This window comes from Pteropus medius, unplaced genomic scaffold (assembly GCF_902729225.1).
Source record: "Pteropus medius unplaced genomic scaffold, Ma_sr-lr_union100, whole genome shotgun sequence".
NCBI classification, from domain to species: Eukaryota; Metazoa; Chordata; class Mammalia; order Chiroptera; family Pteropodidae; genus Pteropus; species Pteropus medius.
The window spans coordinates 10,534,500-10,656,982 of NW_024350325.1; the positions used below are offsets into that span (position 1 = coordinate 10,534,500).

Here is a 122,483-nt window from a genome sequence, read left to right on the forward strand (position 1 = left end):
TTTACTAAAGGTTCATCGCATAGATTGGGTAACTAGGGATTCCCATTAAGTGAAAGAGAACAGTTTAACAAAATAGAATGGTTGAAAAGTGACTCGAGAACTTCCAAAGCATTTTACTAAGTGAAAGAAGCCAGCCACAAAAATTCACACATATGGTATGATTGATTCCATTAATTTTAAAGATCCAGAATAGATATATCCATAGAGACTTAACACAGATTGGTGTTTGCCAGGGGCTGATGAGGAGTGGAATGGGGAGAGACCATTTAACAGGTAAGGAGTTTTACTTAACAGTGACGGAAATGGTTTGGAACTATGTAGAGGTGGTGGTTGTACAACACTGTGAATGTGTTAATGTCACTGAGCTGTCCATTTGAAAGTGGTTAATTTTATGTGAATTTCAGTGTTTTTAAGTGGGCATAGCCAAAAAAGGAAGTAACTCAAAACTGCGGAGATCTCAATAGGCTGAGATAGTGAGTAGGAAAACCTACAGAACTTCTAGGTTTTCTAACATGGCAATTCTCTAATCTCCAGGCTCACCCACTCCAAGAATGGTATTTTTTTAATATACTTTTTTATATCATCATCCCACAATTGTTGGAAGGCAGACTGTTTTCTAAAAGATCCAAAGAGAAGACTTCCTTCCAGAACAGGTCTTCACCACACACAGCTGACCATGAAACTACAGCCACCGGGAGTAACAATGATCAGCTTCGGTTGTTCCCCTGTGGTTATGTGAAACAGGGAAAGCACCTGTGAGGGAACAGGGACAGGCAATCTAAGGGAGAGAAAAAAGACAAGGACCAGATGAGGACACAAATTCCAGGGAGGAAGGAACCTCAAGAAAGAGGGAATGGTCCAGTGTTTGGGCTCTGAAGAGGTCAGGTAGGATTGGGACGAATGGAACTAGGAGGTTCTGGTAAAAACATTCCATGGAAAAGTGCAAAATATTGCTAAGATAAATAAACGCTAATTAAATGGAGAGAGTGAATATGCTCATAGATTGGAAGACTCTATGAAAATGTCCATTCTCTTCAAGTTGATCTATTCAATCCCATTCTAGTCAAAATCTTACAAGGCTTTTCTACTGAAATTAACAGTTGGATTCTAAAATTTAAATGGAAATGCAAAGAATCTAGAGGGACAAAACAATTTTGAAACAACAACGTTGGGAGACTAGCATTACCTGATTTCAAGATGTATTATAAAGCCACAATAATTAAGAGAGTGTGGTATTGATGTTAAGAAAGACAAATCAATGGAATACAATAGAAAATATACTCAAATTTCTACAAAGTTTCTAAGATAGCTCAATGGAAGAGAAGGGTAATCTTTCCAAAAAATGGTATGGAACAACTGGCTTTGCACATACAAAATATTAACTGTGACTCTTCAACCCTCGTAAAAACAAAACAAAAATAAAACAAAATATAAAAGTCAAAATGAATGTAGACCTCAACGTAAAAACCCAAAGTATAAAACTTCTGGAAGAAAACATAGGAGAAAATCTTAGTGACTTTGTGTAAGGCAAATTTTTTATATAGGAGACAACATGAACTATAAAGGAAAAAATACATTGGATTTCACCAAAATTAAAAATATTTGCTCTTTGAAAGACACTTGAGAAAACTACAAGGCAAGCTACAAAGTAAGAAAAAATATTTGCAGAACATATTTGATAAACGACTTTCATCCAGAATATATACAAACTCATACAACTCAGTTTTTAAAAGGTGCAAAAATGTTTGCACTTCTCCAAAGAAGATACAGGAACTGAAAGTAAGCACATGGAAAGATGTCCAACATCACAGACATCAGGAAAATGCAGTTAAAATCACAATGAAATACCACTCACTATGCAGCCACTAAAATTGATAATATTTAAAAATCAAAAATACCCAGATTTGGTGAGGAACCGGAACTCATACATTGCTGGTAGTAATGCAAAATTATATAGCTACTTAAGAGAACAGTTTGGCAGTTTCCTACGAAGTTAAACATGCACTTACCATGTGATCTAGCAATTACTTTCCTAGGTATTTACCCAAAAGAAATGAAAATGTGTACACAAATGTTTATACCAGCTTTATTCATAATAGTCCTAAGCAGAAAACAACCAAAACTCCAACTGATGAATGGATAAACAAATTGTGTTAGAGCCATATAATTGACCACTACTCAGCAATAAAAAGGTAAAAAATACTGATAAATGCAACAGGATGAGTCATAAAAATATGGTGCTACATTTAAGAAGCCAGGTACAAAGGACGACAATACCTTTTGATTCCATTTACATGAAATTCTAGAAAAGGCAAAACTGTAGTGATAAAAAGTAGATCAGTTGTTCTTAGAGGCCAGGAAGTTGAGGGAGTAAATTGAATTAAAGTGTCCCAAGGAAACTTTTTGAGATGATGAAAATATTCTATTATATAATGGCTGTGGTTATGTGATTGTAGTCAAAACTCAAGTTGCATATTTCAAAATTGGTAATTTTTATGATATGTAAGTTACACATAAATCAACTTTGAGGGAGGGAGGGAGGAGGAGGGATGAAGGAAGAAAAGAAGGAGGAAGGGAGGAGGGAAGCGGGGAAGGGAGAAAGGAGGAAAGAGGGGAAGGGGGGAGGGGGAAGAAATTGCTCCTTATTGTCCGACTGAGTTTTTGGACAAGGTTCTTAATATGTCAAAGTATTCATCTGTCCCTAAGATGTTTTTTTAAATTAGAGATATTGAATTGTGTCAAATGTCTTTTTACTATAACTTGATGATCATCTGATTTTTTTGCTCTATTTGTTAAATTTTGATAACAGATTTTCTAATGTTGAATAGTATTTGTGCTCCTTCAATAAAATCTACTTATGCGATACCATTCTTTTAATATTATTTATTTGTTTTTGCAAATATGTAAGATTTTGCATTCATATTTATGTATGACCCTTTTCTATATACTATCTTATAGTATTTTTGTTGGGTTTTGTAATCAGTTTTTCTAGCTTCATAAAAAGAATTTAGAAACTTTGTGTTCTGGAAAAGTTTATGTGGTAAAATAAATTTTTGTTGTGTCAAGGTTTAAAAGAATTTACTTGTGAAATTGTTTGATCCTGAAGTGTTTTTTGTTTTTGTTTTTGTAACTCTTTGATAACTTATTCAATTTTAGGTTTTAAAATATCTTTTCTGGGGTTAATTTGAATATATTCTCCAAACACCCATTTCAATCAAGTTTTCATATTCATTTATTTGCACAGGGATTTACAAAATGTCTTTTATGAGAACCACAAACAGAGAATCCTATACCAGTTTCCCCACATATAGTAGAACTCTCAGAGCCCACCAACTTATACTTTTATTATTTCTCTTTAGGGATTTGACTGAGGGAGACAGTCTTAATCTTGATTACAGCATCTTGAGGGTGAGAAGGTCTTTTTCTCGTCCTTGCTGGCTTCTCAGCTTCCCCTCGCTCTCGCTGTCATCTGCAGATATTTCTCCCAAGTCAGGGGTCTGAGGACTGAACCATGGGAGTCCTGACTGCTCTATCTATTGGATGTCTGGCTGCCGTTATTTAAATGCTTGGATGGTTAATTTAATTCTATTTTTTCCCCCTCTTTAATATCCCTCCCCCTTTTCCACTCCTTACCTATGGATGTTGCCATCTCTCTTTTAAGAACTGGATCTCTGAAAGCGGGGCTTCTCCCCACCAAAGAGCGGTGAGCACCCGAGACCTGGCGCACCCGGGGTGTGGTCCGTGGCTCCACCTAGGGTGTGAACCCAGGACCTTCTGCAAGTAAAGCAGATGTGCTAACCACTACACTATAGAGCTACCCCTCGATGGTTACTTTTCTATGTCAACTTGACTGGGCCACAGGCTACCCAGATATTTGGCCAAACATTATTCTGTGTGTTTCTGTGAGGGTGTTTTGCGTGAGATTAACGTTTAAATTGGTAGACTCTGAGTAAAGCAGGTTGCCTTCCATAGTGTGGGTGGGCCTCATCCAATCATTTAAGGTCTTAATAGAACAAAATGCTGACCCTCTCCCCGCCTCCCAACCCCAGCCAGAGCAATTTTGGAGCAGATGGCTTTCAGACTAGAACTGGAACATCTGCTCTTCTTAGTGCTCCAGACAGATATCCTCTGGACTTGCACCGCAGCCTTAGCGCTCCTGGGTCTCCAGCCTGCCCCCTACCCTGCAGATTTTTAGATTTGCCAGCCTCCATAATTGCACAAGCCAATTCTTTATAATAAATCTTTCTATTTCTCCTATTGATTTTATTTCTCTGGAGAACCCTGACTAATACAGACTCCCTATTCTCGTTCTTGGATGGATCACTAGGCAGGTGCTCTGGCCTCCTCTCATTTCTCGGCATATCTGACACAGATGACATTTCTCCTTATTCCAGCCTGGAAACAGGAAATTCTTGTGTAAGTGTCCATCCCAGCAGCTGTCACATGATAGACTTCTAATTTCTATATGCCCCTCAAGGGCAGAAAATATTCCTTGTCTTCATGTCCTCAATGCCTAGTATTTTGATCATTGCAAAGCCCAGGAAAAAATGCACAGTTCCACATCAGACTAGGACACTTAGGTCACATGACACTTAGGTTACTTTTAATTAAAAAAAGACTAAAAAAATTATAAAGAATATAATGCTCAAAAATCAGGAAATGAACGTAAATGATGATATGTGATGATGGCATATTACAGTGATTGAAAAGTTGCCAAATAACTTTTAGTGATATATACTGAAAAATATGAAATACAGATGAGAAAAGTCAGAAATAGACCAGAATATGCACAAGATTTCAGAACACGATAAAGGTGGCAATTTAATTCAGTGAAGAAGAGATGATTTCTGTTTGTTAGAGTCTTGGCTTTCTCATAATGCCTGTGCTATGGATCACTGAGTCCATGATTTGGGGAGACATGGAGCCCCAGGATCAGAGAGGGAGCCTGACCTCCACCCCTCTCTGCCCATGTGGGCAGGCAACTGTGGGGCTCAAAAGACTGGCACCAGGGTGAGGCAAGTGGTTTCCTGTGAATGGCTTGGCCTCAGTCTCCTTGCACTAATCCTGGCCTATAGGATCTTGCCTTTATTTAAAATGAATATTTTATTCATCATGGATTTTTAAAATAAATTTTGATTTTTAAAAACTTTTGCTTTAAAGTATCTTTTGTCATCACTGAGTTTTTTGGGTACCCTTTAAATTTTGCATCAGAGGAGAGTGTCTCACTCCCCTCACTCTAGTCCCTACCCTGCCCACCTTGAGAGACACCAACTGCTTCTCTTGCCAGCAGCACTGGAGAGGAGTTGAAACACCAGGACAGTGCCTGACACATAGTAGGCACTCAATAAATGTCTTAAAATTATTTGTTGAATAAGTGAGTAGGTTGAGGACTGAGAGGCCTGTCTTGAAGTGATTCCGAAGAGAAGTTCTCAACTTACTGGCCTCATCACCTCTAGTCACCTGGGGGGAAAAACACCTGTCAATCCATTCCACATGAGATCCTCATAGGCTGTCCTGCATAGGCGTCGGTGTGTGTGTGTGGGTGGTCCCACATACCCTGATAAAGGCAAAAGTAATTATGAGCCATTTAAGGGAATGGCAAAATGCGGAATGGGAAAAATTCCCCCTTCTTTCCTGTGGTTCTTTTGGCTGGTTAATCAAATCAACATGAGACAGAATGACAAGAGAAAATCAAATTTAATTTTGTGTGCACAGGAATCTCACATACATGAGAGAGTCAGAAACGCTGCATACAAGAGAGGTTCAGAGGCAGAAAGAGAAAATGAGGTAGATATGGCATTCTGAACCAGGGATGAAGTAAGTCACCTTGGGGCTTCAGAAGGTCATTGCAGGGAGAGCACATATTCAGTAATGAGTAGTTTGCCCTGCCATATAGGTAGGTCAAAAAAGGTTATCTCTGTCAATCACTTATTATGGGCAAGGCCTCTAAATTCAAATTCCTCTAGATAGTTAAGGGGACGGGGTGGCAGAAATTTCTCTTGAGCCCACAGGGTCTCGGCTGCTTTTAACCCCAAATAATCCACATACCACAGAGGCATATCTTGAGGTGACTCATTCCAAACCCTGCTAACCCAAAGATAAAAGACCTTTCAAAGTGAAAGGCAGCAGCATTTCTTTGAGATCAATAGAATAGCTGTTTGGGATGCACTGATTCAGGCAGAAGCCCAAATAGTGTTCTGATTAGAAGACAAAGATAAGGGGTTATGAGAAGCGGAAGAGGAACAATTATACCAAAAGAAGGTAGGCATTTCTATGGGTACAGGTAACATACACAGTGATGTTAATTCTAAGGAATGTTTTTAATTTTCAGTCCGATAGTCATCAGTCCAGTAATCATAATATCTGCTTTCTTGTAATTCTTGCAAACAGTTTTTCAGGACACAATGTGGCTTTAGGCCCAGTCTAACGGTAATTCTGCCCTGTTTAAACATTCCAAAGATTTGAGGCATAAAACATGCAAAGCAATTCCTCTGGGATGGCAGCACAGGCTTCATTTTAAAGTGGCTCCATTTATACTATCTTTAACAATTCCTACAGTTGCTTAAAAGAGAAAGAACAAAGGGATTAGAATAGAAGGCTACTGCAGAATGCAGAACTCAGAGATGTAATAGAAGAAAACTATTAAAAGTATATAACGAGAACTCTAAGTAGATGTAATTAGAACACTCGACTGTTTTCAGAACTTAAAAATATTCTAGAATTTAAAAAAAAAATTCCTAATTTAAAAATTCAATAGAAGAATCGGAAAAGTGAATGGTTACTGTTAAAAACACAAATTCAGCCCCAAAATATATACAAATGGAAACCAGATGTTAACTAGACACCGGTCATGTTTCTTTTACTTGGTTTTGTGCATCTAGGTTAACATACCTTTGAAATGCCTCTTTTTCAGACCCCTCTTTTATAAAACGTGACCACTCTCAAGAGAGCACATAATCTTATTAACTATCCTGTAATCCAATTATAGACATTTCCTTGCCTTGCTTTCTTCCACGTTCATGTAATCTTCCTTATGTTCCTGCCTTAATTCCAAATGTATATATGAAACTGCAAACTGTCACTGTAGGAAGCATTTTTCTGTCTGTCGAGGTCTTTCTTGCTTCCAGGTGTGTCCTCTGTTAGGCTCAGATAAACTCTTATAAAATTTTTCTACAGGTTTAGATGTTCTTTCTTTGACACATTTTTCTACCAATGGGCTTAGACCTGTCCTATCCAATAAGAATTGCACAATTTGGATACCTCATTTACATAAATGGGACCTAATTGGGAACCTGGGCTGGAACTTTTACTATAAAAGATGGCCTCCCCTTTGTCTTGGTGGAATGCAATTTAAGTTGTTACCTGAATCTGTGTCTCCCAGGCTGCCAATGCTTTTTATTCTTTATTCTAGGGTCTAAAATTAATTTTGATTTACGATACCATCTTTCCCTAGTGCCTTCATACTTCCTCTCACCCTCTCTCCTCTCCCAGCCAGGCTTCCTCTTCTTACAAAATTGAAACAATTAAGAGAATTTTTGCAGATCTGAGGCACAAAATCTACCCACCTCTCAGCGTCTGCACCCACATACTCTGTTCTCCTCTGGCATTAGAAATAGCTCTGATCCTCCCTTGTGCGTTCTCTCTCACTTACTAAAGTGTATCACTCGGGCAACTCTTCCCCATCTCATATCTTGTCAATTTTTTTTGCCTTCAATCACTGCTATCAGCATTTAAATGTATTCTTTCTTCCACCTTAAAAACGAATAAACAAACAAAAACAAACTAAACTCCCTCTTAATCTCACTTCCCCTTCCCATTACCAACATATTTCTTTGCTCACCTTCGCAGCAAAACTCCTTAGCATTGTCTATACTTCCTGCCTATAATTCTTCTCCTCTTTTTCTCTTTAAAACCACTCCATTAAGACTTTTTCTTCCTCCATGCCATTGGACCCACTCTTGTCAAGGCCACTAATAACTCCTCGTGGTAAAAGCAGTGATTGATCACTCCTCAGTCCCCACAGCACTTGGCCATCAGCACAACTGTACAGAGTCCACCTTTCCTTCTCCCTGACGTACTCTCTTCACTTGGCTTCCAGGGCATTACACTCTGCTGGTTGTCTACCTATCTCACTAAAAGCTTGTTAAAAAAAAAAACAAAAATCACAGTCTCATAATGATATCACTTGTGCTTAAAAGCCCATGATACCAGACTTAGATTTAATACTTGATCTAATTGCAATTTCAACCTCTCCCAGAAACAATCTTAATCAACCAGAAAGGAATTTTCTGGTTAATCACCAATATGGTAATCTGTCACACAGGCTGTCTCCATCCTCCATAGAAAGAAGAGGCAATCTACATAATAGAACCCCTTTCCCCTTTCTTCTCTCAAAGAAAAGATGTCTCAGCCCCAAAATAATCCTTTCTTTTCTTTCCTAAGAGCTCCCTTGCCCCACTTTTCTTCCTATAAAATCTGTTCTCAGAGCACCTTTCTACTTGCTAGATGAATAGCTTAATAAAGCCAAATAGATCTTTAAATTTACTCGGTTGAATTTTGTTTTTTAACGAGCTCCTTCTCCATCTGCTTTTCTGTGTCTCTTCTCCTGACCTGTGTTAATTTGGTCTAAATATTCCTATGCTTTTAAGTGGCAGCTGTCCCACTTCACAGAGTTAGCCATTCTTAAGGACAATGATTTTCTGTTCATTAAAAGGTACTGAAAAATAGCCTCATGAGCAAATAATTAAAAAAAGAAACAAGAACAAAGTAACTGTAAAGTAGCAAAAAATAACAAAATGATGTCTAAAGTGGCTGAAGCTACTTGGCCTAGGAAAAGACCCATGTGCTGGTGGCACTGCATCCTGGTTGAATTAGTCCTGAATACTTGGCAGGCGCTCTAAAATGTGTTCGAACTCTTTAAACCAATAATTCTGTTTTGGGAAGACACTCTAAAATGGCCCTACAAGGAATAAATGTATCAGTTGTAGAAGTACAACTATAGGTGTTCCATTTATAATGCTAAATAGAGAAATAAAATGAAAGGGCAGCAGTAGAGGGCCAGCAGGTGAGGGCAGCTGCCAGGGACCAGTTTGTGGGGACCAACCCATAGGTAAATTATGGGAGATCTATATGTTAGAATATCGTCTAGATAAAATTCATGAGGTCTGTGTTAATATTGGAAATGTTTAAATGAAAATGATCTTAATGGGGAAAAAAAAGACGGGCACAAAATATTACTTACTCACTGTGTTACCAAACAGGAGGAGTTCGCCCATCCAGCGCAAGCAGAACCAAACGCTAAATACTGAGAATGCAGTGGAGAAAAATTGGCTATTTTATTACGCCTCCCAGGAGAATGGGAAGGTAATTCTCAAAAGGCTCAACTCCTAGATAGTTTACAGACAAAAAGTTTTACAGAGAAAAATCACTAGTCATCACGAGTAAGGGGTTTGGGGTCATGAGTCTTTCTGATTGGTCAAGAGTGACCTAGTCTTGAGGTCAGCTTTGGTGTCCTTCAGTTTGGTTTCACAAGGATGTGGTAAGGGGGTCTTCCTATTTTAGGGCTCAAGAGCTGAAACAACTTAGGCCACGATGTTAGCATTAGCCTAACAGAAACCCATACCTTGCGACTCAGTTGAAGCCTGGCTGTTGTTTCTGGCTGTCTCAGGGGGTTAATAACTAGTAAGGGCAAGGGCTAAGGCTTACAGTGCCTGCTGTGAAGAAACTAAATAGAGTGCTGAGACTACATGTAAATCGAAATCACACATTAAATCAGGACTCTCGTTTTCAATTGCAGCTATATAAAAATTCAGGCCATAAATATTCATTTGGAAAAAAATTACTTATGGCCTTTAATGAACGTGGCAACATGTTGGGCACTGACGAAAAGCGACACAAATATGCAGGAATAATGCACAATAAGGAAGTCCAGCTGCTGTCTGGGCTCTATCAAAGCACTTTGTAAGCTCTGGGTTTGCACCCCGGCTAGACAAAGGATGGGGTAGACGTCCCGGGCAGGCTATTGGCGGACCGAACGCCAGGGGGCGCTCCAAACACGTTTCTACGTCCCGAGGGGGCCCTTGGGGCCCTGCGCGCTCTCTAGGGCGACCAGCCCGGCCGCTCCCGCTCGCCGCTCCCACCCCGCCAGTCGCCAGGGGGCGCCGGTGGCCGCCCGGCGCTCGCTCGCCTGGGGGAGCGCGAACGCAGGCGAGCGGCTGGGGCGGGCCTGGGGGCGACCATGGACCGCTTCGTGTGGACCAGCGGCCTCCTAGAGATCAACGAGACCCTGGTGATCCAGCAGCGCGGGGTGCGCATCTACGACGGCGAAGAGAAGGTAGGGCGGCGGCGCGCGGCCCGGCCCGGCCTCGCCGTGCGGGCCCTCGGCGCGCAGTAGCGCCGGCTTCCCGGGCCTGCCCCGCGCCGTCGGCGTCCGCCCAGCTCTGCGCACCGGCTCCGACACTGGGCTGGATGTCGGCGGGTGCGGACGGCGGCCGCTCCCCTCCGCCCCCCGGAATCCTCCCCAGAATGGCACAGCCTGCGCGGGCCGGGGCCGTTGCCGCACGCGCTCAGGGCGGCGATGACCACGGCCCTCCCCTTCGCGCGGTCTCAGGGCCCCTCGGACGCCGACCTCGGCGTGGTGCGGGCCCGCCAGCCCCGCCTGTGTTAGCCCGCTGAGCTCACTGTCCGCCACCGGCGGACCTCGGGCTCTGGGTCCTGGCGGCAGCCGCAGCGACTCTAGGTCTGTCCCGGCCAGAGCCGCGAACGGATTGCCTTGAGAGGACTTCTGAGGAGGTGTCAGTGTCTCTTTGGAACGCCTATGCTGAAGGGGTTTTTGTGTGTGTGTGTGTGTTTTTTTTAAATTACTTTAGAAAGGAGTTTTGAGCGTTTGTTTTGTAAACTCATGTTGTAGGCCGTGCCTTGTAATCCAAGCATAAAATTTAGATACATTTGCAAAATGAGAGGAGAAATATTAACTATAATTAAACAATCTGCGGAGACTTCTATCAAACTGCAGTCATCCTGCCCTGAATGAAATGTTTAAGCTGGAAATAGAAAAAAAATTAGAAATCTATTTTTAGTTTCCAGAAGTTTCACTTGCTATTTCTCCATCCTTGTTCTGTTAATGAAACTTTTCTTTACCTTTGCATAGGTTCCTTGACTCATGGCTTTCCCTGCTCGGTGCTTACAGAAGCTTGCGGCTTCCTTCCGCCTGGGAAATGGAGGGCAGGGGTTACACTGCGATCAGGAGGCACCGCTGACCCAGGTGCTCTCCCTCCCGTAGGGCATTTTCCGTGTAGTGTTGCCGTTATTGAGCCAAGGTCTTTTTCTTAAATTATTTTGGACTTACACCCTTTACTGCCTCACGCAGTTTTATTAACTTGTTCTCAGATTGAGTTTCTCTCTTTTGGTTGGAGTGACAGCTAAATGTTTTTGTTTTATAAACCTAGGTTACCCCTTAGGACTGTCTTAAATGGGAAGCATGATCAACCTCCCCTCCCACAGCGGGTATGATGAAGCCCCAACTCTCTGAACTGAACGCTGACAGTGGTAGATTGGTCTTCAGAGACTCCTTCAAAGCCACTCCCTCCTGGAAGTCATGTTTTTTTGCAGAGCACCACACTCTATTCTGTGTAATTCCCATATGCAAATTAGGAACACCTTGGCTGACACATAATTGTGATATATTTAAAACAATATAAAATTAAAACTATTAGTACTTGTATACGAAAAACCATTGTCAAACCAGCAAATTCTGTTTTTTTTTCTTTGAATTTTTGCTCCTTATTTTAACAGATAAGTAGATATAGATATCAGAGGATTAAGAAAAACTTAGTTGAGACCCTTTGATCTAGTCAAGAATTCTTAACAGTTCTAGATGCAGGGTTGGTGAAGGAGGGGTGTAGATGTCTTGAAATTGAAGCAGAGCTTTAAGACAAGTCTACCCACCACTGTGGTCCCTGGGCGGAATCTACTGTCATTTGCTGAGCTGTTCTTGGTATGACCACGGGCCAGACTGATTCATGGGGGAAAGTCCTGTGTCCTGGCTTCCTCCATCTGCTGGAAGGCTCCCAGACCTCACGTAGTCTGAAGACTCTAGGAAGCTGCACATCAGCCTCCAGATCTGATCAAATTCCCTTTCAGAATCTCTCAGTTGCCCCCTTGGTCTAGGCACTGCAGTCGAGACTGCTTAGCCTTCCCAGCTCTGCATCCTGACACGTTCCTTGGGCAGGCGTGCACAAGGCTGTCTAATAGACCAGTTGGACACTCTTGGAGGGCGGGAAGTGTGCCTTACTCATCCTTGTATCTTCTCACTCATTGTCGATATGAAATACATTAAAAAAAAAAAAACCTGAATAATTAGAGCACCTACTATGCGCCAGGAACTTTATATACAAACAACCTCTTTAACTCTCTCTGTGAGCGTATGAGGTGTTTTCTTGAATGAGAAAAATAACTTTCAGAAAGTGACTTGCCTAAGGTCCACAGTTATCAGGAGAGACAGAAGTTAAATCTCTATTGATCAAACTCCCAAAGTCTCTGCTTTGTTCACCATGATGCCACGCTTCAAAAATACAGCAGACTCCAGTGCCAGACTATATAATATTTAATACAGTTAATCTTCCCAGAGATGAGGACACTGAGAACTTCAGCTGAAAGTTGAGAAAATTGTGACCTGTCTAAGGTCACACATCAGTAGTTGGTGGAGCTAGAATGAACTGCTCTTCCCACAGCTAACTGCCTCTTGTGAATAAATCTGTGCCTACTTGTTTATACAGGCACGGTTTTCACAGGCCCATTATGACTGGATCATGTGTTATTTTCATAAGTGGTGTAGACAGGTCGTTTATTTCAATTCACAGAAGCTACTATAGCCTCAGCTAATTTAAAAATAATGTAAGAAGATTAGCATATAAAGTGGCACGTTGACAGCATATACTAGAAGATTTAGAAAATATTTCTTTCATCTAGCTATTTCACTTTTAGGAATTTACCCTTGGAAAATAGAGATGCATAAACATATAGTGAATGAGGATGCTGATCTCAGCATTAGTGTATATGTTATGTATTATTATGTATAGGGAAAAATTAGAAGCATTCTGAATGTCCTCTATAGGGATTGGTTAATTTAATATGATATGCCCTCATCAGCGTGAGGAATTGCTAATAATACGCTGCTAAGTGAAAAAAGCAAGTTAGAAAACTAAATATCGTGATCTCATTTTATTTAAAGATTATACACATGTACACACATGTACCCACATATATACACATGCATATTTTATTTTTTTAGACTAAAATATTTTCCAGGTTTTCAATGGTGTATTTTATAACAGAAAAATATGTTAACAAATAAAACAGGGTAAGAGCTTATTCATTGAATGCCAAATTAGGTCAACTTTTAGGTAGTTAAAATTATTCTAGCTCTGAGTGGTGAAGCAAACTAGCCTAAACTTGTCTATCAGGTTTAGCTCATAATCCCTTGGAATCCCTGAAGGGAACTGTGACACAATTTCTTCTCTTACAGCAGCAACATTTTGTGTTTGCTCATTGTCAGTTGACATTGCAAGAGGATGTACTCTGGCTTCAGTTTAAATTCACATCCTTATGTGTTGATTTCAGTAAGATAAAGTGTAGTTTCTTAATCAGAACTCTTATGCTCTACTGTAGCATCATGTACTCTCAAATTAATAAGATATTTGCTGTTGGAAAAGGGAAATTTTACTCATTGGCAAAAGAGAGATTTTTAAAAATATCTCAAACTCCATTATTAGGTTTTACATACACAAGATTAACTAAAACATTTGAAGCCAAACTGAATTAAGTGCCAGGCGTATGTATGTTTTACTTCTGATTCAGAGGAAAACATGGAATTTATAAAGTCTTTTCTTTGAGGTATTGAGTAATCTCTCACAGTATTTAAATTAGATGGTTCAGTAGGTCTCTTACTGTTAAAGCTTATTAACCATATTAATACTTACTAATATTAAAATATTTATAATATAGTCATACCTTACTCTTGTCAAAAGTGTTGATTTTTTATTACACGGACTTTTTTGACAAAAGAGTGTTTCTGCATGTCTAACAAAAATAATTAACATACATTTTAGAGTTAAATAGAGTTATATATGCCTATAATGAATTTCTTTATCTTTTTTTGTTAGACAAATAATAAAGTTGTTAAATATTGGCCAAAAGAAGGTTGAAATAATCAGTGATCCTATTACCAATAAAGAATTACTTTTGGCATATTCTGTGTGCATGTATAATCATGCTATGTATACAATTTTGAAACCTACTTCTTTCTATATTAATGAGAGTATCATAACATATAAATATCTACTACATACATTTATAGTTATTTTTACTTAAGAACAATTAGAACCGTGATAATGTTCTAATCGGTCAGTTATTTACTTGACAGATATTTTAACCACGTTAGTTTAAACTCAAAAGGATTATCATTTGTAGTAAATTAGACTCTCACTAAAATGCTTTCTTCGAGTTTATGTTGTAAGGCAGCCTTATAATGGGACCAGCCATATAACTTTTGAAATAATGAATTATTCCTCAAAAGGATATAAGCATGTCCTACCTTAAGGCAATTTCTACTTTCTAGTAATTAGAGTTAATAGAAACTTCCAATATATTTTTTGCTTTTAACAGAAATTAAGTGGTTTGATTTATTAATCTCTTGGGTTACAACTCTAAAATTTGCTTATTTACATAATTTTCAGTGCATAATAACAAATTATGAGGATTAAAGTATTAGTTCTAAAGACCTAGCTGGCATTTTTTGTGATTGTATTATAGTTTTAAAAACCATTGTTACATTTATATTTTCAGTAGGTGACACAATCCCATGATAAAAATTCAAAACCCACAAAAAGTATAAAGTTAAAAAATCTCCTTCCTACCCTGTCTTTGTCACCCAGATCCTCATCAGAGGCCATGAGTGCATCATTCTAGAGCTGTGCATGCATAGAGATTTGTATGTGTCATATATAGGTATTTGTATAAAATATTTTTTCTTTTTAAAATATAAATTTATAATATACTATGCATAGAGTTCGACTCTTACTTTTTTCTTTTAATGTGGAGAATTTACCATATATCATCAATTTTAAATGCATATTCTCCCCCACATTTTAACAACTCTGGAATCAGGATAGTCTGACAGTCAATGGCTCTTTAGATTTTATCAAATACAGTAAGTACCTTCTTTTTAAGGACTGAGTAGTCCTTTGTGTGGATGTACTCTTCCCTTTTGATAGACATTTAAATTGCTACTTTTACTTTTAGCAAACAGCAGTGGATTACATAGTAGTGTACCATTGTACTCAGGTGTGAATTTATCCATGGAATAAATTCCTAGAAGTGCAATTACTAGATCAAAGGATTTGTATATTTGTATTTTTGATAGGTATTAATGCACTGCCCTCCATAGAGGTTGGCCCTTCAGCAATATGTGCAAATGCTTATTTCCCCAGTACTGTTTTATCAAACTTAGGCTTCTACCAGTCTCATGGATGAAAGGGAATCTTGATGGTCCCTTAATTTGCCTTTTTCTCATCATTAATAGGATATCATTAAGATAAAGTTGGGTATTTGTTAATGGGTTTAAGAGCCATTTGTAGATCCTTTCCTGTGAACTTTTTGTAAATAGTCTTTACCTATTTCTCTAATGGATTATAGGCTATTTTATTATTGGTTTTTAAGTGTACTTTATATATTATGGAAATTAGCCCTTTGTCTCTGATGTTAGGTATTTTTTGCAGTCTGTCTTTGCCCTTGCCATGAAGAATTTGTGTGCATGTGTGTATGCGGAGTTGAATTTGTCAGTTGTTTCCTCTCATGCTAATGGGTTTACTGTTTCTCTTAGAAAGACCTTCTCTCAGATTATTTAAAAAATTATCTCATGAGTTTTTCTAGTACTTTTATAATTTTTATTTTAATTCAGATATTTGATCCATCTAGAATTTATTTTGGTGCGGTATATTAGGTATAAATCCAACTTAATGTTTGTTTTTCCTACTGGGCAACCCAGTTTTCCCAGTGCCATTGGTTAAATCTCCATTCACACTTATTTTTGTATGCGTTTGTGTCTATTTCTGGATTTTCTTACTATTTAAAATTATTTTAAAAAATTATATGTGTGAATGTTATACACGATTTCAATCGCATTGTTAAAAAACTCAAGCAGTAGTGAAGATTGGGAAAAGGGCGCTTTGCTTCTCTTCTTCCTGTTCCTCACACTTTTTCTCAGATAATCATTGTTAACAGACCATCGAGTAGTCTATTTAGACCTTTTTCTACTACTTACACACACATGTATATATCTCACATGTAGTTTGGGGAATATGGAAATTCTGTCACTCTGTCTGTCTGTCTATCTACCTACCTATCATCGTGTATAATATACTGTAAGTTGATTTTTTTTTCCCCACTAACTTGATGTCTTAGAGTTACATGATAGTCTAAACAGCTCTACCTCATTATTCTTTTTAACCTCTGTATGGAATCCATAGTATGAATCTATCATACTTGATTTAAGCACTCCTCTATTATTAACACATCTAGGTTGTTTGCAATTTTTTCCTAACTTAAGCAAGGCTGTATATATATATATATATATATACACACACACATATATAATATATATATGTACACATATATATGTAATGTCTATATATTATATATATGTATACATATATACACATTCATAGAGCTTATGAAGTGTACAAAATTGCTTCTCTTTAATTTGTGATAAGCCTAATTCTAAAATGTCAATTTATGATTAACTTATTCTTATGTCATTTGTGAGGAGGAAAAACTGGACCACACAGAGTGATATATTATTAATATTTTGTAATTATCTTGTCTTTCTAGATAAAATTTGATGCTGGGACCCTCCTTCTTAGTACACACCGCTTAATTTGGAGAGATCAGAAAAATCACGTAAGAGTTTTTTACACCTGTTTTAGGTTTTAAATCACTGAAGTTTTTCTTTTTCTTTTCTGACAGAACTATAAAAAATTCAACAAATAGATGAAACAAATTTTCATTTTTACAGTGTCAGCAGAGCGTGTCCCATATAATTTCTCCGAATGGAATAGAGATAGAAGAGTTAGCGTGTTGTCCCTCATTCAGCTCCAGAAAAGTCTGGAGTTACTGAATAGAGAATCATGTTGACTCCTGTGTTTTAAACACCAGTCAGATCCTACGCCTGAATGTCCCTGTTTAACAGGAATAATTCTTCCATCAGTTGTCAGGAGTCCTTAGAAAAAAACTCATTCGTCCTCAAAACAACCCATTCTGCTGGTTGTTGTTGAGAACAAGGACAATAGGACTGCTGGCAAGTGCATGCTTTTACCTAGACTATTGAGAAGGACAGACTCTAAGGAAGAGAAACCTCTCTGTTTTTTCATTTATAGGAAGAGAGAGTAAGTTATGTGTACAGAGATGATTTCATTATTCCAAAGAGCTTTAACTTGAAAATGTGTGTGTATAAATTTCAATAAAATAAACAATCTCTTATATATTATTTTAATAATTGCTGCCCCTGCCATGTAATTTTAATTCCACAGATAAACTATATACTTTACCAAGGCTCTTTGAAAGGCCACTACCATTGCAAAATCTAAGACTTCTTTTGCTCTTCAAGAACCAATTTTTGCCCCCTTAATGGTGATATTGTCCTTGTTAATGCGTGCCTTATAACTGTTAACGTCTAATGCTTTTGAAAAGAAATCTTTTTTGGAGGAGTATGTGTTTTTAAACCATATGTTTATAAATTAATCTTAGTATAATTTTTTGATTATCATATACAGAGGCTGATTTAGAAATCCTTAGACCAGCTATTAAATGCCATTCATTTATAATAATTTAAAAAATTAAATGTACTAATAAAGGGAAGCTACATTAGTATTTTCTGTTAAAAATTTATTGTGAGTGGGTGAGTGAAGTATAGAAAATTATAAAGAACATATTCCTTAAAGTTATTTCGCTTTACCTGTTCTGTTTTTTGTTTTACATGTAAATATATTGTATGTAAAAAGTTTTGTATAAATACTGCCTTTTAAAAGATGGACCTACTGTAAAAGCAAAGGTAGTTACAGCTGCTTTTTTACTTTCTTCCATGAAGTAAAATGCCACCACGATGTTGTTTTTCTTTCAGTGTTTCCTTAGATTTATTTAAGAAATAAAATCACATTATTTTTTATTAAATATCTTAAAGGTACTTGGCACTCTTTTAAATGCTATAAAACCAGGATCTCTTAACTAATCGTTGCTTTCTCTTTGTTTCCTCCTAGGAATGCTGCATGGCCATTCCTCTTTCCCAGATTGTGTTCATCGAAGAACAGGCAGCTGGAATTGGGAAAAGGTAAGATCTGTGTATTATAGCCTTTGTTCTCAAAAAACATTTCCATTCAAGATATTATTGTCAATTTAGTTGATTTATTGCTGTGCCATACTGCGTATGTGGAAATGAATCTAATGATTGTGTTTTGGGGCTTTATAAATAACAGCCTTCGGTCAGGAGTTCCCATAAGAAGGTATTGTCATACCTTAAACTCGATATATGGAAGTCATTTAACATCAGCAGATGTTAAATAAGTGTTGAATGCCACTGGAAGTGCAATGCATGCCTTAATTATAATATAGCTAGCATAAAAGGCCACTTATTTGACGTAAAAGAAACTAACCAATACTTTGAAAAGATTAGTAAGGTGTATACTTTCAGAGTAGTCTCTATCTCTAATTTATATTATGCCCCTTGTCACTTTTCTCTATCCTGTTACATTCTTTTTTTTAAAAATTTTTTTTAATCGGGGTATACTTGACATACAACATTATATTAGTTTCTGGTGTACAATATAATGATTCGATCGATATTTATTTATATTACTTTTCTTGTTAAGCTCTACAAAGTAAAACTTTAAGGGTACTCTAGATCATTTGAATTTTCCTCTGCTGTGTTTCAAGGAAATCTAAACTCTATAACAAAAATATTTAAAATAGTTACCTTCACATTAATGTATTATTTTTCAACATCTCTAGTGAGAAAGAAATCAATAATGTGCCAGGTTAACTTTTCTGAAATAGTCTTTTTAGTTCTTAGCTCCTCCCTTGGCCCTAAACAATTACTATATCTCAGTGATTCAAAGATGTACATTTGTTTTCTCCTTTTAATATCTCTGAACCCAAGATGCTTCTTTGATTTGGTGGATGTTAAACTTGATAATATATGGTATTTAATGACCTAAGAAATGAATATGTGAAAAAATTGGCATGAATCTTTTATGCTGAGTGGGATTTTTAAACTTCATCTTGTATCATAATCTTTTAGCTTTTCATTTGGTTTCCTTTGGCAAAATCTGATAGCAGGGCTCAGGTTTTTAAGTTTTAAAGATTGTATACTGCTTTTGCTTAGTCACCCTATCCTAATTGTCATAGTTTTTGTTGCTGTATCTGGCAGTTTGTTACAAATAGTCCTGTGATTCTGCTTGCACAGTTTGTTTGCTCACCTCTCTTAAAAGTTGTTCACCATAAAAGAATAGATGAAGAGTCCTTACATATCTGTCCCTAGTTCACTAAACAAAACATTTGTTAAATTGGAGACCCCACACATGGTGTTTCAATTTTACAGTGATATTTAGGCAACCATATAGGCCTAAACAAAGTAAAATCGAATAATAGGTGAATCTATAATGTGATCATAAAGAAAAAAGCTTTAGGCTAGGTATCTAAGATATTTTGGCTAAGTTTTTTGATTTTGCAAATCTTTATAGAAGATTGTTTATTGAGCAGATTGGGGGAAAAAAGAGGAAAAAAAAGACCTTATAAAACTGAACAAATACAGTGATATTTTTAACAGCATAGAAGATGATGGTAGTCAGAAAGATTATGGTAATTTATGTTCTTAGAGCAGCAGCATTTTGAGAATTGTTTTTGCTATTGGATATCTTTCTAGATCATGCTGTTGATTGAGTGGTATTTTCCACAAATGACACTGTACAATGTTAGTTTTGGATGGAGTTTTAATAAAATGTCAGCTGGCCAGTTTTACATAGATAAGTTTTCACATTTTGTTTTCAAGTGAGTAAGGTAGTATGCTTTGGCAGAAATTATAGGGCTCCTGGTGACCTTGGAGGATTACTCTAAATGGAAAACCAAAATCATAAACCACCCCAAATTTTGCAGATTTATTTTGAACTTATTTCCTAAAATCACATTTTTGTTTAATCAATAGACCTAGTAACTTGAACTTTTTTGTTTATAGTTTGTAAGTTTTAAGTAGAGATATTTTTGAAAGGTTTATTAAGGCTGAATTAATACAGACTTTGAAAGGATTCCTTTCAGGATATTCTTTGTTGCTACATGAATTTAATTTTATTCTATTTATTTATTTATTTATTTATTCATTTATTTATTTATTTATTTTTTAAAATGCCTACGGCACCTGATATTCCTAGGTGGTCTCCCATCCAAGTACTAACCACGCCCAACCCTGCTTAGCTTCCGAGATCAGACGAGATCAGGCACTTTCGGTGTGGCATGACCGCAGATTCTACATGAATTTTAAAAATGACCTAAAATATAGTAAAAGTTATGGTAATAGAATTAGTTGTAAAAGGCAATTTAATATATTACATTCGCTTTTTCTTTAGTGCCAAAATCGTGGTTCATCTCCACCCAGCTCCTGCTAACAAAGAGCTCGGTCCATTTCAGGGTAGTAAGAACTCCTACATCAAACTCTCCTTCAAAGAACATGGCCAGATTGAGGTAGGTTTCTATATGAATAAAATTGGACCAGAACTTTTTGTTGTTGTTTGTTAATATAATGGAATGCAATATTGTTTCTATATTGTTAATATGATGAAAGCAACACAACAGGTTGCACAATATTTTTACAATAAAATTTTTGGTATCTTAAGCCTTATCAGTGGAGAATATGAAGTTTAGGTTTCAGTGGGAACAGGAAGCTGGAGGGTGTGGTCAGAAGGAAAGAACAGAGACTGGAAATATGCTAAGTCATGCCATTAGGCCACGAGTAAAGTTTTCAGTGGTCTATTACTGTAGTGTGGTTAAAGGGACAGAGTATAATGTAGTGACATGTTAAATTACATCAGTATCTGAAAGCTCGCCAGCCTTAAATCAGATAGTTTATCTTTATTAACTCTGTACAGATCTAATCACTGAAGTACTTCTTCCATAGTGTGATAGTTTATATATTCTGATTAATAAGTTGCTGTATAAATAGTCTTTAGACATTTATAAGTGTGTGTTTATCACCCCCTTGATGTCATAAATTAGTTATGTTCTTTTTTCTATAGTACCTCCCCCAGTGCTCTTCACACAGTAGGTACTAAACAAATATAAGTCACTAGCTAAAGTCAATCTCACTGTAGCTGAAAAATATAGTTGATTTATGTGAGCAGAGGTATGATTTGGGCCTAATTTCTGATTACATATTTTAACTAGACAATTTATTCTCTGCTTCTTCATGGATAATGGTTGTATATTTTTCTTGGCATGGTGTCAGTTTCACTATAGATTGAAAACAATCCACATAGGCAAGATTGTTTAAAGTAAGTCTATTTATTTCATTGTCACTCATCTCTTTGTTGAGAATAGCTCACTTTATGTAGAAGGTCAGTTCCTTTTTTTTTTCTTTGTTCTTTCTGAAGTTGATCCAAGAAAAGAACTTCCTTTGATTTTCTTTGATGTCTCTGAGAGTTCTAGACTTGTTGCAAATGACTGAACAGACTTTTCAACTAGAGAAATGTTAAGTAATGATTTATATGAGGATGCCACAACCTGACTGACTCATTTAAAGTGTATCTATATGTATAACAGTTTTATAGGCGTTTATCAGAGGAAATGACACAGAGAAGATGGGAGAATATTCCAGTTTCCCGGTCATTACAAACAAACAGAGGACCCCAGGTAGTTTTTAAACTGTTTCTTAATCCAATGTTTTCAGCTCTGTGCTTGCATCTTCATTAAGGAAAAAGATTTCTGTGATTACAGAACTTTGAAGAAATAAAATAATGATATTTGATTCAAAATTTATTTTCACAGAACCTAATTTAGTGCTCTGTAGACAATAGACACTTAGTAAAAATAGATGACTACTTACCAGAGTAATTCTTGGGGTGGTACAAATTAGATTCTACTCCCTTCATTTTGTTCTTCATAATTAGTGTGGCATCTGAGAGAATACACAATACCCCTGGCTGACATTTTCCAGGCTAGTCTAAATTAACTATCAACTGTGGACAGATATTCAAATGTGTAGAAATAGTTTGTATAATAACTGTCAAGTACCAAAATTTTTACTACAATTTTTGAGTCCCTATTAAATAAATATCTGATGCATATGTAAAAGGTTGCCTAAGAACAAAATTGGTTAGGAAATTTATTATCTGAAACGAAGAGTAAAATATGCCATTTATTGTATGTTCAGTGCTTCTTTATAATGATTTGAAGATTGTTATTATATATGGCAAGGAACTGACAAATATTTTGAAAGGAAACTAGATGTAATTACGTGCTGTTTTTCTTTGGTTCTTTGTGGGTCCTTTCCCACCACTGAAAACACCATGTGGCGGGTTACGAAAGATTGTGTCCTTCCTATTTTGTATGTTTTATTTTCTACTTTTGTTTTTCAGCCAGGAAGAATAAGGGCTGTAGGAATTGTAGGTATTGAGAGGAAACTGGAAGAAAAAAGAAAAGAAACCGACAAAAACATTTCTGAGGTAACACGTACACAAGTTCCGGTCAGCTGTCTTTTTCAGCCATTTGTGTTTATTCTTTTGGATATAGCTGTGACTAATTCCATTCCGTATATTGGAATATATTTAGTTTGCTTGATGCTATACAATATCTTATTCCATTTAACAGGTCTACCTCAGGTTGGCATAATTTAGTCAAAATGTGTTTCAAAACTTCTTTCAAAAAGGAATGAAAAAGAAATGCCAATTTGTTTTCTGTGATGTTAGAAAATACCATGATTGTTATATGTAAATTTTAAAATCTAGATGGAATTTATTGAGGGATATGCCTAATGAATTCAAAGTCCTCTATATAATTATTATAGACCTTTGGTTAACTTAATTGAGGGAAAAATGCTATTTTGTGGTCCTGAACCCTGGTCATACACCACAGTTTTATGCTGATGACTACTCAGGGACCCAAACACAGAGACAGTAAGAATGGCTCAAAACAGCCAGCCTATCAACTAGGACACCAACCCGAGCATGTACATTACATTTCTGAAACTTCACCACATATGAGAAGATTCAAGTGAAAGGGAGATAATGCTAGTTAAGAAAATCAGTTATGCATTAGATTCTAAATTAGTTAAAACATCTAAACATATCATTGGTTTTATGTTTATATAAAAATGGTCTTGGATTTTTATGAAATGAGTCTGTGAAGTAATTCTTTAGTTTTTATAATAGTTTGTAAGTAAATAGTTTGTAAGTAAAATTCCATTGATTAACGCTGTTCAGAGAACTTCAAAGTCTAAATTGCAAATAGTTCTTGAATACTTATATTAGTCAAGGTTCTCCAGAGAAACAGAAGCAATAGGAGACATATAGATATCAAGATATAGATATATTGATATCTATATATCTCTGTACATATAAATATCTATATATCTCTGTACACAATGAGGTTTATTATAAGAAATTGGCTAATGCGATTATGGAGACTGAGAAGTCCCATAGTCTACCACCTGCAAGCTGGTGACCCAGGAAAGCTGATGATATAAATCCTAATCTGAGTCCAAAGGCCTGAGAACCAGGAGAGTTGATGGTGATAAGTCCCAGTGCAAGGGCAGGAGAAGACTGATGTCTCAGCTCAGCAGCTGGGCAGAGAAAGAGCAAATTCTCCCTTCCTCCAACATTTTGTTCCTTCACGCCCTCAGTGGACTGGATGAGGCCTACCCTCATTGGAGAGGGCAGTCTAGTTTACTCAGCCTAATGATTCAAACTCTGACCGCATGTGGCAGCACTCTCACAGACACACTCAGAATAATAGTTGATCAAATTCCTGAGCATCCCATAATCTAGTCAAGTTGACACGTAACATTAACCATATAATATCTATTCTGGGCCCACTAATTGAAAATACAGATTGTTGTTGAGGAACTAAGGGCATTTGTCTTAAGTGCCCGTGGTCCAGGTTTTGCTGATCGCATATTTATGGTAAAGTTGTACATGTTCCAGCCCTATGTATTTCTTGCAAATTGGCACCTAGACCCAGAGGCTTGATGAGACTCATGTTTGATCCTTTAGTAATACTAGAGGTCTGTGTTCTTTCATCAGGAGGCACATCGTGTCTCTTTTTATGATTTTAGTAGCTGTTAATGTTCAGTGCATAGATCTGTTGGTTCATTGGTTGTTGCAAATGGTGATGTTCTATGATTTTTCATTTATTAGTTAGAGTACTTTCTGAAGAGCTGCTTCCCTCTCAGAATTTTTTTTTTTTTAAATCCCAGTAATTTTACTGGAATGTGTCTATGTGTTTACTAGAATGTGTTAGTCATTCTGGTTTTTTTTCCCCCCCAAGTCAGTCTGTCTTTCCTTCCCTTCCTTCCTTCCTTCCTTCCTTCCTTCCTTCCTTCCTTCCTTCCTTCCTTCCTTCCTTCCCTTCCTCCTCCTTCCCTCCTTCCTTCCTTCCCTCCTTCCTTCCTTCCTCCCTCCCTCCCTCCCTCTCTCCTTCTCTCTTTCTCTCTCTCTCTCTTTCATTTTAAATTAGTTTCAAGTATACAGTACATTGGTTAGACAATATATATAGTCAATAAAACGATCCCCCCAATTGCTCCTTTCCTCCCCTGGCCCTCCACCTAGCCAACATATTAATGCAAACTGCATTCTCATGCTGTGCTCCCTATCCCTGTGACCATCCATCATATACTAATTTCTACTTCTTTAACCCTTCACCCCAATTCTCCCAGCTCCCTAACCCTCCTTCCCGTCTGTCCATCAACAAATTGTCCACTATATTTGTGAGTCTGTTTTTGATTAGTTTGTTCTTTTCCTTAGATTCTGCATATAAGTGAAATCATATGATATTTCTCTTTCTCTGTCTGACCTAAATACCTTCTAGGTCCATCAAGGCAATATCTTTTTCCATCCTCTTCCTTTTAGTCTGTGTGTGTCTTTTAATCTGAAGTGAGTTTCTTGTAGGCGGCATGTAGGGGTCTTGTTTTCTTATCCATTCATCCACTCTATCTTTGTTGGAGCACTTAATTCTTTAACATTTGAGGTACTTATTGATAGGAATGTAGTTGTTACCATTCTTTATTCCTGTTCTTGATACAAACTTTTTCTTCTTGAAGTCCCTCCAGTATTTCCTGTAATACTGGCTTGGTGATGATGAATTCCTTTAGCTTATTTTTGTCTGAGAAGCTCTTTATCTGTCTTTCAACTCTAAATGATAGCTTTGCTGGATAAAGTATTCTTGGTTGTAGATCCTTGGGTCTTCATGTCAAATATTTTATGCCAAGCCCTTTTGTCCTGCATAGTTTCTTTTGAGAAATCAGCTGTCAGTCTTATGGGTGCTCCCTTGTAGGTAACTAACTGCTTTTCTCTTGCTGCTTTTAAGATTCTCTCTTTGAATTTAACCTTTGGCATTTTAATTATGATCTGTCTTGGTGTGGGCCTCTTTGGATTCCTGGTTTTTGGGATTTTTTGAGCTTCCTGGGGTTTTATGTCCATTTCTTCACCAGGTTAGGGAAGTTTTCCATCATTATTTCTTCAAGTAGCTGTTCAACATCTTGTTTTTCTTCCAATACACCAATGAAATGGATATTTTTACCTTTAAGTGTCCCATAGGCTCCTTAAATTATTATTACAGTCTTGGCTTCTTTTTCTTGACATTCTGATTGAGTTTCCTTGGCTTTCCCATCCTCTAGATTTGATTGTCTTCTTTATTCACTTTGTTTATTCCATTCAATATACTTCTCATCTCAGATAATGTGTTCTTCATTTCAGACTGGTTCCCTTTTATAATCTCCATTTCCATTTTTACGTTTTTTATCTCTTTGTTGAAGTTCTCACTAAATTCATCTACACTTCCCATAAGTTCATTGAGCATCTTTATAACTGGTGTTTTGAATTCTGCATTTGTTAGATTTCTTGATTTCATTATTTCTGGGTCTCTGTTCTGTTTTCTCATATGGATTCTGCTTCTTTGTCTTCCCATTTTGGCTGTCCTTCTGCCTCTGTTTCTATGTCCTAAGTAAAGCTGCTAAGTCTCTCAGTCTTACTAGTGTGGATTTGTGAAGTAGGTGTCCAGTGTCACAGTCCTGAGAGGGGTTCAGCTGCAGGCCAAATTTAGCCCAAGCCTGTGCCCCTCCAGGGCCACCTGTTAAGATTCAGCAAGCAATCCACAGATGCTGTGCTTATAGTTGCCTCAAAAGGCTGCACCAGAAACCGAGGCCAGATGCCACCAGTGTGCGTCTAGGCGCTGCTCAGTAAGGAGCACCTGACTCGCTGAGGATATACCTGGAATGGGTTTGGGTGGGGCCTCCAGTTGTGGGGGGGGGTGCTGGGTTTCAGGGAATCCTCTGGGCTGAGCACCCTCTGTTGTCCAGTTTGATGACTTCTCAGCTATGGCGGTGCTGGTGTCCACGCACTGGGAGTGGGGAGGGCTCAGCAGAGGAATATTGGATACCGTTGGCACTTCCGTGCAACATCTCCCTGTAAGTCCCCGGTGCCCCCTGTGCGTAGCAGCTGAACCTGCGCTGGTGCTCAGAGCTAGCAGGTCCATCACCGCGAAAGTTCTCTTGCAGATGTGACCCCTTTAAGAGGCGTCTGTTGCTGTTGCTGCTGCAGCTTCTGTCCCACTCAGCCTCTAGGGACCGGGCAGTCTCGCATCCTCGCCCCTTCTTATCTCTGCCATTGCAGGGTGATTTCATAGACTTCTCCCTAGTTGTATGGCTTGTTCATCTAGATCCCAGGTGATTTTTCCTTGCTGTTTGCTCCTTGTTTCTGTCACAATTTTGATTTGGTCGCCAGGGAGATGTACAGAGCCTCTACGACCTACACCATTTTTTTTTCCTCCTCATTCTAGGTTGTTATTGAATATGCTTTCTGTATTTGGTTTCAGAAGTTTTTTCTTTTAATTTCAGAGGAGTTTTTCTATATAATAATTTTCAATAATTGCTTTGATTTCTTTTTATTCCGAGACTCATATTAGCTGTATGTTATAGCTTTACTGCCTATCTTTACTATTTGTGAATTTCAACCCCTCTTCTTCATTTCTTTTTTATTTAGAAAATTTTCCTTTTTTTTACTTGTTTCTCTTAAGATATTATGTCGTGTTTATTCATTCTTGTGTTCTGTCTAGTCTTTATTTCAGAAATGATTTTAAAAAATCCTTTTCTGCATCTTGTCATTTCATTTCTGATTTATTTTGTCCTTTCCCAGCTTGCATTATTTTTAAAACATTCTTTAGCTCATTTTGAAATAAAGATTACATTTTGATCTGACCAATGAGCATGTCTTTTTGGCATGCCTTCATTGTTTGTAATGTTCTGCTCCTTATTTTTTTCTTATAATAATTTTGTACGGAATTTGACCTTGATACCTTACTGTTGCTAATATTCATGTGAAGTTTTCCTGAACTTATAGAGGAATATCTAGTTCAGAATATCTTTTTTTACTACACAGAGCTCAGTCTTCTGCTGTGTTCATACAGTGTTAAAAAGGTAGTGGCTTGCTTTCTGTGATTTCTTGGCCCTGTTTTCATCCCATTTTTATCTAGACCTTTTTCTTTCTTCCTCCCTGTTGTCTCTACTATGCTCAGTTTTTAATTCCCCTCACGGGAGCTTTTTCCCGGTGTGCGATCCTGTCCTGGAAGAGAAGCCTGAAGGGTCAGTCTGATGAGTTCATAGGCTGCTTCAGCCTTTCCTGAGGACCTCTCGTACCCACCCAACACTGAAGTGGACAAACCCTTCCCGTTTGAGTTACTGTCCTCAAGTTTGGCCCATCTTACTTCCCAGTGACCACCTGTTGGATCTTTTGGGGTTCTCTTATTCTAGACCGATCAGTTGCCCTGGCGCCTCCCTTTCCTTTCTCCTGCTTTGATGCTGATATTATGCAGGTCTTGTGGCTCTTGGTGGTTTGTCTCCACTTGCTTGTATCTTGGGATTTTTGTGACTATCTTGTCATTTAGTTTTGTAGTATATGCTGCCTGTGAGTTTTTGGTTTCGAGATTTAGTTGCTCTGTTTTTATGTTGAGAATTGAAGATATTAAAAATCTATGCTGCCATAGCCACCATCTTTCCAGAATCCTTTATTCTCATAAAATTCCAGCGTTTTAGCATTAGAACTGTTCTTACTATCCAGAGAAATAATTGTCTCAGAGCTAGTGACTGGATTTGGATCCAGGATTATTAGAACTCAGGTCTCCTGATTTGTAGGCAATTGTAGCCTACTACATCATGGCCACTCTTTTTGCCACTCAGAAGGTGCTGTCACTGTCCTCTTTCAGTGACTTTTGTTGTCATCCTTTTGAGTAACACTTATGGAGATGGTATTGAACAATGAGGTAACTGCATCAATAGTGGTCCTTTTTCCGAATGCCGCCATATTAATTTGATGTTCAAAATACTGTTTTTCTTAATTTATAAAATGTTACTGTTTTACTGTAATTTTCACAAAATTAACATAACTCAAAGAATTCTACACAAACATTGTGCTCTCTTGCAGGTCACTGATTTATTCAGTAGATAGTACTTGTTTTCTTCTTTGTGTGAGCCCTGCATCAGATGTTTGAGATAGTCTGATGGTGCACTGGGCAGGCAGGCAAACAGGCTTTCTCTGCAGTGTGAGAATGTTGTTTTAGGAGGAAATAGAGGCTGCAATGGGAACATGTAACATGCCTCTTACTCCATTTGGGTCAGGGAAGGCTTGTTAGTAGCAGTAATGGAAGTCAAGGCCTGAAAGTTGGGCCGGTGGAGGGAATGGATATGCAAAAGTACAGAATCAAGAATATTGAAACAGAAAATTCAAGATTATATTAATAGTTACTGAAGCTTACAACCAAAGTAATGACTGGAAATAAGAAAGAATGGGACAAATTGGCCTTAGAGGGTACCCCCTGGTTTTAAGTCAGATGCCACTTTTCTCAAAATTGGAGTGGAAATTTAACTAGAGACGTGGTAGAGGGATAGAAGGTTTTATAAACTGGCAAGTGAAATAATAGACTGGGCATGTTCATCTAGTTTGCACTTGTACATATGTAGCTTTAATTTTATTGTAGGTAGTTTCTCCACCCAGTTTTTGGATAGTTGGCTAATTCCAAATATTAGAATAATAATAGAAATAGAAATGAGGAAACTTTTGTTTGTGTTTAATTACTCAAAATATTTTATAGGAAATTCTTGTTAAGGCACTAAAATACTTATATTTATTTTTTATAAGCCTTATTCCAACAGGAATAAGGGCTAATCTACATATTCTGTTACTTTTATTACTTTTCATATTTTTATGAAAATATAATACAATAAAGTGACTTACCATATAAAATTTAAAGTGTTGGTAGTTTTCCTTAAACTTCTTTTTATATTCAAAATAAAAATCTAAGTGTGTAAAGGTTTGTGTGTTTTATTTTTGAAAACTAGGTGTGTGATTTGCCCTTCATTTAAACGTTAGAATTGACTTAGTTTCAGGGCTGGTGCCCATACTTTCCCACAAAAGGTTTCCTGCATCTGCTGGCTGTTGCTGATAAGAATCCAGTGTTAAGCCTTTTGTTTATCTGAGGAAATTCCTGTTAGGTGTGTGCACATTCCCCTTTGTTTTCAGTATTAGCGTCAGTGAATGGGCCATAAGAATCCTTCACAACACTCTATTCTTTTAGCAAAATCCTTTTGCAGATACCGTCCTGCATGTAATTAAGATGGGTATAAGCTAATCAGAACCTATTGATCACTAGTATATGTAGATCAAAAGATTTTCAGTTAATGATAGATTGCTCAATCAGTTTTAAAAAATAACATCTGTGCACATCAATTAGAAAGTATTCTGCACTGGAAGTATATTTTGGTAATTTGAAACAAATTTATATAAATATATCATTAAATTTGAAGAGGCCTTTGAAGTGGATATTCATTATACTAAGTTAAACAATTGATGGGTTTTATTTAGATTTGTTTTGGTGCTATTTGGATGTTTTTCTTTTGTTAAATCCACTATATCCAAAGCCACAGGTATAATTCATTAATCAGCCACAGGTTTCAGTTAAGTCTCAGCTGCTTTTTTTAAAAAATCAAATATTACTTTATTTTTTATTTTTATTTTATTTTTTTAATATCTGCTATTAAAGCTAAAATTTTGTCTAAAGAAGTATTCCTGCAGCTGCACATTGCCGTTTTCAGCCAGGAAAGCTTTACGACGTCTTTGATTCTTGACCTCCTGTCAGGAAATGGTTTGGAGAAAAGCCAGTGACACATTTTCTTGTGTCAAAGAATAGTAAATAATATTTTCTGAACCATTACTTATGTCACCTTTAGTTTGTGTTTTATCAAGAGTTTCTATTTTATTTTTGAAAACTTGAAAAGTTTTTTACAGTTTGTTTTGGAAAATTAATGCTTTCTTAGCTAAATTGAATTCTTAGAATAAGGTATATTTATTACTTATATAAATAAATTGACATTTGTAAGAAAACTTCATAAATTGGTATCATGAGGAAGAAAATAGAGTGTTTTATTGCTTTAAAACATTGTAATTCTTTAGACAGATTCCAATAAAAACTCATTTCTCATTTCAGGCCTTTGAAGACCTCAGCAAACTAATGATCAAGGTAGATGTCATTTATATTTATTAAGTTCATACCAATTATGATACAATTTTGAAAACATTTTGTTCTCAGACACTTTGAGGACATTATTTCTTTTCATTCTTTTACTGTTCTCTTGACAGGCTAAGGAAATGGTGGAGTTATCAAAATCAATTGCTAATAAGATTAAAGAGAAGCAAGGAGACATCACAGAAGATGAGGTAAATAGGGTGCTTTTTAAGGCATTAGAAACTGTACAAATAATGCAGTGATATTTTTGTGGTTTACCAGTTTGGTCAGCGTAGTGTTTTATTTCTTCTAGGACTTGAGGATATGTAAAAGAGCTAAAGAAAAAATTAACCATAAAAATTTTGTTGATTCTAGTAAGGTTAAAGGATATTTCAATAGCTTTTCTTGGATTGTTGAAAACAAAGATACTGAAATATGTAAGGAGTGGCTGATTTATAAATATTTATAAGTTTGATATCTGTTTCATTAAATTTGTCTACAATCTGGTCACAGCCATTGGTTGTATCATTGGGTTGGCATTAAATATATCATAGTTGTCATCCAAATCGCTCACACTGAACTTGTAAATGGAATATGGATATCAAGATAGGGGAAGAAAGATTAATTAGATTTATGCAGAGAACTACTAGAAATAGAATTGAATTTAATTTATGGTGGAAGGATTTCAGATGTTGGGATGAAGACTAATTCTAAATTCTCTTTTTGTGCATTTTTTCCTCTCATTATAGACCATCAGGTTTAAATCGTATTTGCTGAGCATGGGAATAGCTAACCCAGTTACCAGGGAAACCTATGGCTCAGGTACACAGTACCACATGCAGCTGGCCAAACAGCTGGCTGGAATATTGCAGGCACCTTTAGAGGTAAAAAAACCTAAACGGGCTCTTTAAATTGTGTTGTTATTTTTATGTCATCAGAAATATTAACAAGAGCATTAACTCCTTTTATGATATGGTTACTGTTCAACCAATATGTTATTTTTCCTATGGGAATATTAAATTAGTTCATCATACTTATTAATGGATTTTTTGTCAATAATCTAAACTGTTTTCAGTTTTCATTTTAGATATCTATAATTTTCTAAATCTATTTGATATGAAGTTTTTCTTTTATTTTAAAAGGAAATATATGATCTCTATATATTTAGATATATTTCAATATAAGTAGTCTTAATATGTGTGTACTATTAATAATTTCATAATAAGATTCATCTTGTCCAACATTATTCAGGCAATCAAAATTTTATTAAAGCACTTGTATCAAAAAATATTTCAAGTATATGACAAAATAGAATAGTATAATGAATCCCTGTGTGCCCATCATCCAGCTTCTTCTGTAAGCCAGCCTCCACTTACTGTAAAGCAAATCCCAGACATCACATCACTTTATCTGTAAATATTTTAGTATGTAATTATAATAATAAAGATGCCTTGAATGTAACTATAATCCCATTTCACACCTAAAAAGTTAAAAATAATTTTTTAATATTATCAAATATCTAGTTAGTGTTCACATTTTCTCTTATAGTTGGTTTGTTCAAATCAGGATACATTGCAATTAGTTGCTTTGTCTTTTGATTTTTTAAAAAATTTATTAGGTTTCCCTTTCTCCTATATTTCCCCCCCCGCCCACACACACAATTTATTATTGAAGGAGCTAGTAGGTTTTCTGATAGAGTGCCTCAGAGTCTGGAAGTTAACTTATGTATTAACATGCTTCCCTATCCTGTGTAGTCCCTGTAAACGAGTAGTTATATCTAGAAGTTTTTTTTTTTTCTGACAAGAATGTTTTATATAGAGGTATTGTGCATTTTCATAGGGAAGTACGTAATGTCTGATTGTCTTTTCTTTGTGATGTTAGCAGCCATTGATAGTTGTTATCTAGATTATTAATTCATCAGGGGTTGCAAAGTGGTGATATTCTTATTTAATACTATAATTTCATCTTTATTAGCTGGAATGACTTAAAACATTTAAATATACTTTCGAAACATGGTAAAGGGCCCTCTTTTCATTTAAGTATTGTTAAAAGAGTAATAATGATATTAAACTCCAAATATTGAATTTGAAATGCTGTGTGGTATCTGAGTAAGTTCTCCTGTGTGTAAATAGTGTTTTTAAAAGCTTCCTAAGAAATTTTATAATTTCTGATTTCACTCTGATTATGATTTCTAAGAAATGCTACCTGGTGCTAATTGTAACATAATACTTCTTAAAATTTTCATATTTTAACAGGAACGAGGGGGAATAATGTCACTCACAGAAGTGTACTGTTTAGTAAACCGAGCCCGAGGAATGGAAGTAAGCATAGAATATTTAGATACTCTTTTTCAAACTAAATATAGACTTTCTTAATATAATATAAATTCTCCCACAGAGAATACAATTTGAGGAAGGGTTGTATTATATCTAAACTATTTTGAGAAGTTTGTTGGACAATGAAAAGAATACTGCTCTAAAATCTAAGAGGTAGATTCTGTTCCTGGTTTTGCCAAGTGACCTTGATTAGTTTACTTAACCTCTCAGATTCAATTTTCCACCTTTAAAATAAGGATTTGGACTGATCCCTTTCAGCTCCAATAGTCTGTGTTTGTATTGTGATTAATAAGGTACCTGATGTCCTTTCCCTGTGATCATCGTTTCGACTTAGCTGGGTTGGGAACAGAGTGCCTGTAGATAATACAGAGGGCAAGCTGCCCTGCTCCTTTGGCTGTGAATCAGCAGTGGCTATTCTTCAACTCTCATTGCCCCTTAACACCCAGACATCCTTGGCCTCCAAGGTTCTGTCAGTGCACTCTTTGTCAGGCAAACACAGTTCTGTGGTGCCACTGATTATCTCCATGCAGATGAGTCACACATGTCTTTCCAGTGCTCACCCCAATCCCATGACTTAAGTCTGTTCTGTGTGTTTTTATTCGAATAGTCATCATAACTGCCAGCGAGTACTTACTATCTACCAGGTTTCTGCACGTGTTACCTTATTTATCTTCCGCAGTAACTAGTGAGGCAGCTACTTTTACGATCTCCATCTGGGACTAATTTGGGGATGTAGAAACTAAGGCTTAGATTAAATAATTCGACGTAGGGTACACCTAGAGAAAGTAGTTTGACAGGGATATGGCCTGAGGCTGGGCTGGCTCCACAGCCATTCTGCGTGACTCAAACCTATACCTATTACCACCACACTGGGCTGATGCTTTAAGGCTGCATGGTCTGGAAGAGTAGCCAGTAGCTGGCTACATGTGACAGTTGTGAGCTTGGACTGTAGTTAATCCAAATTGATAATCTGTTGGAAGTGTAAATTACACACCAGATTTAGAAGACTTAGTGCAGAATGAGGAAATGTTAAATTTCTCATTAATTTTTTTATCAATTATATGTTGAATTTTTTGATCTATGAAGTATATGTGTATTAAAATTAATTTAACTTTTAATTTTTTTAAAATATGTCTGCTAGAAAATTTTAAATTACATATAAGATTTACATTCTGTTTTTATTGGCCAGCATTGCTTTAATACTTAATGAATAGGTCTTCGCTTCTTTCTTAATCATTTTGCCTTATAGTGATTAAACTACCTAATATCCATGAGAAATTATAATTTTTAAATTTCCTCTTCTGTTTTAGTGATCATTATAATTATATAGCATCATTCTATTAATTTGCAGTGTAAACTGGATTTTTTTCCCCATTAGTTGCTTTCACCGGAAGATTTAGTGAATGCATGCAAGATGCTGGAAGCTCTGAAATTACCTCTCAGGTAAACGAACCTCTGCAAGAAGTTTGCCAACTATAGCTACTGTTCTGCACAGAGTAGACAGGAAAGCCCTGCCTGGTCCGCCATCCTGTGTGGCGAGCCAACATTTTGCCTCTCTTGAAATTATATTACATATGAACAGAATCACTAAACACCGCAAGCACCTCTGTCATCCTGGCTTCCATGCTGTGGGTGACCTAAGGGGCCTAGCAGTCTGACTCTTGTCGATTTGCGATTTGCAGTGGTGAGATAAGAATGTGGGCTCCTCCCATGAGGTCAGGGTAACTAGCCCCTCTTCCCTTAGACATTTTGTGATCGTCTCTGGGGACTTAGAAGTACAAATGTTCAGCTGTGAATTCTGTTTTCCTTATCCTCAGGCTAAAAAAAAATTAGCCAGATGAATTTTATTCAGCATGTGGATTATAGTTTATGATTTTATTAACTGTTTATTCATGCTTTTTTTAGTTATGCCACAGTTGCTTGTGGTCGTTAAGTTTTAAATGTTGTTTTGTGTATATATTACCTTCATACCTGGGCATGAAAGAAAGTGAAAAATATTTGTGCCTTCTTAGTGGTTGAAGATCCTAGATATTCATGGCTTTGTTCTCCTGTCTGTGGTTTTTAGGCTACGAGTTTTTGATAGTGGCGTCATGGTAATTGAGCTTCAGTCCCACAAGGAAGAGGAAATGGTGGCCTCAGCCTTGGAGACAGTATGTGAACCAGTTTCCTTCAGTCATTAGGGCTCGTATGAGGACCCGAGTGCCTGGCAACTTGGGAAACAGGATTTCCTTTTGAATTTAACTTTACTAAAAGTGATGTTTGCAGACCCAGTTAAAAGTGGTTATCATTACAATGAATAAATATTCATCAAAATTATACTTTGAAAAATTTAAAAACTTACTAACATTCAAAAATCTTAGATGAAAGGAGAATTAGAATTAGTGAGGCGCTCTCTTTTGTCTGAAGTGCCGTCTTGAGAACAGAATTTTACTTTTGTTAATCAAATATTACCCATGATTCAACTTTCCCTTTCAGGAACACCTACATAAGCAGCATTACAAACCATCACAAGTTGTTTTATGAAATTATTGCTTCAAAATATATGAAAAGCACTGTAGTTTAGACTGATTTTGTGGCCAAACTGCTATTACACATTAGGATACTTGAAATATTACCGCCTTCATAGCCTCTATCGTGAGCCTGTATAATTTAAATAACTCACATTTATACTTTTTGTTTTAAAGTAGATGAAAAACCCAGGAAAATAGATATTTCAGCCATATATTTTAAACTAAACCTAAATATATATGTAAGTGTATGTCATATATACACACATATACACGTATGTGTATATATATGTATATATACACACTCGATTAGAATTTGTTATTTGTACCTTTTAAGAATATTGAAGTTTTTTTTTTTAAGGCTTTAATACAAAGCCATTGTTACATTATAGAGAGTTTCATGATATTTTAGCCTCTATTTGGTCTGGGCCCTTCAGCTTTTGTAGTATTAAACATAAGTGATGAAGATTTAGCTCTGTAGTGAATATTCTTTGGATTTTAGCAGAAAATTAAGTAAGTTATTTCTTGAGTATACTGGTAGACTCTCTCTCTAGGTTAGTACCTAGGAGGTATAAATTATGACATTTTTGCTGCTGTGTGTTTTTGTTAGGTTTCAGAAAAGGGATCCCTTACGTCCGAAGAGTTTGCCAAGCTTGTAGGAATGTCTGTCCTTCTGGCTAAAGAAAGGTAAGTAATGTCCTGGCTCCTGGTTGCTACTGTGGTTGTGTTTCTTCTGAATGGACAGATGATTGTGGTTTTCTCCCCTTGATTCCTAGGTTGCTTCTTGCAGAGAAGATGGGCCATCTTTGCCGAGACGACTCAGTGGAAGGCTTGCGTTTTTACCCAAATTTATTTATGACACAGAGCTAAGGGTTTTATATTTGAAATACTTTTTATTCATATATTTGCATCATGTGGCAGTTGTATGACATTGAGCTAAGAGTAAACCCTGATAAACAGAATTTACTGGAACTTCAGAGTATAATATAAAACACCTTAAATTTCTCCCTAAATATTATGGTCCAGGAAGTTTATTTAGGATAAATATAGGAAAATACAGAAAAATGAATGCCACTGTCAATTTAAAATCATGCTATAGTTGAATACAACCATCAGGGTTTAACTTGAAAACATGGTGGATTTTATCTAGATCCTCAAATCTAACCATTTGTTAAAGAAAGGAATTTGGTTCATGGTTGAAGAAAAAGAAGTTGCATGTTCAGACAGGTTAGGTCATTATTTTGATGCTACTAAAATTCACTGAATTTTAAATAAGTGAAATTTTTTTCTGTGCCTAATGTGCCCATTTGGGGGGTTTTTCATGAAGCGAGTCAGGTACAGCGTAGTTTAAGAACCTGACGGCATTGGAACAAAATGTCAAACTGCGGAATGCCGTGGGAGGCTCCTCTTAGCAGCTTTTCTTTAGAAGTAGTCGTAAACGTGTCTGCAAAAGACCAAATACAGCACCTTAAAAAAGAGAAAGTTTTATTTGACCAACATATATATTATCTGACTAGCTGTTTTTTTAAAGTAATGATTTCATGGCCGGCATTTAAAAAATGCAATTACGTCATTTTGTTTAAAAGATACTGTGGATTTTGAAACTAAATAAAGAGCTGTAGAGACATGCCCGGAGATATGATTACAGATTTGGAAAGATAGCTCAGGGGTTCCCTGGGAGTGTGTGTGGGTGGAGGGGCCGGGAGAGCCTTGAGCTTGGGGGCCTTGGTGCTCTTTGACCTCAAAACCAAGGGCTGGAACACAGAGGTGGAAAGTAATATGTTTCCTTTTCTTTCCCTCAAGGAATTTCAACTCGGAACTTTTAAAAATCTTTCTATCATATTCTAGCAATATTTTTTTCTTTACTGCACACATTGTAAGTTGTGTAGAGAAACTTTCCTGCTGAAAAGTATTACTGAGGCAACAAAAACTGGCTAATACTGCATTCAGATTGCTTGGGTGTTAAAGTGAACTCCCTGACTTCATATGTTTGTCCTATGCAACAGACAGTGTGTTGGCATTACCTCAAACTCAGGGACCCCACAAGCACAGGAGAGACCCTCTTTCTGAGACTGAGAAGTGGAAGGTAGTGATAGTTTTTGGCCAGGCCTCTGGAAGGGATAAGTATCCATATTGAGAGACCATTGAGACCAGCAGGAGGCGATGCCCAGGTTCCCACTCTGGGGTCCCTAAGACATTCTCACTGAGGTAGAGGGCCACTGCCACAGGCTGCTTGCTACAGGTGCTCTTTGGAAAAGTCACAGGGATCTTGCAAATTCAGGAAATCCCTCCAGATAGAGCGAGGCATTCTTGATCACTGCCTGAAAAGTGGTTTCATTGCTTTGCATTCTCCAGTGTCTTGGAAATATGGCTGAGGCATCTGTCTTAGTCTTCGTTTTCCAAACCTGTCACTGATTTTATGATGTAATGACAGATCCCCTAATTTCCTCATTGCTCAGCCTCAGGTCTGTTTGGGGGAAAACACAGTGTCTGTCTGCCCAAGCCTTTCAGGCCATTGTGTAAGCTTGTTTATATGTCACTCCCGTCTCTGGGCTGTGCTCATTCTCTCACACTGCTCTGGAAGACTTGTACATGCACGTGTGCACACACGTGTACTTACACACACCATATCTCATCTGGCTAAAGTTTTTAAAAATTACAAAGATAAAGAATAATCTGTTTCACCACTTGGAATGAATTGGAGCTAAGATAGTTTGAGTTATTGGGATCTAGCTTTAATGGTTTGGATTCATTACAGCAAACTCCCATAATTTAGCATATTTACTTACATTAGTGTGACAACACATGAACAAAAATAGAGCAGTCTGAATTGTATAAAGTGAACTAAAGAGGCAGTAGAATGACATGAATATATTTTGCAAACGTCACATTAATTAGCAACTAAGTATGGTTTCTTTTATTGTTTTATTTTAAGTGGGCATTCTTCACTGTTTCCACACCTGTGTGTGTGTGTGATTTTTTTCTGTCAAATAAGTTATTATTTTGGTCCTCTGTTATGTTTAAATACAACCAATCAGGCCCTAAGGGCAAAAAAGTTCTGTCTTGGTGCTTATCATTGGTATAATTATTTGCTTTCCTTTCTTTGCTCTTAAGAGCATAAACCTGTAGCTATATGGTAAATATTTCTAGTCACATACTGATAAAAATTTTTTACTTACACAAGTGAAGACTGTTTTTAGGGTTAAATGATTGGTATTAATGTATATAGAGTAAAGTTATTGCAAAATTAAAAAAATGATTTTTCTTAACTTGGTGTCTTTTTAAATACTCTTTGATATAAAAATGATAAACTTTTATTCAGAATAAGCCAGTATGTTACAATTTGTTCTTTTAGATTTTATAATCAAGACTTGATTATAAACATTTATGACCTCAAGCTCTTAGTATTTTATTTGTTTTAAAAAAATGGAAGTGGCTAGTGAACTAGTTTTTTTTTTAATTTTTGATATGAAGATTACTATCGATCGATGACATATATTCATGTGAATGTACTATCTCTTGTTCCCTGTTACCAGACTAATGTGACCAGATGAGGATTCATCATGTCATTTTCATGTTCCAATACGTAAAATGGTCCTTTGCCCAACAATCTCAAAGTTTTCATTTTGGTACAGTAGAGTCACAACTTACAAAGTGGTTAGGTTTTAAAGACTGCCTAAGGACGAAATCAAGCATGCTCAAAATGATGCTTGTAACGCAGTTAAATTGCCAATAAACTACAAAATATAATCCTACAATTAGAATCTCTGTAGAGTGATACATGGGTATGAATACTTTATAGTGAGTACAATGTATAATAAAAACTTCATATTAACAGTAGAGTTTTATAATTAAACTATTTAAATGTGTATCTTTTTTTGCCTACAGGTATGGTTGAATTTATATAAATTTATTGCTGATCTCATCTCTTATGATAGGTTTAGAGTGTAAGCTCTACAGGGGCAGAGATTTTTATCTGGTTTGTTCATGGATATATCCTCAGAGCCTTGAACAGGGCCTGGCGCACAGTAAGCACTCAATAAATATTTATTGAATGAATGAACTCTGATGTATAGACCTATTTGTAGTTTGGCTCCACTTTATCTTACTTTATCTCCCATTCAATTAAACTAAAAAAAAAAAACAAAAAAACGTTTTTTTGACTACACACCAACTTAGTGTGAGGAAATTTTGGACCTCTGGTGGATGGGGCTACAAAAGTAAATAAGATACAGCGTTTATCAAATAAGGCTACCCTTAAGAGGTAGCCTAGTTGGGGAAATAGACATGTGAGCAAACTTAATTGAGGATGGAATAAAGTGCATGCCCCAAAGACAGAGGAAAGAGCCCTTAGTTAGGATGGAGAGATCTGGGAAGGCCTGTGGGAGAGGAAGAGTTTGGTAAACTCACAAGGACCAAGAGATTGGCAGTAGGTGGAAGGCATTGGGGTCAAGGGAATAGCACAGGGTGGCCCTTTTTGTTCCTGGGACATATTTCCCTTGTCTGTCCAGACTTCCTTTTGTTACTTCTTCCCACTCATTTCCCATTAATCAAATCCCACCTGCTGTAGAAAAATTTGTTTCCAGTACACAACTCTATTTCTAAAGTCCATAAAAGTTATTGTCTATTCAAAATGCTTGACTATATTTTGTATTCTCTAATTATGATCTTGGTACCATAAGAAAATAGAAAAATTGGGTTTCTTTAAGTTCAAGGACTGTCATATAACACTTCTTTTGAATTCCCACTGGCCTAGGTCAGTGATTGTATATGGTATATTCCTAATTAAAGTAACTGAATTGAGTGATTTGGGGATTATAATATATCATGAGTTGACTTGCAAAACCTAAATCGGTGTCTTTTACTATGTTCCCAACAGACTTCTCAGTCAGGCATGTCAGAGCTTAGCTTGTCTGAGATACAGTCTCTTATTTAATTCCATGACATGGCCATATCCATGATGTGGGAAGTACTCCCGAAAAGTCAGGTTAACACATGTAAGATCCTGTTATTACAGTGTGAAAATTGGGTCATTCGTATTCTTCCTTGTGTCCTACCATGAGTCAGTTAAAGCTTTTCTCTCAGAGTATTAGCTAGGAAATAAAAGATCTCTCCGTTTGTATAAAGTGAATAAATTTTACACAATTTGCACAAGATCATTAAAGGAGCTGCTGACCCAGAAAGAGAATTGAAGATATCTTGACAGCCAGCTTGTTTTAGTTAAATATGTCAAGACTATTCCACTATTATTTTGAAAGCTTTTTTTCTTCATGTCTGTGTTGCCTTCTTTTAGAAAAGCTTAAACTATTTTAACTGTCCAATAAATACAATAATACAATTTGGTAAGAATTCTAATTAAGGCAAAAATGGCCAAGCACATTGATCCAGCCATTTGTACCTTGATTTAAGTTCTACCCTTCAAGAATGGATCTCTAAAGGAGTGTATGTGTCTGAAATATTTATGCAGAGCAAGTTGCTTTCTATATGTTTCACTCAGTCACTAAGAAACTTCAATGTAACTAATACTATATACCTTTTACAGTGGAAGTAAGGAGGGATTAAGTCATTTGCCCACCATTACAGAGACAGGGCTGAAATTAATGTCAGCTTTATGTATAAACTCCAAAGCCCACTTTTTCCATTGAGCTTTCGCTTTCAGAACTGAAAATGCCAGCGGCCATGGCCTGTATTTGAAAAGGAGTCCCAGCTTGTGTTGATGAATGGATGATGGACTAGGTAATTCTACTGGCAGTTGAATTGGATGATGGCCTTACAGCCTTTCTTGAAGCTTGGGATAGATTTAATTAGTACTGCCAGAATTATGTATTTGACAAAATTTGGTACCTCTGACAATCTTTGATAACTCTGATAATTGAATAATTGTGCTACCTTTTAAAAAATTAAGTGATAGTCAAGGTCTTGCAAAAGCTATATTTTTTATTTATTTTCTTTATGTGAGGCAACCCTTGGTTGACCTCACAGATTGCAAGGACCTTGTCAGTTTACAATCCCTTATTTTTTTACTTTTTCCACGGACGGCACCTGGTCTTCCTAGGTGGTCTCCCATCCAAGTACTAACCAGGCCCGGCCCTGCTAACTTCTGAGATCAGACGGGATTAGGCTTGTTCAGGAAGCTATATTTTTTGAGTTTTAAAAATCGAGGTAAAATTTACAAACAGCAAAATGCACAGATCTTAAATTGGTTGAGTTTGGACAAATGCATAATCCGTGTAACTCACACCCTAACCAATAGATTTTATCATCCCAAAAGTTCCCTGGTGCCTCTTTCCAAGCACTTGCTTCCCAGTGGCCACCACTGTGCTGTGATTTATATTATCACACATTAGTTTTGTCTATTAAATGGTATATTTTGTGTAAAAGAAGAGCAAATGGTGTGAACGGTGTTGCACATTATAAGGTACTCAAAAACAACCACAGCTGTTCAACAACGTGGAACTCTGTATTCGTATTCTTTTAAAAAGAACTTTTAACACCTGCAGATTAGAATTTTAAGAATGTGATTTTAAAATTAACCAATTCCGGCGCCTGAGAAAGAAACACGGATATGCATTTTACCTGAACTGTTTTCTTTTGAAAGTCTTTAATGACATTTGAGAAACCAAGTTTTGGGGGAAGCCATGTTTACAGCCCACCAGTTATGTCACTTCAATGACTTACTTTGTGTTCCCTCAAAAGAACATGACACGAGGGAGAAGTGATTGAATTTGAAAGGTCCGGAGACCGCTGGCTCGCCCTTAAAACCGGGGTCCCGCCTGCGGGCTATGCGCGCGTGTGTGTCGGTGGGGGGGTCTGCGCCCACTCCTGCAGGACCCGGCGAGCTGCGCACGTTTCCTGCCGCGTTTCCCGTCCCCAGCGGGCCAGCGGGCCAGCGGGCGCGGGCAGGAAAGGATGCGCTGCCCGGGACGGGCGGGGTGGGGCCTTGCCAGCTCGCGACGGTCCCCCGCCCTCCGGGTGCCGCCCACCCGCGCCGTCGGGGGCGGGCCGGGGTGGGGCTGCGGGAGGCCAGCGCAGCGGGCGGGGCGCGCAGTCCCGGGACGCGGGAGGCTCGGCGTGCGATCTTGTGGGCCCTGAGGCTTCTTGCCCGCGCCCTCCTCGCCACCACGCTCGTCCCGGGCCGGGCCGCTGCTCCCGCCAGTCCCGAGAGGTAAGAAGAGCCTTCTGCGACCCGGCGGGCGCTCTTGTGCCGCCGGGGCCTCTGCGGCTCCGCCGGGCTCTGGCAGTGCCTCCCGGACCTTGCCGCCCCCACCCCTCCCCTCAGCCCGAAAGCACAGGTGGACGGTGCCAGTCCCTCGACGCACCCAGTCCCCTTTCCTGTTCTCTTGGAGCTCAGCTCCTCTCCCAGGGGACAAGCTCTAAATGTGCGCGTCTTCCTATCTACGAGTCCCGCCTTTGCCTGACTTCGGCTCTCCCGGGGCGCAGGTGTTGCCAAGGGACTGAGGCCGACTGTAGACGGGTTTTAAGTCCGAATAGTTGGGACCCTTGAAGAAGAGCGTCTTGGGATACTAAGAGTTTCAGAACAAGTTACTAGGGGTTTCGGAACAAGTTGGCTTCTTAAGGAAAAGAATCCTTTCTGGGATATAAAGAGTATGAGATATAAGCATTTCAAAACGGACCTCATTTTAAGAGTGCTTTGACGACACTCACAGGGCTACATTTCCAAGCTTGAACTTGACTTGGGGGACTTTGGAAAGCTGAGTAGATGTGGGGAGTGCACACAGCTTCCCAGGGAAGCTGCATCCAACCCCTGGGACAGGGCAGAGCCCACTGGACTGCATTATAAATAAAGCAAGTTTACACAGGCCGCTTTGGAATTAGGGATTTCCTCCTAATAAATATCATTATTATTAGATGTATACACACACAAGCTTGTGCAGGTTTGTCAGAAGGTTCAAAATCACTTTGCCTCTTTTTCTTTTCCCTTTTATTCTTTAATAAACCATCGATCCCATGAGTTTTAAGCGTAATGTATTGTCTTTTTTTCTACGGCTGTGAGGACACTGTAGGGGTTTATCTTAACTGGTTTCACCAAAAACATGGGATCTGAGCTTGGCGTGATGCCATTAGCCATTGAGAATATTCACAACTTCCACCAACCCTCTAGCTGACGCATTTAGAATTTTAAATGGTTATGTCTGTAAATGCTATATGGAAGTATTTTTAATGTGCAGAAAATATACCTAAGTTCTTATTTTCTCAAAACAATTCTCAAGTCAAACATTATAAGTAGCTGAACTGTATTAGGAACAACACAATGGGTTAAATTAAGCAAGCAAGATTACAAAAAATTTGCTATATATTTTTTAAATGTAGTGCTTTTTACCTAGCATCTCATTCCATTCTGGGGTACTCTGTTAAAGTCCTCAAATTAATGGTTGAGCTAGTTAAAATAAGTATTTTCAAAGGTTGGGAACACTAAAAAAATTCATAAAATGATTTCAGATAGGCTGGTTTATTTTATAATTCCATTCTCATTCAGTCCTAAATTTAGATTATCGCACTGTTCTAGGTTTTACTACTCATTTTCTTAAGGAAAATGTGTCAAAATGACAAAATTAGATGTAATTAGGAGCTTCTTTAAAAAACGTTTATTGCAGGGAAGCAAGCAGGTTGGGAGAAGCCAGTTCAACTTTTGGGAACTAGGGATAGCTTGTTTTTCCTTACTATAGTTACTGAATTATCAGTGCCTTAGTGTTTTAATTGCCCTAAGCACCCCAGCTTGCCAGGGTGATACATGATGCTCACCTTCTGCCTTTGGCCAAGTTTACCAGTCCATGTTCAAAGAAAGGATTTAGGTCAAATCTGTGCCTAATTCCATCAATACTGAATTTTCTTTTTTTTGTTGTTGTTGGGGAGGGAATGGAGCCCTAATCATCTGCATAATTATGCTTCAAATCTCTGCTTCCCTTTGAAGAAGTACAGTATTTCCTTTGTTCAACCAACTCCTCTAGAAAGAAAGATAATAGAGACACATCAGCTCTTTTTTCCGGTGAATTTTTGATTATTTCAGTCCTTTTAATTCAATTAATTCCTGTCTTATCTGAATGGGTGTAACATACATATTTTTGGAATATACTATATTTATTAAAGTTATTAACGATAATGGGAGTATAAACATGAAGAAAATATATATTTGGTTATGTTTACTATCCCACAGTTTACTAGACTCTAGTGTGGGAAAAAGAGGTACTTAAATGCCCAACATCTTATTCTGTAGTCTAACAGTTGTTTATATCAAAGTGAGTGCCTTCTCCCACAAACCATTCTGAAGCACAGGCTGACAAGGTCTTTCCTGCCCTCCTAGGTGGTCTGGGAAGATTGCTGCATGAAATCATCTATTTCTTGATGCATACCAGCAGCAACAAGTACTAGAAGACTGACATGATGATAATTGTTATTTCTCCGTTTTCTCGTTAGAGTTCTCTAAACAAGGGAAGTCATAGCCACATGGAGTTCACAGTATTCTTGGGTATCTTTTTAAAAAGGTTTTATAGTTTTGGTATACTCCTAGGCATAAAGAAATGAAGCAATCCAGATAACATACCAGTTGTTCAAGAAAAACAGTAAGCCTATTTGTGAAAGCAAGGCAAGGCTACACAGCACAATGCAAAGTAAAAGTTTGGCAAAAAATTTAGTAAATTTGCTAAATCACTGTGAAATGTCAAGCAGATAAATATGTGAAGACGTATTATCCATATTGGCTATTAGCTTTGATGACATTAAGCAAGTAACAAACTCCACTTTAGGATATGCTACAATAAGATGAGACTTGGTCTTTGCAAAAATAATCTCGATGTTGGGTATCCCAAATGTTCTTAACAGGTAACCTGTAATGGAACAAAAGGGACATGCATAATTACAGGTCATTTCCCCAGTGAAAATTAGTGTCCTTTCTGTTTTCAATATCACCTAGGAAGTTTGACTTTTAGAATATTTTTTATCATTTCATTATTACTATTTTAAGGGTGATATTGAACAGAGCCATCATTTTTTTGAGGTTCTACTTTCAGGTGTTTTTGAAAAAAAAAAAAGTCACAATTTGGATGGGAGAAAGGACATGAGGAGACCAAAGACCTGGGATTTTGCTGATCAGAATGAAACGAATGTTGAAAGACTTTTCAAATCTATTGTTCGTGGTGCTCTGTGACTGTGGTGAGTTTTGTGAGTATACTTAATGCTGTAGGGATCAATGAAGAAACAATTGTGAGGTTTATAAATGCGTAAATGTTGATGAACCTGCATAAAGGAGGCAAGTATGGGTGCAGTACCTTTTAAATTGCGAATCCTTGCAACCCTGGGTTCTCTTAAGGTTCTGCACTATTCATTCAAATTTCACTTTAGATGTATTTTTAAATCTTTAAAAAGATAATAAAAACTACTCACTTTGAATTTAACAAATTGTAGATAAGCATGTTACACACACACACACACTCACATGAAATAGTGTTTTATGGATTGGGATTTGACTTAAGATTTCACTTGATAGGAGAGTTTTTCTGCTAGAATATCTTTGGAACCGATCCAGATTTCAGTCATTGGCAGTCGTGTGCCTTAGATGAATTTCTTAATCCCTTTTAACCTTAGCAATAATATTGACTTCACAGGGTTGTTGTGATGATAAAATAGAATCAAGAATGTGAAACACCTTGAATGTCTGAGCATACAGTAGGTGTTTAATGTTAGTTTTCTTCATTCTGTTTGTTTCATCTAAATATGTAGTTAATTTCTTAGACATATGCAGCTACTGAACCAATAGATTTGATAATATACTAGCTTTGATGATTTCCAGATATTTCACAAACATCTAAGCATTTGATGGTGTAGGGTGGAAATTGTTTTCATTTTGATGAAAAAACTATGATCCAAAGGAAGAGAATCCTGGCTCTTGTAACATCGCTGGCACAGCCAGTTAAATGGACCAGAGCGTGTACTGTTATTTTTTTCTGGTGAATCTCCTTCCTCAGTCATTTCTTTTTTAATAAGTTTATTTAAACAAGAAGACACTTGGTTTATGGAAAACCAATCTGGGATTCATTTCTTTTAAAGTTATTTATTCCCACTTAAAAACATATTACACGTAACAACCTCATACAAAAAATTATAGAAGTGTCCGTGGCATCATAGTGATAAAGACATCAAAATCTTCCATTTAAACAAAATCAGCAAGGATGTTTATTGAGTATAAAATGTCTTACTGGACTAGGAAAATAAAAATTTTCCTATTATATACACCTATTATGCATGAAATCATCTATCTTCTGATGCATGCCAGCAGCAACAAGTATTTGGCAACGCAACAATCAACAATCTATGCATAAATGGAGCATGGAGCATAAAGTCGAGTGTACAGGCTACTAATGGAAGAGAAGGTAGTTTCACAGATGTGGGTTTCCCCTGCTTCATTTGATGTTGATCAAAATATGCTATTACCGATTAGTTTTTTGTTTTTTTTTTTTAAAGCAACACACTTATGTTGAGACACCAGTTCCTTTAAATACAATACAGGAATCGGGGGAGAGGAAAAGAAAGAATACAGAAAACTATACTGTAGTAGTCAGGATGGCATACAACTAAATTTTCTAAATGAGATGGTGTTCTTGTCGGTAAAAACGAGTTGTAGAGTAGCAAGCTCTGTCTTTAGTGAAAGCCTTCTATCTGCTGCTGCTGGAACCCACTGTATCTTTTTTCCTCCATTTCCAACTTGGGCATGTATGTCTCTTTCATTGATTCATTGTCCATCAAATCAGAATCTGATCTGTCTCATTGATAATCCTTGTCATTAACAATAGGCTTCCATTAATCTTAATCCAGTCAGCATTGGAGTCTCTTCATGCACCTGTTCACAAAAAGGTGCCAGTTGGCTCTGAACGAGCACACAAGCTGCAGCAGAATCAGCCACTGTCTCCAACCTTGAATAGTCTCCATGCAAAAGGAAGTATCCCCCAACTTCTGTTTTGACTAAATAAAGAAACAAAAACTCATAGACACAGACAACAGCTGAGTGGTTACCAGAGGGAAAGCGGGGAGGGGGCGAGGTCAATAAGGGTAAAGAGGGTCAAATATATGGTGACGAAAGGAGACTTGACTTTGGGTGGTGAACACAATGCATTCATTATACAGATGATGTATTATTGAATTGTACATTTGAAACCTATATAATTTTATTAACCAGAATCAGCCCAATACATTAAAAAAATTTTATCCTGTTAGGGTAGGGTTTTCATATTAGAGATGATCAAGCATTCAGGTCTATCTAAGTTTTATATCTTTTATTTCACCTCATCTTAAATAAGAAATGAATGAAGTGCTGAGCTGATTAAAAGAAAACCCCAAAACCTCTATGTGCCAATATATTCATGTGCCGATTATAATAATCACTGAATACATGTAAAGGTATATTTAAAGACTGTCAGCCTGAACAACACATTGAGGTCCTTTGGAGATATATTATATATATATATATAAATGATGTGATATGTATGTATTATTTATGTATGAGGTATACATAATAAGAATAATAAATGCATATTTACACATGTGTTTTTCATACCAAAAGGGTACAGCAGTCCCTTGAATCTAGAATTGTTTCTTACACTAGCCATGGGCCAGTTGATTGTTGCATTGCCAAATTCTGTCTCCTTTGATATGTATTTGGATAGGGTTCAAAATAGAAACAAGGATTCTGTGTCTGTGTTTTTTCCATTCTTTACTTTGGGTGCTCTGATGGGTCTCTTTTTAAAGAGATGTGTTTGATCCTAACAGAGTGATATTTGTGGGCTAGTAGTCGTCTACTCTATCTGGGCCAATAGCAGTTGCTGTAATGCCATTAAAATTGCCAGGGACAAGCCTGGGTATTTCATAAACGTCCACTTTAACCCTCGAATGACTCATGCAGAATAGAGAGTCAACATATCTTATTTGCCTAAAAATTTTTGCCTCATATGAACCAGGCCACTGGTTTCTTTAAGGTGAAAATGCCCAAGTACTTGTCTTGAGTATCAGAAAACACTAATTTTGAATAGGTCTCACATTTTAAGTAATCAGAGCAGTTTATATTATATCATTTAAACCAAGCTTTCTCTCACTTCACTTTAAATGCATTTCCCCCAAATATCTAAACACCAAAATATGATTAAAATGAGAAAAGAGAGGTATTAGATTTTTATCTAATGAATTGTCAGTTTTTACTCTTGCTGTATAGATTTTCACTGCAGATGTTACATTATTGAATGTTTTGAATTCAGAGTATCACTAATTTGTTATTTTAAACATAACTATAAAAGATGAAGATAAAGGAACAGAGGCTCTTTAGAATGGAAACCGTACAGTGCCCAACCCCCAGAATCAGTGCTCAGCATCATTTTACATCATCCTTAGCTCAGTTTGAACTTCTCTTTTGTCTATAGTGATTTTTTTTCTTCGATGTCTCTAGTAGTGCTGCTCAAATATACCTTTGTAAAACGCATTCTGAACATTTCATTGCAGTTCTTGGAGAAGCCGAGTATCTCCTTTTGGGAGAGCCAGGACATGTAGCGCTAAGCAACACCACAGTGTCTGTGGATTTCCAGTTTTTTGATAGTGCTAATGGGACGCTGAGGAATGTATCTGTGCTGCTCTTGGAGGCCAATACCAATCAGACTGTGACCACTAAATACCTCCAGACCAACAAGTCCCAGGGGACACTCGAGTTTGAGTGCTTCTACTTCAAGGAGGCTGGTGACTACTGGTTCATGATGACTCCAGAAGGGACAGACAGCAGCACTCCAGTACCCTGGTGGGAGAAAGGTGCCCTTCTGAAGGTGGAATGGCCCGTCTTTCGCGTTGACCTCAATAGGACATCCAAGACAGCAGAAGGCACCTTCCAAGTGGGCCTTTTCACCAGTCAGCCACTGTGTCCGTTCCCTGTGGACAAGCCTGACATCTTGGTGGATGTCATCTTCACCAACAGTCTTCCTGAGGCAGGAACAAGTCAGGGACAGCCACTGGAGATAAGAAGCAGCAAGAGGACAGAACTCTCTCAAGGTCAGTGGGTTGAGTTTGGCTGTGCGCCTGTGGGGCCAGAAGCTTATGTCACTGTGGTGCTGAAGCTGCTCGGCCGAGATTCAGTCATCACCTCCACAGGACCCGTCGACCTGGCCCAGAGATTTGGATACAAATTGGTGATGGTGCCAGAACTCACATGTGAGTCTGGGGTCGAAGTGATGGTGCTGCCCCCACCATGCACCTTCGTTCAAGGGGCGATTGCCGTCTTCAAGGAGGCCCCCAGACGCCCTGGGGAAAGGACCGTTCGGCTGGCTGAAAACAGCTTGACCTTGGGACAGAGGAGAACAGTATTCAACTGCACTTTGTTTGACATGGGGAGGAATAAATATTGCTTTGACTTCGGCATTAAAAGCAGAAGCCAGTTTTCTGCAAAGGAGCAGGAGTGCATGCTAATTCAGAGAAATATAGGTTGGTATTGAGGTTTAAATTTTTTAAAAATCAAATTGACACCTTTATGCAGTCAAAATTATTATTTTGAATTTAGATGAACTTAATTTTCTATGAACTATACCTTCATTTTTATGGTTCACTTCTCACGAAGTCCCAAATGGCATTGTCATCCTTATCTGAGAAATGAAGAGTACTGGTAAGCATACATGGCTCACTGCCGACTTAACCTATGTCTCAGTTTCCCCATCAGTAAAGCAGGGTTAATAAGAGTATCTACCTCAGAGATTTATGAGACTTGACTGAAATAAATGTGTACAGTTCTTAGCATAATGCCTGGCATGTGGGAAGCACCAATAAACATTAGCTGTTATTGCATCACATGGCAAGACCATGGCAGGTAAGACCAGAATTCAAAGCTAAACCCCAAGCCGTATTTAGTAACTTCTGGCTTGCTCTAGCCGAGCATGTCTCTTTACTCTCACATCCTTCAGTATAAGAATGAAGCCTCTTTAGTGAGATTTCAGAGCAAGATTTCTAAAAACTTTAAATTCTTTGCATAATGCCCTTTCTAATCACAAAGAAGTGGGTTATTACAATTCCAATCATGCCCATGCCCTTATTTGCATTTCTTTCCCTTTTCCTGAGTGCACGCCTGATCTTGGCAAGAGGTTAAGCTGGCAGAGACTGTATGCTACACTTACATGCTTCCTCTGTCTTCATCCCCACCAAGCCTATGCCCCCTGACGGCCCAAACCTCCAACCACCTCTGTAACTCCAAGTGTTTCTTGCTCCATATTTACCCACTTTTTCTCCTTTGAAGAAATCCCTTTCCTTTGTCTCCCTGCCCACTGGCCACTTCCCTGCTCACACTTACCTCTCTATGCAGCCTGGATTCTTGGTCCATCCCATCAATCACTCTCCTATAAGATACCCTAAACGCTGCCCTGTTGTCCTTCCAGTGCATCTGCCAGGTCACACCCCAGCTCTGCATGGGTCCAGCCATCTGCTGGCCACCCACTGTACCCAAGCTGCACGAGAAGGTAACACCAGTCAGGCTGAGGCTGGTGTGGGTGGGTCATGCCTCCACCCTCAGCTTGGCCCACCATGCTACCCAGCAAGGCGCTCTGGCCGGCTCTGCTTCTGTCCTCCACAACCACTCTTCCCACCTCCTCCGCTCTCTTCCCTCGCATCTCACCTCTGCCCCTTGGTTAACTCTGAGCTGAATTTGCCTCCTACCACACCAAGCAGCTGGGAGCCATCAGGAGCAAGCTCCCTCACCCTCTCACCAAATCTCTGTAAGCCTACAGGCATCCGTCCCATCCTCTTCACCTCCTTTGCTGTCACTGAGGAAGAAGTGTCATTCCTCCAGGACAAAGTCAACTCTCCCCTCCACTGTGGTGCCCAGCCTCTCTCCCCATTTCAGGAACCTTCTATTAATCATTATGTCCTCTCTCTCCTCTGTCTGTCCTTTCTTTGCTGGCTCATTCTCATCAGCTTTGAAATGTACTTAACTCTCTTATCTAAAAGCAAACAAAATCATCCCTCATCACCTGGTTCTTCCTGAGAAATCCTTTTAAGCTCTTCTTCGTTTTATAGCCCAGGTTCTTGAAAAAGTCACCTATACTTTGGGGTGCATTTCCTCGCCTCACATTCACTTTTCAACTCACTCCAAACTCACACCCCTCCTCTGAAAATGCTCTCACGAAAGCAGACAGTGGGTGACTTTTAGGTCCCCAAATCCCCAGAAGCTTTTCAGTCCATCTCTCCATTGACCTTGAGTCTGTGACATCACACTTGCCTTGTTTACCTCCTACTTCCCCGCTGTTCCCTCATGGTCTCCTTTGCCTGCTGGTTCCCCCACCTCACCACATCCCCTAAGTGTTAGACTTCTGCTTCTTGTACTAGAGTGTCTACATTTTCTACTCTTGACACACATGCTGGGTGATTACTGTGCTGATGCTGGTGACTCCAGATTGGCATCTCTCCCAACATATCCAAGCGCTGCTAACTAGCTGTCACCCCTCAGATGTCTCTCAGGCACCTCAGAAGCAACATACCTGCAATTGTACTCATCATCCTACCCACCAAACCTGCTCTTCAGCATAGGACTCCACCATCCATCATTGTTCAAGACAAAAACCAAGGAGTCTTCCTCTTCATAACCTATAAGTAATTCACTAAGTCCTGTGGATTTTGTCCCCTCAAAAAACGTCTCCGAATGTCCGAATCTCTCCACATCTCCCCAGTTCCACTGACACCACCGGTTTAAGCCTCTGTCTTCTCTTATCTGGAATCTTGCAATAGATTCCTAATTGATTTTCCCCTCCACTTCATTCTCTCAATGTAGCCAGAGGGATTATTTAAAATTCAAGTCAGCTGAGGCTGTTCCCCTGCTTAAAGCCTGTCAGTCACGTCGCTTGACAGGAGGAGGAGAGTTCACAGGGCCCTCCATAACACTCACCCCGAAGTCACTGTGGGACATCCTCCTCCCACCTTCACCTGTTAACATTAACCCGTTTTCTAAGTCTCCATTTGGGTTACTCTTCCTTGACCCAGACTAGTTAAATTGCCTTGCCATTAGCTGGCACAGCTTAGTTGTTATCCTCATTTCTCCTTTCATGGCATTTATCACTTCTGTCATTGTTCGTTTAATGTCTGTCTTCTAACACCGTCACCCCCACCATCATCTCCCCTCTCCCAGACTGGGGAAGCAAAAACCAACCTGTGCAGCCATGAAGCTGTTTATGATCTTTATTTGGCCCACTCAGAATGCCTGGCATATTAACAGTACTCAATTATGGCTAATCTCAGCTAAGTATTAGTAGAAAAACAATTATATTAAACTAATCATTCAAGATGTACTTGCCTTTTCAAAAGAAGTTGCTTGTTAAAAGAAAAAGAATTCTAATTGAATTTAGTGGAAACAAACCAAGGGGAGTAAAGACATTTAGGCCATTTGATGAACAGACTTTAGAAGCAGGAAGCCTTCCTGTTGGTTCTCCCAGCTCCTAGGCTTTCTCCAGGTTCTTCCACTCAGTGTGTAAAGACTGGGTTTTTTTTCCCACAGCAGTTGGGGAAGATGCTGGAAAGGGGCAGAACAGGGAGTGGTTCTCTGTGTGGCCAGGCTGAGGGTGGTCAGGGGCTCCCTGTGGGGTCGCAGCTACCAGACACAACCCAGCAGCAAGACTGGAAGCACTACCTGGAGGGGCTCAGTGCTCCTGGGGACCCCACATTCTCTGTGTGGCTGCCCAACAGTCTCTCTGACTCGGGCTGATGAAATTTATGCTAGCGATAGGAACCTCGGTGACTTCCTGAGTTTTTAGTATAAAAATTTATGACTGAATCAAGTTCTCTTCTTTTAATTTTCCATTTAAATTGATAGCTCTCACCTGTAAAGACTGTCTTTTCTTTGCAAAATAGCATCATTCAAGGACCCCATGGACTCTACCATGAGCCACCGACTTGACTCCACTGAATTTCTTATTCTTTTTGAAAATGGAATAATGTTCTTGATATGTTTGTCTCTTTTCTCAAATGTGTGTTAGGACCTTAAGCTAGTATGTAAATAACAATTTACAGCAAATACATAATACATGTTACCAAAAATGATTATTTACGATCTTCATTTATCCTACTTAGTGTGAATGTTTATAATTTTCTCTACAGAAATGTTAATGTGATTGATTATGGGATGCTGCCCGAGATCCTGCTAAAGGAGTGTTAGTAATATATGACACAGGCTCTGTAATAACTTACAAAAATCTAAATTGAAAAATTCTGTATTCTGAACACATCCGCCCCAAGGGTTTCAGCCAGTGAGTATGGAGCCTGTATCTCAAAGCACAAAAAAAAGTATTTAGGGTAAAGTTGAGAATTAATAATAGAGGTTATAAATTCATATTCACATAGATTTTGGGGGAGGCAAATAAAAATCATATATAGTTAACACATAGTTTACTTGATAATTTAAAATTTTGTGGCCATCTTCTTGTTTTTCTGATTAGTTGGTCTTGTTTTCCTTCATAGTGACTGAACAAGAGCTTTTTACCAATAATAGGTATACTGTCACCTATGTCATTTTGTTTTTATTTGCTGGTGCTTGCAGTAATAGCATTGTCTTTGTTTTCTGGAATCTTTTTAAGCCACTTGTCCACCTTATGAAGTTATTTTACCTAAAACTAGAAAATGTAATTTAAAAAGTTCATAAGCACACTCTTGGGTGCTTTCCTACTCCACAGTTCTCTGAAAGTGGACAAACCAGTAAACCTTTCCACCTAGTGGAACTTCTGCTCTTCCTTCGGGATTCTTTTAGGGCATCTGACATGCTGTATGTGACCATCAGATGGAATAAAGCACACATTTACATAGTGGTTACTTTGCTCAGGCACTGCTCTGAGTGCTTTATGAAGAGTAACCCATTTAATTTATTGTCAATTTTTATAGGTGAAGACATAGAGGCACAGAAAAGTTAAATAACTTGCCTAAGGTCATTGGTGGCTAAGCGGCTTCACCACCACTGGTGGTTAGGCTGTCGTGAGACTTTGCTTTTACCACTATACTATACTGCCTCCCATACAACCACCCGTTAATCAACATATTTAATGATATAAAGCTCTTAGACTGAAAAAAAGTTCTGATAGTTTCCTCTTCATCACACTGGTTCATTTTGTGCTGCCCACCTCTCTTAATAGACATGTAACTCCCTTTGGAGTCCACTGGCCCAGGCATGAGCAGCTAGTCCAATTCAAATGAGCCTTGTTCTCTGGATAGAAAGTCTGAAGTGCTTATCCAGGTGCCTTTGCTCCCACTATTGCTTCTAGCTCCTCATTCATATCTATAGAATTTTATTATAACCATGTTTTGTTTAGTTACCTAAGTCTCTTGAGCAAAATGTCTTGCAGAGGTGAACCTTTCATAGGCTGTACTCCTTCAGATAGTCTTAGGGAGTGGAAACAAATCTCCCTTTCCCTATTCCAGACAAATTTTGCTCATTTAGCATTAATAACCTCTAAAGTATCCAGAAAGATATTTTTCCTGGCCTAACAGGTTTGTCGTGTAGTATGAGAGCATGTATAGACATCTAAACAGAAGAAAACAAACAGCCTTTCATTCATAAGACTATTTGGAATATTGGTCATCTTGCTTTCCATTTCTAATACATGAACTCCAGTTATATAATGAGCTCCCATTTTGCCAAGTAGTTTCCCCAAAGTTATTAGCAGAAATCTTCAAGGAACAGGTAGATTTACTTAAGGCATTTTTAAAAATTTGCCTGATTAAATTTGTTCATTGCTTTGAGTGATTTTCTGTTTCCTGTTTGATTAATTTGGTTTAGAAATAAAAAGACATAAAACTTAGCTTAAATGTTTATTTTTTTATTGTTGATTAACCTACAAGCCATGATTTTACTTTCTAGAGAAAAAGATAAAAGATTTCAAAATGAGATTTTTTTGAAATTAAGATTCATGCTTTTATCAAAACTTTTACTTTCTAGAGAAAAAGATAAAAGATTTCAAAATGAGATTTTTTGAAATTAAGATTCATGCTTTTATCAAAACTTTGATTTTTTTCTGGCCCCAACTAATAGAATTTTTGTTTTTAGTTTGACAAATGACTATGTATTTAAATAAATTATATTTATGGAAAGTAAAGAAGAGTTAAAGAATAGCGAAAGGATTCTTATGTCTGCCTTTTGTGGTCTTAAAATATGAGCACAAGAGAAGGATAAACTGTACATTGACTTAATTTTCAATTTAGATTTCACAATGGTGGAATTCCCTGTAGATTTTTCAAAAATAAATCACAATACTTTAACTCAGGGAAACTTTAATATCAGATTCCCAAAGCTTTGCAAGTGCTGGAAGCTTAGTGTCTTGACATCTCTGAAGCTTGAGAACAAAGCTGGCTCATTGTTCTGCCATTTGAGGAGCTGCAGTGTGATCTGAGAGGCACAGAACCAATATTGTGTTCAGTTGAACCTCTTAATGGAACATAATTACCACACCTCAGTTAATGTTGGTCCAGAATACTGATTTGTAATGCTTTCACTCTTGCGTAAATTCCAGGGACTTTTAATTGCTGTAAAGAACTCGTGTTCCATGACTCACTCCAAAGATTGCACCACTTTGGCTCACCGGGGAATGTATCTGCCTTACATGGTCTCCTTGTTTTTGTAGTGCTTTATGTACCTTTAACTGCATTGTGAGTTTTTGCTTATAAAGGATGAAGAGAGACCTTTATGCAGAGGGTGTTTTGGTGCGTAGTGTTGGCATGGCTAGTTGGCTAGGCCTCGTGTTGAGTTGTAGGGTTGGATGGGTGCCGATAGAGAAGGGACTTAGGATAATTCTTTATAGGAGACTATTCAATTATTCTGTCTGGAAGTGATTGCATATATGCTTGGAAGAGAAGTTTGCATTTATCAGTCAATAATAACTTCTGGGAGTGTTTGTATGTATTTTGAAGCTCCAGTGTTAGGTATATCCCCATTTAGATTTGTTAAGGATCCTTGCTGAGTTGATTCTTTTATCATTATGTAATGTCCCTCTTTATCACTGGTATTATTCCTTGTTCTGTAGTCTACTTTGTTTGATATTAGTATAGCCACTCCAATTTTCTTTTGATTAATGTTCCGAAGGTATAACTTCTTCCATACTTTTACTTTTAACCTATTTATGTATTTATATTTAAAGTGAGTTTCTTTTAAACAGCATGTAATTGGGTCATGCTTTTTTTATCCATTCTCAATCTCTGTCTTTTAACTAGTGCATTTTGATTATTTATATTTAGTGTGATAATTGCGTGGTTGGATTAAGATCTACACTCTTGCTAGTTTTATATTTGTTTCATTGTTTTTTTCTTTTATTCTTCTTTTAGATTAATTGAATATTTTATGACTTACTTAAACTACTCTATTGTTTTATTATGCCTTAAAAATGTTTTTAGTGGTTGTCCTAGAGTTGACAATATATATCACATTACTCTTAATCTACCTTCAAATAATATTTTGCTTCATGTGTAGTGTAAGGACCTTATAACAAAACACTCCCAATTTTTGTGTGATTATTGTCATACACTTTACTTTATATGTTATAAATACATATTACAGTATTACTCTTTTGCTTCAGACCATCAATTATATTTAGATCATTTAAAATAAGAAAAAAATGGACGTGGTTCCATAGTGTAGCAGTTAGCACGTCTGCTTTACATGCAGAAAGTCCTGGGTTTGAGCCCCAGTGGAGCCACGATCCATGATCTATGGCCATGGCACCCTGAACAGACCCGATGTCTGAAGCTGAGTAGGGTTGGGTCTGGTTAGTACTTGGATGGGAGACCACCTAGGAAAACCAGGTGCTGTGGGCATAAATAATAATAAAAAGTAAAAATAAATAAATAAAATAAGAAAAAAATAAATTTTATCTTTACCTTTATAAATGTCATTTCCAGCACACTTCATTTCTTTATATAGATGTGAATTTTTGTGTTATGATATTCCTTCTGCCTGAAGGAATTTCTTTTAACATTTTTTTTTGTAGTGAAGGTCTGCTGGTAATTAATTTTATTAGTTTTGTTTGAAAAAGTCTTTATTTCTCCTTTATTTTTGAAAGAAATCTTCATTGGTCATGGAATTCTGGGTTGGTCAATTTTTCTTTCAGTACTTTAGAGATATCATTCCATTATCTCTGGCTCGCATATGAGAAGTCATTTGTAACTCTCATCTTCATTCTTCTGTGTGTGATGTATTTCCACCTTCCCTACTCCATCCTGCCACAGAGTTTTCCATTTGTTATTTTTTTAGCAGTTTGAATATAGTTTGTCTACATTTTTTACTTGCTTTTTAAAATTTTAATCAATTTATTTTAGTTTCAATTATATAGTACATTGGTTAGACATCTACATAGTTAATAAAATGATCCCCCCAATTGCCCCCTCCCTCCCCTGACCCTCCACCTAGCCAATGTATTAATGCTAAGTGCATACCCTATACCGTGCTCCCCATCCCTGTGACCATCCGTCAGCTACTAATTTGTACTTCTTTAATCCTTCACCCCCATTCTCCCAGCCCCCCCCCCCTCCCCTCTGTCCATCACCAAATTGTCTACTATATTTGTGAGTCTGTTTTTGATTAGTTTGTTCTTTTTACTCCTTAGATTCTACATATAAGTGAAATCATACAGTGTTTATCTTTCTCTGTCTGACTTAAATACCTTCTAGGTCCATTAAAGCAATATATTTTTCTATCCTCTTCCTTTTCATATGTAGGGGTCTTGTTTTCTTATCCTTTCAGCCATTCCATCTTTAGGTCAGAGCACTTAATTTTTTTCCATTTAAGGTACTTATTGATAGGGATGTAGTTGTTATCATTCTTTATTCCTGTTTTTGATACATGCTTTTTCTTCTAAAGAAGTCCCTCCAACATTTCCTGTAATATTGGCTTGTTGGTGATAAATTCCTTAAGCTTCTTTTTGTCTGGGAAGCTCTTTTACTGTCCTTCAACTCTAAATGATAACTTTACTGAATAAAGTATTCTTGGTTGTAGATCCTAGGTCTTCATCCTGTCAAATATTTTTTGCCAAGCCCTTCTGTCCTGCATATTTCTTTTAAGAAATCAGCTGCCAGTCTTATGGGTGTTCCCTTGTAGGTAACTGTTTTTCTCTTGCTGTTTTTAAGATTCTTTCTTTGTATTTAACCTTTGGCATTTTAATCATGATGTGGGCCTCTTTGGATCCCTGATTTTTGGAATTCTCCGAGCTTCCTGGGGTTTTATGTCCATTTCCTTCAGCAGATTAGGGAAATTTTCTATCATTATTTCTTTAAGCAGCTGTTCGACGTCTTGTTTTCCTTCAGTTACACCGATCAGATGGATATTTGTAACCTTAAAAGTGTCTCATATGCTCCTTAAATTATTTTTATAGTCTTGGCATCTTATCTCTTGCCATTCTGATTGCATGTCCTTGGCTTTCCTGTTCTCTTGATAGAACATTTGATCCTTTTCTTATTCACTTTGTTTATTCCTTTGTTTATTCCATTTAATATACTTCTCATCTCAGATAATGTGTTCTTCATTTCTGACTGGTTCCGTTTTACAATTTCCATTTCCATTTTTATGTTTTTTATCTTTTTGTTGAAATTCTCACTGAATTTATCTGAAAGTTCATTGAGCATCTGAATAACCAGTGTTTTGAACTCTGCATCTGTTAGATTACTTGACTCCATTATATGTGGATCTCTGTTCTGTTCTCTCATATGATTTCTGCTTTTTTGTCTTCCCATTTTGGCTGTCTTTCCATGTCTGTTTCTATGTACTAAGCAAAGCTCCTAAGTCTCCCAGTTTTATTAGTGTGGATTTGTGAAGTAGGTGTCCAGTGGCACAGTCCTGAGAGGGTTCAGCTGCAGGTCAAATTTAGCCCAAGCCTGTGCCCCTCCAAGGCCACCTGTTAAGATTCAGCAAGCAATCCACAGATGCTGTGCTTATAGTTGCCTCAAAAGGCCCCACCAGAAACGGAGGCCAGCTGCCTCCAGTGTGCATCTAGGCAGTGCTCAGCAAGGAGCACCTAACTTGCTGAGGATGTACCTGGATGTGGCTTGGGTAGGGCTGTGAGTTGGAGAGGCAGGGTTTCAGGGAATCCTCTGGGTGGAGCGACCTCTGTTATCCAGTTTGATGACGTCACAGCTATGGTGGTGCTGTGTCCGGCACACTGGTAGTGGGGAGGGCTCAACAGGGAACAGTGGATACTACCGGCATTTCTGTACAAAGCAAGTCTTGCCTCAGCCCTCACTCCAACAATGTCTCCCTGTAAGTCCCTGGTGCCCCCTGAGCGCAGCTGAATTGGCATTGGTGCTCGGAGCAAGCAGGTCTGTCACCACAAAAATCCGCTCGCAGATGTGGGCCCTTTAAGAGGCGTCTGCCTCCGCCACAGCCTCCGTCTTACTCAGCCCCTCGAGATTGGGCAGCCCCTTGTCCTCACCCCGTCCTACCTTCTGCAGTTGCAGTGTCATTTCTTGGATTTCTCCTCAGTTGTGTGGCTTGTTCATCTAGAACCTAGGCGATTTTTCCTTGCTGCTGCTCCTTGTTTCTGTCACAGCTTTGATTTGGTCGCCAAAGGGATGAACAGAGCCTCTGTCGTCTACCATTTTTTTCCTCCTTATTTGCTTTTTAAAATTTATCTTGCTTGGTATTTTCTGAGCATCTTGGACTTAGTTTGCTGTCTTTAATTAATTTTGAAGAATTTTTGGACATTATTTTCTTTTTCTCTTCTGGGATTCTAATTAGGTGTATAAGAGACTATTTGATGTTGTCCCACAGCCCTTGGTTATTCTGTTGTTTTATTCACATTTTTTTCCATTTGTTTTTCAATTTGAGTGATTTCTATTGATCTATATTCAGATTCACTCTTTCCTCAGCTATTGAGTCTGCTGATGAGCCTCTAGAAGGCATTCTTCATCTCTGCTCCCATGCTTTTAATTTTAGCATTCTATCTGACTTTTTAGTTTACAACTCTCTGATGAAATTTTCATCTGTTCATGTATCTTGTTCACCTTTTCCACTAAAGTCTTTAACATATTAATCATAGTTATTTTAACTTCTCTCTCTGACAGTTCCAATATCTGTGTCACATCTGAGTCTGGTTCTCTTGATTACTTTCTCTTGATAGTTTATTGTTTTTTTCTTATTTCTCCTGTGTTTCATAATTTTTGGTTGAAAATTGGACATCTTATTTAGAACCATAGACACTGGTAAATAGTATTAGCCTGGAAATGGGCATACCCTGTCTTTGCAGGCCTTCAGTGTGGGGATTGGGTCAGTGTAGTAAGGAATTGAGCTGTGCTTGGGTTTTTGTTGTTGCTGTGGCTGCCTTCAGTGCATAACAGAGGTCAGAATTTTCTAATGTTACTTTGTGTTTAGGGTAGGATTTGGGTTGCCAGAGAGTTTTTCTCCATGCTTCTGTTGCATCCTCAGCTTTAAGCTTGAGCATGCACATCAGAGAGGTTTTCACCTGTCACTTGCCCACGCCCCTGCAGTAGGCCGTTGTTATTTATACTCAGTAGTTGCTAACATGGTGCAGTGTTGGGGTTGGGCAATGGGAGTGGGAGAGCATACTTTTGTGCTAGCTCAGCCTTAGTCTTAGGCAAGTGCTGTGCTCCGGAGTCCCAGGGATGGGTCCTACTGATGATCCTGCCCCTCCCCAGAGGTAGGAGCTCTCTAAGAATCTGGGCCCAGGATATTCGCTACTTCTTTCCAAGGGTGAAGGACTTTCTTCTTTTTTCATTCCCTAGCAGCATTGAGTTTCACCGGGTGCTCTTTAGTGACAGGGCTTTCTGCCTTGTCCCCAGTGCTTGAGGCTTTTTTTGATTGACCAGATGGAGAGTGGGGTCTGGGTGAGGTTTGAGTCTCTCCCACAGCACTGCTCCTTCCCTCCCTAGGCCTCCACCAAAAGAGAGGCTTTCTCTGGCCTTGCGCCTCCTCACAGTCCCTGCTAGCATCTGCTGAGATCTGCGGAGAAGAGGCTGCGAGAAGAGCCCCTTGGGCATGTGGCTCCCAGGGCTTCTGTGTTCTCATGCTGGCCCACGCTAGGCTTCTAGCAGTTCATTACATTTTTAGATGATTTCTTCTCACCAGCTGTATGAAGCCTGGCACCTGTCTCAGGAAGCAACATTTGCATCCTGTCTAGATGAGCCTGTCTTTCCTTCCATTTCAGGCCATTTGGCTGCCATGTGACCTTAGTTTTCTGCTGGTTTCTAGAAAGGTTAACATTTTGTAGCTTATACAGCTTTGTTTTAAGGATAGGAGCAACACTCTTCCCAGTTTTCTACATCTTTGGGAATGTTTTTATTTACTGACTTTTCGAGGCCCAAGGTTTGAGTTTTGCTGCTTCATTTGGGGGCAATTCTGATTCTCAAATGAACTAGCTTTAAAAGCATGGCTAATGTCCTTGCAGAAACTTGGGGACTGTGGCAACCGTGGAGCCAGTGTAGTGCTACGTGTGGGGACGGTGTCAGAGAACGTCGCCGCATGTGCCTGACTTCCTTCCCCTCCAGACCTGGCTGCCCTGGAATGTCCTCGGAGACCTCCCCATGTTCCCTGGAGGAGTGTGCTGGTAGGTATCCTTCTTCCTTTGGGATCTTCTCCCAAGAGAGACTACTGAACCCAGGCCTGACAGAAAACCAACAGTCTGATGAGTTCAGGAGTGGATTCATTAAAACTTTGTTATTGCTGCTGGCAGTGCTAACCCTGTACTCATGAGTGTGTCATTGACTGGGGGCAGCTTGCCTGTGAGATGACAGGGAGTTTAACACTGCAGAAGGTAGGGAAATGACAAGGAAATCTATCTAAATTATGGATTCAGACATATGAAACCATTTTTAAAGTTACAAAAATGGGAAAGTTATTCTCAGTATTTTTTGTTTTTGTTTTTACTTTTTATTTCTCAGCCCTTTACTTCTCCCCACCAAAATTATGGAAAAACATTAATTTTTTTCTCCCTATCATCCCATTGAAGCTCCAGGAGACCTCATAGATCATTATTTGTCAAAATGAAGCAAGGTACCCTGTTCTATCCTCTGGATGGCCCTGTATTTATTCTTTACCTGCCTACCCAGAGGAATGTAGGGAGAGTTCTTCTATCACCTAGACTCTAGATTCTAGAGACTAGCCTTACCTTCATCCTTTAAGCCAGGGGTCACCAAACCCTGGGCCTCGGACTGGTACCTGTTTGTTGCCTGTTAGGAACCTGGCCACACAGCAGGAGGTGAGCACTAGCTCCCCAGTGCTAACATCACCACCTTACCTCAGATCAGTGGGCATTAGATTCTCATAGGAGCACTGGTCCCTGGTGCCAAAAAGGTTGGAGACTGCTGCTCTAAGCATCTTGAAGGCACACACAATAGGTGCTCAATGAGAATTTCATGTGAATTGTCCATTGATGTGATGCACACATGGCTGAGCTGGGTTTGCTTTAGCTTATGGAGCATATGGAGCCAAATCCCATTCATTTGCTACAGGTTACAGTTATCAGTCCTGTTCTTCTCACACACCATCCCACCTTCTGATACAAACTGGTCCTCCATTTAGTTGGCTGGCTTTTGCTCTGATCTTGACTCTTAGATTAAGTCCTTCTGTCAAGTTCTGACTTTTTCCACTTTGCAATTCCAGGTTAAAAAAAAACCCAAAACATTCCTACTTCCTTGTCTCATTCTGATGTAAAGGAGTTAGCTGTTTTCCTGTGTTTGGATCTCAAAGGACCTTTTAGCCAAAACAACAGGCACCTGGAAACACCTTGGTCAGTGTCTGTGTCTCGTGACCTTAAAAAAATCATTCTTTCTATCTTGCCTTTCCAGCCAATGCTACAGGCCTTTTCGCTTTATTCCAGTATCCTAAGGACATTCTCTCCTTTTTACCTGTTAGAGCTTCAGACCTAGGCTCTTCTGCTAGCCCTAGGCCTGCCTCTTTTTTCATAAGCTCTGGATCATACACTGAATCTGTTCTTTCTCCAGTTATATCTCCTACTGTTTTTTAAGGCTCTCTTCTATGTCTACTCTTTTCTTTATAAGTCCCTTCACTTTTCACAGTTCTCTCCTTGTGTATAACTTCCTTCAAATCCACCTGTTCTTCTGAATTCTGAGATGGCATATTGTGTCAAGATATTTTGTCTAGAACTCTATAATTCTCAAATGAATTTAAAATCAATTTCCACTGGCTTTTACTGCACTTTTGAAGAGAAAAAAATATCAACCATTTATTGACCATCTGTTATTTGCCAGCACTTTAAATAAATCATCTCACTTAAAGCTCATAATAACTCTACAATTACAGATTGTTATGCTGGGCTCATATCTTGAGAACTTGCTGCCTACCAGGCATTTTTCTAAGGGCCTTGCACATATGAAGTAGGTACATCATTATCTCCACATACAGATGAGGACTCTGTGGCACAGAGAGGGTAAGTGACCTACCCAAGATTATGAAGCTAGAAAGCAGGGGACTAGATCTGACCGCATACTAAGCAACCTATCAAATACTTTGCTTTTATATACAGGCTAATCTAACTTTCTAGGATTATCAATAACCTGAAATTAGTAAGCATTTTTGAGGATACGTGGTGCTATTTCGTGTTCTGGCATCTTAACTCTTTAATACTGGATGGGAACTAGAAATGTGTACATTACATATTAGCAAAAAAGGTAAGTGCTATAAGGCACCCCTGCTTCTGCTGTAAGTGGTCCTCAGATAAATGCTTATGTGGGTAAATATGATAATTTCTTACAAGTGTTCTCTTTTTCCTGTTCTACCTGTTTTCCACTCCTTAGAAATGTAAAGACCTATTTGAAGGCTACTTAGCATCAGGAAATCTTAATTTCTGGTGAAAGAGGAAAGACTAGACAAGGCAGAGGTGGATGAGGCCAGCAGCTTTGGGGCCTTTCTCCAGCAGTGGTTTTGAAGGGAGCCAGCCAGAGTCACAGGTAACAAGTTAGTGAAGAGGCCCGCAGTGTGGAGCAGCTGTGGTGCTACCCCCTGGCGTCGGCAGCCACTGCAGATGAAAGAAATGATAAGTCAGAGAAAAAGTCTTTCATCATTCAGCTATTTTCAGTTGGTTGGGAGTTTAGAGGTTTTTTGTTTGTTTTGTGTTTGTTTGTTTGTTTGCTTTGAAAGGATGTTTCAGTGCCAAGGTCCAGGTGTAGTAATTTGGTCCACTTCGTTCAATGAAAGGAGGAGGATTCAATTGCCATCGCACCCATGTTCTGTCTGGTGGTATATTGATCATTTTGCTATTACCTTTTTAATAATGAATCAATCCATTTATTAATCTACCATTTATTGAGTACTAACTATGTGCAAGTTACTGGGGTTGGGAATATATAGATTAGACATATCCCTGTCTGAAACGGGCTTATGATACAGTTGCTCAACAGACACATAAATAGGTGTAATATACAGTACAGCATAGAGCCTGCACTGATAAAGGTAAAACTTGCTATGGAAGCTTTCAGGGCTGATAATCCATGCTGGGATTACCTCTGTTCTTGAAGGAGGTGATCTTTGAGCTGAAGTTTGAGAGCCAAGTTAAGAGTTACCCAGGTGAACTCTGTGAGAAAGAGAATTTTAGCAAAGAGGTGAAAGCATGGAAGAACATGGCACACTGAGGCCCAGAGAACTGCAAATAATTAATGTGGCTAAAGGTTAGTGTGCCAGGAGAGAGTGGTAAAAATGAGGCCAAACAGGTTGACCGGGGCCAGAGCCTGAGGGGCCGTGAAGGTTTGGACCTAGGTTTTAGAGAGATCTCTCAGCTGTAGTGTGGCGTCCAAATCAGGATGGGTAGGAGTGGCAGCAGCAAGGCCTATTAAAAGTTTTTCAGTAACCTGGGTGAAAACTGAAGCACCAGCAGTGGGGATGCAGAGCAGAGAAGGATTCACAGACTCTGGATGTGGCAAGGGATAGAGAGGGAACCATCAGAATGAAATCCAGGATTCTAGCATTGGCCACTGAGTAGACAGTTGTGCCATTCCTTTGAGATCAGACGTATCAGAGGAGGCTCAGGTTCTGAGAGGAAGATGGAGTGGGGCATGTGGAGGTGATGGTGTTGGTGGCACATCGATGGAGAGAGCAAAGCTAGTGGAGTCAGGATGGGATCTAGACCTCCCTGGCTCCAAAGTTTCTGTTCTTCTCCTCAAATTAGATAAATGAGTGTTATGAATGAAACCAAGAAGAGAAAAAGTCACAGGACGTGTTCAACAGAGTCAAGGAATATCAGGACAGAATTCTTTGAATTTGGCTGCTAGGTCATCAATGACTTTGAAGCTGTTTTGTTGGAATCCTGGTAGCAGATTATAGGAGCCAGAGGTGACGATGTAGAAGCAGTAAGTCAGCAAAGGTGGACTCCTCTTTCTGTAAGCTTGGCTGGGAAGACATGGAGCAAGATAGGGCTGTGGCAGTAGTGAGGGGGTTCTAGAGATGTCTTTTTAAAGTGTGAAAAGCTTGAGCATGTTTCTGTGGAGGTGGATAGAGGAGAAGCTGGAGGTAACTGGTATAGAGGGACCATCCTCCTGGAGAAGGGTGGCCTAGAGAGCACTTGGTGGACTCATATTTATAGGAAGACACTTCTCCACTAAGTCCATAGAGAAAGAAGTAAATAGAGGTGCAGCTACTGACTGCTAAGCTTATGGGAGAGGAGAGGATGGCAGAAGAAGCTTGGGTGCACTTGCCTGATAGCTTCTATTTTTCATGACCAAGAAGACTGCCAAGGAAGAGGATTAGATAGGAGGCTTGAAGAAGGTGATGGAACTTTGAAGCAGTATTGTAGGGAATGGAAGAGAGAGTTGCCTAGGAAGCCATGGAAGGATTTGTGGGCAGCTGAGGATGGGTGCTATCATCATGCAGAGGTACTCGCCTGCATAGGTGAGCTATTTTCTTAACCAGGACCTGGCTGCAGCAGCTGAGAATTTATGTCTGGGTTTATCTAGGGATGGAATTCTGCGGCAGAACAGGGAAAGGGGTATAGCTCAGTATTAGAGGTCAGAGAGTTGAGGTTATTGGCAGGAGAATGGTTTCAGTGATGGATCATTGGTGAAAGGAGAGAAGCGAAGCCAGGAGGTAGCTGACAGATTGGGAGAAAGTAGAGGGGTTGGTGAATCAGAAGTTGCAGTGAGGTTGGATAACAAGTGCAGTAATAATGAGTGAGCAAGAGAAAGATGACAGCCAGAAAGTGGGCTCTGAAGTCTAAGATTTCAGAAGGAATCTTAGGAGCAGCCACAGACAATGGGAAGGTATGATATGTTGTATGGACACCAAAGTCACCCAGATGTTCCTAACTGTGGGATGGTGAAGAAGACAGGGACCCAGGTGCTAGCGACTGATGGCTGCCACGAGGTTAGGAGATGACAGTGTTGAGGGAGGAGTAGAGGTGTCATGTGATTGCTTGAGCATCACACCTGATCTTAACCAAAAGGCTGAGAAATGATGGCTTGGGCATCAAGAGAGTAGAAGTTTGATATGGAAAGAGTTGGTTGAAAGTGACAATTAGAAATGAGAAGGCTAAGGACACACCTGCTGCTGGCCTTGTTTGCTTATAAAGTATGTGTCAAGCTTCCCCCAAGAGGGTGGGGAGAAGCTGTGCCCTGCAGGACATCTCACCCTCAGGTAAGATGAGGAGGTAAAGGGAAAGATTCTGTGGAAAGGTTCTGGATGTTGAGTTTGGTTGTCAGGTGTCCCATAGGGTACAGTAGGAAAGAGAAAGGGGAGCACGGAGGGACAGGTTCGGGGCCACTGGCAATAAGACTATGGGAAAAAAGAGATCAGACTATAGGAAAAAAGAGGTGACTGGAAGGACTGAATGGTGGACAGTGACCGAAGGAAAAAGAGAGGTGAGGCCTGGTGGCATGTTGATCTTAGGTTCCCAGGTATTTCAGTGGCAGCACAGGCTACGGCCCCAGGTGGCTTCTGCGTCTTGGTGAAACTTTTTAATGACTGTAGGGCAAACCAGTTTGAGAGAGCAGGGAAGAAGAAAAATCAATGTCACATGGAGGGTAGGAAGGGGAATGTACAGATGAAAGTAGAAGAGTGAGAAAGCAGAGGCTTCGACATTTTGGAAAGTCAGATCCTGGATATTAGAAGGGAAAAGTGAGTTACATTGTCAAAAGCCTTATTTTCATGTATTAATTTCTCTTGGCATGATCTAATTTAGGTATAACCTACCTAAATTATTTTGCATTTCAAGTTTTATACTTGTAAGAATTTTCCAATGTGCATCTCACAAAGGTACATTTAACTACAGATATCCCACGTGTACCTTAAGTGAAAATGTTGATTTTACCTTCAAACTTTCTTCATGGGGCTTCTATGTAGAAAATTTGAGGCAAGTGTCAGCAAATGCTAGCGAGCCCAAGTCACCTTGATTGTGGCTTATCTGGTCACCTCACTTTCCCTGTTTTTCAGTTTGGCTTAAACTGCCAGCAGGTTTTACACACACACACACACACACACACACACACACACACATATATATATATATATTATACAAGAACTAGGATTTGCAGTCATATATATAGTCATATATATATACATATGTATGACTCCATATCCTAGTTCTTGTTTATTTTACTTTCTTTAGTTGTCAGATAACTAGAACAAGCCACCCAGAGACCTTAAACCCATGCAAAGAAAACAATATATTTGTTCTTCCTTTTTTTTTTTTTTTGTAGCTTTCCATCCATCCAGTCCATCTCTTCTTCCTCCTCTGGGTCCAGTGAAGTCCAACAACATTGTGACGGTCACCGGGATATCCCTGTGCTTGTTCATCATCGTTGCCACGGTCCTCATCACGCTGTGGCGGAAGTTCGGCCGCCCCACGAAGTGCAGCACCCCCGCCCGACACAACTCCATCCACTCCCCCAGCTTCCGGAAGAACTCCGACGAGGAGAACATCTGCGAGCTGAGCGAGCAGCGCGGGAGCTTCTCGGACGCTGGGGACGGGCCGGCGGGGGGCCTTGGGGACACGGGCATCCCGCTGACCTGCAGGCGGAGTGCGCCGAGTGTGCCGGTGGCTCCGGACGACGAGGCCTCTGGCAGTGAGAGCTTCCAGTCCAACGCGCAGAAGATAATCCCGCCCCTGTTTAGCTACCGCCTCGCCCAGCAGCAGCTGAAGGAGATGAAGAAGCGGGGCCTGACGGAGACCACCAAGGTGTACCACGTGTCCCAGAGTCCGCTGACGGACACCGCCATCGACGCCGCGGCCGCCCCGCCCTTAGACGCGCAAAGCCCCGAAGAAGCTGCCGCCAGCAAGTTCCGCATCCGATCCCCTTTTCCGGACCAGCCCGTGCTCGGTGCGGGGGAGAAGCCCCTGGCCCGGCCGGACGCGGCCGCCCCGCAGGCCAGTTGCGCCGTCAGCCCCAGCCAGACCCTGATCCGCAGGTCGCAGATGCGGCACGCGGGCGGCCGAGGGGGGCCGTCGGACAGGAGTCACCCCAGGGGCTCCCACTTCAGGAGGACGGCCAGCTTCCACGAAGCCAGGCAGGCCCGGCCTTTCAGGGAGAGGAGCATGTCCACGCTGACCCCGCGCCAGGCCCCGGCCTACAGCGCCAGGGCGCGGCCCTGGGACCAGGCCGAGGACCGCTGTTGGCCTCCGAGTCGGGGCGCCGGCGCGATTCCTGAGAAACCGGACCGTTTCCAAGGGGCAGGTGGAACCAGCGGTCCGCTAAGCCCTATCCTTAAATCCTACACCTTGGGGCAGCCCACGAGGAAACCAGACCTGGGGGATCGCCAAGTAGGATTCTTGGCGGGCGGTGAGAGAACGGAGCCTCCCAGAGCTCGGAGAGGCCCATCCCCCAGTCACAGGAGCATCTCAAGGAAGCAGCCTTCGCCCACTGCCCCCAAAGATAGCTACCAGAGGGTCAGCCCTCTGAGCCCTTCTCAGTGTAGAAAAGACAGGTGTCAGAGCTTCCCAGCCCAGCCCGAGTTTGCCTTCTATGACAATACATCCTTCCGCCTCACCGAGGCCGAGCAGAGGATGCTGGACCTCCCGGGATATTTTGGGTCAAACGAAGAGGATGAAACCACAAGTACCCTTAGTGTGGAAAAGCTTGTCATCTAGACCCAGATCAGTCTGGGACTTCTGCAGTTGGGGTCCTTTGCTCAGCTCGGGGTGTCAGCTGCTCACATTGTTCTGGGGACTGTTTTGCGTGACCATTTGTACAGTAGAACAGAATGTGGGGAGGAAGTAACTCACGTGCATGTGCATGCATTTTAATTCATAAGGAAAATGTTCTTCTGAACTTTTAGTTATACTGTCTCTATTGGTTTATTACTAATAACTATGATAAAATTTAAACAAGAGTGCAATAGGGCTTGGTCTCAAATGGATATGAAATGACAAGATGTGACTCGTGAGGATGAAATACTTTGAACTCTTCATTAGTAGTGTCCAACTTGAAACAAATTTGGGAGTCTTTAACAAGGGCTGCAACAAAGTGAACTTGTTAACTGAATTGTAACTTATGAAGTTATAAATACTTAAGATTTTGATGCCTACAGGGGCAGTACTGAGTAGGTTTCATGTTTGGCTAATTAAGTCAGTTAGGACTATTACGTACTAGGCTACCTAGACATGGTGATACCATGAGATATTCGAAAAGAACTTTCAGGCCAGAGTTGGGTGATATCTTATTATTATTTTTTTTTAATGCAACAAAGACTTCTGGTGATGACACAAAATTATGTGAGTTAATTCTGCTTTGGAGAAATAACACAAGAAGCTGATTGTTCAGATAGTGAGTCAAATGAAGACCTATCCAGACATCGTTGTTCTGAGCAAAAAGTAAACATTTTGGAAAGGAAGGTATTGTCTCCTGTGAGAGCATCAACTGGAATGTAGGCAGTGGATGCTGGCCAGGTCACTGCCTGGCATCAGGATGCCGACTGGACCAGAATGGCAGCCAAGGCCTCAGTGGATGTCATTCTGAAGATGACTTTATTGTGTTACTCAGAAAGTACCTGAATTAATCTTGGGTCTATGGAAAGCAGGAGGACTGGATTATGATCTTACAGCTTAAGTTTTTTTTTTTTTTATTTGGAAGAAAGAGATAAAGAGGGAAAAAGAAACGTCTTAGAAATTTAGAATCATTTATTTTCTGACTCAGTCTGCTTACCACATTTTACAAATGAAGAATTTGAGGCTCAGGGAAGGGAATTACTCCTGCAGGGTTGAATGGACACGGACTCATATTTTTACTCTAATTACCATACTTATTGTATACTGCCATCTCAGCCTTTGACAATCTTCCCTAACAGCAGCAACTTCAGGAGAAAGCTGGCCATTTTACTAGCTTTTCCCGAAGGAAGGAAGCTCCCTGCTGCTTGACGTCAGGACTTGTCTTGCACCTTGCTTTGTTTGGAAGTGAGGGCTACAGAAAAGAAACTGAAGGTTGGGCTCCTTCATTGGAAGTCTGCCATCAGGTCCTTTGTAGGCACTCTGCAATCTGGTGTACTTCCTCTCAGCCCTTGGACCTAAAGCCTTATGCTTGAGTGGCTGCACTTTCCTTCTCGTTCCCCATGACCTCTCTAGCTGCCACACCTTCCCTGCCTTTCAGACTGTGTTTTCCTTCTCCTTTTAGAGTTTATCAGGATGTCGGCCTGCTGGTGAGATTTCGGGGACCATTGGAAAGAGTGGAATTAGAAGGGAGAAAAACATCACAAACGTAAATACTGTACTTTTAAAAGTTTCTCTTATAGTTCTTGCATTAGCACTTCATCTGTACTGTTATTATTGAAAATCGAAACATACTTCCTTTTGGAAATGCTTCAATAATAACTACCTTTCAGGAACAGGAGGAGTATATTATTCAGTGTTGTATAACAACTGATATGTGCCGATGCAAAGAAGAGGAAACCAGACTTTTTAATCTCCATTTTCTTTGTTTATCATACTAGAAAGCTTTGTTCTCTTTCCAAGTTCACAGGCTTGTGTGCCATCCTTTGAGGACATGCTCACTCATTTCAGACTTCACAGTGAATTTCCCTGCAGTGTCAAATTGAGACCAAAACAGCCACAGGGAGGGTGAAAATTCAAGAAATATGCTATGAACAGAATGATTTCTGTTAAATTATGTTGTTCCCCATGAATATCACAGTGACCTAATACCAGCATATAACATGTTCACCATCTCTCTAGTCCAGTTTTCTGTGGCTTTTATCAAAATTCAATCTACATTTCATAGTTAAGCTAATTTGGCCTCTGCCTCTGAGAAAAAATAGATGTTCAGCATTGTTTTTGGTAGATAAATGCTAAACTTCATTAGAAATAATCTATTCTGTACCGTTTTGTTCCTAGGTCCTAGCCCCAGTGGCTGCCATTAGCTAGGAGCTTAGTAAAGGTTTGCTGAATAAATAGCTATTCAAAAGCCCTCAAACTATATTTATGGTTGAACTAGAACAATTGTAACATTTTAAATCTTAAACCGTTATGATATGTTCCTATGAGATACTGTGTGAGTTTAATTTCTAGAAGTCTCCCAAAATGAAGAGATACTCATCTTTTGGGGGATATTACCCTGCCTGAAGTGGAAAGTATCTCTGGAGCCTATCTATTGAAGTGTCTGTACACACTAGTCACTTAATAAGTACTGAATGTATATGAGAGAGTGGCTTCTAAATAGATAGGGTGACCTGCCTTCCTAGCAAGTCTCTTCCATTCACCCCACTGCTCTGGAGTCTGCACCATCTCAAGAGAGAACACTAAGTGTGCCAAGCCCTTGTCCCACTACCCAACTGTACACCAGCCCTACCTATCTAACCCACAAAACATAAAACTTCTCTTTTATGACTTTGATGATTTCTCATTTTATTCTAGATGTGTAACTTGTAAAAAGATATGGCACAGTTTTTAGTCGGGGCAGTTTCTGAGTCATTTTTACACATAATGACAACATATTTAAAACTCATATTACTATGTAAGGCCTCATTTCTCCAGGTCATACCTAAGTCATGGTTTGGACAAAAAGAGGTAGCTTGGCATAGTCAAAAGCATATAAGTTTTATCCTGGCCCTTCCCTTTCTAGACATGTTATTTTAGGCAAGTTACTTAATCACACGAGTCTGTTTTCCAGATGTAAAATGGGATAACAATCTCTACCTTGCTACTGGTTTAGGATGGGGTCTAGAGCACAATTACCTATATCCTCTCCCTCCTAGGACTCAAAATTATAGTAAAGAAACAGAACAGGTAAATACCAAAAACAGTTTAGGAAACAAAAGGATAAATGATTTCAGTGAATTTCTAGAAGACAAAGTGCATGGAAAAACACTGAGCGGAAGAAGCTACAGCCCAGGATATACTTGGAGGGTCTTAAAGAACACAAAAGAGCCTCCATATGTGGTAGAACCATGCAGAGGTTGGGGATTCAGAGAAGTTGCTAGAGTGAAGAGAAGACAGAAGACAGTGAAGATCTGTATATGAAATGATTATCCTCCATCACCACTCCTCAGCTCTGGTACCAAGAAGCCCCAGCAACTGGGTGTTCAACCATAGACAAAAACAAAACCAACCAACCAACTAGCAAATGACTAGAGGGAACTTTTCTAAAGACACTGAAGAATCTTTCTGAGAACACTTGGGCAGTTGGAGTTGTCATTGTACTCCAGCACAAAGCCATCTACATTCTGGCATTCTGACATTCTGGCTCTAGCACCATGATCAGATCTCTGACTATTCGGCAAGTTCCAATCATGTGCTTAGAGTTCCCAGTCATCCTTCCTCCTGTCTCATTTTTAAGAATAGCCTGACGAGAATCAAACATTTGAGAAAAGCTACAGTATGATGAAGAAAGATAGACATAAAAAAACTGACCCAAAAGGAAACATATAATTCAGGAAATACGAGAAGAATCAAAGACCTTACAAAACTAATTATTCTTCACTTAAAAGATATGAAATGATGCTGCATTTATTAAATAAGAATATGACACTATAAAAAGAAAGTGGGAAGGAATCCTTAGAAACGGAATACTGAATAGGAGATTGTAAGCTAAATTAGAGAAAATCTCCCAAAACCTGGAGCAAAAATGTAAAATATGAGAGTATTAAACACACATGCACAAGCAATCAGTCCAAAGGGAGTACTATGAGAGAGAAATAGGAATTCCAGAAAGAGCAGAGAAGACTGAGGGGGGAAAAGACACCAAAGAAACAATGCAATGAAAATTTCCCGAACTAAAGATGTGAGCTTTCAATTAAGGGCCTCCTGAGTTTTGATTAGGGACAATGGAAAAGGCCACACACATCACTTGGAAGTATCAGAATAATAAGCTATACAGAGAAAACCCCGAGGGCTTTTCCTGGGGTGGGGACACATCAACTCCTGTAAGAAACAAGAATCATGCTGATATTAGATTGTTATTAGCTACACTAGAAGCAGTGGTAAATAGTTTCAAAATTCAGGGGGAAATGATTTTAAACCTGGGAAATCAATCTCTAGTTAAATTGCTTGTGAGGGCAAAATAAAGACGTTGTTAGACATGCGAAGACTCAGCTTACTTGCTGTACACATTTCTTGAGAAGTTATTTGAGCATGTCCTCCATCAGTAGAACAACAAAGTAACACAAGGAAGACGTAGGAGTTAGGAAATGGCGAGTGTGACCAAGAATGTCAGCTGTGTGGGTACCAGTTCATACTTGAGCAAGAATAAGACTCCAGGAAAGAAAGGAATGTCATAGAACATGGAGTTGGAGGAACTCAAAGAGACACTATAGGCAAAAAACCAAAAAAACAAAAAAACCAAAAAAACCAAAAAACCCAAAACAAAACATGAACAGAAGAAAAACAATTAGAAGTTTCATAAAAGACTCTATAAGAAAGTCCCAATACAAATATGAATCAAGTTAAATTAGGACGTCAATGGGCTTCAAAAAGAAAAAAAGCAGAGGCGGAACTCAAAGCAGTAGATAGAATGAGCAAGATGACAAAGGTTTCCCCTTTAACAAGAAAATACTAGAAAAAAAGTCAAACGACTATAATTTTGAGCAATTGAGCCGCAGAGGGCTGTGACATGATTATAGAGACAGAAACACGCTTCTTGGTTTTGTTGTGCAGGAAAGCTTTCATAAACATGATAGTGTTAATGCTGTTTATTGGTTACTGTTAGACTCCAACCTCAAGACAAACTATAGACTTAATTATGGTTACAGAATGGAATGTAAATGTTTTCAGTCATAGAAAGGTAACAGTATAGTTGGCCTTCTGTATCCATGGGTTCAACCAACCTCAGATCAAAAACAGTATTTTCAGTCTAAGTTTGGGAATCTGCGAATGTGGAGAGCTGACTATATGCATTGTTCTGCACCATTCTATATAAGGAACATGAGCATCCATGAACTTTGGTATCCAAGGTGGGTCCTGGAACCAATATCCCGCAGGTACGGAGGGATTACTATAGCTTTTACAAAAAGTTTGGAGGTAGAAGTGGAGGTGGGTAATCTAGGAGAAATAGGAGCTCAAATATCCTCCCCTCATAAAATGAGCCAAGAGATGCTGTCTGTATTTGAGAGAAATAAAGAAGTTGCAAAGTGAACAACAAAACTAGAAATGTGTGCGGGGTTGATATTAAGTAAGCTGAATCTTTATCTGTCATTGCAAGAATCAATAAGAAATATTATATATAACAACTCAGTCAAATTTATACACTTGGAGAGCATCAGCAAGAGAATTAAAAGCCAGGAAGGTAAAAGTGGTTGCACTTGCAAAGTAGAACAGAGGCTGAGATGTAAAAAGCAAGGAACCATTGCTTTTTGTTGAAAATCCTTCTATATACCATTTGCCTTTTTAAAAAATTTATTTATTTATTTTAACTCTGACCAAACCAAACCAAACATAACAATTCTACTTCAGGGTTACAGTGAGGGTCAGGGATAATCTATGACTAATGCCTGGAAATTTAATCAGTGAGCCATCTGTGGCTGTTATTAGTAGAATGTGTTCCTGATGTTGTTACTGGACCCCCAAATACCCCACCCTGTTTTGTTTTCCTTCCTTGGGGATCCTAGATGGCTTATCCCCAGCTGCCCCGTCATGTCTGCTGTTTCTCCTGGCATTCCAGCGGTGAGAATTGTCTCTCACTGCCCACCTCTCTTCTGGATGCCACCTCTGCTCCCGGTGCAGGCGCCCCCATCCTGTGGTTATTGCTGTTGTCAGTTTCTCCCTCAACTACTGCCCAAACACATCAAACTGCATCTTATTATAAATTGCTTGATATAAATTTATTTTATCAGTTCAAATGTATGCACTTAGAAACTTAATTTTAGCTCATAACCATATAATTGCTCAATTAAAAATATATTTCCTCATATGCAAAACATTGTATGAGTTTTTGCTGTTTCTGAGCTTTATACCACAGAACTGTTTTAAAAATAAAGCAATATATGATCATTATGGAACATTTGAAAAATAAAAAGACATGATTGCTCTGTTACTCTTCATCAGGTTGAGGTACAGGAGGAAATCCTGAGTTCCTGTACCACTTCCAAGAAAAAGTCTCTCTTTCCTCTAAGCGCTTTGGCCTGAAATACCAGCCATCCCCCACTACACCCCTCAGGGATGCTTACGCCTCTTCCTGAGCTGTCACTCCAGCCAGAAATCTGGAAGTCATCCTAAACTGCTTTTTCCTCTTCATTCTTCAGATCTACTCAATACTAAGTCCTCAGAGAAGTTAAGTCCCTCACCTGGATCACTTAGCATCTGGTAGGTAGAACTGAGGAGCCAAAATCTAGTGTTCAGGAGGTTTGTGCTAAAGCACACTATTTTTAGGTAGGGTTATGCTCATTGAGACAATGTGGGTGGATGTCCCACAGAGGATTTGCGCAGAATTAAGCCTCCTGCAGTTCCCCTTCCCTTCCCAAGAACCTTCTTTTGGCCGCATTGCTTTCATATAGCTACTAAACAGCAAAGGCAGGATTCACTTCCTCAGTGAGTTTTTATGTTAAACTGTTATCTTTTTTCTTATTTTGTTTGTTTTTTCAAATTTTATTAATCAAATTTTCAAATAATCAGAAAAGTTCAAGGAATAGTACAATAACATTTATATATCCACCCCCAGACTTTGACAACTGTTCACATTTGCTATACTTGTTTTATTTATCTATTTATTAGGTTGAGCTATATGAAGTTGTAAAGGTGGTTAAATAGAAACAATTTCTTGTAGTTCAATCTAATGAGAGAGAGAGAGAGAGAGAGAGAGAGAGAGAATGTGAAAGAGAGAATGTGTATATTGCTGAACAGTGTGAAAATATGTTGCAGGTATACATGACCCACCAAAACGTATCTTCTAAGAATAAAGATATTCTTCTACAAAACCCATATTATTAAAACACCTAAGAAAACAATTACCTAAAATAATCTAATATCAAGTCCATGTTGTATTTCCCCAGTTGTCCCCAAAATGTCTTTTTCTGATTTAGAATCCAATCAAGATTCATGCATTGCATTTGATTGTCTTCTTTTACCCTAGAATGTCCCTCCACGTACCTTTCTTTAACAAATGGTGCTGACTCTTTAAATAAACTGGACCAGTTGTCTTTTCAAATGCGAATTTGTCTGATTGCTTCTTGGTGGTGGTAACTTGTTCCTCTATTCCTTATATTTCTTGTAACCTTGAAATTATATCTAAGGACTTGATTAGATTCTATCTGAAGACTCATAGGAAGTTTGTATGCTTTGTGTCGCATCACAGGAGGCACAGGTATCCTATTATTAGCGATGCTAGATTTGAACACTTGATTAAGGTGTCAATAGCTAGATCACTCCACTGTGAGTATGTATGGGGGAGACGGTTCTGCATGGGTGTCTCACTTTTCTGCACAACTTGTGAGTGAGGCACTGATTGTCCTCCCCGCCACCCACCCCTCTGCCCTCTGGACTATCTTTGGATAGCAAACAACCTTGGAAGGTAGAGATAATGACTCTCTCTATAGCCAAGGGCAGGCATGCTTACTGCCCAGCATAAAAGATTAGGTTTCCCTAAGCTCAGAGTGCTTTTACTGTTATACAACCCACTATGTGTAGGTATCACCTAGCTTTCCTTATTTTCCCTGTGGGGTTTTGGGTAACCAGCACAAAAATACTAATACACTATGAGAAATAAATTCTCACTAATTCAGGAGTCCTGTGTCTTTTAAAGGCATCCAAGAAAATAGCAGGGTAACTTGTCAGTTTATGAGTAGGGTTTTCTCAGACCATTCACAGTTGTCGATAATGTTTTCCTTTGCAATTAGTAAGTAATCTGTGGGTTACATTAGCACCATGTGAATATCTTGTTGCATCACAACATTTTACATAATGGTTTTAGATTCCATTTATAATCTCTCTCTGAAACAACCAATTTATTGAAGATAGCAAATGGCGATTTTCTGTTTTTATTATTCTTCCCTAAATTTTAACTGTGTTCTTCTGTAGAGCTTCCCCTCATCCACGAGGGATGAATAGTTCCTTACAAAAAGGCAAGATAAATACTAAATTCTTCTTTTTAATTAAAACTTTTAGAGTAAAATGATACTTTTTCTCTCCATTAACTGATGGAGTTTTTAAACATTTAATATTTTATAATTGATTATTCCTTTTGTTGTCCAAATTGTTTGGATCTGTCCTGTGGGAGCCTCTTCAGACTAGCTCTTGTGTCCTTTTGGCACCTCCCAATTGGTCTTTTAGTGCTTTCTTGCTTTTTTGTCACATTAAGATGTCCTGTTTCTTTTCCCGGAGCTGATATCAACCATTTCTTTAAGGAATTCTGGTTTTCTTTGGTGGAAAATAGAATTTAGCAACCGAGATCAAGGGTGCCATTGCTTATGGCCATTTTAAAGGATAGCACTAAAAATGCATTTTTAAAAATCATGAGCTCATAGTGCTATTTTGATTCAGATTTTTTCAAATTTTGGTAAAATACCTATAACATAAAATTTACCATCTTAACCATTTTTATCTGTACAGCTCAGCTGTGCAATCAATTTCCAGAACTTTTCATCTTGCAAAACTGAAACTCTATACCTGTTAAACAGCAACTCCATATCCTTCACCTCTAGTGCCTGGCAACCACCATTATATTTTTTGTCTCCATGAATTTACCTTCTCTAGGTACCTCTTATAAACAGAATCATACAATATTTGTCTTTTTGTGACTGGTTTATTTTACCTAACATAATGTCTTCAAGTTTCATTCATGCCATAGCATGTGTCAGAATATCCCTTCCTTCCTTCCTCCCTCCCTCCTCCTCCTCCTCCCTCCCTCCTCCCCTTTCCTTCCTTCCTTCCTTCCTTCTTTTCCTTCCTTCCTTCCTTTTTTTTATTTATATTAGTTTCAAGTACAGTACATTGGTTAGATATCTATAGTTAGTAAAATGGTCCCCAACTGCTTCCCTCTGACCCTCCACCTAGACATTGTATTAATGCTAATTGCATTCCTTGTATGCTTCCCTTCCCTGTGACCATCCGTCAGCTACTAATTTGTAATTCTTTAGCCCTTCACCCTATTCTCCCAGTCCCCCCAACCCCCTCCCTATCCAACACCAAATTGTCTACTATATTTGTGAGTCTGTTTTTGATTAGTTTGTTCTTTTTATTCCTTAGATTCCTCATATAAGTGAAATCATATAGTGTTTATCTTTCTCTGTCTGACTTATCTTCTAGGTCCATCAAAGCAATGTCTTTTTCCATCTCCCTCCTTTTAGTCTCTGTGTGTCTTTTAATCTGAAGTGAGTCTTTGGTATTTTTTCTTCTTAAAGAAGAAGTCCCTCCAACATTTCCTGTAATACTGGCTTGGTGGTAATAAATTCCTTTAGCTTATTTTTGTCTGGAAAGCTCTTTTCTGTCCTTCACCTCTAAATGATAGCTTTGCTAGATAAAGTATCCTTGGTTGTATGTCCTGGGTCTTCATCTTGTCGAATATATTTTTTGCCAAACCCTTCTGTCCTGCATAGTTTCTTTTGAGAAATCAGCTGCCAGTCTTATGGGTATTCTCTTATAAGTAACTATCTGTTTTTCTCTTACTGTTTTTAAGATTCCTTCTTTGTATTTGACCTTTGGCATTTTAATTATGAGTTGTCTTGGTGTGGCCTCTTTGGATCCCTGATTTTTGGAATTCTCTGAGCTTCCTGGGGTTTTATGTCCATTTCCTTCAGCAGATTAGGGAAGTTTTCTATCATTATTTCTTTAAACAGATGCTCAACATGTTGTTTTCCTTTAGTTACACCGATCAGATGGATATTTGTAACCTTAATAGTGTCTCATATACTCCTTAAATTATTTTTATAGTCTTGGCATCTTTTTTCTTGCCATTCTGGTTGAGTGTCCTTGGCTTTCCCATCCTCTTGATAGGGCATTTGACCTTTTTCTGATTCACTTTGTTTATTCCTTTGTTTATTCCATTTAATATACTTCTCATTTCAGATAATGTGTTCTTCATTTCTGACTGGTTCCATTTTACAATTTCTATTTCCATTTTTATGTTTTTTATTTCTTTGTTGAAGTTCTCACTGAATTCATCTACACTTCCTAAAAGTTCATTGAGCATCTTTATAACCAGTGTTTTGAACTCTGCATCTGTTAGATGACTTGATTCCATTATATGTGGATCTCTGTTCTGTTCTTTCATATGATTTCTGCTTCTTTGTCTTCTCGTTGGCTGTCTTTCCATGTCTGTTTCTATGTACTAAGCAAAGCTCCTAAGTCTCCCAGTTTTACTAGTGTGGATTTGTGAAGTAGGTGTCCAGTGGCACAGTCCTGAGAGGAGTTCAGCTGCAGGCCAAATTTAGCCCAAGCCTCTACCCATTTGAGACCACCTGTTAAGATTCAGCAAGCAATCCAAAGATACTGTGCTTATAGTTGCCTCAAAAGGCCACACCAAGAAACCAAGGCCAGCTGCCATCAGTGTGCATCTAGGCAATGCTCAGCAAGAAGCACCTGACTTGCTGAGGATGTACCTGGATGTGGCTTGGGTGGGGCCACGAGTTGGGGGAGGCAGAATTTCAGGGAATCCTCTAGGTGGAGCGACCTCTGTTATCCAGTTTGATGACGTCATGGCTATGGTGGTGCTGCGTCCACACACTGGGATGGGGGGAAGCTCAACAGGGAACAATGGATACCACCGTTACTTCTGTACAGAGCTAGTCTTGCCTCAGCCCTTACTCCGACAATATCTCCCTCTAAGTCCCTGGTGTCTCATGAGCACAGCCAAATCGGCACTGGTGCTTAGAGTGAGCAAGTCTATCACCATGAAAATCCACTCGCAGACTTATCCCTTTAAGGTGCATCTGCCACTGCCACTGCTGCAGCCTCCATCTCACTCAGCCTATCGAGACCGGGCAACCCCGCCCTGCCATTGCAGTGTCATTTCTTGGATTTCTCCCTAGTTGTATGGCTTGCTCACCTAGATCTCAGGCGATATTTCCTTGCTGCTGCTCCTTGTTTCCATCACAACTTTGATTTGGTCGCCAGAGGGATGAACAGAGCCTCTATCATTTACACCATTTATTTTGGTCTCAAAACTTCCTTCCTTTTTAAGGCTGAATAATATTCCATTGTATGAATATACCACATTTTGTTTATCCAGTCATCAGTTAATGGACATTTGGGTTGCTTTTACCTCTCGGCTATTGTGAATAATGCTACTATACACGTAAGTGTGCAAATATCTCTTTAAGACCCTGCTTTCAGTTCTTTTGAGTATATAACCAGAAGTGGAATTGCTGGATTATATGGTAATTCTATGTTTAATTACTTTTGGAACCACTATAATGTTTTCCATAGCAGCTTCACCATTTTATATTTCTACCGACAGTGTGCATAAGGGTTGTAATTTCTTCACATCCTTGCCACTTGTTTTTTTTTTTTTTTTTTTGTAGTAGCTATCCTAATGAGTGTGAGATGATATTTTAATGTGGTTTTGATTTGAATTTCCCTAATGGTTAGTGATATTGGACATCTTTTCATATGCTTGTTGGCCATTTGTATATCTTCTTTGGAGAAACATCTATTCAAGTCTTTTGTCCATTTTAAAATCGAGTTATTATTTTTTGTTGGTGAGTTGTAGGAGTTCTTTATATATTCTGGATATTAATCCTTACAAATATTTTCTTCCATTTTATAAGTTGCTTTTTCATCTGTTGCTTGTGTCCTTTTGATGAACAGTAAATTCAGATTTTAACATTTCTTTTTTTTCTTAACTTCTACAATTAGATATTTGTACACCATTTTTCTTACACTAAACCTCTTGGTTCCTAAAAATATCAAAATATTTATCCTATTGTATACACAAAATAGTTTCAAAAAATGCTACAATTGCAACTCAAAAGTACAGGATGAATTTTAAGATGACTTCAAAATTATTTTTGTCCTTAGAATATATCAGATGTATAATCAGAGCATTGTGTTAAGGAATTCATTCAAAATTCTTGTTTCTGCTTATCTTACTGATTTGATACACAGTTTGGTTAATTTGTTTCGGTGTGTTTTTAATTTTAGGGTTTGCTTTTTTTCTTTTTTAAATATGTAAAACATTTATATGCATCATAAATAAAACTATATAAAAAAGATACACTTAGAAAAGTCTCCCTTCCATCCTTGTCTCTTCTAACCCACTGCCCACACCTCTTCCTAAGAGATTTCTGATTTGTCCTTCCAATGTTTCTTTATGCAAAATACAATATTTATCTATATCTATATTTTCTTATTTCCCTCATTTCTTAAACAAAATGTAAAAGTTTTGGTATCTTGAAATGCTTCACTTTAAATGTATGAGTCTTAAACTCTGTACTTTTAAAATCTGTGAATAAGGCTTATGATAACCAACTACATATAAGCTTAAGAAATTGTTGCTTCTAAATGATTAATGTTGGATACATATTATAAAATAAAGTGGCAGTGAAGGATACTCATTGTATCATTATGAGAATTTTTTAATATTCTGTCTTCGTTATTCCTGTTCTCCCTCCCTGCGAACCATAAATATACAGGCGCCTGGGAGAATTTACAAGTCTGTATTCCCACAACACTTTGCTCATAAACCAGTTTCCCATTCATCTCATTATTTTATAGTTATTTATATGCTTTTGTTCCCATTAGCATGTGAGAGGTGAAAGCAGGAATCGTATATCCTATTCCTCTTTGTATCTCAAGCAGCTCATTGTAGGGAAAAGTTCACTGTCTCTGGAATCTTGGCTCTCTCACCTCCCAGCTGCATGATACTTTATTGCTATGGACTCCAGTTTTTTTCATACATAAAGTAAGAATAATTTCTTCTTGCCAGACTGTTGATAACATTAAGTAAGATGATAAAAGTGAAGGGCACAGTATGTGGCCCAACCATCAGTACCCTTCGGCCACCGTTTTCTTTGTCCCTAAATTCAACTTCCATTTCCATTTATGACATCAGCTCTTTTAATAAATTTTACATATTTCTTTATTATCTCTGTCGCAACCAGCCAAACCAGTCATGACACCCCGTGCTTCTCATAGAAAAATTAATGTTTTTGCTTCCTAATTCATAGCAAAAAAATGGAGTTAATGGAGAGAGTGAATTGAGAACACACTTTTTCACAATTCCAGGGAGAAACACACCCACAGATTACAAGCCAATGGTGTTCCCTGGACTTGCGCAACTTTACAACCCCACTTTCTGGCCTCCAAACTACAAACTGCTTCCAAATGCTTGTTAGTCCACTTTTTCCCTGTCTTTTCTATCTGTGCTTAGGATCCCATCTCTTTCCTTTAGCATCCCTTTAACTTCTTGGAGGAGTTATTTACTCCCTTTCTTCTTTTATTATCAGCTCTTCTTTTCTTTTTTTCCTCCATCGATTCATTGCAATCTAGCTTTTACCTTCACTAGATTGAAGCTGATTCCAGTAAAAATCACTCTGATTTCAAGATCTTTGCGCTTGTTTACTGAAACTTTTTATTCACTTTATTTTACATTGCATTCACTCCTCTCCCAACCCAAACTCTGTACCTCCTTACCTGTTTTATTTTTCGCCATAGTATTTATCCAATATATTAAAAATGTACAGATTTATTTGTTTATTATTGGTATCTCTCACTAAAATGTAAGTTTAGAGGGAAGAGATTTTTATTTTCTATTTTGTTCACTGATTTATCTTCCGTGCCTTGAACAGTATATGCACTTAACAGGTACTTAACGATTAGTTCACCAATTTGAACAAATAAATTCATTGTCTTCTTTGCAGATTGTGTCCTAGTTGGCCCCTTGATGACATTTGACCCTCACTTCTCTGTGTTTCTGTGACCACATTCTCTCCTGGGTTTCCTTCTATTTTCAAGCCACTTCTTATTTCTTTTTGTCAGCTTCTTTTCTTCTTCTTACTCTTAAATATTGGTCATCCTGGTATTGTTCTTGTTACTTTTATCTTTTTACTCTCCACTCTTTTCCAGGCAAGCTTATCCACACTTAGGGCTTCGACTAACATCCACAAGATGAAAATTCTCACACGTGTATTTCCAGCTTTTGACTTTGCTCCTTCTGTTTTCAAAATAGTCTTCTCAACCTGGATCCCAACGCAACCTTTTTTCCCCCCAAGCTGCTCTGCATTTTGAAAGCTCCACCCCATGGCTGACCCCCTCACCTCAATTAGAAATTTAGAAGTCTGTTTGAACTTCTTTTTTCTTTCACCAGCTCCTTGCATCTAGTAAGTCACCAAAAACTGTCAATTATCCCTGCTTGTTCTAGCCCCATTGCACTGCCTTATCATTTCTTGCTTGCATCATTTCATCAATTTCCTAATATTCCCCTGCCACTATTTTGCCCTCCTCTAATTCATTCCATGCATTCTTTTTTAAATGCAAATCTGACCATGCCACTCACCTAAAGAGTCCCCTTTAGTGACACCCAACTGTGTAAAAAATCCACCCAATTTCTTAGCATGGTATAGAAGGCCCTTCAAGATCTGGCACATTTCCTACATTGACACAAATATCTTACATACTGTATGCAGTTTCTTAGAGAAGCCACACTCTCTTCTCCTAGATTTTGTACATGCTGTTCCTGTTGCACAGATGCTCTTCCATGCTTTGTCCATCTGATGAACTTCTACTTAAATTTTCTCTGATATTCCTAGGCAGAGACAAGGAGCTTCTTCTGTTTCCTGTCCCCCACCACCATTTTATGCCTCCCTTACAGCACTGATTACATTGCAGTAATTGTTTTTCACATGTTTGTCTTCCTTAGAAAGTCATCTTTGTTACCTAAGTACTCAGAATAATGACTGGCATAGAGTTTTCATTCAATCAAATTTATTAAACTGAAAAAAAAAATCATCATCATCATCATCTCATATTTAACATGATATTCTAATTTAACACATTGCTAAAAGACTGTCTGTGTGGCCCAGCATTGGACAATTGTTATTTAATGCAATTAGGAGGAAGCCATCTGTGTGCATTGCAGAGCATGGCCTGTCAAGTCAGGAGCCTGAGTTCTTGTCTGTCTGCCTCTGAGTGGATTTTGTGGGGGGATTTAACTGGTCAGGCTTCAGTTTCTTCAACTGTAAAATGAGAAAAACAACCTGAGTTCTGAGAGCAAACAAAAGTTGTAAGTGGAACTAAAGTAACAGCCACGGCTCTGGTATAACAACAAACATAAGCTTTATTTTCCCCCCAAATCAGCTCTGTACTTTGTCTATTTTTGTAGTGTAATTACAATTCTGTTTATCCATTTTATGTCTATCAGAGTCACAGGGGGTCATTTTAGATCGCAAACTCCAGAAGGGCTAAAAGCCTATAACCCTCGGTGTGTGGTTGAACACAGTACCCGGGTTTTGCATATACTGGCTGAGGCAACTTGATGAGAGTTTAGAAGAACTTTTGAGAAGCTCAGAAACGTCAAGATTAGAAGGAGATTTGCTGTGATTTTACTCATAAGAAACAAGGAAAAACCATTCTGCACCTGATAAATGGAAGACATCAGTTTATCTAAAGAAATAAGGAAACTGATGAACTGATTTGTTAAACTCATATTGAAACAAGAGCCTAAAAATGAAAAAACCTGCCTAGAAGCCTTTGTGATGTTTGATTATGCTCAGAGTAGTCACTCTCAAAATGCCTGCTGAGTGTGTATTGAATGACTCCAGTTACTCCACTGGATATAGCTTCAATGAGCTCTTAAAAGCCACTAGACATATCCCTTAATAGAGTCTTACTGCTGCAAGCTGCCAGATATGTATGGTGGTAGCATCATTGCCAGATGATAGAGGAGAAGAAAGGCCAATCTCAATTAAACACCTAGGAATTCAATAAGAGTAGTTCAGCAAAAAACTGCATAAAACTGCAAATAAAAGGACTAAATACCAATTAATGTAAACCTAATTCATTCAGGTATACAATTAAAAAACAAAAACGAAAGTTGATGTCTGGTTGCCCGAGGATTGACTTTGGCTTATAGATGAGTTTTGGACAAAAAGTTTTAATTCAAATCCTTTTTTGGTGGGGCCTATACAATCCAACTTTCCACCGTTCCTAAAGATCCCTATTGTCTTGTTTTGCTCATTTACATAACCTGTGGTACCCCTAAAGGCAGGAAACCCTGGCTTAGAGGTGGCAGAAACTGGAGTGAGACCATTGGATGCCCAACTGGCCTAAAATTAGAATTTAGTCTTCAAAACTGGTTTAATGTAGCTTTCAGAACTGATGGGCATTGTTTCTTTATCTGATTTATTCTAAGAATTTTGTTGCCTGTAATAACTTTTTTGAAAAACTTAAAAATGAAGGGCTCATTATAAATGATTTCTCAGAGGTTCTTACAGAGCTTCACTTTTCCCCAATATTAAGAACTGCTTCTTATGTACGTTCTAGGCGGCAGCCTAGGTGAATGGATGTATGAGGTCTCGTTGAATTTGCGTTACGGTGGGAGGCTCGGAGAGTGAGGACTTGCTCAAGGTACACAACCATCACTGGGCTGAGGAAGAATCTCCTGATACCGACACCATGTCTTTTCCACTGGTTTCTGAGGCAACACATGATTTACTTTTACATAGAGCACGAGAAAGATGGCAATGTCATACTCTATAAATGATAAGCCTGAAGGAAGACCTGCTGCAAGATTAGAATAAGATAAAAATAGCTAACATTTATCGAGTGCCTACTATGCACTGGCATTATTTTAAGTTATATTCAGTTAATTTATTTAATTTTCACATCAACTCTCTAAGATATTTTCATTTTACAGGTGAAGACAGTGAGGCACAAGAAAGTTAAATAAACTGATTGCTTGCCTAAGGGCACAGTTAGTGAATCACCAAACCAAGATTAGAACCCAGGCAGTGGATCCTGAAGATACATATATAACATATATATCTCAATGTATATAATATATGCAATAAACTATGTTGTAGCTATTTACCTTTTATTTAAAGGTGGGCAGTGAGAATGATGGAAAACCACAAATTAAGCACTAGCCTGCATTTGAAATCCAATGAAATATTTCTGGTATAAAAAAATGACATGGTCTTTATTGATATTTTCATTGACAGTCAACATTTTATTACTATGGCATCCTGTGATACAAATGTACAATTTCTTTGGGGAGTTCTAGAGCTATAAAATGTTTTTTAAAGCTAATTAGGTAGAGACATCTAAATAATTTCTTTGTTTTCCTACTTGTTTATTATTATTAAGAAAACAAAGGAAAAATCATGAGTTGAGCAGCTCTCAGCAGAAGAGCCACATCTCTCCTTCCATGAAGTCACCATCTGTTTCTACTCTACTGTTGCTGAGTCCAGATGTTGTTATCCTCCTAGCACAATCCCCCCAGTGAATGTTTTCCAACTGGAATTTCACATTCAAGCAAACCAAAGCAGAGCAATGTTTTATGTAGGTTGGACTTCGGCTATTGTGAGCCGAAAGACAATTCTGTTGTTTTAGTGCTGCGTTCTCAGTCAGTAACATGGTCCCTCATTTATTACATTCAACTTTGGTTTTTACAGGTCTGAAGAATATTTAAATTTCAAGTCTGAGATGTTATAGGAAACATTCTGTCTAAAATATGAGAGGTAGCAAGAGCTTGCTGTGGGTTCCTTGCTCACAACTGTAAAAAATAACATGATGACTAGAATGTTTATTTGACCTAACTTTTTAAAAACCAGTTAATTCTGAAGATTCAAAAGGTAATACTCATAAATAATAATTGTTTGGAAGTTATATAAATCAAAAGAAAAAGTCATTAAAAACTAATTTTAACTTAATTTCTATACATTTTAAAATCTGGTTTAAGACTAAAGGAAGCTTTTGAAGAAGAAAAGAAATGTCCCAGATCCCTAAAAACACTTTTCATTTTGGGGTGATCCTTTCCAACCTGTGACATGAGTGAGTAATTGATGGATATAATGCAGGATATATTTATTCTGCTAGGGTAAACTATCTAAAGTTCTATAATTTAGTTTAAGTTTTATGAGCCATCTCATAAGATAACTCAAGTGAAAGAGGGGGCTTTCTTTATTTTTTCCATTTAAAAACAAGTTTTACGTACAAATTCACTTTCAGAGAATTTGTTTTCTAGAGTTTTATAAGTACGATGACTATAAAAACCAACAGCTGTTTGTTGACTTTATGTAGAAATTATACAGGCTTGGAAAAGCAGAATGTCTAGAAGTATTAAAAATGCAATCTGATGAGGCATCACAGCAATAGGCCTTCACTTAAATCCTCAAATACATCAAATATTTTCTTCCTCAGGGCCTTTGCGTGTATTGTTCTTTTACCAACTATACTCTTTCCTCTTCTCTTCCCTCTCTTCTGTAACTATAGTTACATTTCACTTGCTTTGTTAATTCTAAAAATTAAAAGCCAGTAAATAACATTTAACAAATGAGTATGTATATATATCATTATAAAAACAAATAGTAAAATTGGACCCATTAAAAAAATTCCACTCTAAGATATTTACTTAAGAGAATAAAGAGAAACAAAAGACTTATACTTAATAATAGAACTTTATTTAGAATAACGCCAAGCTGGAAAATACCCAAACTCCATCAATAGAAGAATGGGTAGACAAATAATGCCATATTTGTACCTTGGACTACCACTCAACAATAAAAAGAAATGAACCTGTAATACATGCAGCAAATTGAACCTTCAAAACAGTACACTGAACAAAAGAAGCCAGACATAGAAGAGTATATATTGTATGATTCCATTTATGAAAAGACCAAAGGCAAGCAAATGTACAATAGAAATCAGAATAGCTGTTGTCTTTGGGTGTCTGTTTGCTGGCAGGGAGATGGGAACATTGGCTTGAAATGGCACAAGGGAATTTCCAGGGGTCATGAAAAAGGTTGGGGTAATAGTTACACAGCTATATACATTTGTGCAAACTTATTAAGCTGAACACTGAATATCTGTGCATTTTATTGTGTATGAAATTTACCTCAAAGAACAGTATAATCTTCCATTTTTGTAACTTGCTCAAAGGAAACTTTTTCTAGAATGGAGTTCAATGAGTCACTTTATTTTCTTTCTAGCTTTCTTCATTTCTTCTGGATCATACTCAAAGCTCATATACGTTAAGAATGTGAGAGGTTCTCAGGCCTCTCTTAAGATCTATAGACTTGTATTTCAAATGTGGTGGCACATTTATCTCATTCCCTAGCCTATATCAGATTAGAATTGCTGAGAAGTATGAAAGCAGGCATATTGGTAATTATGAGTAGGCTGACACCTTGATAGTGAAGGAGAAAAAGAAAAATTGAAAGTATGACTTAAGAATTTAAAAGAGTGTGGGCCTTGAATAATTGAAACAAAATCAGACAATGCTATACATTACCCTAGCCATAGGGCATCATATGCTATAAGGGTTCATCCAGAAATGTTAAATTATATCCAGTATACTCTATTTTAAATGCAAAGAAGGGTAAATACATTAACATTCCATAGAGACAGGTTTAAATACTATATTTGCTTTGGTGCTTGAAAGGATCAAACTTCAGATGTCTGGATTAATCCAGTTCAAAGATTAAAGACACTCCCTGATAGAACGAGGACTGGTGGCAAAGGAGCCTCCTTGGAGTAAATGGCTACCATTAAACAACTGAGTGGAGCTCCAGGCAACTGGAAGGGGTCATGTAATCCCAACAAGTACTGACTTAACACCATTACCACCAACCTGTAATTTCTTTGGTGCTGCAGTGATACTGGGTAATGGTACAAGCATGTGCTTTCATTGGGGCACATGGCTGTGAGTGCTCCATAGCGTCAGGCTCATGAAAAGGTCTCTGCTAGTTCTGGAAGAAAATCATTCTAAATGAGCTCTTAGAGAGTTTTCTGAGTGATTTCCACTCTACAGAGATTTGATTGTAGAAAATTTCCAGTAAATTTAAACAAAAAAAAACTCCTTAACTTTTTATAACATTTAGAAAATGTATCAAGTGGGGCAAAGTATTAAAAACACTTGTTTGTTTCATTGAAGGAGAACCTGAATGAGTAGAACTTTGAAACGAGAGAAAAAGGTGGAATGGGAAAGAGAACAAAACTTTCTGACTGTCAGCGACTAAAGCAAACCTTGCTGAACTTGGAAAGCATAATGAAAAGGGATCCCTGCTAGTCTGAGGCATTTGTATCTTCAAACTCAGATTCATGGTTCAATTAGATGCAGTGTATCTGCAGGGCTGAAGGGCTCATAGGAAAATGGAAACAGGGAGGCAGATACTACTGGAAGGAGAAAGCATGGAATGTCCGTAGTGGTCAAAAGAAATGTATGTGTGGGTGAGTGGGAAGGTGTCAAGGGAAATGAACACTACCAAGCTGATTTGTTTTCTAAGTGCTGAAGCATTCCTGAGACATTCTCCATAGATGTTAGTATTAGAGAGGTGGCGAGTTTCAAAAAATATGCTTATTTATTAGAAGTAGAAGCGTTTTAAATTTTTTGGCAGATGTATTTTTAATTCTAAAGAAACAATGATGACATTAATAAAACTTTGAAACAACATGATCCCTCATAATTACACTACTCTTTAGCTGGTAATATTCTATTTTTATATTTTCTTCTAGGCTAAAATTCTCTTTCTTTAGTGAAACTTTCAGATAAGTTTCCTCTTGGCATAATGTCTATTAAAGCAGCTTCTGACCCCTAACAAGCTGGAAACAATTCTTTAGTCTCGTATTATTCTTCCTTAAACTGGAAGCTTGAATTGCTGAGATGATTTATCTGCAAATATCATTTCACAACTGTTTTCAAGATTCCCCCTTTCAACAACTGCTAGTCAGTGGCTGTTTGGCCTGCTGAAGTCAAGGAAGGCAAACGCTACGGGTATGCAGAGCAACTCTGTAGTTCTCTGGAGGGCTTAGGGATCATCTATCCTAATTCCCTGTTTAGTAAGGAAAATGAGGCCCAGAAAAGTCACAGAACTAACAACTGCTAGAACTGAGATTTGAACCAAGCTCTTAAAAAATAAAACTTTTAATTTTAAACAATTTTAGATTTATAGAAAAGTTAAAAAAAAGTAATTCATAGAGGTCAAGAGTACCCTTCATCCAGCTTCCCTTAATGTTAACTATTACACAACTGTAGTTCAATTATCAAAACCGGGAAATTCACACTGGTACAATACTATTAATTAAACCGCAGACCTTATTTGAGTTAAATTGGTTTTCCTTCCGGTATTTTTTTTTTTTTCCCTGTCATTCCAAGATCCAATCCAGAACATCACATTTAGTTATCATGTCTCCTTAGCTTCTTCCAGTCTGGGAGAGTCCCTCAGTCTTCATCTCTCATGACCTTGACACCTTTAAGGGTACTGGTCAGGTATTTTGTAGAATGTCCCTCAGTTGGGGTTTGTCTAATGTTTTCCCATGATTAAATTGAGGTTATTTAGTTTTGGCAAGAATACCACAGAGCTGAAGTGTCCTCAGGAAGTTGACATGTGCATCATATCGTGATGTTGATATGTCCTATTACTGGTGATGTTAACCTTGGTTGCTCAGTTAAGATGGCATCTGCCAGGTTTCACCACCATTTTCCCTTTTATGATCAATAAATATCTTGGAGGAGATACATTGAGACTATACTAATAATCCTGTTTTTCTTCAAACTTTACCCACTGATTTTAGTACCTGTCAGTGGATCTTGCCTGCAACAATTTCTATTGTGATGTTTGCCTACTAGTGATTTTATAATTTATTAGTATTTATATATATGGACTCATGGAAGCTTACTTTATTCCATAGATTATAATCCAATACTATTATTATTTATTTTGTTGCTCAAATTGTTCTAACTTTGACCATGGGAACTCCTTGAGGTTGGCTCCTGTATCCTTTTGTTATGTCTCATCATTGTGGGATTGTTTTGCAGACTTCCTTAGTTCCTGATACAAGGTTTTCTAGGCTCAATTATATTTTCCCTACCCAGCCCTAGAATCAACCACTTCTCCAAGGAACCCTGTGAACCAAGATCTTTTGAGATAAACCTCTTATGCTCCTTCCACCAGCTCATGTTACATCTTAAACAACTTTAACTTGAACACTTTATCAATTTTCTCAGAAATATACTGTAAATGTAGGTGAAGTTTGTACTTGTTGAGTTTGTTCTAGTCATCCAACATTGCCTTGCAGTTGGTTACTCCCAATGCTCCTCTGTCCACTCTGTACCACTCGGATGATCCAGGCATAAGGTGACAGGGAGATGAATAGATACAGAAGTGGATTTTAGTGTACATAAGGGTATAGATGTAGAAAGAGATAATGTGATACAGATGAAGATATAAATAGGGAGGCTGGGAGAATCTCTGGATGGGACTCAAATATACACATCTAAATTCTTTCTACTTTACCACTATGCACATTTTTTTTTTTTTTTAAAAAAGCATCTTCAGGCAAGTTGGAACTTTTGAGTTTTATTTTTTTTTTCTGGCACTCGATCCACTCTGCCAGTAGAGAAGCTGCTCTTTGTGACTTCAATTTCTTTCTTTCTCTCTCACTTTGCTTCCAGCAGCTGATTAATGGGGTCATGGCAAGTCTTCTTCTCTCTGAGTCTCAGATATTCATTGGGTACATATTATTATATTCTATGTTAGGGATAGATAAAATTTAACATAGAGATATTAAATGAAAACATAGTGAAGTTCACAGGGGAAATTAAAAGGAAGACTGAAAACAGAAACTTTGAAAGTTTATATTTCTTATCTTTTACATAAAATAATAGAACTTAAAAGCAACTTAAAAAACTATTCCAGATAGATGAGTATATATAATGATTTAATTACCTGCAGTAAGGCCCATATTCCATTCCAAGATTCAAGAACACTTAAGGTAGCACTTGCAATTTCTTAGGGTTGTTATGAGTGTAAGATTGTTTTTCTGCTATAGGTATAGTCATTCCTATATCTTTTATTCATAATTTTCTACAAATGACACTGCACTTTTTTCTAAGTATTGTCTCTATGTGTATGCGTGTGTGTCTGTGTGTGTGTCTGTGTGTATGTGTGTGAGAGAGAAAGATATGACATACTAGTTTTTTACTGTTACAGGAAATTTAATACATGTCAGCACAAATCCAACTGAGACTGACTCATTTGGCAGAGAGAACAAATTTTCATGCCAGAGTAAACAGAAAATGGGGTGAGATCTCAAGAAGAGGGAGAATATGTGGAGGCCATTTACAATTTAATGTAAGAGTAGAAGTGCTTTATTAAAATTATTTACAATTTCTCATTGTCATGTTGTTTTTTTGTTTTTGTTTTTTTTAAATTTTATTTTGTTTTATTAGTTTCAAGTACACAGTACATTGATTAGACATTTAATTAGTTTATAAAACGATTCCCCTAATTGCTCTTTCTCTCCTCTGGCTCTCCACCTAGCCATTACATTAATGCTAACTGCATTCCCTATATCGTGCTATGATGAGTTTTTATCCTGATTCTGCAGTACTTATCTTAAACTATCTAGGACATTTTGTCCTTTCCTCTCATCCTCTCAATCATTTAGCCATTAAGTCCAACTTATTCTGCCTCCTCCACACCTTATACATTCATCTTCTCCTTTCTATCCCCGCAGGCACTCACTTGGTTCAGGCCTTGACCAGGATGTGTCTGTACTATTGCCATAGTCTTCCTTATGTCCCTCACTGGCTCTGAATTATTCATTCTTTAAAACTCATCCCAGGCATCTCTTCCTATTTAATGAGAGCTAGCCATTTCTTTCTTCATGCTAACACTGAACCTATGCTAACCTGTTCAATAGTTCTGTCTCAAATGTATTCTAATTGATAGTTTATATACTTATCTTCCCTACTTGACTGAGGCTGTGAGCTCCCTGAGAATTACGTCCTCCTTATTTCTACATTGCCAATGCCTAGCACTGTTGGGTACACTTAGAGCTTGATAAATGCTTGGTCAATGAATGAACAAATGAGTGGGTGAATGGACAAAGGAGTCTACTCAGTTCACTGATGAACTGTTATTAGCTAGTAAACTACACACTGTCAATGCCCGCCAAATGTTTCTCCCTGGAGTTTACAAAGTTAAAGGTTATGGGAGATTATAACCTTTAAGATGACATCTTAACGAGGGATAGCCTCTCTTCACAAATAATTATTTTCTCAAAATATCAAGAATTATTTTTTTTTCTTTTTGAAAGCATTTGTAATTATTATGTCTCCTATCTCCACCTAGTGAAACAAATTGGTAATACAACAACTAAGATATCTATGTATGACTACAGCAAACACAATTGTGAAAGTTTTTCTCACCAAAATAACCTATTTCTGGACTGTCTCATGCCACTGGAAAATACTGTGGATATATGAAAAACATTTACAATTAGCGTAATCTTTCACCACTTTTAATCAAAGAGCAATGCATATTTATTAACACAGAATGTTATTTAGATATTTTATAGAATAATATTTTTGTAAATGATGCAAACAATCCTAGCAATTTGCTTTAATATTTTTTGGTTTTAGTTGATCAAGATGTGCTTCAAAGTAAACATCATTTCATCATGATACCCATCTTTATAAAGTTAAAAATAAATATAATAATATATTGTTTAGGTAAATATGTATCTATTTACCAATCACCTATCTAGACTATAACAAAAAGCAAGGGGGTTATGAACATAACCTTCAGAATAGTGGTCACCCCTTTGGGTCAGGGAGATTGGATCAGAGAGGAACTTCCAGTAGCTTCCACAGGAATAGAAATGTTTCATTCTATGTGAGGTCATGTGTTAAAGCAGTGGTCCCCAACCTTTTTGTCATCAGGGACCAGTGCTCCTATGAGAATCTAATGCCCGATGATCTCAGGTGGAGCTAAGGCAGCAATGCTAGCGTTGGCAAGTGGCTGTAGATACAGATGAAACTTTGCTCACTTGCCTGGCACTCACCATCTGCAGTGTGATCTAGTTCCCTACAGGCAACAAAAAGATACAAGTCCTAGGCCCGGGGGTTAGAGACCCCTGGGTTAAAGGCCATTTATTTTACTATTATTCTTTATAACTTAGATGCACATACTCTTTGATCCAGTAATCCCACTTCTTAGAATAGCTCCTATGGAATCCAAGCATCAGTAGATAAGGGTATACATAAAAAGGCAGAAGAAAAAACAAATAAAGAAATAAATGGAGGAAACATGGAGGAGAGAGAGATGTCCTCAGATCTCTACCCTTGAAACAACAATAAAATAAACATCTAAAACTCAACAAAAAACACCAAAATGGCACACCAGCATGTCTGAGTGTGGGATCTGCACATAAGAGCTACCACAGGTCAGAACCCCAGGTGTCGGGCTGTCAACTGGGAGAAATAAAGAAGCTGCCTCTTGTAGCCTCTGGAGCTCCCTGCAGGAGGAGAGGGAGGGGTGAAGGTGCGGCGACTTCCCAAATCAGACTGCCTGGAAGTACTGGAACTTCTAGCAGTCAGCAGCAGGGCCAGGTCATCAGGGAAGAAAGCAGAGAGGCGGGACAGGACAGCAGAGAAATAATGGTTGATTTTTATCGGCCCTAGTTCCAAAACTGAGGCTGAGTTGTAGCCCCCAACCCTCAATCCAGAGGGCTCCTCTCACCATACCTTCCGAGAATGAACACCGTGGAGCCCCAGGGGAATCTGAGCAAAAGCTGCCGAGATTGAAGCTACCTCTCGCAGCCTATAGAGCTCTCTGCAGGAGGAGGGGTAGGGGAGAAGGTGTGGTGACTTCCCCGATCAGCCTGCCTGGAAGTGCCTGAAATTCTAGCAGCCGGCAGCAGGGCCTAGTCATCAGGGCAGAAAGCAGAGAGGCGGGACGGGACCGCAGAGAAACAACAGCTGATTTTTACTGGCCCTCAGCTTCAAAACGTAGGCTGATCTGCAACCCCCAACTCCCAACCCGGAGGGCCCCTCCCCCCATACCCTCCAAGACCAATCACCGCGGAGCTCCAGGGGAATCTGAGCAAACGCTACCAAAACTGTTGCTAACACTGACAAGGACTGAAACTAAGAGTAGCAAGTGTGATTAAATATCTATAAGAAAATAAAAAAGACAATTAGGCTTTATTAAAGCAGGGATCCAAGAGACTTAGACGCCACCTAGTGGAAACCAAAAGAAAAGCGCCTTCTTTGCAGCAGGCTAGAGAGAGACTTTTACATAATCTTTTTTCTGGAAAAAAGCAGAATACACTTCCATTAATGCTCAGGCAGAGAAATAGTCCATTAAACACCATGAACAACCAAGGTGACGAGGTAACTCAGAAAGAAAGAGGAAAGTCTCCAGAAAATAAGCTTACAGACGTAGAAGTATGCAACTTAAATGACAGAGAATTCAGGATGGTACTTCTGAAAAAAACTCAATGAAATCCAAAACATCTCAAATCAACAATTTCAGGAATTGAAATGAGCAGAGCAAGGAGACCGAAACCCTCAAAAGGAACCAAATAGAACTTCTGAAGATGAAGACCATACTGCAAGAGTTGAAAAATGAAATAGCAAGCTTGGGAAATAGAGTCGACCAAAAGGAGAAAAGGATCAGTAATACCAAAGACATAAATCTAGAAATAAATCAGAAGGGAGAAGAAGGAAACTGAAGAACGGAAAATAATGAAAGAGAAATTCAAGAACTAGCTGATACCATCAGGAGAGGAAACGTAAGAATAATGGGCATTATCGAAAGCAAGGAAAAGGAGCAGGGACTAGAAAACATTTCCAGATAAATAGTTGAGAATTTCCCAAATCTAAAGAATAAGCTGGAGCCTGGAATTCAAGAAGTCAACAGAACACCCAATTATCTCAACCCAAAAAGGCCTTCACCAAGACACATTGGATTAAAGTTGTCGAAAGTCAGCGACAGAGACAGAATTCTCATGGCAGGCAGGGAAGATGGTAACATATAAAGGAAACCCCATTAGATTATCCTTGGACTTCTCAGCACAAACCTTACAAGCCAGAAAGGAATGGAATCAAATGTTTAAACTACTAAGTGAAAGGAACTAACAGCTTAGAATAATGTATCTAGCTAAGCTCTCCTTTAGATATGAAGGAAAAATTAAGACCTTTCAAACATACAAAAATTGAGGAATGCTACACTGCGAGGCCTGCACTATGGGAAATACTGAAAGGGGTCAGCTCACCTAAAACAAAATGACAAAAAACTCCCACCATAATTAGAAGTGAAATGACTATCAGGCAAATAGAAGCAGAAGAGTGCAATCTTTACTAAGAATAGGGCATTATAAGCTTAAATAATAAGAAGAGAATTGCTATAGTAATATAGTAATGAACATTCAGCACACAAGGACAAATTGAGACAACAGTGACTGAAAAGAAAAAGGTTCAAAGATCCACATTTGCAAAAGGGAATGGAGATAAGGCACAGGCAGAAGAAAATGGATGACTGTATATATATAACTATCCTTTTCATATTTGTAATGGTAACTACACACCAAAGATTCAGAACTGAAGTATATAACATAAAACAAGAAGAACCAGAGGCAAACCCCACAAAATCCAACCAAAATAAAGAAGACAGAAACAAAAGACAAGGAAGCGATGGAAACACCAAGCTACCAGAAAGCAAAAGATAAAATGGCTATAAGAAGACCTCATATTTCAATAATCATCTAAATGTAAACAGACTAAACTCACCAATATAAAGGCATGAGTTGCAGAATGGATCGAAAAACATTCTGCCTCCAGGAGACATATCTCAGCCACAAAGACAAATATAGACTCAAAGTAAAACGGTGGAAAATGATCTTTCAAGTAAATGGCATTCAGAGAAAAGAGGGAGTAGCAATACTAATATCAGACAAAATAGACTTCAAAATTTAAAAAAAGGTAAAGAAAGATACTGAGGGACACTTCATAATGATAAAAGGAATCATGCACCAAGATGACATAACACTCGTTAATGTCTATCTTCCCAATCAGGGAGCCCCGAAATAGGTAAAGCAATTACTAATAGAACTAATGGGAGAAACAGACCAAAACACTATCGTAGTAGAGGACCTAAATGCCCCACTGTTGGATATGGACAGATCATCCAAACAGAAAATCAGTAAGCAAATAACATCCTTAAATGACACATTAAAACAAATGGACATAATTGACATTTACAGAGCCTTCCATCCCAAATCAGCTGCTTATACATTCTTCTCTAGTGTACATGGAACATTCTCAAGAATTGACCACATACTGGGACACAGAGATAGCCTCAACAACTATAAGAGAGTTGAAATCATACCAACCATATTCTCTGATCATAATGCTCTGAAACTAGAGATCAGCGGCAGAAAGAAAGTGGGAAGAACCACAAATACATGGAGATTAAACAACATGCTATGAAAGAATAACTGGGTCAGAGAAGAAATAAAAAGAGAGATCAAGAGATACATAGAAACGAATGATAATGATAGTACAACATATCAAAAGTTTTGGCACATGGCAAAAGTGGTCAGAAGAGGAAGTTCATATCATTACAGGGCTACCTCCAAAAACAAGAATGAGCCCAAATGAACAACCTAACGCTTCATCTTAAAATACTACAAAAGGAAGAATAAATGAAGCCTAAAGTCAGCAGAAGGAAAGAAATCATCAAAATTAGAGCAGAAATAAATGAAATTCATTAAAAAAAAATTAATGCAACAAAGAGTTGGTTTTTTGAGAAGATAAATAAAATTGACTAATCCGTGGCTAGACTCACTAAAGAAAAAAGAGAAAGGACACAAATAAACAAAATCAGGGATGAAAAAGGAGAAATTATGACTGATATCACAGAAATACAAAGGATCATATGAGAATACTATGAATAAGTATATAACACTTAGAAGAAATGGACCAGTACTTAGAAAAATACAACCTTCCTAGACTGAATCAAGAAGAACTAGAAAATCTAAATAGACCAATCAGCATATAAAAATTGAAACAATCATCAAAAACCTACCAAAAAGTAAAATTCCAGGACCAGATGGCTTCACCAGTGAATTCTACCAAACATTCAAAGAAGATTTAATACCTATTCTCCTCAAACTCTTCCAAAAAATCAAAGAGGAGGCAATACTTCCCAACTCATTTTATGAAGCCAATATTACTCTGATACCAAAACCTGGTAAAGATAACACAACAAAAGAAAACTACACATCAATATCTCTCATGAACACAGATGCAAAAATCCTAAATAAGATACTAGCGAACCAAATGCAGCAACGCATTAAAATGATTATACACCACAATCAAGTGGGCTTCATCCTAGGGGCACAAGGATGGTTCAACATACGCAAATCGATTAATGTGATACACCACATAAATAAAAAAATAAGAATCATATGATCATGTCAATAGATGCAAAAAAAGCCTTCGACAAGATACAGCATCCATTTATGATCAAAACACTTAACAAAATCGGTATAGAAGGAAAATACCTTAACATAATAAAGGCCATCTATGACAACCCTCAGCCAACATTATACTTAATGGCGAAAAACTAAAAACCTTCCCTCTAGGATCAGGAACAAGGCAAGGCTGTCCACTGTCACCACTGTTATTCAATATAACATTGGAGATCCTAGCAAGTGCAATCAGAAAAGAGAGAGATATAAAAGGCATCCAAATAGGAAACGAAGAAGTCAAACTGTCACTATTTGTGGATGACATGATTCTCTATATAGAAAACCCTAAATACTCCACAAGAACACTACTAGAAACAATAAGCAAATACAGTAAAGTCTCTGGATACAAAATCAACATTCAAAAATCCATAGTGTTCCTGGACTCTAATAATGAAGTGTCAGAAAAAGAAGTGGAAAAAAATTCCTTTCGTAATTGCAACAAAAAGAATAAAATATCTAGGAATAAATTTAACAAAACATGTGAAGGACCTATATAATGAAAACTACAAGACCCTATTAAAAGAAATCGAAGAAGTTACAAGGAAATGGAAAGATATTCCGTGTTGTTAGATTGGAAGAATCAACATAGTTAAAATGATTATAATACCTAAAGTATTATACAGATTTAAGGCAATCTCTATCAAAATCGAATTGGCATTTTTTAAAGAAATAGAACACAAAATCATCAGATATGTATGGAAGCACAAAAGACCCTGAATTGCCCCAGCCATCCTGAGAAAAAAGAACAAAGCTGGAGGCATCACTCTGCCTGACTTCCACTTATACTACAAAGTGACAGTAATCAAAACGGCATGGTATTGGCTGCAAAACAGACACACAGACCAGTGGAACAGAATCGAGAGTCCAGAAGTAAACCCATATTGATATGGGCAAATCGTTTTTGACAAAGAAGCTTAAAACATACAGTGGAGAAAGGAAAGCCTTTTCAATAAACGATGCTGTGAAAATTGGAAGGCCACCTGCAAAAGAATGAAACTAGACTGTTGTCTATCACCACACACCAAAATTAACTCAAAATGGATTAAGGACCTGAATATAAGACTGAGATCAATAAAATGCATAGAAGGAAACATGGGAACTAAACTCAAGGACCTTGGACTTAAAGAGGATTTTATGAATTTGACCTTAAAGGCAAGGGAAATAAAAGCAAAAATAAATGAATGGGACTACATCAAACTAAAAAGCTTCTGCTCAGCAAAAGAAACCATCAACAAGGTAAAGAGACAACCATTTGAATGGAAAATATATTTTCAAGCAATGCCTCTGATAAGGGCCTAATATCCAAATTATATAAAGAACTCATATGACTCAATAACAACAACGACAAAAAACAATCCAATAAAAAATGGGCAGAGGACCTGAACAGACACTTCTCCTTAGAGGACATACAAATGGCCAACAAATATATGAAAAGATACTCAACATTGCTAACTGTTAGAGAAATACAAATCAAAACCACAATGAGATACCATCTCACACCTGTTAGAATAGCTATAATCAACAGAACAGGTAATAACAAATGTTGGAGAGGATGCGGAGAAAAAGGAACCCTCATACACTGCTGGTGGGACTGCAAATTGGTAGAGCCATTATGGAAAATAGCATGGAGGTTCCTCAAAAAACTAAGAATTGATCCATCATATGATTCGGCAATCCCTCTACTGGGTATTTACCCCAAAGACTTGAAAACTCATATCCAAAAACATATTTGCATACCAATGTTCATAGCAGCACTATTCACAGTGGCCATGACATGGAAGCAACCGAAATGTGCTTTGATAGATTATTGGCTAAAGAAGCTGTGGTACTTATAATGGAATATTACTCAGCCATAAGAAGAGATGAAATACTGCCATTTGCCACAACCTGAATGGACCTCGAGATAATCATGCTAAGTGAAATAAACCACAAAGAAAAAGTTGAAAATTACACGATATCACTTATATATGGGATATAAACCTAAAAGCAACAAATGAACAGGACAAACAGAGACTCATGGACATGGACAATGGACTAGTAGTTACCAGAGGGTAGGGGTGGGAGAGGATGGAAGTGGTAGACAGGGTAAAGGGGGTCAAATATAGGGAGGTTGAGTTGGGTGAATTGGGTAAAGGGGATCAAATATATGGTAGCTGAAGGAAACTGGACTCTGGGTTGTAATCACACAATAGAATATATAGATGCCAAATTATAATGTACACCTAAAAATTGTATAATTGTATTAACCAATGTTACCCCAATAAACTTAAAATTTTTTTTTTTAAAAGAAAGAAGTAAACAGAGTTACTTCATAAGTTCCATGTTCATTCACTTTGGTACTCTTATCTAAGTGTGATACAGATTGGTTTCTCATAAAGACATAATTTAATGATAAAGAAGAATATTATAAGATGTTTCAATAGAAATTATTTATGTTTTAAAACTGACTTTTTAAAAAACTTTAGATAATATTATACCAAACATATTGCATGGTATAAATAGATACATATGCATAAATATAATTAGGTATATTATGCTGATAAAATAACATTGAAAATGCAGAGTGGAAAAAGACTATTAGCATAAAAAAGAGGTAAATGAATCACAATGCTTTCATATGGGAATTTAAAAAGGTTAACGTTTAAGATTGTTGCCAGAAAGCTGGGGGCTCTGGTTACCAGGGTCTTGTCTTATTTCATAAGAAAGAATTCAAGGGTAAGATGAACAACTGGAAAGCTTGGGGGTCCAGTGACCAGATTCTTGTCTTATTCCACAAGAAAGAATTCAAAGGCAAGATGAACAGCAAGCAGGAAAGCTCAAGTACACATTTGAGTGGGGAGTGAGGGCTTGAGAAAGAGAGAGAGAGAGAGAGAGAGAGAGAGAGAGAGAGAGAGAGAGAGAGAGACAGAGAGACAGAGAGACAGAGAGACAGAGAGACGGCTGGTGATGAATGTCTTGTGTTCCCTGGAGGCCGAGTCCGGGAAAACTTGGTGCTGATGTAGGCTTGTTGTCTCTTCCCAGTAGATGGGGAGCTCGGTTTCCCTCTTTTTTCTCATATGGTGTTTCAGAACTGTCATGGCATCAGGTGCATGATGGGAACTGCAGTATTTGCAATGTGGATGAGATTATAATATTATAATTAGCCAAAGGTCATGCTTTAGCCAAAGATGGCATCTAGGCTTGAAAAGACCAGTTTTGGCTTATCTCCCCTGCTGGATCTAAAACAGAGGGAGGTCTGAAGAAAGGAAGAATTTCTTGAGCCATATCTTGGAGGGGGAGGGTGTGATCCTGCACTAACTGTTCTGCCTCAAGACCACACTTGCTGTATATTACAGGAACACAATTGTCTATACTATTTTCCTCAGCCTATAACTTTAGTATGAATTAGTAATTGTTCTCCCAACAATATTTTATATAAAGAGCGAATACCCCAACCTAATGTGAATATTGCTATTTGTCAGTACTTTGGATTCATTTTGGTTTAATAGGTAACACAAATAGATATCAATATTATTATTGTTATGAGTCCAATATTTGCAGCTAGAAGGATAATTCCATGGCTCATCAAATTATAAAAGAAAATCAATTGTATTTCTATATGTTATCAAGAAACTGTTGAGAAATAAAATTAAAATTACCATTTGCAATAGCATCAAATACATAAATCTAATTGTTAAAAAACACTAGTCTATATAAATGGAGAGATATGTCATGTTGATAGACTGGAAGACTCAAGTTCATTGGTCTCTCCAAATTGATCTGTAGCTTGAATACAATCCTGGTACAAATCCCAGTGTTACTTTTTGTAGAAAACAAGCTGGTTCGAAAATTAATATGGAAATGCAAAGCACCAAGAATAACCAAACCCATCTCAAAAGAGAAAAAAGTGCTAGAGGATTATACTATTTGATTTAAACATTGTAGAGCGAGAGTAATCATGACAGCATGGTATTGGCATTATTATAGACAAAGAAGCCAATGGAACATAATAGAGTCCAGAGAGAGATCCACATATACATAGTCAATTATTTTTGACAATGGTACTAAGGCAATTCAGTGGGGGTAGTCTTTTCCATAATGGTTATATAGAAACTGGATAAACATATGAAAAGAAAAAAAAAAGAAACTAGTGCTTACCTTACATTATACACAAAAATAAATTTGAGATGAACTGTATATCTAAACCGGTGTTTTACAACCCTTTTTTCATTATCACCTTAGGAGCCCTTTAAGACATATTTCTTCCATAGTTACTCTGGAGTCTCCACCTTCCACCACCCACAGTGTCCAAAATGAAAAAGAATAGACTGTTTTCATTTGTATTCCCACAGAAGTGGGCCCTGGAACGAGGATTTAAGACACCACTAAAAAAGTGGAAAAGTGATTCAGGGAAGGCAGAACAAGGCAACAGATAAAGTATGCATTATCAAGCAAGTTGTCACTGTTGCCAACTGGAGCTTAATCCCACTGGGGAACTTCAAGCAAATGTAGAACATTTATTTCAGAGTTACCTATGCAAAGGTCACGGGAGCTGACCTCTCATCAGTCATTGACTGAGATCTCTTCTCAGGACTTGCTAATCCACTTCCCTTCTCACGTATTTTGAGTGGAGACCTAGTGGCTTAAGAAACCCCCAGGGAAGGAGTTTAAGATACTGGTGTGCACTAAAATGAAAAGACTTTAAGGGAAATAGGCATGACACCAATAGGTTCTGCTTTAAATACCAGATATAGGTAAGGATGTGGAGTAATGAAAACTCTCAAACTCTGGCATGACCACTTTGGAAAACTGGCCAGTTAGGTTGAGCATATGCATACCCATTCCTAGCTAAATATGTTATACAATATGAGCATATGTTCACCAAATAACATGTTAAAAAAATGTTCATATAAGGACAAGTCATAACAGCAAAATTTGAAAATTCTCAAATTTTTGTTAACAGTAGAATGAATAAATAAAAGGTGTTACATTTATACAATGGAATACTCTCAACAATGAGACTGAATGAACTACAACCATGTGCATCATGGTTGAATCTCACAAAGGTAATGGTGAGTGAAAGAAGCCAAGTGCTATAGTAGTTACTGAAAAATTCAACTCACATAATTTCAAAACTGACACAACTAACTATTCTATTGGAAGTCAAGAGTAAGCCAGGATAGTAGTTACTCTCAGGAGGGTAGTGACTAACCAGGGGCTTCTAGTTACTGATAATGTTCTGCTTCTTGATCTGAATATAGGTTATGACTACTAAGTACATATTGTACTGTATGTGCACACATGGCCGTTCATTGAGTTTTATACTTGTGATTTGTGCAATTTTCTGTGTTGTTGTACCCCAACAAAAATTTTATTCCGTGCGGTAGTCAACACCAGCATTCCTTGTCCACCCTGCTCTAGCCATAAAAAAAATCTATTGTGGTACTGACACATGGTTAGATAGACTGAATCAGAACAGAATGTCTATAAATGGACCCCAATAAATGTGACAATTTATACAACATAAAGGTGGCTTTTCAAATTAGTGAAAAATAGGTAAATTATTTAATAGATGGTATTGGATAACTTTTGTAACTATTTGGAACAAAAATAAGTTCAGTTCTACTTTATATTTAAAGTAGATTTAAAAATTTTAAGTAAAATAATAAAATTAATCAAAGAATTCTTGAAAAGATATTTTCATTATTTTTGAGTAGAGAAGAGTTTTTAAAGCACAACATAAGAAAACACATAAAAGACTGATCAATTAAACCATATAAAGTTGAAAAAGTGTAGCAGTATTCAAAATAAGAAAGTCAACAAAAATGGAAAAAATATATCCAATTTGTAATACATATAGTAGGCTAATATCACTCGTATGAAAAACCTCTCTCAGGTCAATAAGAAAGAAAACAAGTAGCCACTAGAAATTTAGACAAAAAAATATACAAATGGATCATTCAAAAAAATTAAAATGACTCAAATATATGAAAAGATGCTTAACCTTACTCATGATGAATGAACCAAAAGGAATACTACAAAGATATTATTCCTGTAGTATTGAAAAACATAAAAACGTTTTGTAATACACTGAGTTGGCAAGAGCATAGGGAAGTGGGCACTCTCCTACACTGCTAGAAGGAAATTCTAAAAGTTGGTGAAACCTTTATAGAAAATAGTTTATTGTGATAGGCAATATCTATTGATATTAGAGACAAGCATAATTTTACTTTTAGAAATATATCTTACAAATATGTTAGACCATAAGTAAAATTATACATATGTGGTTATTAATTTCAGCCTCGTTTGCAATAAGAAAAAAAACTGAAAAAACAAAAACAAAAATCTTAACAACTATCAACAGAAAATTGGTCAATAAAATACAACCATCAAATAGAATGAAAACATTATTTTTCATATATACAAGACAACTTCAAGTGAAAAAAGCAAGGTGAATGAAAAAAAGGGGTTCTATGGAGAGTAACTTCACAGGATGATCTTTTTTTAATTAAATTTATTGGAATAACATTGGCTAATAAAATCATATAGGTTTCAAGTGTACAATTAAATAATGCATTATCTGTATATTGCATTGTGTGTTCACTGTTAGGTGGTTAGGTAGACATGAACGACTGGGGAATGCAGGCTTCACCCAAAAACCTCTCTTAGGACCTCCCTGACACACCCATTTTATGGTTAGAGATTGCCCCTGAGGCACAAAGAAGTAAGAAGCTATAAAATAGCTGCTGGTTTGGTCCAGCCACAGGTGCTTGTGCAGTTAGTACAACACTAACCTTTCCATAACCTTAGCCTTATTATACCATCATTATATTTAACCTCCTTTACCCTTAACTACCTCTCTTCTTTCTCCTTTTCCCTCTGGTAACCACTAAACTATTGTCTGTGTTTATGATTTTTGTTTGTTTGCCTTGTTTGTTGCTTTCATTCTTATATCCCGCATATGAACGAAATCATCTGGTTCTCAGCTTTTTCTGTCTGACTTATTTATCTTAGCATGTTTATCTTAAGATTCATCCATGTTGTCGCAAATGGTAGTATTTCATCTTTTCTTATGGCTGAGTCATATTCCATTGTATATATGTACTACATCTTCTTCATTCAATCATCTATTGAAGGATACTTGGTTGTTTCCATGTGTTGGCCATTGTGACTAATGCTGCAATGAACATTAAGGTGCTTGTATCTTAATGGATCAATGTTTTCAAATCTGGGGAATAGATACCCAGAAGAGGGATTGGGTCATGTGGTAATTCTAGTCTTAATTTTTTGAGGAACCTCTATACTGTTTTCTATAATTGCTGTACCAATTTACATTCCCACCAGCAGTGTTTGAATGTTCCTTTTCCCCCATAACCTCTCCAGCACTTGTCATTACTTATTATTTGTCTTGTTGATAATAACCATTCTTACAGGTGTGAGGTGGTATCTCATTGTAGTTTTGATTTGCATTTCTCTAATAGCTAGTGAAGTTGAGCATCTTTTAGTATGTCTGTTGGCTGTTTGTATGTCCTCTAGGGAGAAGTTCAGGTCCTCCGCCTATTTTTTAATTGGATTGTTTGTTTTTCATTGTTGAGTTGTATGAGTTCTTTATATATTTTGGATATCAACCCCTTATTGGAGGCACAGTTTGTAAATAACTTCTCTTATTCAAAAAGTTGCCTCTTTGTCTTGATGGTTTCTTTTGCTGTGCTGAGCTCTTTAGTTTGATACAGTCTCACAAGGTGATTTAATCACAAATTTCTAATTAGACAGGTCATGGTGGGTACTCTTGCCCCATGCATATAACTTTTTAACTAAAAGGTCATCTCCGCTTTGAGCAAGTTCTGCCTATTGTTTTTGTGCACCCAGATTAACACACTTTTGAAATAAGTGTAACCAGATCAAGACATAATCTTGTTAACTATCCTGTAATCCAATTCTTGTACCTTCATGTAATATTCCTTATGTTCTCTCCTTAATTTAAAATGCATTAAAAAAACTGCAAAACTGTCATTCTTGGGAGCATTTGAGATCTTGCTTCCTGGCAATTGTCACCAGTTTTGTCCCAGATAAACCCTTATAAAAATTCTCTAAAGGTTTAGATGTTTCTTACACCAACATTTACTTAGCATAGTCAGCAGGATTCTGAAGAAACCCAACCAGAACTATCCTGTGGTCCTGGACCCCATGCTAGGTACCAGCAAGGACCCATTGTGCCCCACTGTCTCCCACTTTGCATTGAGTAAACTTGGGTGAGTTTTCTTTCAGAATTCCAGCCCCTGCTTTAAGTAGCAGGTCCATGACTTTATTTGAACTGTTTTTAGAAAATCCTTGAGATGGATAAGGATTGAGTTAACCCATGGAAAGGAAAAAAATGGCTTGCTACTTTTAATTTTAGCTTATTAATTAGATTGCTTATTGAGAGTCTGAACAAAAGTTTTGCTGGTTAAATGAGAGGCTTACTTCTCTTTAGCTCCAAAAGAGAAAAGACACTTGCTTCTCTATCCCAAATAGCCAGTGGGGTGACAATAGTTGTTCAGACCCCTGAATCCAGAGTGGTGGAGATGGACCCCACTAGGTGTCCAGTGTATTAATGCAGTTGATCCTAAAGAAGAGAGCTTTGTGAAAGGCAAGATTCTCTGGAATGGGTTAACCCTGAGAGAGGTGCCCGTGCCTTGGAAAGAGTTGCAGCTCTCCTGGCATCCTATAAGCTCTCACTGGCCCTTGCTCAGGTATTCTTAGGTGATTAAGAATCTGGGTGGGGTTTTCCTTGGGGAAAAATTTCCTCTAAGGTACAAAGTAGTACTATAGGGATAGTCACTACATTTGGATTATCTGGACACATGCATGTAAGGGCTAGTTTTCCCTAGAAGTTTGTTTAGCCTCTACAAATTGCAAAGGAAAAAACTAAAATTAACATGGAAAATCATGTCTTTGAGTCCGATAAGCCCCAAGACACTCAGCCGCCTATCAATACTAAGATGGACAAAATGAAGGTCCTTTGATCTTCTAAATTAATCTCTTTTTTTTTGCATCCACAATTAGAAAAAGCTAGCTATAGACAGAATGAATAGAAAACATATTTAATTAGTCTCTCAAAGTTTCAAAAAGATGACTTAGATAAATGGAACAACATATGATGTTGTTTAGGTGGCAACCCAATTCTTTAAGGTATTAAAAATGGCTATCCTTAATTTAAAAGGGGGAAAGTCATTTGGAATTTGACTTGTCAAGGACAGATATAAATTGTAAATGCCTCCAAGACAAAATTTGGATGCAACAGTTTTTTTTATAAACTAGTGAGTTTTTTTTATGGCTAAAACGTCTCTGTGTCTGTCTATGTGTGTCTGTATTTGTATGTTGTAAACGTGAGATAATTTTGTAAGGATTGGGTATTCTAAAATCCTCAGATATATAGAAATTAACTCAAATGCTTTTCAAGTTCATGTGATCCAAGAGTAATCCTTAATAAATAAAGCTAGTTTAAGTGTGTTGGTTTATGTAGTACAGACATGTCTTTCGAGTTATTGATATTAAGTATAATATTCATATTCTGCTTGGGTTTACAAAAATAAGTCCATGTTAATAATTGACTTTGATGTCTATGAAATATGTTTTTAGAGGTTATAAAGTATCTTCATAAATTTGTCAAGGCTAATTGCTTACTTCTTAGTTTTCATTAGATTGAGGTTTTAAGGGTTAAAGTCTCAATATGTGTAGAAATAACTTTGTAGTGCATCAGCAGAGCCCTTAGGAGACCTCAAAAAGACTTGTTTTCTCTCTTTACAAAAAAAAAGAAAATTTAAACTAATCAGGCTTTTTTTTATGTTAAATTGCATAGGAAACATTGTAAAATAAGTGATGGAAAACAAAACTTCTAGAATATATTGTATGAGTAAACAATGGTTGAAATTAAACAAATAGTAGGGACTATTGGAAACCCAAGATAGCCAATTGGTTCTTTAAGGTTCCCTGGAAAACCCCATTTTTCAGTTCTTGCATTCTTTCATTTGTCATAGTGCATTTAAGCTGGGCTTAAATTAGATGAAGGAACTTATGAACTGATCTTATCAAAAAGAGATATTTCACACTATTGCCAAGGTTTGATAAAATCACTTCAAGAAAATACCAAATTGATAACTGCTTCCTTTCACAGTGAGCTCCCAGAAGATAAAGACTTTAAAGATCATTGACTGCTATCTGGAGATTGTGTTCATTGGAAAGGATGTTAAATACAGGATGTTCTCCAAGCTCATTGGAAGAGACTTTAGCAGGTGCCTAACCACAAATGGACATCTACTCCTATCTCTGACACTCACCTCTGCCTACAATGGACAAGAGACTTCTATTGGATGAGATGCCTCTGACATCAGAGGTAGACAGCTATCCCCAGACATCAACATAGCCTGTATACCTATGGGTTGATTCTGAACTCGGAAACCATTTTGTTTGATTATCTTTATCTATATGCTAATGATATTAGTAATAATAATAGTTATACTTGTTCTTTGGTTTTTTTTTTAATAGTTCAGCTGTTTATGATTACTGAACATGTATAATAAGATGGTTGTTAATACTTCTTTTATGGCTCATGTGAATTTATACTGGATGCGAAAAAAAAATGAGATGGATGGCAAAACTTGGATCATGATAGATCACAGGATAGAAATGATCCAGAGTGTTTTTTTCACAATGAAGGCCATAAAAGCTGACTGCCTTCCATTTACCTGACCTTCTCATTTTTTGAAAAATTCAGCCTCAACTCACATCCCATGGTTATGGTATTACCCCATCCCCAATGGTCCACCATTTCAACAAGACGATGTTGATACTGAGACTTTCTAGGAATGAGTCTTTCTAGTGCTGTGAGACCATACTGGTTGGTCATCGATTCATCCTTTAGACTGATTCATGACCAGAAAGGAAATTATGACAAAAAAAAAAAAGGGATCCATGGAAAGTAATCTCACAGGGTGATCTGATCATAAATTCTTAGCAGGTCATGGTGGGTAATCATGTCCCACGCATATAACTTCTTTTAAAAAAAAGTTTATCTTTGCCTTAAGCAAGCCCTATTCATTGTTCTTGTGGACATAGGTTAACACATCTTTGAAATGCTTCCTTTTCAGACCCATGAGAAGCATAACTACTCTCAAAAGAACACATAATCTTATTAACTGTCATGTAATCCAATCCCCATCTTGCTTTCTCATGCTTAAAGATATGTTATGTCTGTGGTGTTAATGTGTCTGGGAAGTAAATTTGAACTCAACAATTATGTTTCTTCACTGAATGAGTTCTTTGGGTTAGTGAAGCCCCAAAAGAGACATCTGTCTATCAATGGTGGAAATGTTTACTATGCAGTCACACAAAAAAAAAAAAAAAAATTGCAAAAAGAAGCAGAGAATGAGGAAATGGCTCAGAATAGAGTAAGTGAGAATGGAAGAAAAAGAACAGAGGGGAAAGAAATGGTCTCCACTAACCCTAATCTTCACGCACAGTCCATCCTTTCTCCCCACCCCAACTTTGGATACAACCTGACCAAAGCCCCACCTCCTTAAGACTGATCAGGTCACCATAGATCATGCAGGTGTGGTCCAGGAAGAACTATGCATCGTGCTTCTCTTTGAGTGTTGTAGTAAGTTTGGGGATTTGGGGGCTGATTGAGGAAAAAAATGAACATGAGGTAATAGTCGCACACATGAGCTTTATTTGAGTGGCACTCTTGTATCTCAAAGATAAATTTCACTTGACAATTACCTTTTAATGTATTATTGAATTTGGTTTGCTAGCATCTTGATGAGAATTTTTGTATCTATGTTCCACGGGGATATCGGCCTATAGTTTTCTTATAGTGTCCTTATCTGGCTTTGGTATCAGGGTAATGCTGACCTCCTAAAATGAATTTGAAAAATATTTCCTCCTCGTCAACTTTTTGGAAGACTTTGAGAAGGATTGGTATTAATTCTTTTTTTTTTTTTTTTTTTAATGTTTGCTACATTCACCAGTGAGCTATCTGGTCCTAAGCTTTTCCTTTTTGAGAGGTTTTTGATCACTGCTTCAAACTCTTTAGTCATTACCAGTTTGTTCAGATTTTCTGTTTCTTCATGATTCAGTCTTGTTAGGTTGTATGTTTCTAGGAATTTATTCATTTCTTCTAAGTTGTTCAATTTATTGGTATGTAATTAGTTCATAGTAGCCTTTATGAATACTTTGTATTTCTGTGGTGTCAGTTATAATGTCCCTCTTTAATTTATAATTTTGCTTATTTGAGTCCTCTCTTTTTCTTGGTTAGTCTTGCTAAAGATTTGTCATTGTTTACCTTTTCAAGAAAACAATTCAGTTTCATTGATCTTTCCTATCATCTTCCTAGTCTCTATTTCATTTATTTCTGTTCCGATTTTTATGATTTTCTTCCTTCTGCTAACTTTGGGCTTAGATTATTATTTTTCTGATTCTTTGAGGTTATTTCTTGAGTTTTTGTCTTAATGTAGATATATATCACTTTAAATTTTCCTTTTAGAACTGCATTCCATAACTTTTTGTATTTGTATTTTCATTTTCATTTGTCTCAAGACAGTTTCTAATTTCTCTTTTGATTTCTTCTTTGACCCAATGGTTTTCAGGAGTGTGTTTTTTAATTTTCATGCGGGCCATAAATAAGAAACCCCAGGGCCTTAAAAACACTAAGCTACTGCTGGCTTTCAAAATTCTCCGACCCAGAGACTCTCCATCTTGTTGGTGAGCGTCATTAGCCAGATATATAATCTCCCTCTCTGATTTTCCCCCCAGGATTCTCTTACACTCTTCCCTTTCTGGGGTAGCCCCAATGCTTTTGTTTCTGAAAGGTCTCATGATGTGAAGGAACATACTTCAACATAATAAGGAATGTATCTCTACATACATGACCAACCCACAGCTAACATAATACTCAATGGTAAAAAGCTGAAAGCTTTTCCTTTAAAAGTCAGAAACAAGACAAGGCTGCCCACCTTCACCACTCCTATTCAATATAGTACGGAAAGCTCTAGTCAAAGCAATTGGGAAAGAAAAAGAAATAAAAGACATGCAAACAGGAAATAAAAAAGGAAAATAATTTCTTCCAAATGGCATGAAAACCCTAAAGACTCCACCAGAAAATGGTTAGAACCAACAAATAAATTCGGTAAAGCTGCAAGATACAAAATCAACTGGAAAAAAAATCAGCTGCATTTTTACACACAAATAATGAACTATCTAAAAAGGAAATAAAAAACAATCCTATTTACAATAGCATCAAAAACAATAAAATACTTAGGAATAAACACTGAAAGCTTTAAGACATTGATGAAACATATTAAGGAGATACAAATAAATGGAAAGACAGCTTGTGTTCCTGGATTGGGAGGATGCTGATAAAATTTCTATGCTACCCAAAGCAATCCACAGATTGGATGCAATCCTTATCAAAATTCCAACGGTATTTTTCACAGAAATAAAATGAACAATTATAAAATTTGTATGAAACCACAAAAGACCTCGAATTGCTAAAGTAATGTTGAAAAAAAAAAGAGTGAAGCTGAAGGCATCACATTTATTGATTTCAAACTATACTACAAAATAATACTAATCAAAACAGTATACTCCTGGCATTAAAAAAAAAAACATAGACCAATGGAACAGAATAAAGAGCCCCCAAATAAACCCATGCATATATAATCAATTAATATCTGACAAGAGAGCCAAGAGTACTCGATGGGAAAAGGATAGTCTTTTCAATAAATAGTGATGGGAAACTGAATGTCCACATGCAAATGAAAGAAATTGGACCCCTATCTTTCATCACTCACAAAATTATCTTGAGATGGATAAAAGACTGGCTGAAACCATAATACAGCTGGCTATGACAGCAAAAGCACAAGCAACAAATAAAAAATAAACCAATAGGACTACATTAAGTCAAAAATCTTCTGCATATCAAAAGAAACAATCCACAAAATGAAGAGGCAACTTATGGAATAACAGAAAATATTTGCAAACCATATATCAGAAAAAGGGTTAATATCAAAATGATATAAGGAATTCATACAACTCACTAGCAAAAAGACATAATCTAAAAAATGGGCAGAACACCTGAATAGAAATTTTTCAAAAAAAGATATACAAATAGCCAACAGGCACATTAAAAAGATGCTCAACATTACTAATCTTCAGGGAAGTGCAAATTGTAACCATAATGAGATGTCACTTCACGCTTATTAAGATGTTTATTATCAAAAAGACAAGAGATAACAAATGTTGGTGAAGATATAGAGAAAAGGGAACACTTGAGCACTGTTGGTGGAATGTAAATTGGTGCGGCCACTATAGAAAAAAGTATAAATGCTCCTCAAAAATTCAAAATAGAACTACTACCATATGATCTAGCAATTCCACTTCTGGGTATATATCTTTAAATTTTGGCATTGCTTTTATTAAGTTTATTGGGGTAACATTGGTTAATACAATTATATAATTTTTAGGTGTATATTATAATTTGACATCTGTGTATTCTATTGTGTATTTACCACCCAAAGTCAAGATTCCTTCAGCTACCATATATTGGATCCCCTTTACCCACTTCACCCTCCCCTGCCCCTCTATATTTGACTCCCTTTACCCCATTTACCTCTCTGCTCGTCCCCTACCCCCTACATTCAGGTAACCACTAGTTTATAGTCCATGTCCGTGAGTCTCTGTTCGTTCCATTCATTTGTTGCTTTTAGGTTTATATCCCACGTATAAGTGATATCATGTGATTTTCAACTTTTTCAGTCTGGCTTATTTCGCTTAGCATGTTTATCTCAAAGTCCATCCAGGTTGTAGCAAATGGCAGTATTTCATTTCTTCTTATGGCTGAGTAATATTCCATTATATAAGTACCACAGCTTCTTTAGCCAATCATCTATCGAAGGACACTTCAGTTGCTTCCATGTCATGGCCACTGTGAATAGTGCCGCTGTGAACATCGGTGTGCAAATATCTTTTGGGATATGAGTTTTCAGTACCCAGTAGAGGGATTGCTGGATCATATGATTGATTAATTCTTAGTTTTTTGAGGAACCTCCATACTGTTTTCCATAGTGGCTGTACCAATTTGCAGTCCCACCAGCATGTATGATGATTCCTTTTTCTCCACATCCTCTCCAACATTTGTTATTACTTTTTCTGTCGATTATAGCTATTCTAACAGGTGCGAGATGGTATCTCGTTGTGATTTTGATTTGTATTTCCCTAATAGCTAGCGATGTTGAGCATCTTTACAAATATTTCTTGGCCATTTGTATGGTTTCTAGGAAGAAGTGTCTGTTCAGGTCCTCTGCCCATATTTTGATTGGATTGTTTGCTTTTTTGTTCTTATTGAGCCGTATGCATTCTCTGTATATTTTGGATATTAGGCCTTTATTAGAGGCGTTGCTTGCAAATATATTTTCCCATTTGGATGGTTGTCTCTTTACCTTGTTGATGATTTCTTTTGCTGAGCAGGAGATTTTAGCTTGATGTATTCATAGTCATTTATTTTAGCTTTTACTCCTTTGCTTTTGAGGTCAAATTCGTAAAATCCTCTTCAAGTCCAAGGTCCTTGAGTTTAGTTCCTGTGTTTTCTTCTATGCATTTTACTGATCTCGGTCTTATATTCAGGTCCTTAATCCATTTTGAGTTAATTTTGGTGTGTGGTGTAAGACACAGTCTAGTTTCATTCTTTTGCAGGTGGCTTTCCAGTTTTCCCAGCACCATTTATTGAAGAGGCTTTTCTTTCTCCACTGTATGTTTTTGGCTTCTTTGTCAAAAACGATTTGCCCATATCAATATGGGTTTACTTCTGGACTTTCGATTCTGTTTCACTGGTCTGTGTGTCTGTTTTTCTGCCATACCATGCCGTTTTGATTACTGTTGCTTTGTAGTATAATTTGAAGTCAGACAGAGTGATGCCTCCAACCTCCTTTTTTCTCAGGATGGCTGTGGCAATTCAGGGTCTTTTGTGCTTCCATACAAATCTGATGATTTTGTGTTCTATTTCTTTAAAATATGCCGATGGGATTTTGATGGAGATTGCATTAAATTTATACAATGCTTTAGGTAATATAATGATTTTAACTGTGTCGATTCTTCCAATCCAAAACACAGAATATCTTTCCATTTCTTTGTATCTTCTTCGATTTCTTTTAATAGGGTCTTGTAGTTTTCATTATATAGGTCCTTCACATGTTTTGTTAAATTTATTCCTAGATATTTTATTCTTTTTGTTGCAATTACGAAAGGAATTTTTTTCCACTTCTTTTTCTGACACTTCATTATTAGAGTCCAGGAACACTATGGATTTTTGAATGTTGATTTTGTATCCAGAGACTTTACTGTATTTGCTTATTGTTTCTAGTAGTGTTCTTGTGGAGTATTTAGGGTTTTCTATATAGAGAATCATGTCATCCACAAATAGTGACAGTTTGACTTCTTCGTTTCCTATTTGGATGCCTTTTATATCTCTCTCTTTTCTGATTGCACTTGCTAGGATCTCCAATGTTATATTGAATAACAGTGGTGACAGTGGACAGCCTTGCCTTGTTCCTGATCTTAGAGGGAAGGTTTTTAGTTTTTCGCCATTAAGTATAATGTTGGCTGAGGGTTGTCATAGATGGCCTTTATTATGTTAAGGTATTTTCCTTCTATACCGATTTTGTTAAGTGTTTTGATCATAAATGGATGCTGTATCTTGTCGAAGGCTTTTTTTGCATCTATTGACATGATCATATGATTCTTATTTTTTTATTTATGTGGTGTATCACATTAATCGATTTGCGTATGTTGAACCATCCTTGTGCCCCTAGGATGAAGCCCACTTGATTGTGGTGTATAATCATTTTAATGCGTTGCTGCATTTGGTTCGCTAGTATCTTATTTAGGATTTTTGCATCTGTGTTCATGAGAGATATTGATGTGTAGTTTTCTTTTGTTGTGTTATCTTTACCAGGTTTTGGTATCAGAGTAATATTGGCTTCATAAAATGAGTTGGGAAGTATTGCCTCCTCTTTGATTTTTTGGAAGAGTTTGAGGAGAATAGGTATTAAATCTTCTTTGAATGTTTGGTAGAATTCACTGGTGAAGCCATCTGGTCCTGGAATTTTACTTTTTGGTAGGTTTTTGATGATTGTTTCAATTTTCATATGCTTATCGGTCTATTTAGATTTTCTAGTTCTTGATTCAGTCTAGGAAGGTTGTATTTTTCTAAGTACTGGTCCATTTCTTCTAAGTGTTATATACTTATTCATAGTATTCTCATATGATCCTTTGTATTTCTGTGATATCAGTCATAATTTCTCCTTTTTCATCCCTGATTTTATTTATTTGTGTCCTTTCTCTATTTATTTTAGTAAGTCTAGTCAGGGATTAGTCAATTTTATTTACCTTCTCAAAAAACCAACTCCTTGTTGCATTAATTTTTTCTATTTTTTTAATCAATTTCATTTATTTCTGCTCTAATTTTGATGATTTCTTTCCTTCTGCTGATTTTAGGCTTCATTTATTCTTCCTTTTGTAGTATTTTAAGATGAAGCGTTAGGTTGTTCATTTGGGCTCATTCTTGTTTTTGGAGGTAGCCCTGTAATGATATGAACTTCCTCTTCTGACCACTTTTGCCATGTGCCAAAATTTTTGATATGTTGTACTGTCATTATCATTCATTTCTATGTATCTCTTGATCTCTCTTTTTTTTCTTCTCTGACCCAGTTATTCTTTCATAGCATGTTGTTTAATCTCCATGTATTTGTGGTTCTTCCCACTTTCTTTCTGCAGCTGATCTCTAGTTTCAGAGCATTATGGTCAGAGAATATGGTTGGTATGATTTCAACTCTCTTATAGTTGTTGAGGCTATCTCTGTGTCCCAGTATGTGGTCAATTCTTGAGAATGTTCCATGTACACTAGAGAAGAATGTATAAGCAGCTGATTTGGGATGGAAAGCTCTGTAAATGTCAATTATGTCCATTAAAACAAATGGACAAATAACATTTAAGGATGTTATTTGCTTACTAATTTTCTGTTTGGATGATCTGTCCATATCCAACAGTGGGGCATTTAGGTCCCCCACTACGAAAGTGTTTTGGTCTGTTTCTCCCGTTAGTTCTATTAGTAATTGCTTTACCTATTTCGGGGCTCCCTGATTGGGAAGATAGACATTAACGAGTGTTATGTCATCTTGGTGCATGATTCCTTTTATCATTATGAAGTGTCCCTCAGTATCTTTCTTTACCTTTTTTTAAATTTTGAAGACTATTTTGCCTGATATTAGTATTGCTACTCCCTCTTTTCTCTGAATGCCATTTGCTTGAAAGATCATTTTCCACCGTTTTGCTTTGAGTCTATATTTGTCTTTGTGGCTGAGATATGTCTCCTGGAGGCAGCATATGGTTGTGTTTTGTTTTTCGATCCATTCTGCAACTCTTGCCTTTATATTGGTGAGTTTAGTCTGTTTACATTTAGATGATTATTGAAATATGAGGTCTTCTTATAGCCATTTTATCTTTTGCTTTCTGGTAGCTTGGTGTTTCCATTGCTTCCTTGTCTTTTGTTTCTGTCTTCTTATCTTTGGTTGACTTTTGTGGGGTTTCCCTCTGGTTCTTCTTATTTTATGTTATATACTTCAGTTCTGAAGCTTTGGTATATAGTTACCTTAGGAATATGTAAAAGATAGTTATACATGTACAGTAGTCCATTTTCTTCTGTGCATGCCTTAGCTCCATTCCTCTTTGTGAATTTGGATCTTTGAATCCTCCCTTTTCAGTCATTGTTGTCTCAGTTTGTCCCTATGTATGCTGAACGTTCATTACTATCTTGCTATAGCAAATGTCTCCTTATTATTTAAGCTTATAATGCCTTGTTCTTATTAAGGGTTGCACTTCTCTGCTTCTATCTGCCTGCTAGTCGACTTGGTCCTAATTATGTTTTTTTTTTTTTTGTCATTTTGATTTAGGTGAGCTGACCCCTTTCAGTATTTCCTGTAATGCATGCCTCGTAGTGAAGAATTCTTCGAATTTTTATGTGTTTGGAAAAGTCTTAATTTCTCCTTTGTATCTAAAGGAGAGCTTTGCTGGATATATTATTCTTGACTGGTAGTTCCTTTCATTTAGTAGTTTGAATATTCAATTCTATTTTTCTGGTTTGCAATGTTCATGCTGAGAAGTCCATGGATAATCTAATGGGTTTTCCTTTATATGTTACCATTTTCTTTTCCCTGGCTGCCCTGAGAATTCTTTCTTTGTCATTGATTTTTAATAATTTTAATATGATGTGTCTTGGTGAAGGCCTTTTCGGTTTGAGGTAATAGGGTGTTCTGTTTACTTCTTGAATTCCAAGCTCTAGCTCATTCCTTAGATTTGGGAAATTCTTGTCAACTCTTTGTCTGAAAATGCTTTCTAATCTCTGCTCCTTTTCCTTGCCTTCGATAATGCCCATTATTCTTATTTTTCCTCTCTTGATGGTATCAGCTAGTTCTTGTATTTCTCTTTCATTATTTTTCATTCTTCAGTTTTTCTCTTTTCTTTCTGATTTATTTCTAGATTTCTGTCTTTGATATCACTGATTCTTTCCTCCATTCAGTCGATTCAATTTCCCAAGCTTGCTATTTCATGTTTATCTCTTGCAGCATGTTCTTCATCTCCAGAAGTTCTATTTCGTTCTTTTTGAGGGTTTCGATCTCCTCGCTAAAGGCTCATTCTGCTCTCTGTTTTTTTTCAATTCCTGAAATTGTTGATAGAATTGTTGCGGATCTCATTGTGTTTTTTCAGAAGTGTCATCCTGAATTTTCTGTCATTTAAGTCGCATATTTTGATGTCTTAAGCTTATATTCTGGAGGTTTTTCTCTTTCTTTCTGAGATGCCTTGTCACCTTGGTTGTTCATGGTGTTTAATGGACTATTTCACTGCCTGGGCATTGATAGAAGTATATTCTACTTTTTTTCCAGAAAGGTGATTTATTATATAAAGGTCTCTCTTTAGCCTGTTGCAAAGAAGGCATTTTTCTTTTGGTTTCCAGTAGGTGGCATCTAAGCTTCTTGGTTCCCTGCTTTATCTAAAGTCTTAATAATGTCTTTTTTTTCCCTTATAGATATTAAATTACGCTTGCTACCCTCAGTCTCACTCCCTGTCAGTGTTAGCAACAGTTTCGGTAGCATTTGCTCTGATTCTCTGGGGCTCCGCGGCGTTCAGTCTTGGGGGTTATGAGCGGAGAAGCCCTCTGGGTTGGGAGATGAGGGCTGTGGCTCAGCCTTGCATTTTGCAGCTGTGGCTGATAATAATAGACTGTTGTTTCTCTGCCATCCCCACTTCTCTGCTTTCTGCCTTGATCCCTGGGCACTGCTGCCAGCTGTTTGGAGCTCATAGCTCTCCCAGACAGGGTTGTTCAGGGAACTTGCTGTACTTTCTCCCTTCCCCCTCCTCCTGCAGCGAGCTCTGCCTGCAAGAGGCAGCTTCTTTGTTTCTCCTAGTCTACTGCCTGACTCCCGGGGTTCTAATCTGTGGTAGCTCTTATGCACAGATCCCACGCTCAGACATACTAGTGTGCAGTTTGGTTGTTTTTTGTTGTTGTTGTTGAGTTTTAGATGTTCAGCTTATTGTTTTCTCCAAGGGGGAGATCTAGGGATGTCTCTCACTCCACCATATTTCTTAAAATTGCTCAAATTATTGAAGTAAATCTCTTGTAGACAGCATATGCACAATTCTTGTTTGTTTGTTTGTTGTTTTTAAATCCATTCAACCACCCTAAGTCTTTTCTTTGGAGCTTTTAGTCTAAATTTAAAGTAATTTGGGTAGGTATGTACTTATTGCTAGTTTATTAATTGATTTCTGGTTGTTTTAGTTCTCTGTTCCTTTCTTCTCTTGCTCTCTTGTACATTGATTACTGTCTTTAGTTATTTGTTTGAGTTCCTTTTTTATTTTTGTGTATTATTATAGGTTTTTAGTTTGTGGTTACCATGAGATTCATATATAACAAGCTATGTTTATAGCAGTCTATTTTAAGTTGATAATTGCTTAAGTTCAAATGCATTCTAAATGTTCTACATTTTTACTCAACCCCCTCTCGCATTTATGTTTTTGACATTATATTTTTACATCATGTGTGTGTCTGTGTTCTGTAACTTATTGCTGTGGTTACGATGCTCTTAATAGTTTTGTCATTTAAACTTCATATGAGCTTTATAATTAGTTGGTTCACTACATTTACTAAATGTTTGCCTTATCAATAGTGAGATTTTTTCTTTCCTATATTTTCTTATTTTTAGTTTTGGCCCTTTCTTTTCTATGTAAAGAAGTCTCTTTAACATTTCTTGTAATGCTGGTTAAGTGGTGTTGAATTTAGCATTTAGCTTTTGTTTGTCTGAGAAACTCTTTCTCCTTCAGTTCTGAATGATAGCCTTCCTGAGCAGAGTAATCTAGGTTGTAGGTTCTCCCCTATTATTACTTGGAATATGTCATTCCCTTCTGGCCTACAAAGTTTTTGCTGAAAAATCAGCTGATAGTCTTATTGGGAAATCCCTTCTATGTAAGTAGCTGCTTTTCTCTTGCTATTTTTAAGATTCTCACTTTGTCTTTAACTTTTGGCACTTTAATTATGATGTTTCTTGATGTGAGCCTCTTTGAGTTTATCTCGTTTGGGACTCTCTGCACTTCCTAGGCTTGTATGTCTATTTTCTTTACCAAGTTAGGACATTTTTAGCCATTATTTTTTCAAAGAGATTTTCTGTCTGTCTGTCTGTCTGTCTGTCTGTCTGTCTCCTACTTCTGGGAAATGTATGACTCAGAGGTCCCTTAAACTAGCCTCATTTTCAAAATTTCTTTTTCCTTTTGTTATTCCAATTGGGTTATTTCTACTACTTTGTCTTCTGGCTCACTGACTCATCCTTCTACATCATATAATCTGTTATCGATTCCCTCTACTATATAATTTTTTAAATTTCAGCTATTGTATTCTTCAGTTCTGATTTTTTTTTAAAAAAAATTTTCTCTCTCTTTGTTGAAGATCTCACTGAATTCATCTATTCTTCTCCTGAGTTCATTGAACATCTTTATAATCATTGTTTTGAATTCTTTATCTAGTAGATTGCTTGTCTGTTCATTTTGTTCTTTTTCTAGTTTTTTTTTCATATTTTTTTCATTTGGAACACATTTCTTTGGCTCCTCATTTTGCTGTCTCTCAGTGTTTATTTCTATAAATTAGGGGAAACAGAATACTCTCCTTGTGTATGAGCTTCCATTTTGTAGGCTGCATGTGCCAGGTGTCTTTGGCAGGTCAGCTGTAGCTACCGACAGAGTGGGCATGGGATACAGGGAGACCTAGGGGCAAGCCTCACTGGGGCCACCTTGGCAGACTGGCTGGAGCTGTAGTTGGAGATGGCTTGGGCCATAGGGAGTCCTGGGGGCAAAGTGTACCAGAACCTAGAGCTGTAGCTGAAGTGTTTTTGTGGTCTGTGGGAATTGCCAGGGACAAGCCAAATGGAGACAAAAGCTACAGGTAGGGTGGGTGTGAGCTGTAGGGAGTCCCTTGGACAAGCTGTGCCAAGCCATCTTGGTAGGCCAGCTAGCAGCTGTAGCTCGGTCAGGCTACTGTGAAACCGGGGGGTAAGCCATGCTGGGCCTGGAGCTATAGTTGGAGTGAGTGTGGGCCAGGGGGACTCCTGGGGACAAGCTATGGACTTGGTGTGGACCTGGGGCCTAGAGCATACTGGGATGGCCTTAGCTAGCTGGCCAGAGCACCTGCATCCTGCTCCTGCCCATGTGATCAAAGCAGAGAGAAAGGACAACAAATGGCACTCTTTTGTGCCTCTGACAACTGAAAGAGTTCTGAATTTCTCCTCCTATTTGGCAGACGCTCTAGAGTTAGTAAGTGGATTTCTTTCTCATATAGTCTAGATGCCCTTCAAACCACTGTTTTTCCACTGTGCCCCAGGGTGAGCTAGTCTGCACCCAAGCTCTTTAGTGATCCTTCCCTATGTAGGTCAGTGTGTTGGTGGTAGAGTTCCCATGATACCATCTCTTTGTCTCTCCTACCCATTTCTGTGTGGTCTCTCTCTTGTTTGTTG

General features: G+C 37.9%; 2 protein-coding genes and 1 pseudogene across 6 annotated transcripts; 2 read left to right on the forward strand and 1 right to left on the reverse strand.

The window, feature by feature from the left end:
- Positions 1-10,149: 10,149 nt before the first annotated feature.
- On the forward strand, positions 10,150-36,665 carry VPS36 (vacuolar protein sorting 36 homolog). Of its 2 annotated transcripts, XM_039839438.1 has the most exons (15): positions 10,199-10,333; positions 11,150-11,263; positions 16,888-16,956; positions 18,312-18,382; positions 20,670-20,784; positions 21,859-21,948; positions 22,674-22,760; positions 30,787-30,819; positions 30,939-31,016; positions 31,554-31,688; positions 33,060-33,125; positions 34,519-34,583; positions 35,206-35,290; positions 36,258-36,334; positions 36,424-36,665. In XM_039839438.1, exons 2-15 carry the CDS (start codon positions 11,162-11,164, stop codon positions 36,515-36,517), a joined length of 1,167 nt encoding a protein of 388 aa, XP_039695372.1. In that variant the 5' UTR covers positions 10,199-10,333; positions 11,150-11,161; the 3' UTR covers positions 36,518-36,665. The 2 variants fall into 2 exon arrangements, with proteins under 2 accessions (XP_039695373.1, XP_039695372.1); XM_039839439.1 differs by lacking the exon at positions 11,150-11,263 and having other exon boundaries at positions 10,150-10,333.
- Positions 20,450-20,568, reverse strand: LOC120583937 (uncharacterized; annotated as a pseudogene).
- Positions 36,666-42,669: 6,004 nt separating the features above from the next.
- THSD1 (thrombospondin type 1 domain containing 1) lies at positions 42,670-72,408 on the forward strand. 4 transcript variants are annotated; one of them, XM_039839440.1, is made up of 5 exons: positions 42,670-42,812; positions 45,676-45,817; positions 49,151-50,116; positions 62,038-62,196; positions 68,294-72,408. In XM_039839440.1, the coding sequence occupies exons 2-5, from the start codon at positions 45,760-45,762 to the stop codon at positions 69,679-69,681; spliced, it is 2,571 nt and encodes an 856-aa protein (XP_039695374.1). In that variant the 5' UTR covers positions 42,670-42,812; positions 45,676-45,759; the 3' UTR covers positions 69,682-72,408. The 4 variants fall into 4 exon arrangements, with proteins under 4 accessions (XP_039695374.1, XP_039695376.1, XP_039695377.1 ...); XM_039839441.1 differs by having other exon boundaries at positions 42,673-42,812; positions 45,663-45,817; XM_039839442.1 differs by lacking the exon at positions 62,038-62,196.
- The last annotated feature ends 50,075 nt before the right edge of the window (positions 72,409-122,483 follow it).

Excerpts from the sequence above, each read along its gene's own strand:
- VPS36 (XM_039839438.1), top strand. The coding sequence starts at position 11,162 with ATGGCTTTCCCTGCTCGGTGCTTACAGAAGCTTGCGGCTTCCTTCCGC. Across the intron at positions 11,264-16,887 it reads AGGAGGCACCGCTGACCCAG|ATAAAATTTGATGCTGGGAC; the intron begins GTGCTCTCCCTC and ends TTGTCTTTCTAG. Across the intron at positions 22,761-30,786 it reads CCGACAAAAACATTTCTGAG|GCCTTTGAAGACCTCAGCAA; the intron begins GTAACACGTACA and ends TTCTCATTTCAG.
- THSD1 (XM_039839440.1), top strand. The coding sequence starts at position 45,760 with ATGAAACGAATGTTGAAAGACTTTTCAAATCTATTGTTCGTGGTGCTC. Across the intron at positions 50,117-62,037 it reads GCTAATTCAGAGAAATATAG|AAACTTGGGGACTGTGGCAA; the intron begins GTTGGTATTGAG and ends ATGTCCTTGCAG. Across the intron at positions 62,197-68,293 it reads TTCCCTGGAGGAGTGTGCTG|CTTTCCATCCATCCAGTCCA; the intron begins GTAGGTATCCTT and ends TTTTTTTTGTAG.